General features: G+C 39.7%; 4 protein-coding genes across 5 annotated transcripts in view; all 4 read left to right on the top strand.

Moving 5' to 3' along the window:
• muc13b (mucin 13b, cell surface associated) overlaps nucleotides 1-1,672 on the top strand; it is a gene marked incomplete at both ends in the record, with an annotated part of 14,276 nt that extends 12,604 nt beyond the window's left edge. The window contains 4 exons of the mRNA XM_079846312.1: nucleotides 873-910; nucleotides 1,023-1,110; nucleotides 1,208-1,403; nucleotides 1,532-1,672. Of these exons, the coding sequence (XP_079702438.1) occupies nucleotides 873-910; nucleotides 1,023-1,110; nucleotides 1,208-1,403; nucleotides 1,532-1,672 (463 nt within the window). The remainder of the gene's footprint in view (nucleotides 1-872; nucleotides 911-1,022; nucleotides 1,111-1,207; nucleotides 1,404-1,531) is intronic.
• A 22,741-nt stretch (nucleotides 1,673-24,413) lies between these two features.
• Nucleotides 24,414-95,854, top strand: lrp2b (low density lipoprotein receptor-related protein 2b; the record flags this gene model as incomplete). Its single annotated transcript, XM_079846311.1, has 79 exons — nucleotides 24,414-24,480; nucleotides 27,053-27,163; nucleotides 27,296-27,418; nucleotides 27,513-27,629; nucleotides 29,053-29,163; nucleotides 29,291-29,404; nucleotides 29,706-29,822; nucleotides 29,916-30,059; nucleotides 33,548-33,664; nucleotides 35,565-35,693; nucleotides 40,625-40,794; nucleotides 40,877-41,100; nucleotides 41,195-41,401; nucleotides 45,389-45,591; nucleotides 45,705-45,845; nucleotides 46,042-46,251; nucleotides 46,479-46,671; nucleotides 46,856-46,981; nucleotides 47,180-47,310; nucleotides 47,460-47,597; nucleotides 48,091-48,369; nucleotides 48,445-48,684; nucleotides 48,884-49,006; nucleotides 49,478-49,594; nucleotides 50,529-50,906; nucleotides 51,019-51,267; nucleotides 51,502-51,710; nucleotides 51,845-52,029; nucleotides 53,688-53,916; nucleotides 54,014-54,191; nucleotides 54,270-54,398; nucleotides 54,499-54,665; nucleotides 54,902-55,045; nucleotides 55,188-55,297; nucleotides 56,276-56,453; nucleotides 56,549-56,762; nucleotides 57,070-57,306; nucleotides 57,936-58,127; nucleotides 58,225-59,145; nucleotides 59,240-59,405; nucleotides 60,686-60,844; nucleotides 60,944-61,233; nucleotides 63,661-63,864; nucleotides 63,956-64,198; nucleotides 65,057-65,182; nucleotides 65,283-65,402; nucleotides 65,484-65,615; nucleotides 65,707-65,908; nucleotides 66,010-66,305; nucleotides 68,468-68,984; nucleotides 69,073-69,225; nucleotides 69,328-69,498; nucleotides 69,755-69,978; nucleotides 70,060-70,237; nucleotides 70,347-70,543; nucleotides 73,057-73,302; nucleotides 73,394-73,522; nucleotides 74,536-74,655; nucleotides 74,760-74,876; nucleotides 77,592-77,708; nucleotides 77,807-77,944; nucleotides 78,122-78,244; nucleotides 80,364-80,492; nucleotides 80,591-80,722; nucleotides 80,913-81,038; nucleotides 81,113-81,256; nucleotides 81,636-81,801; nucleotides 83,688-83,816; nucleotides 84,074-84,294; nucleotides 85,259-85,441; nucleotides 85,635-85,754; nucleotides 85,993-86,080; nucleotides 86,182-86,246; nucleotides 86,391-86,538; nucleotides 87,387-87,456; nucleotides 87,863-87,994; nucleotides 91,078-91,191; nucleotides 92,449-92,511; nucleotides 95,780-95,854. 79 exons carry the CDS (start codon nucleotides 24,414-24,416, stop codon nucleotides 95,852-95,854), a joined length of 13,845 nt encoding a protein of 4,614 aa, XP_079702437.1.
• A 9,130-nt stretch (nucleotides 95,855-104,984) lies between these two features.
• On the top strand, nucleotides 104,985-129,787 carry mpp3b (MAGUK p55 scaffold protein 3b; the record flags this gene model as incomplete). Its single annotated transcript, XM_079846310.1, has 19 exons — nucleotides 104,985-105,009; nucleotides 105,286-105,404; nucleotides 105,487-105,564; nucleotides 111,092-111,172; nucleotides 111,613-111,750; nucleotides 111,901-111,982; nucleotides 112,960-113,045; nucleotides 113,156-113,230; nucleotides 113,325-113,521; nucleotides 114,740-114,804; nucleotides 118,916-118,936; nucleotides 119,491-119,532; nucleotides 121,335-121,400; nucleotides 121,711-121,872; nucleotides 121,960-122,040; nucleotides 122,250-122,343; nucleotides 122,566-122,674; nucleotides 129,375-129,503; nucleotides 129,608-129,787. The coding sequence occupies 19 exons, from the start codon at nucleotides 104,985-104,987 to the stop codon at nucleotides 129,785-129,787; spliced, it is 1,830 nt and encodes a 609-aa protein (XP_079702436.1).
• A 5,022-nt stretch (nucleotides 129,788-134,809) lies between these two features.
• ppp1r3cb (protein phosphatase 1, regulatory subunit 3Cb) lies at nucleotides 134,810-139,429 on the top strand. Of its 2 annotated transcripts, none has more exons than XM_079801207.1 (2): nucleotides 134,810-135,036; nucleotides 136,276-139,429. In XM_079801207.1, exons 1-2 carry the CDS (start codon nucleotides 135,023-135,025, stop codon nucleotides 137,216-137,218), a joined length of 957 nt encoding a protein of 318 aa, XP_079657333.1. In that variant the 5' UTR covers nucleotides 134,810-135,022; the 3' UTR covers nucleotides 137,219-139,429. The 2 variants fall into 2 exon arrangements, with proteins under 2 accessions (XP_079657333.1, XP_079657334.1); XM_079801208.1 differs by having other exon boundaries at nucleotides 134,841-135,049; nucleotides 136,276-138,989.
• Nucleotides 139,430-144,179: the final 4,750 nt, after the last annotated feature.

Genomic DNA, 144,179 nt, shown 5'->3' with positions numbered 1-144,179 from the left:
ATTTGTTAGATGTCCTTATATACATATATGTCTTGCCAGAAGTTGCCCCTATTGGGCAAACAGGTCTCCTTAATTATTAGACTACAATTAGCCTGAATAATTTGTAAGCTAGATTTATGCCTATTTTTTCACATCTTCGTGGCACACCACAATGGTTTCCGTCATCTCATGTGTTAATATTTGTTAGTGTAACAATTTATGATTTGCAAAAATAACTGTTGCATCTGTGTAGATTACATGAGCAAAGTGTATGCGCGTTGTGCACGCTATACATTATGGTCAAGCATGCGCCCTTAAAATAGCATAATGAACAACGCGCAACGCGCCACTGACTTTAGACTAGGTTTTTTCTGGTCAGTGGCGCAATTGTTTAATGGAACAGCAAAATAGCACCAGGGATTGTTTGCGCCGAAACACGCCTCCTTTTTTGCGCTGAACCGCCCAGGTAGCGCAAGTTCATTCACTAGTTTAGCGACGTGCTTCTGTGGAGGGAAAAGCGCGCTTTGCGCGGGTGCAAAATAGGAATGACACATGCGTCGGTGTACAAAGTCAATTGCGCTGGGTGCAAGATAGGGCCCATGGTGTTGACGTATGAATTTGCACATGCTTTGTCTTAAAGCATATTAAAAACCACATAGACATATAAACATTAAAAATTATATTTTCAACACAAGGGGTCTTTAACTGGATCAACCTGAATACATGAGGTTACACAAATAAAAGTAATTTTTAAAATAGAAAAAATAGCTCCTTAAAGATTTGGCTGCCTGTATTTAAATTTTACAGTGCCAAAACATTAATGTAATGTAATTTGTGTCATTATGGGTGTTGTGGTTGCACAATATCACTGAAAGCTGTTTTGCTTATTTTAGGTGCCCATTTGGCTTTGCTGGATTTAATTGCAATGATCGTAAGTAATCATAATCTCCATCACCATCATTAGAATCAAGTTGCATCTCTGTTATGCTTAGTAATTTTGAGGAACATTTATGCATCTCTGTGTAATGAACTTCTTGTTACAGCATTTCTTTTGGTTGTGGTCGTGGTGTCCACTGTACTGGGTGCATTGCTGATCATCTTTATTGTCGCCCTGATAGTTGTAAGCTGCAGGTGAGGGTCAAGGACACATTTTCTGGGTCTGTTTACACAAACGTTCTATGGATAAAACACACTTATTGTGTGTAAACCTGTCCATTTACAATTGTAGGAATCCAAAGGGAAGCTCCTCATCCCAGGTAGACTTTAGCGCAAGCTATGGCAATGCAGAATTACATAAGCCTACAGGAGTTCCCAGGATCCCTCGGGCCAACCCTGATGCCAGCTGGAAGTCTAATAGTCTGGAGATGACCAATAGTGGGAGCAATCAGGCACTGGTGACCAGGGATCGTCCAGAGAGCAAAACAGTAAGACCACACCTAAAATGCTACTCACTAACCTATACAATTTTCTAACCATTTGATTCAAATGATAAAATCTCCTTTATTAATAATGAATCTGCAAGTGTTTATAATCATTATTTGTGTTTTTGTAGCTCTACTCTGATTACGAAGATGTGAGCAATCAGAGTAAAGTTCCACCAGTGTACTCTGGTTACAGTGGGAGAGGAGTGGAAAATGGCAGTGCCCAAAACCCATACTTTCGGCAAGATGATGACAGAATGCGCAGATATTAACACATCTTGATCAGGACAAATCTCTGCAATTGGATGATTTTTCAATTACTTTTTTATTGTTATTCTTCCTGTGTTGACTAAAATTCAATGTTTAATGAAATGAAATACAAATACTGCAAACAGTTTTAGCATTTGTACATACATCTTTCTTTAACCACAGGAACAGAATTCAGATTTCCTCTGTAGTTGCATTCTATGGTATTAGCAGCTAATGAAATTCAGCTCATGGGCTGCACTTGATCTAAGCTTGGACAAAATGTCTTTCCTGAACTGTTGAATGAAAGCTGTGTTGCAGCGACCTTAGCTTTTACAGCAGCCTCTATTCTACATTACATTTTCTTTACCCTCTTACAAAGTTAAAAACAATTATTATTGGCTCCAACAAAACATTCTTTCAAACCACATCAGTGCCTTTAATTCAGTGGATGTTTAAGTAAGATATTTCATGTTTGTCTTTGACATTGTTTGGGGTTTTGTTTGGTTTTAGTGTTGTTAATGCTTGGGCTGGAACTCGGGTATACAAAATGTATCTAAATAAATAATTGTTTAGTTCGAGATATTCAAGCAGTAATACACCCAATTTATTCAGGAAAAGAAATTATGATTCTAACTGTAACTATGAGATTTAATGTATTATGCCATGCCAATTGATGTATTTCTAATTATTTAAAAATATGTAATAAAAAGTTATAATTTTTTATATTTATAACATGGATTTAACAAAGTGTTCATGTCTATGGTATGTCTTTCATCCATTTCTTTTTTCACTTTTCCCACATTTTGTTACAGCCTTATTCCAAAATGAATTAAATTAATTATTTTTCTCAATTAAAAAAACTAAACAAAAAAAAAACCAAAATGACAATGTGATAGAAGTTTGTTTGAAATCTTTGCAAAATTATTAAAAGTAAAAAACGAACAAAATCACATGTACATAAGTATTCACAGCCTTTGCCATTACATTCAAAATTTAACTCAGGTGCATCCTGTTTCCACTGATCAGCCTTGAGATCAGGGCTGTGCAAAGAGTTCTTCAGGGGCAGGGGCTCAAATGTAAAAAGGGGCAATATGTAAATATATATATATATATATATATATATATATATATATATATATATATATATATATATATATATATATATATATATATATATATATATATATATATATATATATATATATATATATATATCCTTATGCTCATCAAGCCTATATTTATTTAATCAAAAATACAGAAAAAACAGTAGCCTAATATTGTGAAATATTATTACATTATGTTCTTTTTAACTTTTTATTAATCAAAGAATCTTGAAAAGAGTATCACAGTTTCCATCAGTGACATTAAATCCTCTTATTAGAATGATTTCTGAATGATCATGTGACACTGAAGAGTGGAGTAATGATGCTGAAAATCCAGCTGTGATCACAGGAATAAATTATATTTTAAATTATTTTAAAATAGAAAACCATTATTTTAATAATATTTCACAATATTGCTGTTTTTTATCAAATAAATGCAGGCTTGATGAACATAAGAGACTTCTTTCATTATGCTGCATAATATTCAAAAATGGTAATATAATAAAGTCCTTTCACGTAACCATTTCGCCAGCCTACACTTCACTTAATAGGCCTGTAGGAGCCGCTGGCACTTGGGTTTTGTTAACTTTGATAGTTTCATGAAATAGTAAACGGTGTATCAATATACATAAATACAAGTGAATTTAACACTACTTACCATTAATGCGACTTTTGCTGCTGTGGTTTTGTGCAGTGATTTGTTTGTTGTCAGTTAAAATCCATTTTGTCAGTGATGCAATTCATAAAATGAGACAAACCGCAGGAAATCGTTCCACAAACGTTAGTTCATCTGTCCATGTAATTTTCAACCGATTTATGAATAAGAACAGAAAATTACCGCTCCACTTCACATCGCCCAATGGAATTTGAACTTGCTTTGCCAGATGACGATTGGTTGGTGTATATACATGACAAACGGGCATTGGTGAATTGTGTAATACTTTAAAATATCTAATATATAGATTTGTAATTAAATCGACACATTAGCTCTGATTATGGATGAAAAAAAAATATTGGTTTACTTTTTTCCCGTAAGGCCACACACTCTCTTAAAGGACCATATTTGGCTCCAGAGCTGTTTCCGAACAGTGGAAAATCAGCAGTCAATCAAAACGCACGCAACCCATAGCAACGCGTTATGGCAACGCCTCAACAGAAATTGTCCGACTTTTGAGCCGTTCGTTACTATTGTATACATTGTCATGTTATAATAATCACATTTATTTAGTCTTATTGACCACGATATTATCATTGATATTTGTCTGAGAGGGGCACTTTTGATTCATTTTGAAAAAGGGCAGGGGCTCGAGCACCCAAAGCCTGATCTGGTTGATCTGTTTGGCGAGAGCACAGAGTGGCTTCTAAGTAGGTACCGCTTTCCCAAAAATGTACTGCTGGATTTGTGTTGTGATTTAGGACCAATGTTGGAGAGAGAAACTAATCGCATGAAAGCCATTCCCGTGCACATCCAACTCCTGTCTACCCTTGGAATTTTAGCTACCGGCACATTTCAGCGTGAGGTTGGAGACATATGTGGTATGTCCCAGCCATCAGTGAGTAGGATCATGTCGGCGGTGCTGGAGGCAATTATTGACTTGGCCCCAACCTACATCCAGTTCCAGTACCAAAATCCTCAACAAGCTGAAATAAAATGGGGCTTTCATTCTATCGCCAATTATTCAATTGGAGCCATAGACTGCACCCACATCGCCATAAAAGCACCATCAACCAACAAATTTAATTATATAAATAGAAAAGGGTTTCATTCTGTTAACGTGCAAATCATATATGAGGCAAATTTGTTGTTGTTAAACGTCGTTGCGCGGTGGCCTGGAGGAACACACGACTCATTCATTATGCAGAACAGCTCTGTGGGTGTGCGTCTCCAAGAAGGGGCTGTTGAGGATGGCTGGCTCATTGGTGAATTTAAGGCGACAACATGTTTAAAATGCTATTGCAGGGCTAAATTATCTTAAAATTATCTCATCGTTAGGTGATCAAGGTTACCCCCTAAAGCTATGGCTAATGACCCCCCTAACCAACCCGAGGACTGAGCAGGAACAGGCCTACAACCGTGTCCATGCGCGCTCAAGGGGCACAGTTGAGCGTGCAATACGCCTGCTGAAAGGACGATGGCTGTGTCTGTCAAGCACGGGGGGGTACTATAAGCCAGAAAAAGCGTGCAAAATCATCATGGCTTGCAGTGTGCTACACAACTTGGCCATCAGACAGGGCATCCCTCTGCAGGAACCACACAGACTAGACGGCCCTATGCCCGATGCAGTGCTCCTGCCACCCCCTAATGCCACTGCCATTCAGACAAGACAGAGGATCATACAGACATTTTAGGTGAGGCTGAGCTCAGAAACAGAGATTCATTTAATTTTGTGCTTTGCAGCTTGGTAGGAACAAATAACTGAAATCACATTAGTCAGCGGTGTATGGTTTATTAGCAATTGTATTTGCGCAAGAGGCAATCTGTTTCAGAGACTCATTGATTTGAACCAATACATTTGTTAGGTTGCTCAGGTCACCCTTTCGGTCAATAATGGCTTTTGTTGTTTCCTCTTGATTTTGTAGCACCGCCTCGCTCAGCACTCTTGGCGCACGGTGCATGGAAGGGGCAATTGAAGGGCGCGGACGGGCCCGGCTCCTCAAGCTCCTCGGGCACAATGGGTGTCGCTATTAAGGACACGCATGTTCACATTAATTGAGTTTATCCTAAAAATTATTTCATTAAAACGTTTTACAAATTGAAATAAAATGTTTGCAAACAGTAGCCTATTCCAGATGGTTTGTTTTACCTTCACTTTGGTTGTTAGATGGCCCGGCTTTTTGTGTTGCGAGAGTGTCAGTGTCACCGTCCTTAATAATCCCGGACAGAGCTGTGTCACCGATGATGCAGGCTTTGCGGTTGTCCTCCTGCAGTGAATGAACTAAACAATATTTGTTGGTTGAATTCAACTTCATCTACCAGTACCTCCAATTCTGTGTTTGTGTAGTTCCTCTTTTTTGCTCTCTTTGCCATTATTGCGGTGAGGAAAAAACACAATCACGTGATTTTTAAAGGGAAGTTTTGTCACCATATATGGGTAAGTAGAGGCGTTTCCGATTGCTAATGACCGTGAACGCGCATGGTACTTACGCACATGTGGGATTTATCAACAATGATTGCTTACTCATGTGCGTAAGAACTGTGTGTGCACGTTTGATAAATACGGATTTTCTTGTACTTAGAAACATTCTAAATTTCAGTCGTAGGACAAAATATAGAATGTTTTCTACGCACTGTTGATAAATGAGGCCCCAGGACTCTTCCTAGAACTGGCCGCCAGGCCAAACAGAGCTATCGGGGGAGAAGGGCCTTAGTCAGGGAGGTAACCAAGAACCTGATGGTCACTCTGACTGAGCTCCAGCGTTTCTCTGTGGAGAGAGGAGGACCTTCCAGAAGAACAACCATCTCTGCAGCACTAATCAGGCCTGTATGGTAAAGTGGCCAGACGGAAGCCACTCCTCAGTAAAAGGCACATGACAGCCTTCATCTTGTCCTAGACTAAAATGTCCCTTTGAAGCAGATTAACAGATGCCATGGTTTTAAATAGTCCTAGACTTAAGCCGCGTTTCCACCGCAGGAACTTTCCCCAGGAGCTAGGAACTTTGGGGTGGTACTCGGTGTGTTTCGACCACAGGAACCAGGGTCTAAATAAAGTTCCGGGTAAATATTTCCCCCTCCAAACGGCCCTGCTACCGAGGTAGTACTTTTTCAAAGTTCGGGAACTTTCGGGGGTGGGACTTGGGCGCTGAACATGCTGATTGGTTTAGCTAACGCAGCATTTTATTTCAACCGGCCTTTTTAAAAGTCTTTTGCGAGGTTAGTTCTGCGTTCAGTAAATATCAGTCTTGCTCTTTCTGTCTGATGGCGCGCGTTCGTCTCAGCAATCGCACGGTCAATGTCCGTAATAGCTGATAATAACATACGTTGTCTTATTTTAAATCTAGCTTTACGAGCTTTCAGAATACGCTTTAGTATCAGTGCTTGTCTCTTTTCGGCAGTTTTGTTAATGACCTCTTTAGTAAACCAATACATAACCAGCAAAAGCAGCGCTGCTTGCATCTCCTCCATACTTGTTATTGTTGCAGACAGTGTCGCGCAAAAATGATTACTGTCAGTAGTAAGAATGCAATACCTAATGTCAAAATGATTAATGGCTTTGACCTTTGGAGAGGTTGAACTTCCGGGTTAGGGCGGGCCTTCCGGTATAGGGCGGGGCTTCCGGTATAGGGGCGGGACTTCCGGTATAGGTCAGAATGACCTTTGACCTTGGTGTTTCCCCTCCCCTCCGGTATAATATATCATGTTTTGACAGAAGATTTACGATTTTGAAGTTTTTGACAGAAGGTTGTCTTTTGAAGTTGGTATAATAATTCATGTTTTTGACAGAAGGTTTTGTCTTTTGAAGTTTTTGACAGAAGGTTGTCTTTTGAAGTTGATATAATATATCATGTTTTTGACAGAAGGGTTTGAAGTGGTTATAATATATCATGTTTTTGACAGAAGGTTTGCGGTTTTGAAGTTTTTGACAGAAGGTTTTGTCGTTTGAAGTTGGTATAATAATTCATGTTTTTGACAGAAGGTTTTGTCTTTTGATGCCGCTGTTATCAGGATCTCCCTCCCACCCTCCACGTTCCAGAGCAGCGTATATAAATGGTCAGTGTGTTCTACAATAATCAGAAAGAGAAACATGAGCTACATGAGCACAGACGATTTATCCCTCCCTAAATCCCCAGAGGCGAGGATGTGCAGCAGGATGATGGACAGTCTGACTATGGTGCCGAGAAAACCGTACGGTCACATTCGTCTGACATATTTTCTCCATGAAATTTCGGACTGGACTAAAGGTGAATTTATACTGTGTAGTAACCGTGTATACGGGTACAGATTTCATAAACCAACTCGAGTTGTTACGCTCTACACCGTTGACAGCCCAGGCGAGTTTCAGGCCACACCACACGCACACACCCTAAAGCAGTTGTGTCAGTACACACACAGCACACTGTGAAACACGCCACCGAATGGACGCAGCTAGCCTTCCCCGTTCCACAACAAATCCACACTGGCTCCTGGAGAAATTACAATAGAATTTACACAAATAACACTAAACAATAAGGGAAAACCAAAAAGATAACATTTACAGACACGTGCACAGGCTCCCTAACGACACCTACTGCGAAAGCGGGTGGGCAGAGCCTGAATGGCACCAGCAGGACAATGAATAAATTTAAAGAAAATTTTACACTTTGATAACAAAACAGTATAATACACTGTAAAGATGATAAATAAATAATCTGAAACTGAAAATCAAAACCAAAATCAACAAACAGAAAAAGACAAAAGAAATGTAAAAAAAAAGAAAAAGCACTTGTAAATCAACTCAAACTAAGAGTATTGGACGGCCCCGCGAATGGACAGCCACGGCCAGCCTTAATCAGCAACCCTGTCCACAACAGCGCTGATGCACGGGAACAGAGCATAAAAGAAAACCCCAAGCAAAACGGCAGCGGCGAGAAAGGGGAATTGAACGTCAATTTCTGATCCTCATTCTACAATTGGTAAACAAATCAGAATGTTAGACTAGATTCACCAAACCCCAAATGTGAGAAAGGGAGAGACATATTTACATTTAGATTAGATAAACATTGATCAGCATTTACACACCTGCCATTGTCGCTATACTGAGAGCAATACGCAATAAATACCACACAAATGACCAGGAGATTTACGATGAACAAAACGTACCTGAGCGAACTCCGCCACAAACTCGCCAGAGTGCAGACAGTGCAGCCACCAACACCGCTCTTAACCATAAACAGCGCATATTATCACGTAGCACAGCCTTAAGCAGTTCACCTTACCCCATCGGCAGCCCAACATACCTGTACACAAATGGAAACGGAAAAGGAAATGCCAGGGAGAACCCTGAATCAGCAGAACTGTACAAAACCCGCCAAAATAAGGGTCCTTAAATACTATGACTGCTTACACCTCATTGGTTTACCAACCATACTTAAGCATCCCAATAATAATTAACTTATCTTGCCACATTCATATCCATTTTACTTAGATTGTGTTGTATTAACGTCATTATATTAATTTTACTTAGTGTGTTTATCCTGTGTTTATCCTTATGGCTGGTGAGGATGCTTACACATTACACAAAACAGCGCCTATAAAATACAAACGAAATAGAGTGGTTGTGTATGGGGTCTATACGCAGTTCCAGGCCGATCTTGTCGACATGATTGCCTACGCCAAGGATAATGACGGCAATAAATATCTGCTGACGTGCATAGACGTATTTAGCAAGTACTCGCGGGTTTGGGTGTTGAAAAATTCAATTCAATTCAATTCAATTCAAATTTATTTGTATAGCGCTTTTCACAATACACATTGTTTCAAAGCAGCTTTACAGAAAGTGCATTTCATAGATGTACAGTAAAAATGTTAGAAAGACAATGTTAAAGAATAATGTTCGAAAAAGTTAATCAATCATGTATTAATTTAGGCCATAACAACGCTGGCGTTGAGTCGTCTCTTCACAGGCGTGGAGTCGTCTCATCACAGGTGTCGGGGCATCCGAAGTCTCCATGAGAGGCTGGATACAAACTGGAGCTGATGAACTATTTACCTCGGGACTAGTGTCCCGAGATAACAACAGAAAAGCAGATGGGAAATGATTAGCGTAGCTGCTGTTCAGAATATTATATTAATGCTTTTGATCCGATTTAACTGTAGTATAAAAAGATAATTATAATGTGAATGCTTGGCTAAAGAGATGCGTCTTTAATCTAGTTTTAAACTGGGACAGCGAGTCTGAACCTCGAATAATATCAGGAAGACTATTCCAGAGTTTAGGAGCTAAATGTGAAAAAGCCCTCCCTCCTTTAGTGGACTTAGATATCCTAGGAATGACCAGAAGCCTAGAGTTTAGTGATCGTAAAGAGCGCGATGGATTGTAGGGCGATAGAAGATCCGTTAGATACACTTGAGCTAAACCATTTAGGGCTTTATAGGTTAGTAGCAATAGTTTGTAATTGATACGGAACTTCACAGGTAACCAGTGTAGAGATGATAAAATTGGTGTTATATGATCATATTTTCTTGACCTAGTAAGAACTCTAGCAGCCGCGTTTTGGACTAACTGTAGTTTGTTTATTGAGGATGCAGGACAACCAGCTAATAAAGCATTACAGTAATCTAATCTCGAGGTCATGAATGCATGAACTAACTTTTCTGCATCAGAAATAGATAGCATGTTACGTAGCTTAGCAATGTTTCTAAGATGGAAAAATGCCGTTCTTGTAACATATGAAATATGATTTTCGAATGTCAGCTTGCGGTCTAATATAACACCCAGGTCTTTTACTGTAGTGGATAAAGTGACAGGACATCCTTCCAAGGTAAAATTGTATTGTGAGAGGTTTTGTGGGCAGTTTTTTGGACCAATAAGTAACACCTCCGTTTTATCTGAATTTAATAGCAGAAAATTACACGTCATCCAGTATTTAATATCTTCAACACACGCTGTCAGTTTAGATAATTTAGCGTTTTCATCCGGTCGTGATGAAATATATAATTGAGTGTCATCAGCATAACAGTGGAAATTAATTCCATGTTTTCTTATAATATTACCAAGTGGCAGCATATATATAGAGAATAGCAGAGGGCCTAACACGGATCCTTGCGGCACCCCATAGTCTACTGACATCATCTTTGATTTTTCCCCATTTAGACAGACAAAATGGTAGCGGTCTGATAAGTACGATCTAAACCAGATTAATGCCTGTCCCTGAACACCAGTATAATTTTGAAGTCGATCTAAGAGTAGTTTATGATCTATAGTATCAAACGCAGCACTAAGATCGAGTAGAACTAGTATTGAGATACAGCCTTGGTCAGAAGCTAGAAGTAAATCATTTGTGATTTTAACGAGTGCAGTTTCTGTGCTATGATGCGGCCTGAATCCTGATTGAAATTTTTCATAGATATCATTTTCTTGCAAGAAAGCGCACAATTGAGCGGACACAACTTTTTCTAGTATTTTAGACATAAATGGAAGATTTGAAATTGGTCTGTAATTTGCTAGGTTATTATGATCTAATTGTGGCTTCTTAATGAGAGGTTTTATGACTGCCAACTTGAATATTCTTGGAACATGACCTAAAGATAAAGATGAGTTAATAATATTGAGAAGATGCTCTTCCACTACAGGTAACAATTCTTTCAGTAGTTTAGTGGGTATTGGATCTAATAAACATGTTGTTGGTTTAGATGCAATGATAAGTTTATTTAGCTCTTCCTGTCCTATAGTTGTAAAGCGGTGTAGTAGTTCTTGACGGGTGATAGTTGCGGTTGAATCATAAGACATCATTAAAGATTGTACATTTACAATTTTGTTTCTGATGCTTTCTATTTTCTCAGTGAAGAAATTCATAAAATCATTACTACTAAACTGTAACGGAATATTTTGCTCAGGCGATGTTTGTTTATTTGTTAGTCTAGCCACGGTGTTAAATAAAAACCTTGGGTTATTTTGATTATTTTCTATTATTTTGCGGAGATGCTCAGCCCTGGCTGCTTTTAGGGCCTTTTTATAACGTGACATACTATCTTTCCACGCGATTCTAAAGACCTCTAAATTTGTTTGTTTCCATTTACGCTCTAAGTTACGAGTTTCTCTCTTGATAACATGTGTAGCACTGTTGTACCATGGTGCTTTAGTTTTCTCTCTAACCTTTTTTAATCTAATTGGTGCAACAATTTCTAATGTGCTAGATAAAATCGTGCTCATACTGCTAGCCATTTCCTCTAGTTCATCTGTTTGTTTGGGTTCACTGAGCAGCTGAGCCAGATCAGGTAAGCTATTTGAGAATCTATCTATAGTGGTTGGAAGGATTGTTCTGCCTAAAATAAGGGCGGCATTGAGGTTACTAAAGCATTCGAGGATCAGGGAAAGGAATTTTTTAACAAACATTTTCAAAATGTGATGAAAAAGCATGACATTAACCATTTCGCTACCGCTACCGATTTGAAAGCCAGCGTCGTGGAACGGTTTAATAGAACATTAAAAAGTCGCATGTGGAGATTTTTAACGGCTACAAATTGATGTTTTACAAGACATTATTCAGGGGTACAACACCAGTTATCACCGAAGTATCAGAATGAGACCAGTGGATGTCCACAAACTAAATGAGGCTCAAGTGTTTCAAAACTTGTACGGTGATATAAAGAAGAAGAAGAAGACCTGGAAAACCCTATTTAATTTCGGCAACGTCGTCAGGATTTCTAAAGTGAGACCCTTGGATAGCACAACCCCCAAAGACGCAGAACCGCATAAAAAAGACTTATCGGGGGTTTTTGTATCGACAAAATTATACATAAGCGGCGGGTACTATGCAAACATTCGTGCGATCCTCCGTGCTATAAATCAATTTCTCACACCCTCTGCCTTATTGAATCACGATGAATTAAAAAACAAAGTGTTTCTGGACGCAAAACCCAACGTTTCGGTCCTCTTCCAAGGGAGACTAGCCACCATTTTAGGAATGATACCGGATGATACTCTCGGACGGTCAAACTACCGTAAAGAAGCTGATTTTACTATCACGTACGCTCCTCATCAATCCGATATCTTGCTGGGTTCTATACAATGTACGTTTACACGGACATCATCCAATATCAAGCGGTCAGTGATTTGCACGTACCCCTCTTGAGATGTGTACATATAACGGGTAAAGGCAACGACACGGTCATTGCTAGATACGACAACCCCCATTACGCATCGGTCAACAAGGATGAAATCAGCAGCATCGTCATAGAGTTGAAGGATGATCAAAACCACAAAGTACCATTTTCTTACGGGAAAGTCATTGTAAAACTACACTTTAAACCAAAAAATATTTCTATTCTTTAAAAATGGTTTATTATAGGCCTGGAGAGATCAATACCTTGGACTATGTAAGCTATTACCAAAATCAAGCTGCGGTTTACCAGGCTATGCGGGAGGGTTATGAATGGTTCAGGGTTAGGGGGTCTTTTCAGAGGTCTGTTCAGGATGGCCATACCTCTGTTAAAAAGAGGATTTAGCATCGCGAAACCTCACCTAAAATCGGCAGCTAAAAATATAGTATCCGACGTTGTCTCAAACGTATTGACGCGTTCACATAACGATAAAGCTCAAGACGGGTCCGGGCTGATGGTCATGGCCCGTAAGAGGATGTCTAAACCACCGGGTGTGAAGAGGCGTGGTCAATGGCTAGCGCAGAAGAAGAAGAAGAAAACAGCGCTCACTCGTACGTAGAAAGCGTAAGAAGTCTGTTAGTCGAAACGGATCACTGTGTGGTTCATCTTATACCGACCTACAGGCAGAAACTGAAATCAGCTAAACCTGTAATAAGGACTGTAGAAAGATGGACTAATGAAGCAGAGCTGGACTTACAAGCCTGCTTCGATTGCACTGATTGGACTGTTTTTGAAGCTGCTACCACTGATCTGGATTAGCTCACTGATACTGTAACATCATACATCAGTTTCTGTGAGGGTACATGCATTCCTACCAGGACATTCTTATCATTCACTAATGATAAACCATGGTTTACTGGGAAACTCAAACAGCTTCGTCATGCCAAAGAGGATGCTTACAGAAGTGGGGATAAGGTCTTGTATGACCAGGCCAGAAACAGACTGACAAAGGAGATCAGAGTTGCTAAAAGAAGCTATTCTGAAAAGCTGAGAAACCAGTTTTCTGCCAACGACCCTGCCCCAGTCTGGACAGGCCTGAGGAACATCAGCAACTACAAGTCACCGTCCCCCCGTTCTGTAGAGAATCAACAACTGGCTGAGGATCTGAATGCATTCTACTGCAGGTTTGAAAAGCCAAGTCTCACACCACACACCCGCTCTGATCTGCACTTCACACATCCCCCATCACCTCCTGCACCCCCCCCCCACCCCCTGCCATCCAACCGGAGCTTAAAGGTCCCATGACATGGCATTTTTCTATTATTTTATAGTGTTTCCTGAGGTGTACTTATATTGTTAGTATGATTTTTACATCATAAAATGTCATAATTTAAAAATAAAAGGCATTTTTTCTATACTGCTGTTTGCCCTGTGGCTGACTGCCCTGTTTCAAGAGGCGTGTCTGCTGTGAGACTTCAGTAAAAACGCCCACTGTTGTGATTGGCTGACATCTTTGCATTTGAAATGAGCGGAGGGGGCGTGGCTTAACGAGGTCTACGACAAGCTGCTGCCAGAGAGACGGATGGACCTGAGTTCACTTCACATCAGTTCTCAGCATGTCTCAGTTCAGGGTGAACTGTTGTAGTTACTAGAATATACTTCAGGTTATTAGTTTATTTCTAGTCGGAGGGGCTGTCACTCATGTCAGAAAGTTAGTAACTTTAGTAAATTATGGATCAGCGCTGACTCGAGACGCGAACCGTTTAGAACGATTCAGTCCGATTTGGTGAACTGGTTCGGTTCACTAAAAAGAACCGATTCAAAAGAATGATTCGTTCGCGAACCGGACATCACGGAGACGGAGCGATTGCTAACAAAGTTATTTATAGTAACTACTGAGTTGTGAGAGCGCTGTCTGTCAGCGCGAGTTTATTGTGTTTGTATCTGAGAGTTCTGAATAAACACGAGTCCCAGTCACGCCGAGTCCGTCTTCATCATTATTCATTATATATACTTTGTAACACATGCAATGTACCATTACAGCGAGATGAACGAGTTAGTAAGTTTGATTAAAGCATTATTTCTAGATATGTTCCAATCATATCAAAAGCGTCAGTGACGCGCATTGAGTAACTTACACAGCGCAAACAAAGACACAACAGCAGTAATCGAATGTAATCCAGTTTATTGTGGGGAAAGCTGGCTAGCCTAGCCGGATACCCTCACGCTTACCCCCCTTCTGCTTAATCTCACGCCGCGTTTGGTGCCTCCGCTGTGGGCCAGATGCAGTACTGGGGGTCGGGGATGTTGAAGGCCGAGCTTCGGCGTGCGTGAGGTTTATCTCAAAAGATGTGGCTCTGCCGATGTTGAGCAGAAACTCCCGACTGTATGCACATTTAAGAACAGATAAACGCGACGAGGACGTACAAAAACACTGACTCACAAGATAGAAAACACGAAAACACCTTTCTGTCGGGAGAGAGAGAAGCCGCAGTGTGTGCACGAATAATAAATAATTAGCTACACATAAGAAATCACTGATCACAGATCAGAAGGAACTGAAAAAAGACTTCTGTTTTCATTTGTACATCCAAACACTGAGAAACTGCCAGCATTCACTCGTTCACAAGCCATGATTTCTCGAGCGTTTGCATGGGCGTGCCAGATTCTCTGGGCGGAGGAAAGGGAGGTAACCGTTCCTGCTTGGACGTCAAACCAGGAGACTTCAGGATTGGCTAGTCTGGCCTGTCATTTTCTCAAAGGCAGAGAAAGACAGCCAGAACTTGGTTTTACACCGATCAACATTTCTATCCACTTGGGGACAATATTCAGGCTAGGGGAACTCATATTAATGTTGAAATACCATGGGACCTTTAAGGTCTGTGTGGAGGACATAACCAGAGTCTTCTAAAAACAGAAGACTAGGAAAGCTTCAGGCCCAGATGGCATCTCATCTGCCTGTTTGAAAGCCTGCGCTGACCAACTGGCCCCAGTCTTCATGCAGATCTTCATCAGATCATTGGAGCAGTGTGAAGTTCCCTGTTGCTTCAAACGCTCCACTATCATTCCCGTCCCCAAAAAACCCAAAATCACTGGACTTAGAAAGCCTTTTAGAAAGGCTTAGAAAGGTCTAGAAATTAGAAAGGTCAAAGGTTTTATAATAAAATATTAAATTAGGATAAAAAAATGTCTGACTGTAATGTCTTAATTTTTGTCTTATTTTATCTTATGTATTCACTGAGAAATAAAAAAAAGTACTGTACACGTCTCTACACCGTGAATCTATCACTGTAGGCCTACTACAGAATATTATAAAATAATATAATTTCTGAATCATTCTATGATGTGAAGCCTGTCAGATTACAAAAGTAGGTTATTTCAAACACTCGATTAAATGTTCTCTTTTGTTGGACAACAGGTTTTGTAAACGCTTCTCATTACAAGTTTGGGAAGAGGTTGTTGCTCTTTCTAATGCACATTAAGGGGGCATTAACACTGGGCGTGTTTGCTATGGTCATGTCCAAACGCGATTGTTCCCGGCACCCCAGCAGCGCGGGTCAGGTTTCACACTCAACTTGATTCTATCGAACCCTGGTGCACTTGTTCATCTTACATCATCAAAAATGTGCATGGCGTATGATAGAAAACACACTGCAGTAAATATATTGTGTTTTTATTAATTTGGTGCTATTAGGCGCAGCTGAGTAAACGACTCTTGGGTTTACTGTATGTGCGTCGCATGAAGTTCATTTGTTGCCTTGATTGCACCCATGTGCGCGAATACACTCGTATTCAAATCATCAACACCATCATCCCTTACATGTGTTTTATTGAACTAAATACATTGTAATATGCTAAAACACATATGCAGGTTACGTTTCTTCCTGAACAAATGCGCGCCCGAGTTTGTGTTGTTTTCATATATGTCGCACTGTACAGCCCTGAACATGGGAATGCATTATATCCTGCAACATCTTGACAGACCTGGGACTTACGCAAGGATCTTATTTGTGGACTTCAGTTCGGCCTTCAATACCACCATGCCTGATCTTCTCTCAGCTAAACTGACCCAGCTCTCCATGCCATCCTCAATCTGTCAGTGGATCTCCAGCTTCCTGACAGACCGACAACAGCTCATGAGACTGGGGAAACTCACATCCAGGTGTCAGGTTTTGTTGAAGGGAAAGGAGCGAGGACTCAGAGATGCAGAGGATATGGGCTTTTTATGATAATAACAAAAAAAACAAGACAAAACAAACTACCCCGAGGGGGAAAAACAGACTTGACCAGACTAGGCTTGGCTTGGCTTGCACATGGCACATGGCACAAAGAAACACTTAACAAGACATGTGCTCACACCAAACATGACATGAACATGCAGCTAATGAGAACTCATCAGCTGCATGTTCACACAAAACATGACAACATAAAAGCACGTAGCCAGTGAAAAACACCAACCACATGCTACACAACATAAGACAAAACATAACATGAAAGCACACGGCCGATGTAAACATGAACCGTGTGCTACACAGAACACAACACACAGACAGAAGAGCACACGCTCACATGCCAAGACAGAGCGCACAAGAACGAGCGAATGCTCACTCTGTGCGCTTGTGACAGAAAACAAACACGCGGAGCATGAATGTCCGAATCCCAACACAAAATTGAAACCCAAACTAGACCGAAGTGCTGGGATCCGAACACCACGCCCGCACACAAAACACCAGGACAGAAGAGCACGCAGCTCGAGCATGCTCAAAGCTGCGCGCTCACACAAGACAAGACAAACAATACAGGAGTGTCAGGGCTCTGTCACAAAACCATGAATAAACTAGACAGAAGTGACAGAACCCTGACACCAGGACTCTTACTACCAGCACTGGCGCCCCCCAGGGGTGTGTTCTCTCCCCTCTGCTCTTCTCCCTGTACACCAATGACTGCACTTCTAAAGACCCCTCTGTGAAGCTCCTGAAATTTGCAGACGGCACCACTGTCATCGGCCTCATCCAAAACGGTGATGAGTCTGCTTACAGACTGGAGGTTGAACAGCTGGCTCTCTGTGCAGTTATGACAACCTTGAGCTCAACACGCTCAAAACGGTGGACATGATAGTGGACTTCAGGAGGAACAGCCCAGCTCTCCCCCCACTCACCATCATGAACAGCACTGTGGAAGCAGTGGAGTCATTCAGGTTCCTGGGCACTACCATCTCTCTGGAGTTGAAGTGGGACAATCAGATTGACTCCATTGTGAAAAAGGCCCAGCATAGACTGTACTTCCTTCGTCAGTGGAGGAAGTTCAACCTCCCACAGGAGCTGCTGATTCAGTTCTACTCGGCTGTCATTGAGTCTGTTTTATGCACTTCCATCACTGTCTGGTTTGGTTCAGCTACCAAATCTGACATCAGGAGACTATAACGCACAATCCGGACTGCAGAAAGGATTATTGGTGCCTCCCTGCCAACCCTCCAGGACCTGTACTCTTACAGAGTGAGGAAGAGAGCAGGTAAAATCATCACAGACTCCACCCATCCTGGACACCTCCTGTTTGAACTGTTACCATCAGGACGGCGACTCCGATCACTGGCCACTAGAACATTTTGGCACAGGAACAGTTTCTTCCCACAGGCCATTTCCCTCTTGAACAGTTAAAATACACCCAACCCACACCCCACCCGGCCCCCCCTCCAAGGCATATGCCTGTAAGTGCAATACTCCCACTGTTTAGTGCAATATCTTCTAAACTCAGGAGATATTTATATTTATTCATACTACTCACATACTGTAAATATGTTTATAATCTGTAAATGTTTATTCTGACTAAATGTAACTATGACCTAATATTTTTTAAATGCTTTTTTTTTATATTTTTATTCTTAGAATTTGTATTACTATGTTCTTGTTGTGTTTGTATTGTATATGTGCACTGGAAGCTTCAGCACCAAGACAAATTCCTTGGGTGTGCAAGCACACTTGGCAATAAAGCTCTTTCTGATTCTGAAACAAGAAGGGGCTCAGAGCCGATCCTTGATGCAGTCCCACCTTCACCGTGAACTCCTCTGTCTCACCTACGGCAGACCTTACCACTGTCCTACTGCGTTCATACATATCCTGCACCACTCTAACATACTTCTCTGCCACTCCAGACCTCCTCATACAATACCACAGCTCCTCTCTTGGCACCCTGTCATATGCTTTCTCTAAATCTACAAAGACACAATGCAGCTCTTTCTGACCCTCTCTGTACTTCTACATCAACATTCTCAAAGCAAATAATGCATCTGTGGTGCTCTTTATTGGCATGAAACCATACTGCTGCTCACAAATGTTCACTTCTCCCCTTTGCCTTGCTTCCACTACTCTTTCCCACAACTTCATTGTCTGGCTCATCAGCTTAATACCTCTGTAGCTTCCACAACTTTGCACATCTCCCTTGTTCTTAAAAATCGGCACCAAAACACTTCTCCTCCATTCCTCAGGCATCCTCTCACTCTCTACGACCTCGTCGCACAACCTAGTTAAAAATTCTACTGCCATCTCTCCTAGACACTTCCATACCTCTACTGGTATGTTATCAGGACCAACTGCCTTTCCTTTCTTCATCCTCTTCAAAGCTCTCCTAACTTCACCCTTGCTAATCCTTTCTACTTCCTGCTCAAAAATATTTGCCTCTACAACTCTTCTCTCCCTGTCATTTTCCTCATTCATCAGTTCCTCAAAGTACTCCTTCCATCTTTCCCTCACCCTCCTGTCACCTGTCAACACATTTCCATCTCTATCTTTAATCACTCTAACCTGCTGCACATCCTTTCCATCTATATCCCTCTGCCTTGCCAACCGATACACATCCCTCTCATCTTCCTTACTATCTAAATTTGCATACATGTCCTCATAAGCTTTCTGTTTGGCCTTTGCCACCTTTATCTTAACCTCACGCTGCATCCCCCTATATTCCTGTCTACTTTCCTCCATCCTCTCACTGTCCCACTTCTTCCTAGCTAACCTCTTCCTCTGGATACTCTCCTGGACTTCCTCATTCCACCACCAAGTCTCCTTGTCTTCTTTCCTCCTTCCAGATGACACACCTAGAACCTTCCTACCTGTCTCCCTGATCACTTTGGCTGTAGTAGTCCAGTCCTCTGGAAGCACCTCCTGACAACCTAAAGCTTGTTTCAACATCTCCCTGAAAATCACACAGCACTCTTCCTTTTCCAACTTCCACCACTTTGTCTTCTGCTCTGCCTTTGCTCTTTTCATCTTCCTCACCACCAGTCACCAGAGTCATCTTACACACCACCATCCTATGCTGTCTAGCTACACTCTCACCTACCACTACTTTACAATCGCTAATCTCCATCAGATTACAGCGTCTACATAAGATATAGTCCACCTGTGTGCTCCTGCCACCACTCTTATATGTCACCCTGTGTTCCTGCCTCTTCTGAAAGTATGTGTTCCATCTCCATACTTTTAGCAAAGTCTACCCACCTCTGTCCTTCTGGGTTCCTTTCCTGAAGACCAAATGGGTTCCTTTCCTGAAGACCAAACCTGCCCATCACTTCCTCGTCCCCACTATTCCCTTCACCAACATGTCCATTAAATATGCCCCTATCACCACTCTCTCACCTTTGGGAACAGTCTGCATCACTTCCTCCAACTCGCTCCAGAATATGTCTTTCTCCTCTTGCTTACAACCTACTTGTGGAGCATTGGCACTAACATTCAACATCACACCTTCAATTTCCAGCTTCAGACTCATCCACCTATCTGACACTCTCTTTACCTCCAGAACATTCTTCACAACTCCTCCTTCAGGATCACTCCTACTCCATTTTTCCATTTTGGTTTGCAGCTTATGAAAACCCCAAATTCAATGGGGTTCAGGTCAGGGAGGTTTGCTGGCCAATCAAGCACAGTAATCCCATGGTCATTGAACCAGGTTTTGGTACTTTTTGGCAGTGTGGGCAGGTGCCAAGTCCTGCTGGAAAATTAAGTCAGCATCTCTATAAAGCATGTCTGCTGAAGGAAGCATGAAGTGCTCTAAAACGTCATGGCTGCATTGACTCTGGACTTAATAAAGCACAGTGGACCAACACCAGCCGATGACATGGCTCTCCAAACCAACACAGACTGTGGAAACTTCACACTGGAATTCAAGCATCTTGGACTGTGTGCCTCTCCATTCTTCCTCCAGACTCTGGGACCTTGGTTTCCAAATGAGATGCAAAATTGGCTCTCATCAGAAGAGAGGGCTGGTCCACTAAGCAACAGACCAGTTCTTTTTTTCTTTAGCCCAGGTAAGATGCTTCTGACCACATTTGAAGCCCATGTCCAGGATCCGTTTGTGTGTGGTGGCTCTTGATGCAGTAACTCCAGCCTCAGTCCACTCCTTGTGAAGCTCCCCCACACATTTGAATGGCCTTTTCCTGACAATCCTCTCCAGGCTGCAGTCATCCCTGCTGCTTGTGCACCTTATTCTTCTACACTTTTCCCTTCCACTTAACTTTTTATGAATGTGCATTGATAACATGCACTTTGAGAACATCCAACTTCTTTTGCAATTACCTTTTGCAATTACTTTCCCTCCTTGTGGATGGTGTCAATGATGGTTTTCTTTTCATCTTCCTCACCTCCAGAGTCATCTTACACACCACCATCCTATGCTGTCTAGCTACACTCTCATCTACCACTACTTTACAATCGCTAATCTCCATCAGATTACAGCGTCTACATAAGATATAGTCCACCTGTGTGCTCCTGCCACCACTCTTATATGTCACCCTGTGTTCCTGCCTCTTCTGAAAGTATGTGTTCCATCTCCATACTTTTAGCAAAGTCTACCCACCTCTGTCCTTCTGGGTTCCTTTCCTGAAGACCAAATGGGTTCCTTTCCTGAAGACCAAACCTGCCCATCACTTCCTCGGCCCCACTATTCCCTTCACTATGTCCATTAAATATGCCCCTATCACCACTCTCTCACCTTTGGGAACAGTCTGCATCACTTCCTCCAACTCGCTCCAGAATATGTCTTTCTCCTCTTGCTTACAACCTACTTGTGGGGCATTGGCACTAACATTCAACATCACACCTTCAATTTCCAGCTTCAGACTCATCCACCTATCTGAGACTCTCTATACCTCCAGAACATTCTTCACAACTCCTCCTTCAGGATCACTCCTACTCCATTTTTCCATTTTGGTTTGCAGCTTATGAAAACCCCAAATTCAATGGGGTTCAGGTCAGGGAGGTTTGCTGGCCAATCAAGCACAGTAATCCCATGGTCATTGAACCAGGTTTTGGTACTTTTTGGCAGTGTGGGCAGGTGCCAAGTCCTGCTGGAAAATTAAGTCAGCATCTCTATAAAGCATGTCTGCTGAAGGAAGCATGAAGTGCTCTAAAACGTCATGGCTGCATTGACTCTGGACTTAATAAAGCACAGTGGACCAACACCAGCCGATGACATGGCTCTCCAAACCAACACAGACTGTGGAAACTTCACACTGGAATTCAAGCATCTTGGACTGTGTGCCTCTCCATTCTTCCTCCAGACTCTGGGACCTTGGTTTCCAAATGAGATGCAAAATTGGCTCTCATCAGAAGAGAGGGCTGGTCCACTAAGCAACAGACCAGTTCTTTTTTTCTTTAGCCCAGGTAAGATGCTTCTGACCACATTTGAAGCCCATGTCCAGGATCCGTCTGTGTGTGGTGGCTCTTGATGCAGTAACTCCAGCCTCAGTCCACTCCTTGTGAAGCTCCCCCACACATTTGAATGGCCTTTTCCTGACAATCCTCTCCAGGCTGCAGACATCCCTGCTGCTTGTGCACCTTATTCTTCTACACTTTTCCCTTCCACTTAACTTTTTATTAATGTGCATTGATAACATGCACTTTGAGAACATCCAACTTCTTTTGCAATTACCTTTTGCAATTACTTTCCCTCCTTGTGGATGGTGTCAATGATGGTTTTCTGCACAACTGTCAGGTCAGCAGTCTTCCCCATGATTGTGAATTGTACTGAACCAGACTGAGAGACAATTTAAAGGCTCAGGAACCCTTTGCATATGTTTTGGATTAATTAGCTGATTAGAGTGTGACACTTTGAGCCTACAATACTGAACCTTTTCACAATATTCTAATTTTCAGAAATTTTGAATTTGGGGTTTTCATAAGCTATAAGCCATAATCATCAAAATTTTACACTCTAAAAAATGCTGGGTTCAAAATAACCCAAGTTGGGTTGAAAATGGACTAACCCAGTGATTGGGTTGTTTTAACCCAAAGATTGGGTTGTTTTAAGCAAACATTTAACCCAACCACATTTTCAACCCAACTTGGGTTATTTTTAACCCAACATTTTTTAGAGTGGAAAATTTGGAATGTTTACGGCTTACAGCTTATGAAAGTGTAACCAATAAAGGCTTGAAATATCTCATTTTGCATGTAATGAGTCTATATAATTTATTAGTTTCAACTTTTAAGTTGAATTACTGAAATAAATAAACTTTTCCACGACATTCTAATTTATTGAGATGCACCTGTATATTAGAGGAGAACAGAGCAGAGGAGAACTGGCCAGAGGAGAAGAGAAGAGGAGAACTGGCCAGAGGCCAGAGGAGAACTGGCACCCCGACTGAGCCTGGTTTCTCCCAAGGTTTATTTTTCTCCATTAGGTCACCTAATGGGGTTTTGGTTTCCTTGCCACTGTTGCCTCTGGCTTGGCGTGCTCAGTTGGGGACACTAAATTTTTCAACTAAACATCGAAATACATCTAAATAATAAACTAAATTAACCATTTAAACTAAATTACTGATCAAATTATTGATCTAAAGCCCACACTGTCACTGTATGATACTTGAAATTTTTTCCAGAATGGCTATACAGCTGAATAAAATTATGCTGCATTATTTTCCTGTTTAACACTGTAAAGCTGCTTTGAAACAATCTACATTGTTAAAAGCGCTATATAAATAAAGTTGACTATTACGAACTGCACTACCATTTAATCATTATTAATGCTATATAAATTAGCGATAAACCCATATCTGTTAACTTAAATGACTTCTCTGCAAATATGCCTCAGATAAAGTAGGACAGAAGAAAAAATATACTGTTTCATTCTATTTTCTGACATAAATTATGTAACTTACCCAACAACATTTATGTCAGATTTCTACGTCATTATTTGCATGTGCTTTTCCCTTAAATGGTTGTGAACTGATGCCAACATATTTGACATCATTAAATATAGTGTTTACCTCCCAAAGATAAATGACATTTAACCATTTAAGGGAATTCATATAATGAGGATTGGGCTTACCTTTAGACATATTCACTTTATAAGTTGAGAATTTAATTATTTTTTCTTTAAATACAAATTGTATAATCAAAGAAATACAAACATATCTCTGCAATATATTTCATAACACAGTATAGTGGAAACATTTGTGGCCAAAAATAGCAAAATAACCTACAGCTATATTTCAATTTAAACACACACAAAACAACAACAACAACAACAACATTTTACAGTAACAACAAAATCTAACACAAACGATGAGGATTATATATAATATAAGATATTCATTTTTTTTTAAGTTATATGTTTGGCCTTTTTATGCCTTCATTGGATAGGACAATATGTCCTCCTGTTATACAAAAATGACATTGAAGAATTTTTGCTGATGCTCACATGTTTAACTGGAAAAAGTTAATATTGGATTAAAGTCATACAGAGTCAGGGTCATAAAGGGCCGCACCTTTGTCTCATTCATCCAGTCTTTGCTTATTTGAAGAGAAAAGCATCAAGGACATTTGTGGTCTGGAGACGAACTCACCTTGGATGGATACTGAGGCAGTTACGGAGCTAGAAGTGTAAAGTCCTTCAACTCTGCAAGAGTTTTGACCAAATAAAACAATAATGGACAGGTTAGAGCTTTATGTTTTAGCAGTGCTATTTGTAATCCATGGACCCTCCATTGTGCAAGGTATGTTAAATATAATGTTTAAATCAAATATTTCAATATTCTTATTCATGATTCTTATTCTGTATTTTGCTGTACCGTATTTGCACTTGAAAATATGAGTGTGTTTGGAGTAATCCTGTTGTAGAATATATTTAATAATAAAATATGTAATAATATATAACATATTATATATAAATTATTAGATTTTGATGATTATTGAAGTAACAATACCAAGTAGAGGGATGTTGTGAAATCATCCAATACTCTCATCTACTTTAAAAGTTTTTCAGTGTGAACATTTTGAGCAATGATTCCAATATGAATATTGCCCATTTTGGAGCACGCATCCAAATGAAAAACAAACCAAACAAACAAACAAACATGTGGCATACATTATCATCCTGAGTTAAATGTAACCACATTCTTTCAGGGAAAACTATACAAACAAAAAGTAGCTAAATATGTAGTTGACAAATAAGCAAAAAAGCTTTTTTTTGGCTTTGTGAAACACCACTTTTGAAGAAAAAATGCATATTGTTATGTAGTGTGAAGTCTGATGTTTAAGAAAATATAAAATATAATGGTAACACTTTACAATAAGGTTCATTAGTTAACATTAGTTAACAACATTAGTTAACATGAACTAATAATGAACAGCACTTATAAAGCATTTATTAATCTTTGTTAATGTTAATTTCAACATTTACTAATGCATTATTAAAATCTGGTTAACATTAGTTAATGCTCCGTGAACTATCATGAACAAACCATAAACAGCTGTATTTTTATGAACTAGCGTTAACAAAGATTAACTAATGCTGAACAGAGGTGTTGTTCATGGTTAGTTGATGTTAACTAATGCATTAACTAATGTTAAATAATACAACCTTATTGTAAAGTGTTACCAATATCATTTATAAATTATTTCACTCTTTTTAAAATGTTTTGCTGAAATATGTCCTATGTTGTGACAGAAAGAATTAAGAATAGGGGTGTCGCACCAAATGACAACAGAAATTAACACTTTTATAGTGGTTCCAAAAAGGTAAAATATTTGAACAATTCTGAGACAAAATCTTACCATGTTCACATGTCATGGGCTTCACAGCAACATGACCTTGAAAGGGGTTCTTCAATTAATTAAACTTGTCTGTGGAATTGCCCAATTTAAAATCAGGATATTGTGTCACACCGGAGGACATGTTTTTCAGTGACAAAAGGATGCCCTTTACTAAAATACACACTTGTAAAATTATGCCTGAGGTATTTATTAACATTTGTATGCTTTTCTTTTTAATTTATAAAAGTTGTAATTTATTGAACCATGCTTGAGACAGTCACACCATAGGACAATGTTGAGGTTTGGCTCAACATTTTAAAAAAAATCTAAAGACAAAGCTGTTTTTATAACAACAGGTCATGCAAGACAAAGAAATGTTTACTGCATTTATTCATTATATTCATTTTTATCTTGTATGACTGAAAATGCCATGTCACGTCAACAAACCAACTACATGCTTAAGGGAGCAATATGTTATAAGAAATACAACTATCTAATAGGCTATAGCTAATTTATAATTAAAAGTTAATTTTTGGCCAATCAAAAAACGATCAGGGGATTCAAAGAACGAACAATTAGGATGACAGTACAAAACTTGAAAAGGTGAGTTCAAACTAGGCTATAAAAAAAAAAAAGAGTGAATGAAAATGAGTTTCGGACAGCTGTTGAGCGTAGGCCTACATCGCCTGTATAGGCTACACTCGTTATTGCGGCGTTATGTGGGATTGAGTGAGTGCACTTGATAACGCCCACTATGGTTTCGGACACCACTATAAATTTATTTTCCCTTCAAATATTGCCCTATTTCAGGGTAGAGGGGCGATTTCGGATGCAGCCAAGGTATTGGGGCACGTTTAGGCTGAACTGATTCACTAGAATTAATCTGACTTGCCACGCCTAATGAGAGATAATACAGTTTAGTTAAGTGCATTTATTTTATCCCTGATAAAAACAGCTATATAGCATTTGTACGCGCTGCACCGCTTCTCGTTGGATAAAGTAGCTCTTTATAGGGGTAGATCTACATAATTATTCTACTTTCAGTCCACTGAAAAAAAGTTTGCGCCGTTGCAACTTTAGCTTGTAACGCCCCAACAGTTAGCCTATAGATAGCAAATTTTATTAGGCATCGCATGAGATAGAGTTCAGATGTTCTACACAGTAGCTAGCTCCTAAAACCATAAAGGTTACTCATTGAAGTTATTCCTTACAAAAGTGATATTTTTTCCTAAAATCCCATAAAAACGGTCATTAAGATTTAAATTGACAACAACCTTTAGGTTCCCGTTTGCCATTTTTACAGACTCAGCAAATGCAAATATGCAGCTCTGCTGGACCTCAGCAGTGACACTCACCTCTCAAACCAGCAATAAATAAATAAATTATGATTCAATTAACTTATTTTATTGTTTTGACTATATGAACACATCATAATGCTACATTTTCACTTGCCACAAGTGCTATTACTCTAAGTGATTTTTGGTCAAATTAGATTGCTGGTCAGACAAAATTAACCCATAATTCTCTGAGCAGGTCAGTGCACCAGTGGTCAGTTCCAGTGTAGTAATGGTCAATGTATAAGTCAAGACTGGAGGTGTGATGGAACGAAGGACTGTACGGACGACTCTGATGAACTGAACTGTCGTGAGTCTCTCTGGTTGAACACTGACACATGACAAGATGCCGTGTCCAAGCATCTGCCAAATTCATAAATGTAATGCCATTTATTATTATGCACAGGAAATATTTCCATACATCTTCTCATTGTATTTTCAGCATTATCAACTTGTAGCTCTGAGGAGTTCAAGTGCCTGACAGGAGGGGAGTGTATTCCTCAAGCGTTTGTATGTGACGGAGAACCGGACTGCACTGATGGCTCAGATGAGCAAAGAGCCTGCAGTATGTCTACATCTGCCTTTAATGACTGAAATAATGCAGTTAATTCAGCAATAAAAATGGGAGTATTAACACAGGTTACTGTTTGTTTTTTAAGGTGGTCAGACATGTAGCCCAAACCAGTTCACTTGTCGAGAAGGGCAGTGCATTCCCAAACAATACAGATGTGACCATGTATCAGATTGTGTGGACAACTCGGATGAGAACAACTGCAGTAAGAACGTTTCTTTCTACTGTAAAATGAAAAAAAAAAAAAAACAGGTTCTTATTTATCAGTATATAGTAATTTAAAAATCTGTCAGACATTCAGAATATTTATATACAAAAATTTGATACGTAATATGTCAATAAAACGTAATAATAATATGTGTCAAAAAAAGTAAAATAAGTAAAAAGTAAATTGAAAAAAATACTAAATTCTATATTTAATATAAAATCTAATATACAGTTGTGGTCAAAAGGTCATAGCCCTTGCGGAATCAGCAAAATGTTGAGAACATAAAATAAGAGGGGTCATACAAAATTATTTATTTATTACTGTCCTGAATAAAAAATAAAGATAAAGATGTTTACATAATATAGTCCAAAAATGAGGCTCTAACATCTGTTCAGTAACAAACGTGCATGTTTATTTTAGCACTTCCATCATTGAAACAACGCAATGCAGTCTAGGCCTATGAAGCATTTAAATACAGGCAAACCCAAAATTATTCAGACACCAGATAATCATTTTTTACTTGTGGGTGCAGGGCTCTATAGTTCATTTATGTAAGTGAGGTAAGCAAAATAAAGTAGCACTGTGACATAGTATACCCCAAAATTCTTCATACAGTGGACTACCAGTAAAATTGAAGTTATTCAGACACTTTGACCTGACCAGTGTTTTTTCTTTAACTGCTAATGTGACCTTTTACACCACAGACTGAACACAAGTAAGGATTGCTTGGTAATTGCTTGGTGTTATCTAATTGTGTACTTAAATTTAACAGCTGACAGCTGATTTGAAGATTGTAATCCATTACATACCTTTCTATCAAAGTTATCTGACATTATCAAGATGGATTTGTTCTGACAGTTTAACTTCTGTTAAACAGTTAACTTCTGAGTTCTTGTCATATTTTATTTCCATTTTCTAAACTATAGCAAATAAACTGTGATAATGTGAGAAAATGTTGAAGTTGTCTGAATACATTTTGCTTGACTGTATATATGGTGGCAGTAAGAACAGGCAGTAAGAATCTCTTTCTACTGTACAATGAAAATAAATTTGCCATTTAGAATATATAGAAGCTTAAAATATGGTCAGAAAGTCTGAAAATTAAAAATATTATTTCAATAAATTATTTGTTAAAATTCATACTTGTAATAATATCATTTGATCCAGAAGGAACGTCAAAAACTCAAATTTATTGCAAACAGGCCTGAGATGAATGTTACAAAGGTCTTTAGCAATGTTATCTTTACTAGAAAAAAGGCATATGACAACTTTTAATTGTCCAATACACATAAAGATCTCAGGATAAATCAGTTACCAAAATGACAAGGGAATGTTGGTGATGGGTAATGTAAAAAATCTATCGTCATCAGGTTTTGGAAATGTCAATAAAAAGCATAACATTTCCTCCTGTTGAATCCAGATTACCCAGCTTGCACAGAGAAGACATGCGCTAATGGTGCTTGCTATAACAACACTCAGCACTGTGATGGGATACTAGATTGTCGAGATGGATCAGATGAATCCAACTGCAGTGAGTTAGAGTGTAGTATCAATCAGAGACTCCAGTAAAGCATGTTTGGATTAATGTTCAACATTTGACCATGTACATCATCATGGTCATTTCCTTCCATATTCTTTGTCTTTCTTCCCTGAAACAGCGAGGCATTGTCAGCCGCATCAGTTTGAATGTGCCAGTGGATACTGTATCCCGATGCCCTTTGTCTGTGATCACTGGGATGACTGTGGCGACAACAGTGATGAGCAAAACTGTGGTGGGTCCCACAATACATCTCACCAATTCTATCAAAGCTGCTGGCATTACAGAAAGCTAATGTATCAGGAAGTGAATGTGGGTGTTTTGGGTTCTCCTGTTGTAATCAGTCAAAATATACATTAGGTAATTGATAAAAGTACCAAAAGTACCTTGTTTTTAGTATGTGCTGATACCATGATTTTTGGATATGGTAGTATCATGTAATTTTGACTACCATGTAGTACTTTTATTACATAGTAATTAGCTATCTAATAGTTTTTTTTCTGCCACATAAAGCAGTGCTACGTTGTCTTCTACAGAGTATCGGACCTGTAGTGGGTCAGAGTTCGCCTGCAGTAATGGGCGCTGTATGCCTCAGCAGTGGGTGTGTGATGGCATCAACGACTGTGGAGACTTTAGTGATGAAAATGGATGCGGTGAGATTTACACCTCTCTCCTGTCAATATGCAATAGATGCAAACAAATTATTAATTAGTTAAACCTATATGCTGAGGATTTCATACTTTCAGACCCAGGTATCCGAGACTGTTACCCTGGTGAATGGCCCTGTCCAGGCTCTTCAATGTGTGTGCCCATAAACAAAGTGTGTGACGAACACCCTGACTGCCCTGGTGGAACAGATGAGAGCAATACTACAGCACATCTGACCTGTGGTAAATACCTAAAAGACATGTAATGAAATTACTATTTTATATACAACCCCAAATCAGAAAAAGTTGGGACAGTATGGAAAACGCAAATAAAAAAAAGAAGAAGTGATTTCTAAATTTACTTTGACTTGTATTTCATTGCAGACAATATGAACACAAAATATTTCATGTTTTGTCTGGTCAACTTCATGTCATTTGTAAATATGCATCCTTTCCTGTCATTCAGACCTGCAACACATTTCAAAAAAAGTTGGGACAGTAAAGCATTTACCACTTTGTAATGTTGCCATTCCTTTTCACAACACTTAAAAGACGTTTAGGGACTGAAGACACCAAGTGATGAAGTGTATCAGGTGTATTTTTGTCCCATTCTTCCTGCAAACAAGTCTTAAGGTGGGCAACAGTACGGGGTCTTCATTGCCACACATTCTCTATTGGAGACAGGTCGGGACTGAGGCAGGCCAGTCAAGTACCCGTACCCTCTTCCTCCGCAGCCAGGACTTTGTAATGTGTGCAGAATGTGGTTTTGCATTGTCTTGTTGAAATATGCATGGACGTCCCAGGAAAAGATGTCTTCTTGAAGGCAGCATATTATGCTCCAAAATCTCTATGTACTTTTCAGCATTAATGATGCCTTCAAAGAAGTGCAAGTTACCTTTGCCAAGGGCACTGACACAACCCCATACCATGACAGACCCTGGCTTTTGGACTTGTTGCTGGTAACAGTCTGGATGATCCTTTTCTTCTTTGGTCCGGAGCACACGGCGTCCATTCCTCCCAAAAATACCTGAAATACTGATTCATCTGACCACAGTACATGTTTCCACTGTGTGATGGTCCATCCCAGATGCCTCCGAGCCCAGAGAAGTCGACGGCGCTTCTGGACACTGTTAACATAGGGCTTCCTTTTGGCACAGTACAGTTTTAACTGGCATTTGTGGATGTAACTACGTATTGGGGTACTTGACAAAGGTTTGTCAAAGTAGTCCTGAGCCCATGTGGTGATATCGCTTATAGATGAATGACGATTCTTGATGCAGTGCCGCCTGAGGGATCGGAGATCACGGTTGTTCAGCTTAGGCTTGCGCCCTTGTCCTTTACGCACTGAAATTCCTCCAGATTCCTTGAATCTTTTAATTATGTTATGCACTGTTGAATGTGAAACATCCAAATCTCTTCCTATATTTCTTTGAGGAACATTGTTTTTAAACATTTCAATAATTTTCTCACGTATTTGTTGGCAAACTGGCGATCCTCTGCCCATCTTTGCTCCTAAAGGATTAGACCTTTCTTGGATGCTGCTTTTGTACCAAATCATAATTACAATCACCTGTTGATATCACCTGTTTCAAATCACATCATTATTTAACCATTTTACCTCATTACTAGCCCTAAATTGCTCTTGTCCCAACTTTTTTTGAAATGTGTTGCAGGTCTGAATGACATGAAGTTGACCAGACAAAACATGAAATATTTTGTGTTCATATTGTCTGCAATGAAATACAAGTCAAAGTAAATTTAGAAATCACTTTTTTTTTTTGTGTGTTTTCCATACTGTCCCAACTTTTTCTGATTTGGGGTTGTATATATATATATATATATACATACAACGATCAGGCATAATATTATGACCACTGACTATGGATGCAGTATGGGAAGAAGGCAAGCCGGCAGAGGCAGTGTGATGCTTTGGGCAGTGTGATGCTTTGAACAATGTTCTGCTTGGAAAACTTGGGTCCTGCCATCCATGTGGATGTTCAGGGATTCAGTATTCCCTGATGGCTGTGGCCTCGTTTCAGAAGGATAATGCGCCCTGCCACAAAGGAAAAATGGTTCAGGAATGGTTTGAGGAGCACAACAACAAGTTTAAGGTGTTGACTTTGACTTTGCCAACACAATATTAGAAGTCGGTGAATATATATATATATTTATAAACTCACCTAAAGGATTATTAGGAACACCTGTTCAATTTCTCATTAATGCAATTATCTAATCAACTAATCACATGGCAGTTGCTTCAATCCATTTAGGGGTGTGGTCCTGGTCAAGACAATCTCCTGAACTCCAAACTGAATGTCAGAATGGGAAAGAAAGGTGATTTAAGCAATTTTGAGCGTGGCATGGTTGTTGGTGCCAGACGGGCCGGTCTGAGTATTTCACAATCTGCTCAGTAATAACCACTTGTTACAACCGAGGTATGCAGCAAAGCATTTGTGAAGCCACAACACGCACAACCTTGATGCGGATGTGCTACAACAGCAGAAGACCCCACCGGGTACCACTCATCTCCACTACAAATAGGAAAAAGAGGCTACAATTTGCATGAGCTCACCAAAATTGGACAGTTGAAGACTGGAAAAATGTTGCCTGGTCTGATGAGTCTCGATTTCTGTTGAGACATTCAGATGGTGGAGTCAGAATTTGGCGTAAACAGAATGAGAACATGGATCCATCATGCCTTGTTTCCACTGTGCAGGCTGGTGGTGGTGGTGTAATGGTGTCGGGGATGTTTTCTTGGCACACTTTAGGCCCCTTAGTGCCAATTGGACATCGTTTAAATGCCACGGCCTACCTGAGCATTGTTTCTGACCATGTCCATCCCTTTATGAGCACCATGTTCCCATCCTCTGATGGCTACTTCCAGCAGGATAATGCACCATGTCACAAAGCTCCAATCATTTCAAATTGGTTTCTTGAACATGACAATGAGTTCACTGTACTAAAATGGCCCCCACAGTCACCAGATCTCAACCCAATAGAGCATCTTTGGGATGTGGTGGAACGGGAGCTTCGTGCCCTGGATGTGCATCCCACAAATCTCCATCAACTGCAAGATGCTATCCTATCAATATGGGCCAACATTTCTAAAGAATGCTTTCAGCACCTTGTTGAATCAATGCCACATAGAATTAAGGCAGTTCTGAAGGCGAAAGGGGGGTCAAACACAGTATTAGTATGGTGTTCCTGATAATCCTTTAGGTGAGTGTGTGTGTATATATATATATATATATATATATATATATATATATATATATATATATATATATATATATATATATATATATATATATATATATATATATATATATATATATATATATATATATATATATATATATATAGTAGAATGCCATAACACTGAGCTCAGCACATGTAGGCTTCTCATACATTTGGATATGATCATGAGATGTCAATCAAATTAACATTAAATTACTATTAACAAGCCTAACAGCAGTCACAAAGTACTAGATGCTAGTATAACTATGGTATGCCTTGAACATAACCTCAGTCATACCCTCAGTATTACAGGGCAATTTGTGTATTTAGTTTTTTTCTTCAGTCACATGTGTCTGGGTAAAAGTCACATTTTATTATAATACTCTTTGATACTCTTTTTATATCACGTTATGCATGTGACAGACAGGCTGTGATCACTCAGCTGCCCCAGATACTTTAACTAACTACCTCTGATAACACTCTCTGTCCTGTAGGTTTAAACCAGTGTTCTGCTCTGAGCTGTGAGTACCGCTGTCATCCCAGCCCGCAGGGTGGAGCCTGCTACTGTCCCGATGGCTTCACTGTGGCCAATGACAGTCGCACATGTGTTGGTCAGTGGATGAGACCCATTTGTTATCTGATTACAGATCATAATATTTTTTTATCTAAATCTGGATAATATCACATTATACAGAATAATTCATGTGAGTTTATACAATCCAGTTTTTACCCTTAAATTATTGGATTAACACTTTAAACGGATTTATCATGTGGGTTAATGACTAAAAAGGATGTCTGAGATTATGAAAAGGAGAACTCCTTTAAAAACCTGGTGTCAAGTTCTCAGAAATGTTTTTTTTTGTATTCAGATTGCTTTTAAACATTTTTGAAAGTATTTTAGGTGTTATAGTTTTCAGATTGCTTTTATAAATTTTTGAAAGTATTTTAGGTATTATAGTTTTCATTATACATGACAACAAAATGTCTTCCTGCACTTTGATTTGATAGACAAAATTTTAAGACATAACAAAAAAAAGTTAAACCAAACTAAATTTGTTACAATATCTGGACTGTTCCACCACCTAGACATGACTTCAATCCCAACAAAAATATCAAAATTACTTTAAATTCAGAAATGTACAATGTATTCAAGTCATTGTATGTATGAATGCATTTATGATTAAAGGAACTGTATGTAAGAAATGTATTTCAATTAATCATAAAATGGCCCTGATATGTCACTAGACATTAAGAAATCATGTTAATTTCAAATACTTATATCACTGACAACAGTTGTCAGGCCAAGATATTGTCATTTTAAAAGTGAAGTTGCAGCCCTCAACTGATGTTGATGTTGACATGTTGTGTCATGCCTGAAGCGCCACCCTCCACCTATCTACCAATCACGAAGTCAGTAGTGTTTCTGCATTCGGGTTGCCAGCTCTGCTCTAGTTACCACAGCTGCAGCTACAAACTTTTTGGATAAACAATGTCTAACTTTACGAAACCTAAACGGCCTCGTTATGAATCAGAAAAACGTCGTGACAGTGTCCGAGATAAAACAAGGATTTGTATAAGAGATGCCTTTGAAAGATGGAGACGGCTGAAAACTGAGAATAATTTGAAGACTGATGCCAACGTTGCTAATTTTCTCCTAGACAGCCAGGTAAGGTTAATCTATGTTTGGCTAACTTGTACTTAATGTAAATGGACATTTCAAATATTCATGACAGTCGAACAAAGTTATGCATGTTCGTGCAAAGTAACGTTAGGTTAGCGCAGATGGAGGAGGTGGGTCATTGAATTGAAAAGGTAACGTTAAGGAATTGTTTGGTAAATAAAAACAGCGAGTTGTCATTGCTAACATTAGTAGCCTAATGCATTATCAGAGTCCGTTTCTCTGTCATTATGCTGGGACGCTGAGGAAAACAACATTAGCACGCCTATTATGGCAATGTGAAAACGTATTTGAGACAGTAGCCTAACGTTACCTCGGTAAAAATTATTCCTCATTCGTTCTTTGCATATATATTGGACAAAACATGCTGCAAGTTGACCTGTATGACCATTGCTAATGTTATTTAGCTTTGCTGTAATTTTACTATAGTATTTTTTCATGTGGGAATGTACTGTCACATATGAGCGTTCATATTTATGATTATATTTGGCTAATCGCCATTAGTAAATTTTTGCGATTCATAATTACTTCACAAAACATCGCTCTTGAAGCATAAACATAATTAACAGAAAGAAAAAAAACTTACTGTGTACGACACGTCCCTTGCCATTGAAAGCTCCTTGTAGCAGCCTACCTTCCTGCTGGATCCTGCAGCCTAGCTGGCAACCTTGAGTCAGGGGGAGGGGGAGAGGGGATACACCGCTCTACAGTAATTTGAAAGTGATTGCAGTACCAGTTTTGGCCACAGTCCTACATACAGCTCCTTTAACTTAATAGATATGGACAAAAGAAACGAGTCACGTCATTGACCCATGTATGTGGTTTATCCTCAGACTATGATGACTGTAAAATTTGGGGTATCTGTGATCATTTCTGTGAGGATCGCCCAGGCACACATCATTGCAGTTGTGCTGATGGATACTTCCTGGAGCAGGGTCATGTCTGCAAGGCCAATATTTCAGGTGAGTGGAAAATAAAACTGAAAATGCTTTTAACGTGCTTAAATTTGTCATACGTAATGGTTAATCAGTGGTATTTCTAAATTGAATTCTAATGTATTTTAGTGCCTCAAACTATCCCAGCAGGCACCGGACATCAATATGACGTCAGATTGAAGTTGGACCCCAACGTCGGACAGACGTTGCATTTTGGTTGAAAATGAAAATCGGGTTGACTTCAGAACACAACATCAGATTGACGTTGGGTTCTGACGTCAACCGATTTTAATTTTCAACCAAATTGCAACGTCCGTCTAACGTTGGATGCTGACGTCAATCTGACGTTGGGTTCTGACGTCAACGCGATTTTCATTGTCAACCAAATTGCAACGTCCGTCTAACGCTGGATGTTTACGTCAATCTGACGTTGGGTTCTGACTAGAGCTGCAACTAACGAATATTTTTTCTGTCGACTAATCTAACGATTATTTTTTCGATTAGTCGACTAATCTAACGATTATTTTTCCAGACTAATCTTATTATTCTTTTTTACTGATTATTGTATTTCAAAGAGGGTAGTGAATTTGTATATTATTTTAACATGAAATCAATGAATGATGACAATATTAATTGTATTTCAGGAAGGGTAGTGTACATAGTATGCCATTTTATAAAGAAATATATGAACACAAGAAGCTTTTTAAACATAATATATAATGATACTATTCATCATAAAATGTATACAGAGTAGGCCTAATTAGGAAAAGTTGTTTACTATAATAGTTGAGTATGATTTACTTATTGATTTTTGTCAATAGTAAACGAAAATGCACTTGTATTTATCTGCAAAAGGTTCACATACAGGAGCTTTCAGCAGTGTTAATGTATAACTAGTCGTCTATTTTGAAGGTGCATAAACAACGACTAAAGCTGCCAGAAGTTTTTGCCCAAACTTCAAAGACACATTTAAATGATTAAAGCTAGAGGCATATCTTAACTTTAATGTTACTTTAATCATGTAAACTATACCTATATACAGCAAGTTATTATGCATATGTGTTTGGGACAGAGCGGAACCAGGTCGCATTTACAGCAGATATATGCAGCCCATAATAAATAAAAGCACGAGACGTACTGGGGTTGGAGAAGAACCCAGGAAAATGTGACCGTCTGTTGCAATACACGCGCCACGGTTCAGCTGCGCGAGAGAACACTGGCAGCAGGGTTGCCAGGTTTTACACAACAAAACCCACCCATTCGTTACTCAAAACTAGCCCAAAACAAGCTCAATCACGTTTCGGGGAGGTTCTTAGGTAAACATCGCGTTCGGGGGGGTTAAATATGTGTGTTTTTTTTGCTTCAACCCGTGGACATGAGACACAGCCCACGGCAACAGTGTAGAAGTAGCCCAATTCCGCGGAAAAAAGCGGACTTGGCAACACTGACTGCAGTGTGAAAGCTCCCGCTCTCCACGCGCACAGCTTCTGCTCTGCCACCGCGTGCAGTGTGAAACCGGCGTTACAGAGCGAACAAAGAACAGTTTTATTCGGCTTCTGTTTAAAGTACTCCCACACTTTTGAATGTCGCGGTCTGGCTTTATATGATAAATGATCATTTTCACTATGCCCGGGAGCAGAAGCTGCCATTATTCTAGATCTTCTGTTCCATTCTAGAACGTAAATATTGTGCCGCCGACGCGTCGACACATTTCACGCACGTCGACGTATTTTCGTAGTCGACGTCATCGACGACGTCGACGCGTCGTTGCAGCCCTAGTTCTGACGTCAACCCGATTTTCATTTTCAACCAAATTGCAATGCCTGTCCAACGTTGGATGTTGACATCAGTCTGACGTTGGGTTCTGACGTCAATCTGACGTTGGGTTCTGACGTCATCCCGATTTTCATTTTCAACCAAATTGCAACGTCCGTCCAACATTGGATGTTGACATCAGTCTGACGTTGGGTTCTGACGTCAATCTGACGTTGGGTTCTGACGTCAACTCGATTTTCATTTTCAACCAAAATGCAACGTCCGTCCAACGTTGGAGGTTGACGTCAATCTGACATTGGGTTCTAAACTCAACACCAGATTGATATCAACCTCCAATGTTGGACAGACGTTGCATTACATTCATATTGAAACTGACCATTATCTCATTTGTCATCAGCCTGTGGATATAAAAAGAAAAGGATTTAAATGTCCAAATAATTAATAATACCTAACACATTATGAACCGGTTGTCATAGTTTTTGTCAGGTTCGTCATATCTAATGAAGATATCACACTGGTTCTACTCTGGTGCTAGATGAAAGGTCATGGGTCACCCAGATTGCCAGGTTTTTATCTTCTGGCAACACAAGTGATAACATGCAATTCCAAAATCTAAAACCTAAAAATCTCTAAACATTTACTTAGGTCTGTTGTGAATATGTACACAAAAAAGAGAAGAAACAACAAACTACTGACTGAGCAATTATAAGATGGAACCAAAAGCAATGGTTTAGGATATTTCACACTTTGAATTCAGTGATATCACCAGTGTGTAATCTTTGTCGTTGCTGCTTCTTCTTCTTCACCTGGGTTAATCAAGAGATGCTGTACTCTTTCAGGAGATGTGTAATAGCGCCCCCTACCGTATAACTGGAAAGTGGAAAATATAGTAGAGATATCAAAAGACAGAACAAAAAAATCACTCACGGCTCTTGACGGAATAACTTTTAATAAGGGTTAATCTATATTTATATGCAGTGATATATAATTTAATGCAGACTATGCAGTAATATTTTACATTTAATTACTATTTGTGTACCTGAAAATCTAGTTTAGACCTATATTAGCTTACATCATTTGTATGTTTGTTCTGCTGTATTGATTTGTGCTGTTGCTCGTAATTTGATTATTTGTTCTTATTTTATTACTGATTGTAATATTAAGGATTACTGATTACAATATTTAAAATATCAGAGAGTCAGAGTCAGAGAGTCAGAGTCAGCTTTATTGTCGATTCTTCACATGTTCCAGACATACAAAGCAATCGAAATTACATTTCCCTCCATCCCACGGTGAAGACAAGACATGTAGTTTAAACTAGACTGGTGTTTAAAAAATAAAATAAAAATTAAAAAATTAAAAAACTAAGAAAGACATATCACTATATATATAGGCATCAATAAATAGACATTTAAATTAAAATTAAGTAAGTGGCATGTAGTGCAAAGACAGTTTGGTCATTGTTAACATCAGAAGTGTGCAAATGTCATGGTAGTGCAAAGATAGTTCAGTCATAGCAGAATAAAAAGTGTGCAAGTGACATGATAGTGCAGGGACAGGGGGGGGGGGGGGGGGGGTCATCTTCTTGACGGCCTGGTGACTGAGGGGAGAGAGTTCAGCATCCTAACAGCCTGGTGGATGAAGCTGTTGCTGAGTCTGGTGGTGCGGGAGTGGAGGCTCCTGTGCCTCTTCCCAGATGGCAGGAGGCTGAACAGATTGTGAGTTGGATGACTTGTATCGCTCACAATTGTGGTCGCTTTGCAGATGAGGCGGGTGGAGTATATGTCTTTCAGGGAGGGGAGTGGGGCACCAATGATCTTTCCGGCTGTGTTAACTATGCGCTGAAGAGCTTTCCTGTTGTATTCAGTGCAGCTCCCGCCCCACACAGTGATGCAGCTAAAATATACATTAGTTAGGCAAGTAGTTTTTGGAGTCATAACCTTATTTATTAAGGTTACATGGATCAAAAACAACAAAAAAATTACTGGGCTTATTTTATTTTATTTATTACTTTTTTTGTAGTGGGGAGAGTGAAAATTTTGGCAGGGCAAGTAGAAAAAAATCCTTACATAAAAATGAGTCCTTATATAAAAAAATAAATAAAATAAAAAACAACGGACGCGTGAGCTCCATGTAGAATGGAAAAGGTGACAATACTAAACAGACAAAATTAGGATTTTTTTTTTTAAAAACAACAAAATCCGGAGAAACAACTCAAGCAAAGCCTCCTTGGTTGTGTTGTAAATAGTTGTGTGATGAATAAATGTTGTTTTATATTTATTTACCAAATGTGCACTCTTGTCATTTCAGCTCACTGTAGAAATGCACCAATACAAACATCCGCCTACTGCGTGCCGTGTCTGACAACACCACGTATCCGTAACATGCCCGCTCCGCGACACTAGTAGTTTCGGGAGGTCTACCACCCCCCTGAAAGGGGAAACACTGATTTGAGACAAATGTGTTAAAACCAACAAAATATCAGCATCTAATGATGTTAGAGTTTCCTGTTTCATGTTAGAGTTTCACAACCTAAAACTAATAAAATATCAACGTCTAATGATGTTAGAGTTTCCTGTTTCATGTTAGAGTTTCACAACCTAAAATTAATAAAATATCAACGTCTAATGATGTTAGAATCTGACGTCAATATGATGTTGGCTTGAGACGTTGGCTCAACGTTAGATTTTGGTTATTTAATACCGCAACCTAAAACCAACAAAGGATCAATGTCTAATGATGTTAGAATCTGACGTCAATATGATGTTGGCTTGATACGTTGGCTCAACGTTAGATTTTGGTTAGTTAATACCACAACCTAAAACCAACAAAGGATCAATGTCTAATGATGTTAGAATCTGACGTCAATATGATGTTGGCTTGAGACGTTGGCTCGATGTTAAATTTTGGTTACTTTACAACACAACCTAAAAACAACTAAATATCAACATCAGCTGACGTTGGTATTGGACGTCAAATTAACGTTGGCATTAGATGTTGAGCTGACGTTGAATTTTGGTCACCTGACGTCACAACCAAAATGTAACCAAATATCAACATCTTATGACGTTGTGTGCCTGCTGGGTATTGTTTGACTTTTTAGGTTGTGCATAGCATTTTTTTATTTTATCTACATTTTCAATAGTACATTGTAACATCTCTTGTCTTACTGGTCCTCACAGGGGGTTTACCACAGCTGATCTTCACAGATGGTCGTGATATCAAGATGGCAGATATACATGGGCGGTTTGTCAGACTTCTGGTCCAATCAGATGGTAAAGGTTACGCTGTGGGTGTTGGATACAACTGGCACACTCAAAGGATCTTCTGGACAGATACCAATTCTCAAAAGGTGTTTCATGGTTTATAGTTTAAAATTACAATGTTAATATGACTACAGTTATGTTCACAAAAAACAACAACCTTTTTTTCAGGTTTACTCCATAAATTTTGATGGTAGCGATAAGACGGAGGTGCTGTCTGAAGCAGTGCACAATGCCCAGAATGTGGCTGTGGACTGGATCAACTTCAAGCTTTACCTTGTTGAGGAACGTGTGGAGAGAATTGAAGCATGTGATTATGATGGGGGAAATCGTGTCACGCTGATCGCAGAAAACTTGGTGACCCCTCACGGGCTTGCTCTGGACCCAACTGTAGGGTAAGTTATGTGTGTGTATGTGATTCAGTGTGTTGTAAAGGAAACTTTAACTTGTCTACCTTTTTGCCTGATTGCTCTATCCTGTCTCCTACAGATACATGTTCTTCACAGACTCTGGATATAACACTGATAATGTAAAATTGGAGCGGGCCTTTATGGATGGTAGTAACCGGTTTGAGTTGGTTAAGACCAGACTGGGTTCCCCTACTGGAATCACCTTGGATTTGGTTACCAAGAGAGTTTACTGGACAGACAGCCATTTTAACCTGGTAGAGACCGTCACATATAGTGGCTTGGACAGGTATTATACTCCGCAAATCGCTATTTTAAACCTTTTAGGAACATGTAAATGAGTGGCTCCTCAGGGGGCCAGATCTCATTAGGAGGCCTTAGCAAATAGCCAAGGGGGTCATTTTATTGCATCCCCTCAAAAATAGTTTTATATTTATAAAACACACAAATTCTATTCTAATTAATTTCATCCTACATCAAAAGTGGAGAACAAATTTAAATTTATACAGACAAAAACTGATGTGAAGATGTTCTTATGCGTATGCCTACTGAAGACCATGTGTACAAACGTTTTGTGGTCATATAACAGTAATTCAAATAATCCAACATTGTTTATTAAAATGTAAAGATAAATAGACAATCAGGTTAGTTAAATATAAGATGGATATATTTAAACATGATGATGAGTGGCATACTTAAAGAGATAGAGATATTTGTGGCCATTCTATAGGTGAAGTTGATGCACTTGTTCACATTGCGTTTGAATTTAAAATGAACTGCGATTTATAAAGTGGGATGCATTTAGGAAAAAATGTTGTGCTTATGGACAGTTTATCAATCGTTCATAATATCATTAGTTTTTGTAGTCAAAAAGGCTGAGAATGTCTCGGGTTATGACTATAACCATTGTCCCCTGAGAAAGGGAACGAGAACTGCGTCTAAGACACTTTGGGATAGGCCCTCTAGCGTAGCGCGTCTGAAGCATGAATGAAATCAGTCACCGGTCCTGATTGGCACCAGAAAGGAGGGCCTCACGCCTATGGGTGAAGGCAAACCACGCACCCGATAAGCCATGGCTATAGCCTGGACAATCCAATTACTGATTGTCTGCTTAGAAGCAGGCAGCCCTCTCTTGGATGAGCCAAAACACACCAACAACTGATCTCCTCCACTGAACAGACTTCTCCAGATAGATCCTCAATGCCCTGACCGAGCAGAGCTGGTGAAGTCTGGCTTCCTCTGCCATCACGTGAGGCAGAGGACGGAAAGACTGAAGGACCACTGACCGCATCCCACTGGATGGCACCTTTGGCACATAGCCCGGCCTGGGATATAAGATGGCTTTCACCCCGCCAGGGGCAAACTCCAGGCAAGTTGGCGAGACCGCCAAGGCCTGAAGATCCCCCACTCTCCTCAGAGAAGTGATGGCGAGCAGAAAGGCCACCTTAAGGGTCAGGTCCTTTGCTCAGCCGACTCCAGCGGCTCGAAGGGGGCCTCAACCAGCCCTTCGAGCACCACCGCCAGGTCCCAGGCTGGGGCCCTGGAACGAGCCGCAGGCCTCATCCTCCTAGCCCCACGGAGGAACCGTACAACCAGATGATGTCTACCCAGAGGCCCATCATCTACTGGTGAGTGGAAAGCCCCAATGGCAGCCACATACACCTTAAGAGTGGACGGGGTTAGACCGACGGAGAAACGATCCTGGAGGAACTCCAGCACTGCCGCAACAGGGCAGTTAACCGGGTTCAACTCCCGTTCTCTACACCAGGTGAAAAAAAGATTCCACTTCAGGCTGTACAACTTCCTCGTGGAAGATACCCTGGAGCTGAGTAAGGTCTCGACGACACCGGCTGACAGGCCCTCCTTTAGGTACCGAGCCCCCTCAGGGGCCAGACCCAAAGGTTCCACAGCTTCGGCCGGGGGTAAAAGATTGAGCCCCCTGCTTGAGACAACAGATCCCTCCTCAGAGGGACCTGCCATGGAAGGCCATCTAGAAGAGCCATGATGTCGGAGAACTATACTCGGGTCGGCCACCGGGGTGCTACTAAGAGAAGGCTGATGCCCTCCCGGCGAACCCGCTCCAGAACACCCGGGAGCAGAGTGATCGGGGGAAATGCGTAGCCTCGGCCACGTCTGAGTCATGGCATCCAACCCAAGTGGGGCTGGATGCCTGAGGGAGAACCACAGAGGACAGTGGGACGTCTCTTGAGACGCAAACAGATCCACTTCCACTGGGCCAAACCTCTCGCAAATGGCCTCCACCACCTCGGGGTGGAGTCGCCACTCCCTGGGCCTCAGCCCCTGCCTCGACAGGACATCTGCTCCCTGGTTCTGGTCCCCTGGGACGTACATCGCCCTGAGGGACGACAGTTTCCCCTGGGACCTGGATCTGATGGGCCAACTTGCACAGAGGGCACGACCTCAGACCCCTCTGGTGGTTCAGATACGATATTACAGACATATTGTCAGATCGTATCAGGACATGGACGACCTCGGTCGTCCGCCCCCAGGGGGGCCAGCTCTGAGCGGTCTGGCCGTAGCTGAGACCGCTTGCCAGAACCCTTCTTCACCTGAAGGACGGCCCTCAGGTCGCCCTTCGGCTCAGAAGCCGTCTGACGAGAGGGCTGCCTCTGTTGCCAAGCTCCCTCGGGAGGGGCGCGGGAGGCGACACTCTCTTTCTGCGCCTGCTGATAGGCAGCGCTAGTGGATGGCCGAGGCTGGCCACTCGAGGCTGCTTTATCAGAGGCGCCCGCGCGGCGAGGGAGGTACTGCCGAAAGGCCACAGACTGTTTCTTAACCTCCTGGAATCTCTGGACGAGACCCTCAGGAACCACCGGGGAATCCATGAGAAAGGATTTCTCCTTCTCCTTCATCCCCAACAGGTTAAGCCACAGGTGTCTCTCCACGCACACCAGCCCCGCTATGGAGCGGCCGATGGCACGGGCCGTCTCTTTGGAGATGCGGAGAGACAGATCGGTAGCCTTGCGGAGCTCAGTGATGTCATCAGGGGACAGCCCCTCTCCCTCATCGAGCTCTTTTAACAGCTCCGCCTGATAGGCCTGCAGGACTGCCATGGTGTGCAGGCAACTACCAGCGTGGCCAGCTGCCACATAAGCTGCCCACCAGGGACGAGGTGTCCCTGCATGGGCAAGACCGGAGCTTTGAGAGAAGATGCCGCCTCGGGAGACAGATAGCTCGCTAGTGCCTTCTCGACGCGAGGCATCTTCCCATAGCCTTGCTCAGCCGTGCCCACAACACAGCCGAAATCCAAAACAGGTGGATTCGACAGGCACGCTGAATAAGGCTTTCCCAAGATTTACACAACTCATTGTGTAAATCCGGGAAAAACGGCAAGCCCCGGCGTGAAGGCTGAGCCCGTTTAGTGAAAAAGCGTCCATCCAGCTTATTTGGTGGCCGGATTTCCACTCTTTCCTGTGGCCATTCCAGATTTAATCTGGCCACAGCATGGGACAAAACCTCCACAAGCTCTTCCTGAGCGGGGGAATGAAGAGGTGAATCCACCTGCATTCCGCCTGCCTCAGCACTGAGCCCATCTGAATCCTCAGAATCAGAGAGCTGCAGCACTGGATCATCCACCTCACGGGAAGAAGCCGCTTCACGGGCTTCCACACAAGGTGGGAGAGCTTCTGAATCTTCTGAAGAGGAGTGGGAGGATGCCTCAGCATGCCCAGCTCCCCTTGAAAGACCTCAGCGACCGCGGGACCAGAACCGTGGGGCTCGCGAGCATGGCCAGCCTCATCAAACACGGCCCGCCGCGAGCACAGTACTCTAAGCGGCAGCTTTTCACACTCGCTGCAGGCAGCCCCCTCGAGAGCATGCTGCACGCCTAGACACTGCACACACAGCATGTGTGTGTCCGAGCTCGTAAGAAAACGCGGGCACGGATGCACACACCTTTTGAACTGCTTGCTAGCCATGCTTTCTTTTTCTTTTGTGAGAGACAAACAACATCAAATAGACAAACAATATTCAGACAAAGAGCGCCTCACTGAAGAGCAAAAAGGCTACCATTACTATGGGCTGGCGTGCATTTGTAGCTTCCGGGCTTGCCGTCACACGCTACGTCATGACACAGCACCAATCAGAATCGGTGACTGATTTCATTCATGCTTCAGACACGCTACGCTAGAGGGCGTATCCCAAAGTGTCTTAGACGCAGTTCGAGTTCCCACGAAAGGGAACCACAGATATAGTGCATTCATAAGAAAACTGATTGCTAAATTTATTTATTTTTTGTGCTCAAATGTGTCACTAGGAAAACAGTGCTGAATGGAGGTCATCTGGTCCCCCATCCGTTTGGGATTTCGGTATTCGAGAACCATGCCTTTTTCACGGACTGGGTCAAGATGGGTGTGATTCGGACCAACCGCTTCAATGGCAGTGACCCGACTTTTCTCTACCGCTCTACTAACAGGCCTGGACAAATTGTGGTTTCCCATCCAGCTCTTCAGCCCTTCGGTGAGACAAAGTTGAATGTTTATAATACAAATTATAAAGTACTCACAAAATAAAAAGGCCAACACTTTGCACCTCTAAGTATATATCATAATTGTCCTTTTTTCTGACTGCAGTGATAAACCCATGTGGCAGACACAATGGCGGGTGTCAGCAAATCTGCCTTCTGAGTCACCGCACTGACAACGACGGACTGGGATACCGCTGCAAGTGTCGCCTAGGATACGACCTCCAGGATGACCGCCAAACTTGCTTTAGTGAGTGACAGACAGAGCCTGCCTGGCAAATCATGAACCTCACTGTTTGTTTTTTGTTGTTGAATTAGTTGGGGATATACATGGGATACTGCCATAGGAAAGTGTATTTTAACATTGAAAAAATTACAGTGTTTACAGGATTTATTTTCATTAACTGCATGAAATCCTCTGAAACAAACATGTCTGTCTCTTTCAGAGATTAAAGATTATTTACTGGTGGCTAATGCACAAGCGGTCAGGGGGATTCCTCTAAACGTGTCTTCTCAGGAGGATGTCACCTTGCCGCTCGCTGGCATGGCCGAAACCTTCTCTGGTTCTGGAGTGGAGTATGATGGGTCAGTGGAGACTGTGTTCTACAATGACAGAATGCGGCAGCTCATTTACAAATCACCCATCAATGGCACCAGTGAGTCATTGGAAAACACACAGCTTTTTTTTTTTTGTACTAAACTGTTCAGTGGTTTTCAAACTTTTCCGGCCAAGTACCATCTTTGATTTTAATTACTTTTTATATGAATTTTAAATATTCATATAAAATAAAATCAATTACAAATATTCATAAAATGAAATTTAATTAATTTAATTAAAATGTTTGATAAAATATAAATTCATTATTTTGTTGTTATATCTCAGGTCATGAGATCCTGACAGGTTACAGAGTGGGCTCCGTGGAGTCAATGGCATATGACTGGACCTCTAAGATCCTCTTCTGGACATCCAGCACCTATCGCACCATCTCAGCTTTTAAAGTAACAGATGGATCAAGACGGGACATTGTTAAAAACTTGAATTACCCCCGGGGGATTGCTGTGCACCCCAGTGCAGGGTATGAGACGTCATGGGAAAGAATACATCATTCAGAATACAATTTTGTGCTAAATATAACATCTGTATAATGTAGTGTAAATACAGAATAACTTAATTACACATGTTTTTGATTTTTTTTGTGTATGTTTTTTTATATACATTTTTACGGAACTTATTAGAGTGCTCTATTTTGTGATTTTTAGATACCTTTTCTGGTCTGATTGGTACCGTCCAGCTGTGATCACCAGGGCGTACACAGATGGAAGCAATGCTGTTCCGCTAATTAACACAACTCTTGGCTGGCCTAATGGACTTGCTGTGGACTACCTGTAAGGAAGTCCTCTTAAAATCAATAGTTTCCAGTACCTACAGTACCATTTGATTTCTGAAATAGTTTGTGAATGAGATGGGTTTATTCACTTTCCATTAATATTTCATCCTGACACAAAGATCAGTTTGGACAATTAAAATATAGGGCTAAAGGCTGTGGATTGTGTCTTGGAAAGATTTTTTTATGTGCTCCACAGGATGGATAGGCTGTATTGGGTTGATGCGCAGCTGGACCGGATTGAGCATGTGAGCATTGATGGGTTTGACCGACAGGCCTTCTCCAGCATTGGACAAATCACTCACCCTTTCTCGCTTACGATACACACAGGTTGTCACTTCTGTGTTTCTTCATTCATCTCACAGCCACATTATGATGTTGATGTTGAGATTATTATAACTACTGTTATGCTGCAATTGAATATATTTTTTAGATTTGTTCCACTTGTCACTGACTGATCTGTCTCCACCATTTTTTAGATCATTTGTTTGTGTCAGACTGGAGGACGAATTCTGTTTTCCGGATGAGGAAGAGGGATGGTGGGGAAAATATTATCCTCCGAAAGGGCATCTCCGGCATAATGAATGTTAAAGCCTATTCAGCTGATATCCAGGACTGTGAGTGACACAGATAAGCTCTTGCTCACTAAACTGCTGTCTGTTTATGCAATTCACTGGGATTTCATCAATTTTTCTGCACTATTTAGACTATTTTCGACATGATGATGACTGATTTTGGGTCAATGAAAAATAAGAGCAAACATGAATTGGGTTGATGCACAGTATACTACTGCGTACACTACTTTAATATACTAATACAAATAATAATAATAATAATGTATTTTGTTTCCAGAATGTCATTCTTTTAATCAAGCATTTTTTCTTCATTATGATGTCCAGCCACCCTGACATTTTTTACTTTATTCACCCCAAAACATTACATTAATTTGAATTCAGAAATTAAATGCATGCTCATCATAGAACAGGTGTATACATGTTTTTGCATTTTTTTAAATAAATAAATAGATTGGACAAAAAATGATCCATGTACTTGTTTGTCATATACAAAGTAAGTGATAATCAAGTACTGTAATCTCATTGCTGTGTACAGTATTCAAAAGCAGATGCAATCTGATTCAAAACGGCCGCTGCAGCCACTTCTGTTTCCCTACGCCTGCGTCCAACCGTGTGTGCGGATGTCCCTACGGCATGAAGCTGCAGGAAAACCAGAGAGACTGTGTGAAGGATGACTCTGAGCCCCCACCAGATGATAACTGTGGAGACTATGCTTTTCCCTGTGACGGGGGCCGATGCGTGCCAAATTCTTACCGCTGTGACGGTGTGAACGACTGCGTCGACAAAACAGATGAAGCCAACTGCACAGATCCAGGTGTGTAGATGTGAGTGTGCTTGAGCACCACCTATAGACATCTCTATGAACATCTAATTTCACGTTTTTAATCAGGTACAACCTGCTCTCCATATGCCTTCACCTGTGGGAACAAGCACTGCATCCCTGCTAGATGGCGCTGTGATGGACATGATGACTGTGGTGATGGGACCGACGAGGATAACTGCCCCACACGTGGTCCAACCACCTGCCCTTCCAACCTCTTTGCTTGCACCAATGGAAACTGCATCCCAAAAGCATGGGTGTGCGATGCCTTCAACGACTGTGGCGATGGTTCTGATGAAAGACAGTGCAGTGAGTATTGAAGTTTTTGGAGGAAGATCAGGAAATACTTGAACAGGGGAGGATGTAAGGTCAGTTAATATGCAGAAATGCTTATTGGCAAAGACATTTTGATTAAAGTCCTAGAAGCCCAACCTAGTGTTGCCCATGTACACAAATATGACCAATAACCGTGGCAATAACCAGGTCATTCTCCTCTGTCCTCTTCCAGATTCCACTATCACCACCTGCCAGCCTGGCTTCTTCCTGTGTCCAGATCACCGCTGTATATATAACTCATATGTCTGTGATGGAGACCAGGACTGTTTGGATGGCTCTGATGAGAAGGACTGCGGTAAGACAGTGATTTGATTTGATTTTTAAGGTATCGGTTTACACTCAAAGGGTGCACTTAAAGTCAGCATGAAATGGACAATAGATTTTCTAAAATAATGCTGTAAATGTTATTGTGAACAATTAATCTGTGAGAATGTTTCATTTAAAAAAAAAGTTTTTCACCTTGTAATGTAATGAAAAGTCATAACTAGACCTTCCGTTGAAAAAACTGGTGACGTGTGAAGGATTTCTCCAATCATTTAATCCACTTAAACCCCGCTCCTGCAAGCTTGTACCCTTTTAGAGCAACAACCGTATCTCAAAATCCAATCAATGCATTGAACAAGTCTCCACCCTACATTATTTCTTTGTTGATAATCTGTTACACTCGGATGTACATCACAATACGAAAATAAAAGATCTGTTACTAGTTCTGTTTCATTGTGACTTTACATTAACATGGATGACGAATGTTGTGTGTTTTGGGTAGTGTACTCCTGTGCAACGTATGAGTTTGCATGTGCCAGTGGAGATCAGTGTGTGAGTCAGAGCTACCGTTGTGATGGGGTTTATGACTGCAGGGACCACTCAGATGAGAGCGGCTGTCGTAAGTTAAATGTGTTTAGAAGTCCTCTTTCAGCTTGGTTTTAGGGGATCATGTGACATAAATGTGATAATTTGAAGAATTTTTTTACAGTTAAAGGAACTGTATGTAGGATTGTGGCCAAAACTGGTACTGCAATCACTTTCAAATTACTGTAGAGCGGTGTATCCCCTCTCCCCTCCCTATACGTTTTTTATCCAAAAGGTTTGTAGCTGCAGCTGTGGTAACTAGAGCAGAGCTGGCAACCCGGATGCCGAAACACTACTGACTTCGTGATTGGTAGACAGGTGTAGGGTGGGGCTTCAGGCCAAAACACAACATGTCAACATCAACATCAGTTGAGGGCTGCAACTTCACTTTTAAATGACAATATCCTGGCCGGACAACTGTTGTCAGTGATATAAGTATTTGAAATTAACATGATTTCTTAATGTCTAGTGACATATCAGGGCCATTTTATGATTCATTGAAATACATTTCTTACATACAGTTCCTTTAACTGTGACTCCATGTCTGTGAAAAAAACATTAGATTGATGTTCTTGGAAGTGAATCAGTCTTTACATATTTAATGTTGTTGATATAAGGCTCAACATAACAGGGCTTGCAATTCTTTCATAATTATTTATTGTCATCCTTAGTATTTTAATCTCTATTCATTTTCCACAAGGTGTACAAATTTTACATTATATAAAATAAAATATAATGATATGAAAGATTATATAACATTTCTGAGATATAAAATATATAAAAATAATTAAAAAAGAATGAAAATAATTTATCTAACATATCTAATAGTTTTCATAACAGAAACATGGGATTGTTCCATATACATCATCATCATCTTTATATGGATATAAGCTACTAAATGTGTATCTAGCAATTAGTGTTAATAAAATAATGCTAGTGATGACTAATAGCTGGTCTTTTATGTGCAGCCACACGTGGGCCAGGTCTGTGCCATGACAATGAGTTTCAGTGCCAGGTCGACGGATTTTGCATTCCAAAAATGTGGGAATGTGATGGCCATCCAGACTGTGAGGACGGCTCTGATGAGCACAATGGCTGCCCGCCCCGTACCTGCAATTCTGGACAGTTCCAGTGTGCTAATGGAAATTGTGTGCCTCAGAGCTGGGTTTGTGATGGGGATAATGATTGTAGAGATATGAGCGATGAAACAAACTGTCCCACTCCACCATTCAGTTGCCCATCAGGTCAGTGGTTGTGTCCCACAGACCAGGTGTGCATCACAGAGGCTCAGGTGTGTGATGGCCAAAGAGACTGCCCCAATGGAGCTGACGAGTCTCCCCTCTGCAGTGAGTCCTGCTGATGCTCGATTAAAACAGGTGTTACATGTTGCAAAATGTTGCTGATGAACTGCTCAGACTGTTTTTCTGTCTCTTTCCTTCTCATTATTTGTCTTATTAGATGAAGATGATTGTCTGGTGAATAACGGGGGCTGCAGTCATGGTTGTATTCAGGGTCCATTTGGAGCCCAGTGTACCTGTGACCCAGGATTCCAGCTGCTGAACGACTCAAAGACCTGTGATGACATAAATGAGTGTCTGATCCCTGGATTCTGCAGTCAAACCTGCTTCAATGAGCGTGGCTCCTTCCGATGCTACTGCCAAGACGGCTACCAGCTCGAGCCAGATGGCCGTACATGCAAAGCCATCTGTAAGTAACATCTTGATCATTTACACATCGATGGAACATGATGGAACTAAGACTTTATGAAGTACAACATGTTGCTAAATTGAATTTCCAGTCAAATGGCCAAGAACTCAATGGTTTTTAAGGCTAGTGACACTGCTCCAACTAACACAAAATCCTCAAACATTTTACTGTAAAGTAGTATAAGGATAGCAAAACTGTGAGGAAAATCTGTGGGAAATGTGTAATCTGCTCCAGCCCCAGGTGATGCCTTACTTCTGGTGGCCAGGCGCAGTCAAATCGTCGCCAACCGCATCTACTTCAGGCCACCCCTTGTCAATCCCGTAGTAAGCGGCGTGAGCATCGTTGCTGTAGACTTTGATAATGTCGACAAAAGAGTCTACTGGGGTGATTCATCTGAGAAAATGATCTATAGTTCATTTCAGAATGGCACAGACAAAAAACAGGTAAGTAATAAGAAGAAATAAAGATTGCTCTAGTTGTCTTGTAGGGCTTATGAATTTCATTTTATGGATATGTTACTTCTATGTTCATCAACTACAGTTTGGGATTAATTCATTTGGTAATGCCGATATGTTAGGTGTTCTCATCAGGCCTGATGGTTCCTGAGAGTATAGCAGTGGATTGGGTTGGAAGAAACATTTACTGGACCGACTACGTCATGGAGAACATTGAAGTAGCCACTCTGGATGGCCGCTTCCGGAAGATTTTGATTAGCAAAAATGTCACCAGCCCTCGTGGACTGGCTCTAGACCCCCGCGACCAGTATGCATATTAGACATACTTACTGATTTGTTTCTAGTTTTTGTCTTAATTAATTTTGAGAGACTCTTGAAATTTTGAGTTCACCCAAAAATGAAAATTCTGTCATCATTTGCTCACCATGTCATTCCATAAGACTTTTGTTCATTTTTTTAAATAGAAATGGTCTACGGGGGGTATTAAATTAGAGCTCCAAGAGGTCCGGTCTCTATATTTCCTTCCCCTAGGGTTTACCTCTTGAGAAAAGTATAGACCATTTTAGGGCTGCACAATATATCGAAATATCGCAAATGTATCTATCGCGATATGCATTTTGCAACGGTACGCAATATCTGAATGATTTTAATAGGCTGCTTCAACATTGTGAAAAGTGTACGTTTTAGGTCGACGCATATAGCAGAGAATAGACTGGCCACACGACTGTTACGCATGTGACTTGCTTGATGTTAAAAAGAGTTATTAAACTATAACTATATATTACCAAGTCAAGCAAAGAGTTTTTGGTATTTAAATATTGGCATTACATTTTTTGTTTGTTTACATTGATGTTCAAATTATATTGTCAGATTTGTGACATTAATTTTTTGCTAAAACACTGCTGGTCACTTTCAGAAGCTGTAGCGATGCTTTCTTTTCCCAGAAAGAATGTGCAACACATAAATGGTATCATTCTCAGTTTTTAAATATTTTTTTTAATATAATTGAAATAGATTTTACACACTTAAAGCAATATCGTATCGAATATTGCATTATTTAACAAGATATTGCATATCGCATTTTTCTTCAATATCGCACAGCCCTAGGCCATTTTTATATTTTGCACAAAGTAATAAACAAACAACATACATAATCTAATAATAAAAAACTTTTTTTCTTTTTTTGTCTTCCCTTGCCATCTCCAAATTATAACATTGCTTATTATCAAATGCTCTTAATATGATATCTAAAGGCTTTACACGTTAACTTTTCACAAACCTGATTTGAGTCATCTGTATGACAGATACAAATAATTGTGTTTGCTGTTCTCGTTTTCTGCAGCGTATTAGCAAAAATATATTTTTCTGCTCACTGTGTTTCTGCTACTGTTGTTAAAATAGTGGCATCATCTGCAGCTCTTAATTTGGCGCTTTGTAAAATGCGCAATTATGGATGGAACCAAGCACCATTTGAATACCTCTGGCATACAGTATGGTAAACAGAAGCTCAAATGTATTTGCTTGATGCAGGAGAACAACCCTCATTGCTTCTCTTGTGTCACATTTGAAATTCCATTAACCATATTTTAATATGCTCTATGTATGTGTGTTAACCAGTGTTTATATGTGAATACAAGCCTAAATGAAATCTTATTATAAAAGTGATTGTGTCTCTTCATTTAAACTACTTCATATGGATAACTTTTTCCGAATTCGTTATCTACTTTTTAAAGCATCAATGGGGTGGAATGAACTTTCAATAGAGGGACAGAAATCTCTCAGGTTTCATTAAAAAATATTAATTTGTGTTTTGAAGAGGAACAAAAAGTCTTATGGGTTTGAAATGACATGAGGGTGAATAAATGATGACAGAATTTTAATTTGTGGGTAAACTGTCCTTTTAAGATCACTTAAGGTGGAGTCTTGTTTCATAAAATCATAATTCCTTCTGTTTTTATTTCTCAGTACCAATCTAATGTTCTGGTCAGACTGGGGTCAGAACCCTCGCATAGAACAGGCTAGTATGGATGGATTTGGAAGAAGAGCTATTGTGACTAGCAAGGTATACTGGCCCAATGGGCTTACCCTGGATTACACAACTAGAAGGCTATACTTCGTTGACGCCTACCTGAAATATATTGACTACTGTGACTACGATGGCAAAAACAGGCATCAAGTCTTTGCGAGTGACATGGTAAGAGTAAAAGTCCCTGGTTAAAATCCATCTATATTTTACATGAAGTATAAGGGCACAGTCTGAGTTTAGCTGGTGTCATTTTCACTCACTGCAGGTTCTTCAGCAACCACATGGCATAACCATCTTCGAAGACAACATCTACTGGAGTGACCGCTACACAAGTCAAATCATGAGGACTAACAAATTTCATGGAGGAAACATCACCACCCTTCTGACCAGTGTGTACCAGTGCATGGGTATCGTCATGGATCACCCTGTCAAGCAGCCTTTAGGTTAGGTTTTCATGCAGGTTATTAATGAAAGGACTTATTTCTTCACTTGACTAACATAGTCTGTTGGCTCCCATACAGCACTTAACCCCTGTGAGAACCATCCATGCAGTCAGCTGTGTCTGCTATCGACCCTAAGACCCCGATACTACACGTGTGGCTGCCAGTCTGGCTGGGCTCTTGCCAGCGATGGTCGTACTTGTACTAAAGGTCAGAGTCTTGACAAAATTACTGTGTGCCAGTTGAGTTCTTGAGGTCTTATGGCCCTTTTACTTGACTTAATTATGCTATAATATTTATTTTTTCATAGATGACACACCATTCTTGATGGTGGTCAGAGATACAGTGATTATGGGAATCCCTCTCAACCCCAATGACACGTCCAACAATGCCATGGCACCAATTTCAGGCATCACACAGGGCAGAGATATTGATTTTGATGACCAAGAGCAGTTTGTCTACTGGGTGCAAGGCACTGTCAGTAAATCAGTCAATTTCTTAGAACATTGTTTTGGAATTAACTTCTTACTCATAAATTGACACTAATTTGAACTATTAAACAATATTTTACAGTCAAATTAGTGCTACAAAATAATACTGAAATATTAACAGAAAATAATGAAAAGGAACATTTATAAAAAACAAATAAGAAAGTAAAAAAGGAAACAAATAGTAGTGTTTATCATGAAACTAAGGCTGAATTTTCCCCCCAGGGCTCAATTTATAGAAGCAAGACAGATGGAGCCAATCGAACTCAGTTTGCACCAGCTGCTATCATTGGCTCCCCCTCCGGTCTTGCTTTTGATTGGATAACACGAATCATGTACTATACTAATCCCTCCGTTAAGGCCATTGAGGTGAGCATCATCATTTCTTAGGATCAGTAACACACATTACTATATTATATCATAAATATAAATGTATTGAATTAATTTGTAATATATAGTTTCATTATTTTATGTATTATTGTTTTTATTTTTGCCCTTCTCCCCCCAAAAGGTCATCCGGGTTGATGGATCTCAACATTACAGGAAGACTATCATCACAAACACAGGGAAACCAGAAGGCGCTGGAGAGCCAATAGGAATAGCTCTTGACCCAGCCAGAGGGTAAACAGTTTTTTGTGACTAGTACACATTGTTCCAGTACTTATTCGTTAGTTATTAAAGGGTTAGTTCACCCAAAAATGTAAATTCTGTCATTAATGACTGACCCTCATGTGGTTGGACACCCGTCAGACCTGTTCATATTCAGACACAAATGAAGATATTTTAGTGTAAATCTGATGCTGAGAAAGGCTTCAGATAGGTCTCCATTGGCATTCAGTACATTCACACTCCCAAGACCCATAAAAGGCATTTAAAACGTCGTTACAAAGTCCATCTCATCACAGTGGCTCTACAATAATTTTACGATGCGACGACAATAGTTTTTGTGCGCAAAAAAAAATCTAAATAACACCTTTATCCAACTTGTTATTGCCTTCCATGTGTGCCTCGATGACGCATGCGCGAGAATATGACGTAGATCCGAGGTTCGGGAATCCATGAAATGCACACTTAAGCCCCATTTTGAGAACTACGCCGAGACCTAAAGCACGATCAATGTAGAATTCAACAGCTTAGATACGCGCGTCTTCCTCTGCTTGTAAACAAATCTCTTCTGGGTCATGTGTCCGAACGCCGGATCTGCGTCATATTCTCGTGCATGCGTCGTGGAGGCACACACGGAAGACAAGAACAAGTTGGATAAAGGTGTTATTTTTATTTTATTTTTTCGCACAAAAACTATTGTCGTCGCATCGTAAAATTATTGTAGAGTCACTGTGGTGAGATGGACTTTGTAACGACGTTTTAAGTGCCTTTTATGGGTCTTGGGAGTATTAATGTACTGAATGCCAATGGAGGCCTATCTGAAGCCTTTCTCAGCCATCAGCTTTACACTAAAATATCTTCATTTGTGTTCCGAATATGAACGGAGGTCTTACGGGTGTCGAACGACATGAGGGTGAGTAATTAATGACAGAATTTTCATTTTTGGGTGAACTAACCCTTTAATGTACTGTCATCATCCTCTCACCCATGCAGGACACTGTTCTGGACAGACAGAGGTTCAGACAGTGGAGTTCCACCGAAGGTGGCAAGTGCAGACATGGATGGTGGGAACCTCAGAAACCTCTACACTGGTAACCTAGGAAATGTTGAGTTCATCGCTGCAGACATAGTGGCCAGGAAGATCTACTGGGGTGTCCCTCAAACTGGAATGGTGAGACATCACTTGCTCATAAATCCACATGTAGAAATAATGAATTAAGCACTTGCACTATATTTCTGGTTTTGGTATTTCTCTGTGATCGGCAGATTGAGTGTGGAACCATGGATGGTGCGAGCAGGGTGACTGTCGTTAGTGGCCTGTCTCATCCTTGGGGCATCACTGTCTACCAAAACTACCTCTACTACACTGACCTTGACTATGAGGTCATTGAGAGAGTGGACAAGAACACAGGCGCAGACATGGTGGTGATGAGGAGCCGCATGGCAGGGGTCCGGGCACTGAAAGTGCACGCCAGAGACAGTGAGTGAAGCAATGCAATTTTCTCTTTATTTCAAGTAAAGGATAAGGAAACAAGAAGATGATCTCTTCTTACTTTTGTTAGAGCAACCCCGGAGTGATAAAAGATAATTGAAAGTAGCAATATTTCTATTTTGTATGTTGCCATGGATTGCCAGTATTGACCAATGACAAAACAAGTAGTCTTTTCAGAAACAAGATAATGCATTTAATAATACATTTTATCAGGCACAGTATAAGACCAGCCATATTGTGGTACGCCATATTATCATTCATTATATTCTGTTCACCATCAATCTATTAAATCCAGACTCTGCTGGCACAACCAATGCTTGCAGTACAAACAACGGAGGCTGTCCCCACCTGTGTCTGCCTAAACCTGATGGACAGAAGACGTGCGCCTGCACCACAGGTTTTATCCCATCTCAGGACGGGTCTCACTGCGAGCAGTATGACTCTTATGCTATAGTGTCCTCTTCCAAATTCATTAGAGGATTCCATATCAACAGTTCTGACCACTCTGAGGCCATGGTTCCTGTAGGTGCAAGTGAGTATTGGTTACAGTATGCTAACAGTTTGATTCTCGTTAGAGAGGAAGTAAAAAAAAATCCTGATAACATAACTTAATGGTTAATGGCAATGTTAATAGTAATATCTATTCTTTAAAAAAAAAAAAAAAAAAAAAAAAAAAACATTAGACACTTAAGAAAGTCTGAATATAATATAATATAATATAAATGTTTTTTGTGTAAATAATGATAAATAAAAATAATAGTATTACTACAAATAATAATATTGAAATAGAAATACATACAAATTTTTATTTTTTATATATATATGCTATAATGTTGTATCACTAACAATAAATAAAATAGAATAAATTAAATATAATACTTAGATATAAATAAATAATAATAATAATATTTTTAATAAATGTAATAGATTTTTCTACAAGATACACCAAGCGTTTTGTTTTTATAAAACTATTCACAGATTTGGTATTTATTTCTTACTGTTAAAACTTACTTAAACAAAAATATAAAACAAATTTAATAAATAATGTATAATAATTAATATTTAAATATAAATAATAAATATTGATACAAATTACACCGTAGGTTAGTCCAATGATGTAGTGTTGTGTACTACAAAATATAATGCGCTTTTATTCTGTAGGTACTGTTTACTCAATTATTGACAAGCTGGACATGCACATCGCCTCTGGATTCCTGTACTGGATTGATAACAGCACCTACTCATCCTACAGAGGCATTTACAGGACCAAGACAGATGGCTCACGCTATTCTACTGTCATCAGCCAGTTGGGGACTGGAAGGATTCAGGGTTTGGCGGTAGATTGGATTGCAGGTAAATTACTGTGAAAATGAGGTGACACCATGTATACTGCGAAAATGGCTTTATGTGTTTGTATATATCGGGCTAATCCTTGTTTTTTTTATGTCAGGAAACTTGTACTTCACTAATGCATTCACCTCTCAGACATACCTTGAGGTGTTACGTCTGAACACAAGCGTTCAACTGATCCTGCTGAAGAGTTCAGTGGATCGTCCCCTAGATCTTGCCGTCAGCCCCAAATTACGTCTCCTCTTCTGGACTGATGCTGGCCAGTCACCTAAGATCGAGAGTGCGCTTTTAGATGGTACCAATCGGACAGTTCTTGCTTCTGAGAGCCTGTCATCCCCCCGAGGGCTTACGATTGACTACACCAATGACTTCCTGTACTGGGTTGATGATACTCTGGATATGATATCTCGAATGGCACCTGATGGTTCTCAGCGGCAGATTGTACGCTACGGTAGTCGCTACCCTGCGCCATACAGTGTCGCCATCTTTGGCGAGTACATGCTGTGGGTGGATCGCAAACTGGGCAAACTCTTCCAGGCTAGCAAGCATCCTGGGAATACAGACACACCTGAGGTGATCCGAGATGGCATTGATGATCTGACAGATGTTGGAGTGTTTGATTCGCATGTTCAGCCCACTTCTGCCAACCTGGTGGGCTTCAACCCATGCCATGAGGACAATGGGCGTTGCCAACAGTTTTGTTTTGCAATTCCTGAGCAGCAGCAGCCCAAATGCGGCTGTGCCCATGGCTCTTTGCTCAGCAATGGAGTCTCGTGTGGCTTCGGCCTGGATGAGTACCTGATCTTCACCACAGATTACACCGTGAACAGCATGAGGCTGGACCCAGAGGACCACAGCACACCATTTCCCACCTTTTACCTGGGCTACGGCGTTTTTGCCACAGAGTTTGACTTCCAAGACAAGAGAGTGTTCTTCACACAGTATGTGGGTTTAGGCAGGAGTAAAATAGGATATATCACAATCACCAGCATTACTAGTCCACCGATCACCATAGCCAGCGGTACGGTCTGATGCTTTAACATTCTCTGAATGAATAAGCAGAAACCAGCCAATAACAATGTTAATGAGTTCTCTGCGTTCTTTTCTTCTGTTAGATCTGGATGATCCTGAAGGTCTGGCCTACGATTGGATCCACAAGCGTCTTTATTTCACAGATTATTACAATCGGAGTGTGCAGTCTATGGGAATAGATGGCCAAAACCGCTCCTTCATCGCACATGGCGACCGCCCCAGAGCTATCGTAGTGGATCCCTGCTATGGGTAAAAACTTGTTAGGGCACTTCACATTTAAAATCATCATCTAAACCCTGGGTTATCTTTTTCCATGTTTCACATTTTTTCAGTCTTTCAGTCCAGGGTGGGTTAGGGACTAAACCCAACATATACTTTAGTTTTGACACAAATCCTTAGCATATGTGTAAAACCAAAGTTTCATCCCTGTCCAGTGTCTACGCTACTTCTCTTCAGAAGGTATGATCAATGTATTTGTACTTGTTTAAACTGGAGTTTTTGGTCTTAATCGCGTCTCACATGCTCTTGTCATCACATTTACATTTACATTTATTCATTTAGCAGACTTACAACTGAGGAATACAGGAAGCGATCCGTCATGAAGAGGCCTGAAATACTAAGTTTTGGACATTACCCAGAGTAGTACAAGCTAGAATAGGGAGGGAAAAGAGGAAATTAGATAAAAAAAAAATAATATAATATAATAATAATATAAATTTAAGATGAGATTAAGTGCTTACGGAAGAGATGAGTTTTCAGCTGTCTTTTGAATGTTGTCGGTGGGAAGATCATTCCACCAGCAAGGAACGGTGAATCTATTGTTGTTGCCATTTCCAGTTTATTGTTGTTACATCGCATTCCATTATTTTTCAACTGTGAAACAACACTTCTGCGGTATTGCACCTTCTGCACAAACTGATGCGTGTAAAACAATTCAAGACGCATGTACAATTTGAGCATAGAGAGTATCTGGCTGTGTATGTACAGTAAGCATGGCTGATGATGAAATTTACGTCACATGCACTGTGCACTGAAGTACACTTTGGCCTTTAATCCTGGTATTCAGTTTTCATGGTTTCACACTGTACATTTGTAAACTTTGTTAGCAGTTTTACTTGTATTTGTAATTTTATAATGCCTCGTCTCACTCTTGCACGTTCATTTGGTTTAAATATTCCTGACTGTATGATCCAGCTTGTCCTGAATAGACATTTTGGACTATAACTGCAGGAATAATACATTTTTCACTTCATATGTTGTGTTTTCCATGACTTTGATGATTTAGATTTTGCCCTTAAATGCTGAAATTAAAAACAACCCATGAATATTTATGAATATTTAATGAGTTCAGTATGTAATTGGTCGTTTGTTGATTTTAAATGCAAACGTTGTATAATTCCACACTATTCCATATACCCCCATGTGTGAAAGCCCATGGTTAAAAGACACTGGTTCAGATAGTTCCAGGCAGATTAGTTAAAAAAATTGAAAACAATGTAAACAAAACAAAACTGATTTTGCTCACGCAGATACCTGTACTGGACTGACTGGGGATCCCCTGCTAAAATTGAACGAGCCACACTTGGTGGAAACTTCCGCTTCCCTATCGTAAACACAAGTCTTTCTCAGCCTAATGCTCTGTCTTTGGATTATGAGGAACGACTGCTGTACTGGGCTGATTCAACACTGTGAGTTTATACTAACCTACTAATCATTTTACAGCATTTTTTGTGCAGACAGACAAGAAACTTTCAACTGATAAAACTGTTTCACTTTCTCACTAACAGGGATAAGATTGAGCGTGCCTCTTTGACTGGAGAAAACAGGGAGGTCATTCTTAGTCAGACACAGTACCCGTTTGCTGTAACAGTGTTCCAACAGGATATCTACTGGACTGACTGGAATACACGGATTGTGTACCGTGCCAACAAGGACGACGGTTCTGGCCTGACTATAATGGCCACTGATCTCCAATATAGACCCAATGACATCCACGTCTTCTCGGCCAGTAGGCAGGAGAGCTGCTCAAGTCCTTGCCAGCTGTTCAATGGAGGATGCAGCCATGTTTGTGTCCCAGGTCAGTCTGGTGTCTCATGCCAAGTGTGCATGTTATAGCCAAACAGTGCACATTGATCTGAAAGGCACCTATTTGACGTCCAAGAAACTGTTGAACATACATGCAGTGAGCGTGAAAAGATAATTAAATTGCAACCTTTAAATTAATTTAAATTAAATTAGTAGTTAAATTAGAACTTAAAATAGAAACCTGGAAAATAAATATATTTCAGGATTTCAATATATATATATATATATATATATATATATATATATATATATATATATATATATATATATATATATATATATATATATATATATATATATATATATATATATATATATATATATATATATATATATATATATATATATATATATATATATATATATATATATATATATATATATATATATATAAAATGAAGATACATATATGTATGCAACATGGAACCTTATGTGCTCTCAGACTTTTGGACCCAAATGTATACAAATTCTAGTGTGTATGTTTAATTGTCTTTTTGGACCCACTTTATATTAGGTGGCCTTAACTACTATGTACAAACATTTTAATTAATAATTTGATACATTGCACTTATGGTGTACATACATGTTTTTACATTGTACTTACATTTTTAAAAATACCTGTATGTAATTACATCTGTAATTAATTTCTGTAGTTACATTTGTAATTACACTGCTGACCCTTCCCTTACACCTAACCCTACCCTACCCTTAAACTTACCCTTACCACCACACCTGTCCCTAACCCTACCCTTAAACTTACCCATACCACCACACCTGTCCCTAACCCTACCCTTAAACTTACCCACACCACCACACCTGTCCCTAACCCTACCCTTAAACTTACCCACACCACCACACCTGTCCCTAACTCTACCCTTAAACTTACCCATACCACCACACCTGTCCCTAACCCTACCCTTAAACTCACCCATACCACCACACCTGTCCCTAACTCTACCCTTAAACTCACCCATACCACCACACCCGTCCCTAACTCTACCCTTAAACTCACCCACACCACCACACCTGTCCCTAACTCTACCCTTAAACTCACCCACACCACCACACCTGTCCCTAACCCTACCCTTAAACTTACCCACAACACCACACCTGTCCCTAACCCTACCCTTAAACTTACCCATACCACCACACCTGTCCCTAACCCTACCCTTAAACTTACCCATACCACCACACCTGTCCCTAACCCTACCCTTAAACTTACCCACACCACCACACCTGTCCCTAACCCTACCCTTAAACTTACCCATACCACCACACCTGTCCCTAACTCTACCCTTAAACTTACCCATACCACCACACCTGTCCCTAACCCTACCCTTAAACTTACCCACACCACCACACCTGTCCCTAACCCTACCCTTAATCTTACCCATACCACCACACCTGTCCCTAACCCTACCCTTAAACTTACCCATACCACCACACCTGTCCCTAACCCTACCCTTAAACTTACCCATACCACCACACCTGTCCCTAACCCTACCCTTAAACTTACCCATACCACCATACCTGTCCCTAACCCTACCCTTAAACTCACCCACACCACCACACCTGTCCCTAACTCTACCCTTAAACTCACCCATACCACCACACCTGTCCCTAACTCTACCATTAAACTCACCCACACCACCACACCTGTCCCTAACTCTACCCTTAAACTCACCCACACCACCACACCTGTCCCTAGCCCTACCCTTAAACTTACCCATTCCACCACACCTGTCCCTAACCCTACCCTTAAACTTACCCATACCACCACACCTGTCCCTAACCCTACCCTTAAACTTACCCACACCACCACACCTGTCCCTAACTCTACCCTTAAACTTACCCACACCACCACACCTGTCCCTAACCCTACCCTTAAACTTACCCATACCACCACACCTGTCTCTAACCCTACCCTTAAACTTACCCATACCACCACACCTGTCCCTAACCCTACCCTTAAACATACCCACACCACCACATCTCTCCCTAACCCTACCCTTAAACTCACCCACACCACCACACCTGTCCCTAACCCTACCCTTAAACATACCCACACCACCACACCTGTCCCTAACCCTACCCTTAAACTTACCCATACCACCACACCTGTCCCTAACTCTACCCTTAAACTTACCCATACCACCACACCTGTCCCTAACTCTACCCTTAAACTTACCCATACCACCACACCTGTCCCTAACTCTACCCTTAAACTTACCCATACCACCACACCTGTCCCTAACTTTACCTCTATCCCACCTCAATATCAGCAAAAGTGTTTTGCAATACAATTTGAACACAGTAAGTACATTGTACTTACTTTTTGATGTAAGTACATAGTAGTTAAGGCCACCTAATATAAAGTGGGCCCGTCTTTTTTCTCGTTTCTCGTTTATCACTTTCTCAGGTCCATCTGGTCCAGAGTGTCAGTGTCCCAGCACTGGTAACTGGTATCTGGCCAACGATGGGAAAGACTGCATCCCCGACAATGGGAAGCGGTGCCATGCGGATCAATTCACCTGTCTGGACGGAAGCTGTTTGTTCCAGCGCTGGAAGTGTGATGGCTACAAGGACTGCTTGGATGGCTCAGATGAGCTTGAGAGAGTGTGTGGTAAGTAACCTTATCAATAAAAAAAAAAAAAATTTAGTTTTGTATTATTTTCTTTTCTTTATACATTCTAAAAGCTTTCTACATTCTACAGCTTTCCACACCTGCTCACCTACGGAATTCACCTGTGATAACGGAGGCTGTGTGCCTCTGTACTATGTGTGCGACTACACAAATGACTGTGGAGATAACAGTGATGAGCATGGCTGTCCTTTCCCAACCTGTAACCCTACCACAGAGTTCACCTGTGCTAATGGACGCTGCATCAGTGCGGCCTTTGTGTGTGATGGATTCAATGACTGCCGAGACAACGGAACCACGGATGAAGTTAACTGCCGTGAGTATGGTTTTATTTTAGTATTTTTGGTCCCACTTTATATTAGGTGGCCTTAAGTACAATGTACTTACATCAAACTTTCATATTGTATCGCAAAACACTTTTGCTGATATTGAGGTGGGATATGGGTAAAGTTAGGGACAGGTGTGGTGGTAAGGGTAAGTTTAAGGGTTGGGTTAGGTGTAAGGGAAGTTTCAACAGTGTAAATATAAATGTAACTACAGAAATTAATTAGAGATGTAATTACATGCAGGTATTTTTTTAAATGTAAGCACAATGTAAAAACATGTATGTACACCATAAGTGCATTGTATTAAATTATTAATTTAAATGTCGGTACATAGTAGGTAAGGCCACCTAATATAAAGTGTGCTTCCGTATTTTTTATATACTGTTATATTATCTATTATTATTATGAATTAGCTTTTATTTTTATATTTTCAGTTTTAGTATTTAGTAATTCTGTTATGTGCTTTTGTCATTTTTTTATGATACATGCTTCAGTAGCAGTTATTTTAGTACTTCAACCTAAACTAATTTTATTAGGAAACATTTCAAGTGTTCGTTAAGTTTATCAAGTTTAAGCTTGTCATCTAATATTTATGTAATTTGATTTAATCTTCCTTTTAATGAAAGAAAATAATTTTTAATAGTTTTAGATTTAGTTTTAGTTTACAATAATAACTGTCATTGACACCATCATTCTCATTTGCATAGAATTTTTCTGCCTTTTTTCCCTTGAATTAAAACAATCATTGATGTTTAGCCACGCACACAATACTCTTTAACTGGTGTGATATTAAAGGTGAAGTGTGTAATTTCTGGTAACAAAGAACAATCATTTATTTGATTCATTAGCGGACAGAACCTGTGCACCTGGCTTAGTAAAATGTGACACCACCAACATCTGCATTTCTTCAAGTAGCCTATGTGATGGTTTTAACAACTGTGGGGACAACAGTGATGAAAATCCACTCTTCTGTGGTGAGTTACAGGGTCTCAGCTTTTAGCTGTTTTATGCTTTATGAATGAAATGTCCCTTTAATGTGAAAAAAAAATGTCCTGTACTGCTTGTGGTCAACAGCTGGCCGGACCTGCTCTGCAGACGAGTTCCGATGTGATAACGGGAAGTGTATTCCCCAGGCATGGGTGTGTGATCACATCCCAGATTGTTTGGACGGCACAGATGAGCCACCCACCTGCGGTACATGTCGAGTCCCCCTCCTGTGTGCAAATCACTAATACTGGAATCACTAACTAATACTTTCTTTCTCTCTTTCCACAGAGAATCAGGTTTATACTTGTAACCCTCAGCAGTTCAGCTGTTCGAATGGAAACTGCATTCTGGAAATGTGGGTATGTGATGGCAACAACGACTGTGGAGACAATAGTGATGAGGCCGAGGAACTGCAGTGCGGTGAGTCCTGTAATTAATTTTCAAGATGGTAGAAACCAGCAAGTCAATGCATGTATTACTTTGCTAGTCTGGTTTGTATTTTGTGTTTCAGGATCAAGGACATGCAACCCCAGCGATTTCACATGCCCCAAATGGTACCCAGGCTCTCCGCGTTGTATACCATGGAGTTATGTGTGCGACGGAGAGAAGGACTGTGCAGATGCTGCAGATGAGTTGCACAACTGCCCCAACCGCACATGCCACATGAACGAGTTTGCTTGCGCCAATGGTCGCTGCATTCTGTTGCCCTTCCAGTGAGTTCTTCCTCTCCAGCAGTACCAACAATGCAAATGAAATCAGATGATATTCAAAATATTTATAAAATATATACTGTGTGTGTAAAACTCCTCCTCAGCTGTGACCGTGTGAATGACTGTGGGGATGGCAGTGATGAGATCGGCTGCGTGTATGGCACCTGCTCCAGTCGGGAGTTTTCCTGCCAGAATGGAGTGTGTATCCCATCAACGTATGTATGTGATGGTTATACAGACTGTCAGGATGGCTCTGATGAACTTGAGGGCTTGTGCAGGAGCCCAGAACCCACCTGTGCACCTGGACAATTCATGTGCAATTCTGGGGAGTGTATTGACATCCACAAGGTCTGCAACCAGCAGAAGGACTGCTCTGACAGCAGTGATGAGAAGGGCTGCGGTAAGACACCACTTTGTTTTTGGGAAAAGGCTCATTTTTGTGATGTGCCTGAAATAGAAACTTCAAAATGGATAATGAATTCTATTAAATAGTAGAAAATTGATTATTAAGGGTAAAGGGGTACACAAGAGTAAAGCAACATGTTAATGAATATATCTAAAATTGCATTGCAATGATGTGTCTGTAACTCCAATATGTTTCAAATGTGAAAACCCTCCACCTTCCCCAGCTCCACCTGCCTATATCTGCTACGGGATTTATGTATCTTTCATGCTACCAGCAGAATGTCTGTGTATCTATTGGCAGTAACAAGTATTGCAATGCAGCAGCAGATCTAGTCTGCCAAGACCAATTACATTAACATTGCCATAAATATGATTTTGAGAGGTGTCATGATTAATATAGATACAGTATCTCACAAAAGTGAGTACACCCCTCACATTTCAGCAACAATTGTATTATATGTTCTCAAAGGACAATACTATAGAAATGAAAATTGGATATACTTTAAAGTAGTCAATGTGCAGCTTGTATAGCAGTATAGATTTACTGTCCTCAAAAAAAACCCTCAACATATAGCCATTATTGTCTGAATAACTGGAACACACACAACACGTCATTGCATCATAGACTCTCTATTCATTCTGGTTAACTCAAAAAATAAAATGTACACAAATGTGTCCCTGCTCTTGATACAGAATCTAAAGACACATCTTTTCCAGCAGCACCTGACCAATCAAGAATAGCACTTTCTGTTTGTCTATTTAAATATATATAAATTAAATATTTATGTGTATATATATATATATATATATATATATATATATATATATATATATATATATATATATATATATATATATATATATATATATATATATATATATATATATATATATATATATATATATATATATATATATATATATATATATATAAACTGTCCTATGTGTTCTATTCTAGATTAACTGAGACTTGTTACAGAACTTGCATACTGTTGCCCTTGACTGTCCTAGTTGCTTCTATTGCACTCATTTGTAAGTCCTTTTGGATAAAAGCGTCTGCTAAATGACTAAATGTAAATGTAGAATCACTGATGAACACCTTTGGTTTTAATGAAAAAAAAAACAAATAAAAAACTATACGGTGGTGGTTTCGAACCCAGAACCGAACCTCAAATATGCTCGCTAGACAAAAGCTCTACCATTGGACCATTGCGAATCTATGTGAAGAATCTCAGGACTGACAATATTGTATTATACGAAACTATCACGTTAAACATGACTTCTCCACTCACCCACTTTTTAAAACAAAGTTACACCACTGCATCGCATTATACATGGATACCTTTTGATTAACTATACGTTTGTGTTGTTTACATTGTATGCCCTTACACGCCGCTTGCCAACAAAACACAGACATTTGATGCATTTTACTCACCGCATGCAACAATCTGCAAATCCAATGGGCCTTGTTTATAAAACATTTGTCACCGAAAATGCCAGGAACACACTTGAAAAACAAACTGCTTCCACTGTTCCCTAAACACAGGCTTCTTTGAGAAGCTGAACTAGGTTATCTTTCCCTCACAACCAAAAACACACTTCTTTAGTGACATTTTTGAAAAATCCTTCTTGACTTGCTTTAACCGAATGATGGGCTTGCTCTCGCTACTGCTCTGGTTGTTTTGTGTGCACGCTTTTCCGCGAGAAGTGTCCATTCAAGGATTTTCCACCCTCTTTTACAACATACAGGGCCATACTTGAAAAAAACTTTCAGAAACTTGTGAGAAACCGGAAGGAGTATTTTTGGCACAGAAATACTCCGTCATACGTCCAACTCATTTTTTGAAACTTTGGCCATGTTTAGCATGTGAATCCAACTCTGTAAAAAACACCACCCCTTAATATTTTAACAATGATACATGTTTTTCAGGATTCTATGCTGAATAGAAAGTAAAAAGAACAGCATTTGTTTGAAATTGACTTTTATTTAGTTTTAACACATGTCTGATTTAAGCCCCGCTCACATGCAAATACAGATTATATTGTCATTGCAGCAGATACATAAATCAATTACAATTAAATTTGTAAATAGCATAATTACAATGGATCTAATGTACTGGATGAATTAGGTAATGTTGTCTTTCTGTCCCTCCACAGGCATAAACGAGTGCAGTAACCCAGCCATTCACCAGTGTGCTCAGAACTGCACAAACACACTGACGGGTTACTACTGCTCCTGCAGGGACGGCTACAAACTCATGCCAGATGGCAAGGCCTGTGAGGATATAGACGAGTGCAAGGAAATACCGGGAGTGTGCAGTCAGGTGTGCGAGAATGCTGTGGGCTCCTTCTTCTGCAAATGTGCACCGGGATACCTGCGGGAGCCTGATGGACGCACCTGCCGTCAGAATAGCGGAATCGCACCGTACCTCCTCTACAGCAACCGTTACTACATCCGAAACCTGACCGTTGATGGATCGTCCTTGACGGTGGTGCTGCAGGACCTGTCAAACGTTATAGCTCTAGACTTTGATACCACTGAGAAACGTTTATACTGGGTGGATGTTGGGACATTGCACATTGAGAGGATGTATTTAGACGGGACAGGAAGGGAGGTCATATTGCAGAATGACCTGGATGGAGCAGAAGGCCTAGCTGTGGACTGGGTGGGCCGGTAAGTTAATGAGAATCATTTATTTACTTGCAGTATATTCTAAACACAACTGGGCAGGGTTAATCTATGGGTGGATATTTACTTGCAGAAAGCTGTACTGGGCAGATGGGACTATGGGAGCCATTCATGTCTCTGAACTTGATGGACGTTACCGGAAAAAACTCCTGAAAGGTTGTGTTGATGCCAACTCTACATACTGCTTTGCCAGTCCTCGGGCTATCGCTGTTAACCCTAAATATGGGTACGTTTAAAAATAACAGTAGATATTTTTACATATTACTTGTTTAGTTGAACATCTGCTATTTTTATGTGTGTAAACATTCCCTTTCCCATTCCTGGTCAGATGGCTATACTGGACAGACTGGGGGCGGGCGGCTTTCATTGGCAGGGCTGGCATGGATGGAACCAACACATCAGCTATCATCACTACCAAGCTAGTGTGGCCTCATGCCCTGACCATCGACTACACCAACAACAAGATCTTTTTTGCAGATGCTCACCTAAATTTCCTTGAGTAAGTTGTGTCCTGTATTGTATCAAACCAAATCTGATCTCCAGGCAGTAATATGGGCCTGCTTCATGTAGCATTTACAGTATTATGAATTTGGTCAATATCAGGCAAAATACTTATTTTAAGTTGTTTTGGTAACATTTCACCACAAGCTCAGATGTATTTTGTAACACAATAACAAAAGTATTAGGGATACACTGGCAAACCAATATATTGTGCATCCCTAAAAACTACCTTTCTAATGTCTCTTTTCCTACAGTTATGCCGATATGGATGGACAAAACAGACATAGGGCTATAACAGGTTCCTTGCCCCATGCTTACGCTCTGACCCTGTTTGAGGATTTGGTTTACTGGGCTGACTGGAACACCCACACCATAGAGAGAGCCCACAAATACACTGGGGCTAACCGTGTTGTAATGGGAAACAACACACACCGCCCTAATGACATCCACGTCTATCACCCTTACAGACAGCCACGCAGTAAGACAATATATCACTAATTTCACCATTAACTATTAATAGCATGATGGTTGTTTGAATGTTTTATTAACATTTTCCTAGGTGACAATCCCTGCAATGACCATCACCTTACCTGTAGTCACCTGTGTCTGATTGGCCCGGGTGGGACAACGGCCAGATGTGAGTGTCCGGATCACTTCATTGGTCTGGCTATTGGCTTTAAGATCCAGTGTGTGGCTGACTGCTCCAGCACTCAGTTCCGTTGTGGAGACAATGAGAGGTAAGTGAATCGGTTCTCTTACAGTGATGCTTTAATGTGGATTTTTCAGCACCCTGATCTTGTGCTCTTCCTCTCTCGCTTCTCTTCTCTCTCTGCCTTTTGTCTCCAGGTGCATTCCCATATGGTGGAAGTGTGATGGTCAGTCAGACTGTGGGGACGGCTCCGATGAGCCTCAGACATGTCTTCCACGTTACTGCCCAATTGGACGGTTCCAGTGCCAGGATGGGAACTGCACCTATCCGTTTTTCCTGTGTGATGGCCACAATGATTGCCTTGATGGATCTGATGAAGATGCTGCACTCTGCAGTATGCAAAACTTATATTCTACTTTATCTTAACCATGGCTGTGTCCACATTAGCCCCTTTCACACATAAAACCCTGAAAATTTCAGCAGAATTACCAAATTGATTTTTTCCATTACATGCAAAAATGTGCTGTTCACACAAGCAACAGCGTTCTATCTTTTTACCAGTGAAATACCATTCACATAAGTACAAAAATACCGGTAATCTCTGTGAGGTCATTCATTGGAAATTACCTTTAAACGCTGCGTCATTTTCTTTTTCACATTTTCACACTGCATAAGAGAAAGTTCACACAGAACACAGTTTTGATTCATAATTGTTACTACAGTACTGCAGTTACTATATGATGTTTTATCAAGAAAGTTTGTGAGGAGCACGTTCAAATGATCTATTCAAAACCGTCATCAGCAATTACCACGTCTATTCTATCAACATGAAAGGAAGCCTATATACACTCACCTAAAGGATTATTAGGAACACATGTTCAATTTCTCATTAATGCAATTATCTAATCAACCAATCACATGGCAGTTGCTTCAATGCATTTAGGGGTGTGGTCCTGGCCAAGACAATCTCTTGAACTCCACACTGAATGTCGGAATGGGAAAGAAAGGTGATTTAAGCTATTTTGAGCGTGGCATGGTTGTTGGTGCCAGACGGGCCGGTCTGAGTATTTCTCAATCTGCTCAGTTACTGGGATTTTCACGCACAACCATTTCTAGGGTTTACAAAGAATGGTGTGAAAAGGGAAAAACATCCAGTATGTGGCAGTCCTGTGGGTGAAAATGCCTTGTTGATGCTTGATGCGAGGTCAGAGGAGAATGGGCCGACTGATTCAAGCTGATAGAAGAGCAACTTTGACTGAAATAACCACTCGTTACAACCGAGGTATGCAGCAAAGCATTTGTGAAGCCACAACACGCACAACCTTGAGGCGGATGGGCTACAACAGCAGAAGACCCCACCGGGTACCACTCATCTCCACTACAAATAGGAAAAAGAGGCTACAATTTGCACGAGCTCACCAAAATTGGACAGTTGAAGACTGGAAAAATGTTGCCTGGTCTGATGAGTCTCGATTTCTGTTGAGACATTCAGATGGTAGAGTCAGAATTTGGCGTAAACAGAATGAGAACATGGATCCATCATGTCTTGTTACCACTGTGCAGGCTGGTGGTGGTGGTGTAATGGTGTGGGGGATGTTTTCTTGGCACACTTTAGGCCCCTTAGTGCCAACTGGGCATGGTTTAAATGCCACGGCCTACCTGAGCATTGTTTCTGCCCATGTCCATCCCTTTATGAGCACCATGTCCCCATCCTCTGATGGCTACCTCCAGCAGGATAATGCACCGTCACAAAGCTCCAATCATTTCAAATTGGTTTCTTGAACATGACAATGAATTCACTGGACTAAAATGGCCCCCACAGTCACCAGATCTCAACCCAATAGAGCATCTTTGGGATGTGGTGGAACGGGAGCTTCGTGCCCTGGATGTGCATTCCACAAATCTCCATCAACTGCAAGATGCTATTTCAATTCAATTCAATTCAAATTTATTTGTATGGCGCTTTTCACAATACACATTGTTTCACAGCAGCTTTACAGAAAGTGCATTTCATAAATGTACATTGAAAAATGTTAGAAAGAGAATGTTAAAGCAAAATCTTAGAAAAAGTTAATCAATCATGTATTAATTTAGGCCATAACAACGCTGGCGTCGAGTCGTCTCATCACAGGTGTCCTATCAATATGGGCCAACATTTCTAAAGAATGCTTTCAGCACCTTGTTGAATCAATGCCACATAGAATTAAGACAGTTCTGAAGGCGAAAGGGGGTCAAACACAGTATTAGTATGGTGTTCCTAATAATCCTTTAGGTGAGTGTATATAATGTATATACACAGTCAACCCACTGACATTCCTCAACAGTTTTCAGCATTTCTCCACCACCCTGACTCCTCACTCTTGGCTTGTTCCTACCACAGCCAGGACTACGGGGGGAGTACTTTGGGTTCAGGCAAAATACAGAGCTCGGAGCCCTCTCCTCGAATACGCATACCATTTATTGTACATGACTTATTTGTGAGTGTGAACTCGTAAAAAAAGTAAACAGAAGTAACCGAGTAAAAGAGCCGCAGTGCTGATGAATGGAAAAGAAGGCAGGGTCTCGATCGCAAGACATAACGCAACGTTCGTCTAGCGCATGTTTACGTAGAAAAACTATTAAAAGCAGCTGAACTTAACTGTAAACAGCTTAATGATTGGCCCAAATCATCATAAAAGTAAGTTTTCAAGTATGATCTCTAAATGATAATTTACCAGTAATTCACTAGTAAAGACTGGATGTGTGAAAGGGGCTATATAATCGCACAAGAGCATTTTTAAGTTTACAGTTTTTCGTTGATTATTGTATCTGGGAATTGAACTGCATTCATTTTTAACAGTTACATGTTTGAAATGCCACTTGCTATTTTTTAAAAACCCTTTTTAAAAGATCCTCTTTGTAACCCAGGTGACCACCGTTGCTCTGAGAACCAGTTCCAGTGTAAAAATAAGCACTGTATCCCAATATCCTGGCACTGTGATGGCGTGCAGGACTGTGCAGATGGCAGCGATGAGGAAGCCGACAGCTGTGCAGAGAAGACCTGCAAACCTGGACAGTTTCAATGCAAAAACGGACGCTGTATACCACCAAGCTACGTGTGTGATGCACAGAATGACTGCGGAGATAACTCCGATGAGCCATATGATGAGTGCAGTGAGTGTCCCTTTGGGAAAATTGGCTTTTCTTTAACAGCTTGGTTTTAACAGACTTTTGACATTTGTCTTTTTCCTGTATCTCTTTGTAGTGGGCCCTGATCATAAGTGTGATGCAGACACTGAGTTCTCCTGCAAGACAAACTATCGTTGTATACCTCTCTGGGCTGTGTGTGACGGTGCCAATGACTGTCTAGACAACAGCGATGAGCAGGGCTGCCGTAAGTTCATTATAATGATTTAAAATAATATAAAAAAATATATGCATGAGACAGGCTCACTCAAAACAAAATCATATTCTTTTAAGACACAATACAGTTCTCTAATATAAAAACTGAGACAGTATAATGGGTAGTATAATGACCAGTCTGTACACAAGCTTGGACACACCTACTCATTTTTTATTATTAATGAAATGAATTAATTTAGGTGTGATCAAAACTAATATATAAAATAAACGTATATGTTAAATAACAACATCTTACATGTTAGAGAATATACAATTAGAAAAAAAAAAAATTGTATTTCATGTTCCGTAATCTTAAATAAATTGCAACCCTTTGTCTAGACATTAGGTGCATCCTGGGATGATTGTAAACCCGCTGCCTGGCCAAATTCCCCCCATTGGCCTTTATCAATCATGGCCTCCTAATAATATTCCCCATACTTTCAATTGGCTCTTTCACTCTCTCTCCTCTCCACTTATAGCAGGTGTGTAGTGAGCGTACTGGCACCGTTGTTCTGTGGCTGCCATCACATCATCCAAGTGGATGCTGCACACTGGTGTGGTTAAAGGGATTGTTCACCCAAAAATCATTTACTCACCCTCAAGTTGTTCCAAACCTGTATGAGTTTCTTTGTTCTGCTGAACATAAAAGAAGATATTTAGAATAATGTTTGTAACCAAGCAGATAGAGCAACCATAGCAGGGAAAAAATACTATGGTAGTCAATGGTTGCTCTATCTGCTTTGTGTGCTCTATATGATATATAAATGTGTAAATGCCTCATAATTATTACATAAGATTCTTGCATAAGATCTTAAATATTAGATTTGAAATATAAACTATACAGGCTAATATCAGAGCCTATATTCTTTTGTCAAAGTTCCTTTGTCATGATTCAACAAATAAACAATAAATATCCATTTTGATGTATTACATAAAAGGGATTATAATAAAAATTTTAACAAATGAAATAAATGAAAATGCACCCCTACAATTTGCTTCATGCAGAAGAGCTGACCTGTGACCCTCTGGGAGATTTCCGCTGTGATAACCACCGCTGTGTGCCCATTCGCTGGCGCTGTGATGGGAACAATGACTGCGGAGATGGATCTGATGAGAGAAGTTGTGGTAAGTAATGCATTGGCCATCCATTTCTTTCTATGTAGGTCACCTTAGCATGCATCTACTGAAGGTCTTTGTAGCTCACAGTTTTTGTGTGAATGTGCTCACAGAACCCAGACCTTGCTCTGAGAGTGAGTATCGCTGTGACAACCAGCAGTGCATTCCAGGATCTTGGGTTTGTGACCATGACAATGACTGTGGGGACAATTCTGACGAGCGGGACTGCGGTAAGTTGAAGTAAAACTGGCACCCTTCTTATTTTTCAACCCCTCCTCTCCAACCACATGTTATTAAAGACCACTTTTCATGATCCAAACAATTCTTGATAGATAACTTTAAGTCCATCTTAATAAAAAAAAATTCTTGTTGAATATAACCAGGGCTCTGAACCGGTTCAAGGAACGAAAACGAAAACCGGAAACGAACGAAATTTTAAGAGGAACAAAAACGAAAACGAAATCAAAATCAATTTGAATCGTTCTGAACAGAGACGTTCATTTGAAATTACCATTAACCGGTTAATAACGTTATTTTATTGTTGTCTTTAATATTTTAATTTGGCAGTGCCCAATAATGAATAGAGTAGTAGCTCCAGCATGTGATGTGACGGATCAAGCGTGAGTGAAATATCATCTATGAATCTACCGGTAACACAAGTCAGTGTAGAGCGCGCATTTACATGCCTCAAGTACATTTCTTTCCCCGCTGAGGTACTACGTTTAAATAAGCAGTACGGACTTTAAGCTCAAATAGTCTGATTTAGGCTAGTTTGTGGATTTCGTTTAAGCCTATCCAAGTAGGTTACTAGCATCTATCAAACATTTTTCCTATAGTCTTTCAGATTGCCAATACAGGACAGCTCAATGTTTTCTATATAGACGGTTGATGCTTCGTATTAAATGGTATGTTATATTGCATTAAATGATCAAGCTGTATTAGCTGACTGAATTTGATTATGGGATGCAAGGACGTGTTGCGCAGTGTTTGCTTTGAAATTACCAGCATTAAAAGAGCAATGGTTATCCAGTTTATTTAATCTTTATTCATGCACTTTTTAAAACAAGTCGTGTTGAAAAAAAAGTTATGTACAAAGAATGTTTGTGCATATAGAGGCCACTTTCCGCTCCATTAAAACAGGTCAATATTTGTCCCGCTGTTTATGCTTTGTAATTAATGCATGTATTTCTGTTGTGGTTTTAAAAATGTTATGAAATAAATATTCAAGTTTAATTATCATGCGTTATATTATTATTGAGTGAAAATAAGTCTTTATTTATACAAATTTGTTTAAAGTATAGGCTAAATTAAAATAATGCTATTAACCGTTATTTTTTCAAATCAAACCGTTTTCGGAAGGCAAGGCAAGGCAAGGCAAGTTTATTTGTATAGCACATTTCATACACAGTGGCAATTCAAAGTGCTTTACACAGAAATGAAATAAAAATATTACAGTTATAATAGGAATTTAAAGAAATAAAAAATAAAGAAAATATTGAAAGATAAAAATAAAGAGTATAATTAAAAATAAAAATAAAAACAGGGTTAAATTTAAGCATATAAATTAAAATGCAAGCAGTTCGGACAAAGCACGTACAGTGGCATAGCTCATTCAGTAAATGCACAGCTGAACAGATGTGTTTTGAGTCTGGATTTGAAAGTGGCTACTGTTGGAGCACATCTGATCTGTTCAGGAAGCTGGTTCCAGCTACGGCTGGCATAATAGCTAAAAGCAGACTCTCCTTGCTTTGAGTGAACCCTTGGTATTTCTAATTGACTTGATCCTGATGATCTGAGTGATCTGTTGGGTTTGTATTTAATCAGCATATCTGCAATGTATTGAGGTCCTAGGTCATTGAGTGATTTATATACAAGTAATAGCACTTTAAAATCGATCCTAAATGTAACTGGAAGCCAGTGTAAAGATCTGAGGACTGGTGTGATATGGTCATATTTTCTGGTTCGGCTCAGGATCCTGGCAGCAGCGTTCTGTATGAGCTGCAGCTGTCTAATGGTCTTTTTGGGAAGGCCGGTGAGAAGACCATTACAATAATCCACCCTGCTGGTGATAAAAGCATGAACGAGTTTCTCTAAGTCTTGCCTGGAAACAAAGCATCTAATTCTTGATATATTTTTGAGATGATAGTAAGCGGATTTAGTTATTGCTTTGACATGACTATTGAAACTCAGGTCTGACTCCAAAATCACACCAAGATTCCTGACTTGATTTTTTGATTTCAGGCCTTTAGCCTCAAGATATGCATTCACCTTGAGAATTTCATCTTTGTTTCCAAATGTAGTAATTTCAGTTTTGTCTTTGTTTAACTGAAGAAAGTTTTGGCACATCCAACTGTTAACTTCATCAATGCATTTACATAGAGAGTCAATGGGGCTGTAGTCATTAGGTGATAGGGCTAAGTAGATCTGGGTGTCGTCAGCATAGCTGTGGTAAGCAATTTTGTTATTTTTCATTATTTGGCTCAGTGGCAGCATGTACAGGTTGAATAGGAGTGGTGCAAGAATTGACCCTTGTGGGACTCCGCATGTCATGGATGTCCACTCAGACTTATGGTCACCTATACTCACATAATAACCTCTCCCTTCTAAGTATGACCTGAACCATTTGAGGACCATTCCAGAAAGCCCAACCCAATTTTCTAGCCTGTCAAGAAGTATTTTGTGGTCAACAGTGTCGAATGCATTGTTGGTGACAGTAATGTTTAATGAGGAACGCAAAAACGGAAACGTTAAAATATCGATTCTGCTCAGAGTGAACCGATTGATATCCGTTTTTAAGCCCTGACTATAACGTTTCACTCAGAAATACGTCACATACTAAATGCTACATATAAACAGAATATGCTTAAAATTATAAGATACATGGATTCCCCTTTACATCTGCTTTAAATTACTATGGGATTTACAAAGTCTCTTTTTCTTCATAGAGCTGCGGACCTGTCGTCCTGGGACATTCCAGTGTACATCTGGACACTGCATCCCAGAAGCTCTGAAATGTGATGGTTATGCCGACTGCCTGGACTTCTCTGATGAGTCCACCTGCCGTGAGTGTGCTGGGCTAGAAATATATGGACCTTTAAGTCTTCTTGTTCCATAGACTGGAAATGTTGAAATGGTTCTGTACTTTTTGTTTTCCCAACAGCAACTCGCTATCCTGGAGGACGCTGGTGTCCATCACACCAGTTCCAGTGTAACAACAAGCTGTGTGTGAACCAGCAATGGGTGTGTGACGGCTTCAACGACTGCGGAGACCGCTCAGATGAGCAACTCAATCTCTGCTGTAAGACTGAAATTATACTATTTTTGCAGATAATTTGAACCATTACAGTTATAATACATGTGTCTCTTTATGATACATTATCAGTCCTTAAACCTGGAAATTCATGTTGGTTTAATATAGTCATTTCAGCAGGAATATTATAACAGCATATTATTGTCAGAATTGTTTTGTTATCAGGGAACATTACATGTGAAATGCCAGCCAAGTTTCGCTGTGACAATGGCTACTGCATATATAGTGGTCTCATGTGCAACAAAAAAGATGACTGTGGGGATGGCAGTGATGAAAAGGAGGACCAATGTAAGAGATTCCCCCATATATTTTCACTTCAACTAAAGTCAAACTAATACACATAATAACTTTTCTATTTATAGAATACAAATATAATTTGCCTGTGATGGGAAAGCTGAATTTTCAGCATCATTACTCTAGTTTTCAGTGTCACATGATCTTTCAGAAATAATTGTAATATGCTGATTTGGTGCTCAAGAAACATTTATTATTTGTATTATTATTATTATTATTATTATCAATTGTTTTTATTGAGTGAGATAGTATATTAAATGATTCACTATATTGCCAAAAGTATTGGGACACCCCTCCAAATCATTGAATTCAGGTGTTCCAATCACTTCCGTGGCCACAGGTGTATAAAATCAAGCACCTAGGCACCTATTTCTGAAAGAATGGGTCGCTCTCAGGAGCTCAGAGAACTCAAGAGTGGTACTGTGATAGGTTGCCTCCTGTGCAATAAGCCCATTTGTGAAATTTCCTCACGACTAAATATTCCACGGTCAACTGTTGTGATATTATAACAAGGCGGAAGCAACTGGGAACAACAGCAACTCAGCCACGAAGTGGTAGGAGACGTAAAATCACAGAGCGGGGTCAGCACATGCTGAGGCGCACAGTGAGCAGAACTTGCTAACTTTCAATAGCTACAATAGAGTCAATAGCTACCAGTGTTGGGGAAAGTTACTTTGAAAAGTAATGCATTATAATATTGCGTTGCTCCCTTAAAAAGTAACTAATTGAGTTACTTAGTTACTTTTTAAGAAAAGTAATGCATTACGTTACTTTTGCATTACTTTTTCTGAGCTGGGCTTGATTTTGTTTTTGTTTATAACAAAAAAGTTATATTTTTGTGCAACGGTAAAGACCTCTTCATACCAAAATTGAAATAATAAGCCCCAGGCTGAGGTAAAAATGCAAAATTTGCGCATGAACAGTAGAGGGCGCAGCTCTGCTGCCTTTCTGGATAATGGTAGAATAGGACTTTACTAGTTACTTGAAAAAAGTAATATTATTACATAACTCAAGTTACTTGCAATGCGTTACCCCCAACACTGATAGCCACAGACCTCCAAACTTTGTGTGGCCTTCAGATTAGCTCAAGAACAGTGTGTAGAGCTTCATGAAATGGGTTTCCATGGTCAAGCAGCTCATCCAAGCCTTACAGCACCAAGTGCAATGCAAAGCGTCGGATGCAGTGGTGTAAAGCACTGGACTCTAGAGCAGTGGAGACGTGTTCTCTGAGTGACCAATCACGCTTCTCTGTCTGGCAATCCAATAGACGAGTCTGGGTTTGGCGGTTGCCAGGAGAACGGTACTTGCCTGACTGCATTGTGCAAAGTGTAAAGTTTGGTGGAGGGGGGATTATGGTGTGGGGTTGTTTTCCTGGGCCAACTCCAGATTAAACCATACAAATGAAGAATGGGATGTCATTAAAGTTCTTGTGCATGTAAAGGCAGACGTCCCAAAACTTTTGGCAATATAGTGTCGAATTAAGTTTATTTTTCTCACTCCACTGGCTTTTTGTCCCTTGTTTTAAGCATAACCTTTTTTTGTAAAAAAAAAAAATTCTCAACACAAGATAAAAGACAATTTGCCAATAAAGAGAAATTTTAGTAACTAGTCAACATTAGTTAATGTATTAACTAACATTAAATAACAGTTAGCAATACATTTGTTACAGTATTTATTAATGTGTGTTGACATTAGTTAATAAAAATACAACTGAACAATGTTAGTTCATGTCAACTCATAATACTATGAACAAGTACATATTTTGATTTTAATAATGTATTAGTAAATGTTGAAATTAATATTAACCAAGATTAATAGTTCTAACTATTATTATTAGCTACGATTAGTTCATGTTAACCTTTGTAGTTAACTGATGTTAACAAATGGAACCTTATTGTAAAATTTTACCACATGTTTAATAAAATAAACTATTACGTTAGGTAGTTTATTTTTGTCTCTGAAGTAAAAGTATATTTTTACTGTAAAACAAGACAAATATACTGATTAAGAAAATGATTTGTGCAGTGTGGCTATGTACTTTATTTTGTATCTAATGTATTACATGCTGTTGTTATGGTCTGTGATGATGGTAAGACTTGTGTTTTTCAATCAGGTCAGGAACCCACTCTCGCACCCTGCACGCCCAATGAGTTTAAATGCACTAATGGCCACTGTGTGGCTCTACCTTATGTGTGTGACCACAACAACAACTGTGGAGACCTTACTGATGAACTGGGCTGCAGTAAGTCAACAAACATCACCATATATGATCAGTAACTAATGGAACTTTGTAAGAACTGCGTTTCTGTCAGGTAGTTCATGATGAGTGACTCTTTTCAGATTTTGGCCATGACCGCAACTGTGATGAGAAGTTATGTCAGCACGAGTGTACAAACCTGAACGGAACTGGCTTCATCTGCTCTTGTAGACCCGGCTATGCCGTCGATCCGGATAACACCTTCCTCTGCAATGGTACACACAAAGACACATATTTAACACCTTATCACAATTGTCTTCACAGTGGAGAACATTTTTGAAGGCAGTCAATTTCGAAATGAAATCTGTGAATAGAAAGCTTCACTTGTGTATGCTGCCACACTTAATGCATCACCATATGCCTTGCTGTGCCTCATTTGACTCATGTGTCTCTTGCTCCCTGCAGATATAGACGAGTGTTTAGAGTATGGCACATGCCCGCAGGCCTGCAAGAACACTAAAGGAAGCTATGACTGTGAGTGTGCCCAGGGCTACAGGAAAGTGGGCTCAGGCAATCAGTGTGAGGCTGAAGGTAGGACAGAAATTGTGAGGAACAAGACGGGAATTTCTGAGCATGTGTAGAATCTTAAAGCTTCTCCATCTTAGGTCCTGAACCGCTGCTCCTGCTGCCGGAGAACATTCGTATCCGTCGCTACAACCTCCAGACAGAGGAGTACCATGACTTCTTGCAGGAAGAGGAGCGCATTGTGGCGCTGGACTATGACTGGGACCACAACAACACCAGACTTAGTATGTACTCAATTCTAGTGCTTCAGCCCCTTAAAAAAGACACTGGTGTGCACCATACACACCATGGTGTATTTTCTAGCCCATTTCCGCCACATATGAAAAACAATCATTCTTTGGTAATTTCATTGTCAAAAAGTAATTATTATGACATAAAAAGTCAAAATTGTGACAAAATGTCATAATTATGATATTAAAAGACATAATTATGACAAAATAATGAATTATTGTTTACCAAAGCATGATTTTTTTCTCCCCTTTGTGGCGGAAATGGGCTTACTTTATCATACTATCTTTATCTAATTTATCTAATCATATGTAATCACTTTCAGAGATACAATAATGCATTAATGTGGTATGTCCCCTCTCTTGTATGTTTCAGGTGTGGTGTATTTTACAGTAGAAGGGAGTGGTGCATTGCCTGGTGCTATTAAAAGAGCTTATCTGCCAGCTGTGGATGATCATAATAATAACATTGCTGCTGCTGTCAATTTGGACATCAAGTACATCACCAAGCCTTATGGAATTGCAGTGGACTGGGTCGGCAGGTAAAACACTCACATTACATTTTACGGTCACACTTTATATTAGGTGTTTTACAGATGTAATTACATGCAGATAATTATAATAATGTAAGTACAATATAAATACATGTACAACCCCAAATCAGAAAAAGTTAGGACAGTATGGAAAACGAAAAAAAAAAACGAAAAAAAAAAGTGATTTCTAAATTTACTTTGACTTGTATTTCATTGCAGACAATATGAACATAAAATATTTCATGTTTTGTCTGGTCAACTTCATGTCATTTGTAAATATGCATCCATTCCTGTCATTCAGACCTGCAACACATTTCAAAAAAAGTTGGGAGAGTAAAGCATTTACCACTTTGTAATGTTGCCATTCCTTTTCACAACTCTTAAAAGACGTTTAGGGACTGAAGACACCAAGTGATGAAGTGTTTCAGGTGTAATTTTGTCCCATTCTTCCTGCAAACAAGTCTTAAGGTGGGCAACAGTACGGGGTCTTCGTTGCCACACATTCTCTATTGGAGACAGGTCGGGACTGAGGCAGGCCAGTCAAGTACCCGAACCCTCTTCCTCCACAGCCAGGACTGCAGAATGTGTGCAGAATGCCTGTGTGCAGAACGTCCCTGGAAAAGATGTCTTCTTGAAGGCAGCATATTATGCTCCAAAATCTAATGTACTTTTCAGCATTAATGGTGCCTTCACAGAAGTGCAAGTTACCTTTGCCAAGGGCACCGACACAACCCCATACCATGACAGACCCTGGCTTTTGGACTTGTTGCTGGTAACAGTCTGGATGATCCTTTTCTTCTTTGGTCCGGAGCACATGGCGTCCATTCCTCCCAAAAAATACCTGAAATACGGCTTCATCTGACCACAGTACACGTTTCCACTGTATGATGGTCCATCCCAGATGCCTCCGAGCCCAGAGAAGTCGACGGCGCTTCTGGACACTGTTAACATAGGGCTTCCTTTTGGCACAGTACAGTTTTAACTGGCATTTGTGGATGTAACTACGTATTGTGGTACTTGACAAAGGTTTGCCAAAGTAGTCCTGAGCCCATGTGGTGATATCGCTTATAGATGAATGACGATTCTTGATGCAGTGCCGCCTGAGGGATCGGAGATCACGGTTGTTCAGCTTAGACTTGCACCCTTGTCCTTTACGCACTGAAATTCCTCCAGATTCCTTGAATCTTTTATTTATGTTATGCACTGTTGAATGTGAAATATCCAAATCTCTTCCTATCTTTCTTTGAGGAACATTGTTTTTAAACATTTCAATAATTTTCTCACGTATTTGTTGGCAAACTGGCGATCCTCGGCCCATCTTTGCTCCTAAAGGATTAGACCTTTCTTGGATGCTGCTTTTGTACCAAATCATAATTACAATCACCTGTTGACATCACCTGTTTCAAATCACATCATTATTTAACCATTTTACCTCATTACTAGCCCTAAATTGTTCCTGTCCCAACTTTTTTTGAAATGTGTTGCAGGTCTGAATGACAGGAAAGGATGCATATTTACAAATAACATGAAGTTGACCAGACAAAACATGAAATATTTTGTGTTCATATTTTCTGCAATGAAATACAAGTCAAAGTAAATTTAGAAATCACTTCTTTTTTCTTTTTTTTTTGCGTTTTCCATACTGTCCCAACTTTTTCTGATTTGGGGTTGTAAATACCGGTACATAATAAGTGCATTGTATCAAATGATTAATTGAACTGTTAGGACATAGTAGTTAAAGATACCTAATGGGACCCATTTTACATTATATTTGTTAAAATATGTCCCAAATAGTAACCCTGCCCTGAAGCTTGAATAATGATAACTAATAGTCTTGGCAAAAGTAGTTGATGAATCAATCTGTAACAGCTCATGAGTCTTTAAAATTCTTGTAGGAATCTGTACTGGGCCGATGCACAGCTCAAACGTCTAGAGGTGGCCATGTTGGATGGGCGTTACAGGAAGCATCTGATTAAGACTGACCTGGAAGAACCCACTTCTGTGGCCGTGAACCCTCGTTTAGGGTGAGACTTGCATCCTGTTTTCTTGTGGTCTGTTTGAAGGGACAGCTAACCCCAAAGTGAACATGTTCTGTTATCATTTACTCACCCTCATGTTATTCCAAGTCCACACATGCGTTTATAGTTCTCTGGAACATAAAATAAAAAAAGTTTTTTTGAATCTCCAATAAGAGAAAAATGAGAAAGGTAGAAAGTTAACTATTACATAAAGCACACCATTTAAAACCATGTGAACTTTGTTTTGTCATACTGTGGTGCAGCATGCTTTACTGGATTGACAATGGCAACAAGGCCCGTATCGAAGGCTCCTGGTTGGATGGTCAAGAGAGAAGGGTTCTGGTGGACAGTGCTTTGGGTTGGCCTACAGGCTTGTCCATCGACTTCACAAACAGTGACCGAATCTATTGGTCAGATACAAAGGAGAGTCGCATTGAGTCCATCCTGCCAGATGGACAGAACAGACAAATTTCAGTTTTCATTGGTAAGGGATCGATTAATTCAATAATCAATTGTCCCTAGTAGAAACTGCTATATATTAATAAACTCCTTATGAAATACAAGTGCACTTAATTGTCTTGAATGTGTCCTTTTAGTATACCTCAAATCTTAAAAGTACATTTAAAAAAACTGTACTTGCAGATATTATTATTAAAAGATGATAGGCCACTTGAAAGAGTAAAGTTTGATAACACTTTATTTTACAGTGTGCTTGTTACATATGTTACATGTACTTACCATAGTAATAACAGTAATTTATGCATAATTCCATGCAACAACCAAACCCTAATCATATGTACATGTAGTTACTTGATATTTCTCAGTACTTAAATATATAATTACACTGTAACAAAGACACCTTAAAATTAAGTTTAACCTAAAGTTCCATGACTGTTTCTTAACATGCATAAGTACACTTTTAAAAAGAGCACTTTGTAATAATGTCAAATTAAAAGTACATAAATGATTGGTTTTTTTCATGCTTTACACTTATTTTGATGTATTCACTAACATACTAAAGCACATAATTAAGTACTTTCACACTGTAGTCGATTTTACATTTTAAGTGAATATATTTTAAATATAATAAATTGCACCTTCATCACTACAAATGTGTAATTACAAATATATTTAAATAAATTACATATAAGTTACATTTAAGTACATTTTAGTTTACCATAAATGCCTGTCAGTACATTCAGCAAAACACTTTAACCATTTAGTCAAGACAATAGAAGTAATTATGAACTTACATATAAAGATATACTTGTTTGAGTGGGAAAAAACACTATGAAGTTGCATTTAATATCAAATCAAACTATATTTTAATTGAATTGCAATGAACATATTTTTGAGTATATTATTTACGTAATAAGTACTCTTTTTAAAACTATACTTATTTTTCACAAGGGACATTCATATCTCCTACCACCTTTCTTTCCTCTCAGATGTAAGAAACCCATTCAGTGTGAATGTGTTTGAGGACCATGTGTACTGGAGCACGCAAGAGAAGGGTGAAGTGTTCCGACAGGACAAGTTTGGCAAAGGCACCAAAACCAGACTCCTGATAGCGGGACCTTGGCTCACCCAGATCAACGTATACCAGCAGCAGAAATACAACTCTATAACCCGTGAGTAACCTCAGTAAAGTGAGATTTGCATGATGATCTATATATAATCCAGTCTGTGTTTAAACTTTAGCTAACTTTTATTGTGCTGATAATATATTTTATGATGGTAGTTAGGATTTTGTTGGTAGCTGCTCGAAGTGATTTTATAGATATAGAGAGGGTTGGATGTGTGTAAACTATCTCTCCTCCACAGTGAAGAACCCTTGTAAGGGCACATGCAGTCACCTGTGTCTGCTGAGGCCGGGAGGCTACACCTGCGCCTGCCCAGAGGGCACCAGCTTCTTTCCTGGTAGCAGTACCGAATGTGACGCAGGTGCCTTTTATACTCGTTATCTCTGTCTTTATAGTCATCTTAGTGACCATAAACAAACACTGTGTTGAAACCAACACTGCTGACGTCAATCTTTGGTTTCCAGTAATAATAAAGTATAGAAGAGGGCACTTCACATCCTTACACTAAGAAAATGTGACTGAGGCACATTCTAATGTTCAACTCTAAATATGTTATCCCTTCACGTCTGATTGTTTTTTTTATTTGTGTGATTTGTTAGGGGTTGAGCCTGAACCAACCATGCCCCCTCCATGCCAGTGCAAGAACGGTGGAACCTGTTATTTTGATGACAATAAGGCGCTCTGCATGTAAGCTTATGTTCTGATTATGATTATTTTTTTATAATTAAAAAGCAGGAATGAATAAACTTATGGATGGGGTAATGCTGACTGGTAATTCACCTCTACAGTTGCCCCTCTGAATGGAAAGGAGATTTATGTGAGACCAGTGTTTATGATGTGGTTACAACCTCAGGTAAAATTTATGGCAGTACATGATATCAGTATTGAAGTTATCATGCAGCTACATTTCAAGCTGTCCTCTTATGCAAACAAACCACATGGACCACAAAAAAACCCATGACCCACATCCTTCCTGTCTCTCTCTGTCCATCTACAGTTGGTATTGCTCTCGGAGTTACAGCTCTTGTGGCTCTTTTCCTGGGTTGCTTGATATATTCTGCAAAAAAGAAGGAGAAAATCATGAACACGCTGCATAACATTAATCTGCCTATCAGTGTATCCAACTTCAGTAGGCCCAGCTTCTGGTGAGCATGAAAAAATTAATGCAGATATTACATATTTAAAGTGCCCCTATTATGCTTTTTCGAATATTACCTTCAATGAAATGTGTAATATAGCTGTTTGTGAGTGTAAAAGGTCTGCAAAGTTTTAAAGATCAATGTGCACAACAGATAACGTTATTGTCTCCTAAAAGAAAGAATAGATTCTTAACTGCCGAAACGAGCTGTCAGCAATTCCAGTCTCACTTCCTGTTACAAACCTACGTAACTATGTTAAAATTTGCATAATGCCAGCCTATAGTTTTCATTGGCTGTCTGTGAACAACGTCTACTTTGACCTACTCTTCAAACACTGTAGTTGTACCCGAGGCCCTGAAGAGTTTGGTTTGTGTTGTTGACATGTCGAGAAGACACAGTTCACTTTGCATGCACTTCCAAATGATGAGGACTCATGCTGGAACTGATACAGTATGGAAAAAGCAATGGCATTGTCACTGTTTATGTCACTGTGTATCAAGCGCTGAGGAAGCCTCCAGAGCTGAAATTCAGTTCCCTTCATGCGCTGTAAGCAGTAGACCATTCAGAACAGACTGGGCCGTCTGACCAATCAGAGCAGAGTAGTCTCACGCAAAGGAGGGTTTAGAGAGACTGAATCTTCGAACAAACCCTTTTCAGACTTTTTCAGAACCCTCTTTGAGACATTAGGTGATGTGCAGTGTATATTATGAGAGTTTTTTTTTTTTTTTTTACCTTGGATGCATGCAAATTAGGAACCTTTAAAATGTGATGATAGGGGCACTTTAATACAGTTAAATAAAGTTACAGTATTTAACACATTAAACCTTTGGTTTGGTTTTACTTCACGTAATTAGGGGTGGTAACTCTGAACGTTTTAACAACCCACCGGAATCTGAGAATGACAGCAATTACTTTCCTAAAGAGGTTAGTACTCGCCATATATTTGAAACATATCCAAAGCATGTATAGTTTATTATATGCATATATATATATATAAACTGTTAAAACAGTTACTTTAAATCATACTTTTCTGTACTAATTTCAGAATATTGCTGATTATGCTGTATTTTTATCAAATAAATGCAGCCTTGGCGAATATAGGAAACTTCTTTCAAAAACATAAAATCCTGAAACTTTTGAACGGCAGTGTATTATTAGATTTAAACGTATTATATATTGTGGTTGAAACATTTAAAAAAAATATTGAGATGTTTATCATTGAAATATTTAGAATGGAAATATTTTGACAAATAAAAAGATTAATGCTAGTTTGAAGATCTAAGTTTGTTTGCCTTGTTAATATCTCCACTTTTCCCCTCTTCAATACCAGGAATCTAGCACGTCAGTAGAAGTGGAGGGAACAGGAAAGAGTTTTGAAAACCCAGCATACAGTGATGACACACAGGGCTCTCCTGCTGCCCCTAACACTGTAGCCACTGCAGTCATGAATGGGCCTGCCAAAGTATGACCTCTTCTGGCTAAAATAGTTTACTGCATGTTATCTGTATTTAGAGCAGGGTTCCTCAGGGCTTGTGCTGGAGGGCCAATGCCCTGCAGAGTTTAGCTTCGACCCTGATCAAACACATAAGCAAGCTAATCAAGGTCTTCAGGATCACTAGAAAATCACAGGTAGGTGAGTTTGATCTACGGTGGCCGAGATAGCTCAGCACAATGCATCTGAAGAAAATACATGCAAATATAAAAAAACACCAGTAAATTAAGAAAACATCAGTTTGACAACACGTGCTGCAAATACTCACAACACACCCAAATACTGAAACACACTGCAAATACTCACAACGCAACCAAATACTGAAACACACTGCAGATACTCACAACGCAACCAAATACTGAAACACACTGCAGATACTCACAACGCAACCAAATACTGAAACACTGCAGATACTCACAACTCAACCAAATACTGAAACACACTGCAAATACTCAACGCAACCAAATACTGAAACACACTGCAGATACTCACAACGCAACCAAATACAGAAACACACTGCAAATACTCAATGCAACCAAATACAGAAACACAATGCAAATACTCACAACGCAACCAAATACTGAAACACACTGCAAATACTCAATGCAACCAAATACTGAAACACGCTGCAAATACTCACAACGCAACCAAATACATAAACATTCTGCAAATACTCACAACGCAACCAAATACAGAAACGTGCTGCAAATACTCAACGCAACCAAATACAGAAACACACTGCAAATACTCACAACGCAACCAAATACAGAAACATGCTGCAAATACTCAATGCAACCAAATACAGAAACACTGTAAATACTCAACGCAACCAAATACTGAAACACGCTGCAAATACTCACAACGCAACCAAATACTGAAACACTCTGCAAATACTCACAACGCAACCAAATACTGAAACACACTGCAGATACTCACAACGCAACCAAATACTGAAACACGCTGCAAATACTCACAACACACCCAAATACTGAAACACACTGCAGATACTCACAACGCAACCAAATACTGAAACACACTGCAAATACTCACAACGCAACCAAATACAGAAACACACTGCAAATACTCACAACGCAACCAAATACTGAAACACGCTGCAAATACTCAACGCAACCAAATACTGAAACACACTGCAGATACTCACAACGCAACCAAATACAGAAACACACTGCAAATACTCAATGCAACCAAATACAGAAACACACTGCAAATACTCACAACGCAACCAAATACTGAAACACACTGCAAATACTCAATGCAACCAAATACTGAAACACACTGCAAATACTCACAACGCAACCAAATACAGAAACACGCTGCAAATACTCAATGCAACCAAATACAGAAACACACTGCAAATACTCAACGCAACCAAATACTGAAACACACTGCAAATACTCACAACGCAACCAAATACTGAAACACACTGCAAATACTCAATGCAACCAAATACTGAAACATGCTGCAAATACTCAATGCAACCAAATACAGAAACACACTGCAAATACTCAATGCAACCAAATACTGAAACACACTGCAAATACTCAATGCAACCAAATACTGAAACACGCTGCAAATACTCAACGCAACCAAATACAGAAACACACTGCAAATACTCAATGCAACCAAATACTGAAACACACTGCAAATACTCACAACGCAACCAAATACTGAAACACGCTGCAAATACTCAATGCAACCAAATACAGAAACACACTGCAAATACTCAATGCAACCAAATACAGAAACACACTGCAAATACTCAACGCAACCAAATACTGAAACACACTGCAAATACTCACAACCCAACCAAATACAGAAACACACTGCAAATACTCACAACGCAACCAAATACAGAAACACGCTGCAAATACTCAATGCAACCAAATACAGAAACACACTGCAAATACTCAACGCAACCAAATACTGAAACACACTGCAAATACTCACAACACACCCAAATACTGAAACACACTGCAAATACTCACAATGCAACCAAATACTGAAACACACTGCAAATACTCAATGCAACCAAATACTGAAACACGCTGCAAATACTCAATGCAACCAAATACAGAAACACACTGCAAATACTCAACACAACCAAATACAGAAACACACTGCAAATACTCAACGCAACCAAATACTGAAACACACTGCAAATACTCACAACCCAACCAAATACAGAAACGTGCTGCAAATACTTACAACGCAACCAAATACAGAAACGTGCTGCAAATACTCAACGCAACCAAATACTGAAACACGCTGCAAATACTCACAACGCAACCAAATACAGAAACACACTGCAAATACTCACAACGCAACCAAATACAGAATCACACTGCAAATACTCACAACGCAACCAAATACAGAAACACACTACAAATAGCACAAAGTTCAATGTGCTGCAACTGAAGAAAACACATGCAAATAGAAAAAAACACCAGCAAATTCAGTTTCATGGGGAACCAAACAAGTTACGAACCTGGTTGGGGCCGCTTATTGTTCAATGTTTATTCATCAGTGGTTTTGTTGATGACCAGAAAGGTGAGTTTTTTTTGTTTATTTTAACATCCTGATAGTATGTGGGTTGTGAGTATTTGCACCACATTTCTGTCTGCATGTGTTGTGAGTATTTGCAGCACGTGTTGTCAAACTGATGAATATGTTTGCTTAATTTGCTGGTGTTTGTTCTATTTGCATGTGTTCTCTTCAGTTGAAGCACGTTGAGCTCGCTCGGCCACTCTATTGATCAGAGTTTGAACTCTGCAGGGCAGTAGCCCTCTGGGACTGGATTTGAGGAACCCTGATTTAGAGGAATCAATTCACAAATAATGAAAATTCATCACTTACTCACCCATATTTTGTTTTTGTTTTTTTGTGGTAGATAAAATGAGCTATCCCCTTTTAACTATCCTCTTTTCACCCAGACATTTGGGTGAACTATCCCTCAAATGTTGACTGAAATTGTGAATTGAATCATTTAGAAGCTTTTTGGGCTCATTGTTCTTTTTAAATTCGCTGAGTTTCAGGAGAGTGTTGAAAACCCACTCTATGCTGCTGAGAAGAGCGTTGTGACCCAACCAATTGATACTGCAACCCCTGTCAAAGCAGATGCCACACCAGTCAACACTGAGCCTGATAAGGTTAGCCATGGCCACAGTAACCACATGATGCATGAAAATCATCTCACTTTGTTTGGTTGTGTGATTGACTCAGACCTTTGAGAATCCAGCTCATCAGTCAGATAAAGACCATAAGCTCCTGCACTCATTTAGCTTGAGTAAACCCTACCACCCTAGTTGGAAAACTAGATTTGCTGAAGGAAATAGCAGCTTTCACAAGGCAGCAAATACAGTAAATTAAGGTTGTAACGGTACACGAAAATGGCCAATTGGCATGTACCTCAGTTTCAAAGTCATACTTCCGTTCAGCAGGGATGAAAACAAAACATAAAGTTTCTTCTATTTTTTTTTTCAGAGTAAACAAACTATGACTGTCTTAAGATAAAAAAGTCTGTTGGTACCGTGTCTAATGGCTGCAATACACGCTTTGCACTGCAGTGTAGGGTTTTGTTGTAAATGGTGGAAGAAATGTTTAGTCCTTCCATTTTTGGATGCAATACATTTTAGAAAAAAGCATATTTTATTCCGAATTATTGTGCTTAGTCTGTTTAATACACGTGTTTGCCGGTGCTTGTTCAGTGAAGTCTGTGAAGTTTAACAGAGACTTGCTTACTGTCAGGATGAGCCATTATGCTAAATGGAAATGCTTGAATTTCAAACAATTAAGATATAATGTAAAAAGGTCTCGAATGTATTAAAGAGCACACACATCTGAAAAGAGGACAATTCGCTTTAAACTCTCAGCTTATGAGTTAGTTTAAAGCACTTAATATAAAGCATGTATTATAGGACAGAGTTTAGGATTGTGTATTTTTTTCTGCAGCAGCTAACCCTTTGTCCTTTTCAGTCAATATAAACAATATAACATATTGGTATGAATATGTGTGCCGTTACACCCCAAAAATAAATTATTTAAGTTTTAGGAAAGATTTGGTTTCAGGCTTGTAAAGGGGGCAAATTCTTGGAGTTTAAAATAAACCCTATATCAATATAGTGCTGCCGTGCAAACACTGTAGCAAAAAAACAAACAAACAAACAAACACCTACACACCAGGAGTTCTTCTGAAGATGTGACAGTAAGGAAGATATAGAGTATGTGGGAGAGGAGGACACAGAGGAGTTAGAGAAACCTCAAAACAGCACAAACCCACAGGCGACCTTCATACCTCACAGCATGCTAGCGCAGATAGATCTGTGTTTTGGTCGAAACTGTTATTTCAGACAGTTTTCAGTCTGTCATTAAGCTGTGTCTTTATTTCTTGTTCCTCCTTCACACAGGCTGATCATTCACAGCTAAAGAGCGAGGATATGCATGATATGTTCGACAACCCCTTGTATATGGTAAGATAAATGTAAAGAGAGCTAAAGATTGAATGTGTTCATGAGGGAATGTGTACGGGTTGGGGATAATACTATGACTTGGTGTAATATAGTTCTGGCTCAGTGATGGAGGCACACAGCCCTGTTGACATCCTCTCTCTCCTTATGCTGCTAAAAGCAGGAAGATGAATGCTGTAATACAGTGAAAGCTATAACAGTGAAGGAGGGGCTCATTTTAACAGCTTGTCAAGGCCCTTCGGGGAAAAAGAATTTCCCTCACTGGTGAAGACGGCAAATAAAGGAAGAGAAAGACCTTGAAAGTCTCCTTTTTGAAATGACTGAGTGATTGAGAGAGGCATTCTTCTATTTTGTGCTCAGGCACACTGTAGGCAAGGAAACTGATCTTTCCTGAATAGAGCACAATAAGACATATTGCATTTAACATTCTGAAATTATATATTTATAGTTGAAATATTGTATATATAATATAAATATTGTATATTAGAATAGCACTTTCAACAGACCAATGGCCATCCAAAGCGCTTTACACATTGCCTCACATTCACTCATTCACACACTGACGGTGGTGTAAGCCATGCAAGGCTCATCCAGCTCATCAGGAGCAGCTGGGGTTAGGGGTCTTGCTCATGGACACCTCGACACTTGGTCAGGTGGAACCGGGGATTGAACCACCAACCTTCCAGTTTGTAGACAATCTACATGAACCACTGAGCCACTGCCGCCCTCCTTTACATGCACATGAACTTTAATGACATCCCATTCTTAGGGCGTTTTCACACCTGAAAGTCCGCACCAAGATCCGAACCGAAGTTCATGTTTTGATACTTTTTATATATTCGGTTAGTTTTGGTTTGGTTTCACATTGCAATCATGTGAGCGGACTAAAGAACTTTACATGACACACTTGCGTCCACTCGTCATCATCATAGTTGGGCTGCATCTGGACATTGATTGGTTTGTAAACGGATGTGCGTCTGACGTCAGTGTCTTTGACAAGAATGAATGAACGGACGCATATCGTTGCCACTATTGAACAGTGCGCATTGCTTGACTATTTTTTATTCGTTAAGTTTAAAAGTGGACATTTCAAGCTTTATATTCACATATTTCTCATGTTTGTGAGGCAGTAGCTGCTGAGTTTCGGTTTATTTGAGACGCTCCAGTTCATGTGTAAAGCATGTGATCGCTCCCGCGATTATTGTCTGCTATAGACTATTTGCTTCTTATTTATTAAATCCAGGCAATTATCTGATTAAACGTTGATTAAAATTAAGATACAATTTATACAAAACGAAATTTCCATTAAAGAAATGCTTTCTAAGCAAAATCATACAAAATTTTGTTCAAAATTATTTCTGACTTTCTGTCTTCTGACATATTGCGCATATTTTCACTTTTCATAATCAATGTAGCCTAGATTGAATTTAAAAATAACATTATAATATTTAAACATAAACAGGAACTTCCTGTAAATGGTCTGAAAGTCCGAACCATACAGAAAATGCTTTCACACTAGAAACAAACCGAACCTTTGTTCAGTTTGATCCGGACCGAGACTGCCTCTTTCCGTTGGACCAAATTTCGTCTGTTTGGTCCGGACCGTGGTACGGGGGAGGTTTCACACCTGCAATTTTGATTTGGACCAAACTGAAAAGTCCGAAAATCCGGACCAAACAAGGTAGGTGTGAAAACACCCTTAATCTGTAGGGTTTAATATGGAGTTGGTCCACCCTTTGTAGCTATAATAGCTTTAACTCTTCTGGCTTTCCACAAGGTTTAGGAGTGTGTTTAAGTAAATTTTTGACCATTCTACTAGAAGTGCATTTGTGAGGTCAGCTCTAATTCATCCCAAAGGTGTTCTATCGGGTTGAGGTCAGGACTCTGTGCAGACACCAAACTCGCTCATCCATGTCTTTATGGACCTTGCTTTGTCCACTGGTGTGCAGTCATGTTGGAACAGGAAGGAGCCATGCCCAAACTGTTCCCACAAAGTTGGAAGCATGAAATTGTCCAAAATGTCGTGGTATGCAGAAGCATCAAGAGTTCCTTTCACTGGAACTAAGGGGCCAAGCCCAACCCCTGAAAAACCACCCCACACTATAATCCCCCCTCCACCAAACCTTACACTTGGCACAATGCCGTCAGGCGAGTACCGTTCACCTGGCAACCGCCAAACCCAGACTCGTCTATCGGATTGCCAGAGAGAGAAGCGTGATTGGTCACTCCAGAGAACACGTCTCCACTGCTCTAGAGTCCTGTGGTGGCGCACTTTACCCCACTACATCCAACGCTTTGCATTGCACTTGGTGATGTAAGACTTGGATGCAGCTACTCGGCCATGGAAACCCATTCCATGAAGCTCTACACACTGTTCTTGAGCTCATCTGAAGTCCACACAAAGTTTGGAGGTCTGTAGCTATTGACTCTGCAGAAAGTTGCTGATTTCTGCGCACTGTGCCCCTCAGCATGTGCTGACCCCGCTCTGTGATTTTTACGTGGCCTACCACTTTGTGGCTGAGTTGCTTTTGTTCATAATTGCTTCCACTTTGTTATAATATCACAAAAGTTGACCGTGGAATATTTAGTTGTGAGGACATTTCACGAATGGACTTATTGCACAGGAGGCAACCTATCACAGTACCACTCTTGAATTCACTGAGCTCCTGAGAGCGACTCATTCTTTCCCAAATCTTTGTAGAAGCAGCTTGATTTTATACACCTGTGGCCATGGAAGTGCTTGGAACACCTGAATTCAATGATTTGGAGGGGTGTCCCAATACTTTTGGCAATATAGTGTATATATAATTTTTTGTAATTAATATATATTTTATATTTATACCATATACTAAAAATATGGTGATACATACATATATCAGCATGATATTATTTTAATAGAATATATATTTTGCATATGGTATAACTATATAATACATTAATTACTAAAACAATGAAATAATACATTCATTATTATGTTATATTATGTTATCTAAATATGATACTTTTGGGTCCGCTTTCAGAGCATTCTCATATTTTGTGGTATTTAAATGTCAATATACTGCACCGTTTAGCAAGTAAGGCATGAACTGTCATTATCTCATCTTAAAATGAGCTCAAAATACTTAATTTGAAATAGATTAATGAAAGGTCCTGACCTGCCTCTCAGATGCTTAAAATATGGCTGTGGCACAGATCTAGCTCTGATTTGCTCCGTCGAGGCCTGCGAGGAGATTGATTTCTGTAAATGCAGATTCATTCTCTTTATGCTCAGTTCCCGCTCACTTATCATTCCCTTCATCTACCGTGCCATGATTTGCCCACCTCAGCAGAAACGAAAGGCACCTAATGGTTTGGTAGATAATGATGTATAGCGATTCAAGTAAAAATTTAAATGGTCCTGTGCTACCTCTTCTAAATATGCAGGAAACATTTACCAACATTTTCTACATTTGAGGAAAGGCGCCTTATACACATTTTTTTTTGTGTTTTGCCAGGATGCAACAAACACACACAGCCAGGGAGAATCTACAATCTGAAGACAATTTGAGGCAGCTAAGAAATTATGCTGCGGTGCACAATCCATCTACTCACATGTAATTTAGGTCTGCATTTACAGAGAGTCGCAATGACGTTTTGGATGACAAACATGCTGTAAACTGTGAATAGTTTTGTTGATTGTTCTTTTAAGTATATTTTTATAGATACTACATATGTCTGTAGATTTGTGCTGTGATTCTCTTTGACTGTTGAGATACTAACTCTTTGAATGGTTTCATGTAGTTTTCATTATGAGTATATGATCAATTGCTATACTGTTTGGTCTCACTTTAATAAAATGTAATTATGTCTTGCAAAAGGTCTATATTTTTTGATTATTCCTGATTATTTGTAAAACAAAAAAATCTAATTGTGCCTGGCAATCACATAGTACTTTAAAAGTTTGGTGTTGGTAATGTATTTGGAAGTCTCTTATTCTCACCAAGGCATTTATTTGATCAAAAATACATTAAAAAAGGTCTAATGTTGTGAAATATTTGAATATAACTTAAAATGTCATTTATTCTTGTGATAGAAAGATTAGTGTCACATAATACATTCAGAAAATCATTCTAATATGCTGATTTGGTGCTCAAGAAAAATAGTTGTACTTCTTAATACTTTTTGTTTAAAAAGGGATGCATTTTGTTCAGGATTAAATGATTAATAGAAAGGTTAAAAAAAAAGTTGAAATAGTTTTTATTTTTTTTAGGGCTGTCAAAAGATTAATCGCGATTAATCGCATCCAAAATAAAAGTTTGTGTTTACATAATATATGTGTGTGTACTCTGTTAATTATTATTTCTATATAAATACACACACATTCATGTATATATTTAAGAAATATTTGCATGTGTATAATGTATATACATTTATATAATCTATAATATATATAAACATAAATGTTTTATATATAAAAATAATATTTTTTTTTCTTAAATATATACATGCTTGTGTGTGTATTTATATATAAATAATAATTAACAGAGTACACACACACACACATATATTATGTAAACACAAACTTTTATTTTGGATGTGATTAATCGCGATTAATCTTTTGACAGCCCTAATTTTTTTGTAACAAGTCTGTCAATTTTAATCAAATTGATGTCCTTGCTGAAAATTTCTTACAAAAATGGCTTTGCTATTCTCCCTATATACATGCCAGATAGACATGGGCGTAGATTACGCGGGGGACGGGGGGGGGGGGGACGTGTCCCCCGCATCTTTAATAAAACGTACATTCGTCCCCCGCACTTTACCGAGTCTCACCGGTCCAAGTCGACCCGCTCCGTGGGGGATTCGAACCGGCGTCTAGTCGTACCGCTCTTGCTGGCCTACGTCTGTTACACGGGCAAGTTTGTTTACGTAGAAGCCAATGTGAATAAATCTAGATATATATGACCTGTCATTTTATTCGTATCCAAAAACAAGGCGCTCTGAACACCATGGAGTGCTGCTAACACTCTCGTGCAACACTCCAATTCATACTCGAAGCCGAAGGGCGCTCTCTCACAGAAAGTCCAAAACGGATTCGTAGAAGTAATCACGTTCCAAAGGCATTCACAGCAGCTAAATGAAGAGAATTATGACTGATGAAACGCGACGACAAACACATGATTTCGACATTATATGGTTCATGTGTGTTTTTCAAGCCATCTCAAGGTATTTATTGACAATAAAGTATATGAATAATGCAGTGCTAACTGACATCCTTTTTAATGTTTAGTATCTTCTGCTCACCAAGGCTGCATTTATTATATAAAACAGCTGTTTAGCCTACTATGTAACTGAGCTAGTAAACGTGTAATTTATTCCTGTGATCAAAGCTGAATTTTCAGCATCATTACACCAGTCTTCGGTGTCATATGATCCTTCAGAAATCATTCTAATATGAGGATTTGCTGCTCAAGAAACATTTATGATTATTATAAATGTTGAAAACAGTTGTGCTGCTTAAAAATGTTGTGGAAACCATGATGCATTTTATTTTTCAGGATTCTTTGATGAATAGAAAGTTAAATTAACTGCATTTATTTGCATTAAATAAAGCACTTATTAAATATAAATCTTTATTTATATTATAAATATCACTTGTGATCAATTTAATGCATGTTTAATAAAAGTATTAATTTCTCTCTTTTTTAATCTTACCACAAAAGTTTGAATACTATCATGGTTTCCACAAAAATTAAGCAGCAGTGTTTTCAGCAGTGTATTAAGTAAGCAACTGTTTTCATCATTGATAATAATCAAAAAGGTTTCTTGAGCAGCAAATCAGCATATTAGAATGATTTCTGAAGGATCATGTGACACTGAAGACTGGCATAATGATGCTGAAAATTCAGCTTTGATCACAGGAATAAATTACTTAATTTCTTTATATATTCACTTTTAAAAACCTTGAACAATTGTAATTTTTTAACTACACTGCCTTGTTCAGTGATATTTTTTTAACATTGCATAAAATCCATGGAAGTGTTTGTAGTGCATAAACCAATCATAAAATTGGCATAAAATATAGGGGAAAATATTATACATATTAGTGGTTATTGTTCAGCAGTGTATTTGATATCTTACTGAATTAAAAGCAATATATCAATTAAATCTGTCAATTAGACAGAGGTCAGAAAAAAAACTGGTATTTTACCTGATATTTCTGTTCCCCTCACTTATGAAAAGACGGCTACGCCCCTGCAGATAGATATATAGTATGATCTAATAAAAAGATCAAGGAGAAGGAAAGTTATGACCCAGATCCCCATGAGTCTAACAAATAATCTCTTGACTTCTCATATCAGGAAGAACATGCTGCAATGTCTGTTTTTGTTGCTATTGTATCATTGTGTCCAAATCTACTGTGAGCGCATGTTATTGAAAAGTTATGAACACCAGGTTTTTTTGTTTAATTTTTTTTTTTTACTTTAAGTATATAACACTATCCAGATTCAGGCGCTGCCGATCAGCTCCAGCCATATCACAGCGAGCATCATTAGAGGAGAGAGAGGAAGAGGACCAGTGGGGGGATGGTGGGAGAGCAAGAGATTAAAGAGGGAGGGTTGAAGATATGTGTGAGAGAGAGAGAGAGAGAGAGAGAGAGAGAGAGAGAGAGAGAGAGAGAGAGAGAGAGAGAGAGAGAGAGAGAGAGAGAGAGAGAGAGAGAGCAAGGAAAGGGGGGAGGTAACGAAGAACCGAGACACACTGAGCCAGTGTAGAAGGAATCGCCACAGAGATGCAGAGGGTCTTTCCATGAAAGCGGAAACGCTCTCACTCACGCACAGGCGGTGAAAGGTAAGAGATACGGGGCCATTCTCCCTTTTGCATGCCGGCTGTATAATCCGCTCTGCAAACACAGTGAACAGCAGGGGGAAGGATTCAGCATTTAAAAGGATCTCACCATTAAAAGTGATCTTTAAAAGGATCTCGCCACATTCAGTGACGGAGACTCTGGGATGCACGTCCGCTGGAATGAGGTAGAGGGATGCTTTTTCCCGGATTCCCTTTAGTTTGTCACAGCAAATGCATTCAGAAAGCATTACTGTATTGGGTTCATTGACAGATAGTGATAGTGTTTTTTGTGTGTTTCGTATTTGTTCCTCTTGAGCTTCTGCTTTTAGACTGTCTTGAGCCTCTTAAAGGTATTCCCTTGCACCTGTGATTTGTGTTGTCATGACTGTGTGTGTGTGTGGATCAGGTTTTGCCTACGTTGTGGGTCTCAAACAGACAAATGTCTCAATAAACATACTAAATAATATCTTGGTGACAATGTAAAACTGCAAAAAAGGTTTATATGAGGTGTAGAGGATAGAAAACATAATTTGCTCAAGTCGATGGAAAGTCTCCAGCAAATGATCATGTGCAACCTGTCAACTAATGAATCGGCTCGTAACACATTTTCAGGCACATATACAGTATTGTGACGTCTTTTGATTTGATGGACAGGCTGTTTTTCTGATTATCTGATTTATTTGAATGAATTATGCTCCATAGTGCTCAGTGACTCCTGCTGATGTCTTTTATGATAATTCTCCAAAGAGATTTAATTTGATGTTTTTGCTGCCCATGCTTGTATCCATATCCAAGCATTTATGTACACAATGCACCAAGAGAGAGCCAGAGCTGTCAGCACTAATGGTGGCCTTTAGCAGTACGTGATAGTGAAAGGGACAGATGGTGGCAGAAGAGTGGCTGAATGACCTTGTCCCCCAGCAGGGCACTTTTTCAGCCTTACATGAATCATTCTGTAAGGGCGAGAACTGGGCAAAAGACCCCCCGTTCTTCTGGAGAAAGAGAGGATGATAAAAGATCATACAGAACAGGCCCAAGATCTTCAGACTGCAAACCAAAAGGTGGTTTCGCTAGGGAGAACCATTTGCAATTTGACATTCATAACAATTAGGTTTTGTGTTTGGTGGCTATGGGGGGGCATTTTGACACTTTCACCGATGGTATTTTCAAATGGTAAGCTAGTCTGCAATGTACTAGCGAGATGACCCTGATCTGAGCATATGTCTGGTGAGAATCCCCACAATGCAGCTTCAGCATGTGAGGAAGATGGAGAGAGATACAGAGCAGCGTAATCTTTCCATCATGTACGTCATAATCAGAGCAAATGGGAAAGAGAAAGTCTTTTGAGAGAATCAGCATGGATTAGAGGGCTTTCAGAAAACCAAAAGTCTATAGTAAGGTTACAGCTGTACCAAAATTTCATGACAACCCTCAATATGTCATCACCTGTACTGAGAGTTTAAGCTCCTTTTGTGAAATATTCAAAATTCTTGAATATTTCAACAGCACAAGCTTGTGATTTCTGAAAACATAGACCTCTGTTTGATAGAGAGCTTGAGAACTGAATTTTTGCTGAAACCACAAATATACTCAATCAAACCACTTTTTTTCTGCCCTGTCTTTACCAATGTATATTCAATCATGAAATATTTACCTAAAAATGAAAGTTCTTTTTTTAGGTTCAACAAAGAATCTCTTTTAAAGAACCATATTTTGTTGCATAAGGTTCTTGAGTTGGCTATTTCATTCTTTTCAAACTTAAATTTGTCTTCTGGATCAGTTTATTATTATTGGCACAAGAAAGTGAAGCCGTCCTGGGTTCTTTAAAGCATCAGTACATCAAAAGTGGTCCAAGGAATGAACAGTGGTGAACCGGCGAAAGGGTCATGGTCGGCCAAGGCTTACTAATGCACATGGGGAGTGAAAGCGAGAGAGGTCTGTGTGTGGTCCGATCAAACAGACGAGCTACTGTAGCTCAAATTGCTCAAGAAATTAATGCTGGTTCTGATAGAAAGGTGTCAGAATACACAGTGCATCGCAGTTTGTTGTGTATGGGGCTGCATAGAGCATCAGAACTGGACCACGGAGCAATGGGAGAAGGTGGCCTGGTCTAATGAATCACGTTTTCTTTTACATCTCGTGGATGGCCGAGTACATGTGCATCGCTTACCTGGGGAACACATGGCACCAGGTGCACTATGGGAAGAAGGCAAGCTGGCGGAGGCAGTGTGATGCTTTGGGCAATGTTCTGCTGGGAAACCTTGGGTCCTGCCATCCATGTGGATGTTACTTTTACACGCACCACCAACCTAAGCATTGTTGCAGACCATGTACAACCTTTCATGGAAACGGTATTCCCTGGTAGCTGTGGCTCTTTCAGCAGATAATGTGCCCCTGCCACAAAGCAAAAAGGGTTCAGGAATGGTTTGAGGAGCACAACATCGAGTTTGAGGTGTTGACTTGGCCTCCAAATTCTCCAGATCTCAATCCAATCGAGCATCTGTGGGATGTGCTGAACAAACAAGTCTGATCCATGGAGGCCCCACCTCGCAACTTACAGGACTTAAAAGATCTGCTGCTAACATCTTGGTGCCAGATACCACAGCACACCTTCAGGGGTCTAGTGGAGTCCATGCCTTGACGGGTCAGGGCTGTTTTAGCAAAAGGGAGACCAACACAATATTAGGAAGGTGGTCATAAGGTTATGCCTGATCAGTGTATATTAGTATAGTGAAAAACTATAAATGATTAGCTCAAGAACAGTGCGTAGAGAGCTTAATGGAATGGGTTTCCTTGGCCGAGCAGCTGCATACAAGCCTTACATCACTACATCAAGTGCAATGCAAAGCATGGGATGCAGTGGGGTAAAGCGTGCCGCCACAGGACTCTAGAGCAGTAGAGACGTGTTCTCTGAGTGACCAATCACGCTTCTCTGTCTGACAATCCCATGGACGAGTCTGGGTTTGGCAGTTGCCAGGAGAACGGTACTTGCCTGACGGCATTGTGCCAAGTGTAAAGTTTGGTGTGGGGTTGATTTTCAGGGGTTGGCCCCTTAGTTCCAGTGAAAGGAACTCTTAATGCTTCAGCATACCAAGACATGGACAATTTCATGCTCCCAACTTTGTGGGAATAGTGTGGGAATGGCCCCTTCCTGTTCCAGCATGACTGCGCACCAGTGCACAAAGCAAGGTCCATTGATGAGCGAGTTTGGTGTGGAGGAACATGATGGACATTTCCTTTATAGAACTAACCAACCGCAAAAGTTTGCAGCCGAGAACCACATCTGATTGGTCAATGTGAATTTCTCACTACGTGATACGCGCTGCCGCTTCCTTGTGTATTCTTCGCCTGAGAGAAAATGCAGACATCGCCGACGTAGCGACGTAGCAAGAGGTAGTAAAAAGAAAGTAAACAACAACAGATTGGACGATGAAACCCCATCAGAATTAGATTCAAATAGTTGTAGATGGACATACAACAAGCAGGGACAGTTCTTTTGCAGTTTTTGTGACAGTTGTTATGTGTGTTTGTTAAGGTAGTTCTCTTCAGCTTAAGGCTATTGGTATTAATAATTCATTCATTTATCAATTTCCCTGTGTTTTAAATATACACTACTGATATTAATGAACTGAATATATATTTTGTTTGTAGGTTGGGGATTTCATAGAAATGTATGCAATTATACAATATAAAACTTTAAAGGCCATTTTCTCAAAATATTCTCTAATTTACTAAAGCACAACATAAGATATCCAGAATCCCCTCTGTAAAAGCCCTCTCATCTAATATGTCAACAAATAAACCAAGCATTTTAAACCTGGTCCTTTCCAATTTTCAGATTTAGTTTTTGGAAATGTATGCAAATGAGCGTATATTTAAGTATATAAGGCCTAATTTGCATATTAAAGCATTCATTTACACAAAACTTGTAATACATTTTTTTTTTATGTTTATGCCAGTAACAAACTGAAGAAGTTTCACAGTGATATCTTTTCATTTAAAAAAAAATCCCTATTCACCTGTAGTGTCTCACCTTAAAGGGTTAGTTCACCCAAAAATGAAAATTCTGTCATTAATTACTCACCCTCATGTCGTTCGAGACCCGTAAGACCTCCGTTCATCTTCAGACACAAATGAAGATATTTTAGTGTAAAGCTGATGCTGAGAAAGGCTTCAGATAGGCCTCCATTGGCATTCAGTACATTTACACTCCCAAGACCCATAAAAGGCACTTAAAACGTCGTTACAAAGTCCATCTCACCACAGTGACTCTACAATAATTTTACGATGCGACGACAATAGTTTTTGTGCGCAAAAAAAATCTAAATAACACCTTTATCCAACTTGTTACTGCCTTCCGTGTGTGCGCGAGAATATGACGCAGATCCGGCGTTCGGACACATGACCCAGAAGCGATTTGTTTACAATCAGAGGAAGACGCGCGTATCTCAGCTGTTGAATTCTACATTGATCATGCTTTAGGTCTCGGCGTAGTGCTCAAAATGGGGCTAAAGTGTGCATTTCATGGATTCCCGAACCCCGGCGCTACGTCATATTCTCGAGCATGCGTCGTGGAGGCACACGCGGAAGGTGCATCGTAAGATTATTGTAGAGTCACTGTGGTGAGATGGACTTTGTAACGACGTTTTAAGTGCCTTTTATCGGTCTTGGGAGTATAAGTGTACTGAATGCCAATGGAGGCCTATCTGAAGCCTTTCTCAGCCATCAGCTTTCAACAAAAATATCTTCATTTGTGTTCCGAATATGAACGGAGGTCTGACGGGTGTCGAACGACATGAGGGTGAGGAATTAATGACAGAATTTTCATTTTTGGGTGAACTAACCCTTTAAATCCAACTATGCGTTCAGTGAAACTGAAAAGCATCACTTTCAGACTTGGTTAAAGGGACTTTAAAGTAGCAGAGTACACTGTTTCATGTGATGTCTCTCTGAATGAAAAACAATGAAGTATTAAAGTATTGATTGTTGTTTCCATGGGGACTATTATTTCCCCCGGGACTCGTTTTCAAGTGAAGTGATCATATTTCTACTTACTTCATTCATTTACAGGGAACTGTGCAGACCACCAGAATCTATGTCCCCTCTGAAGAGAGTGGCTTTTCTTCTATTAACTCATCATGGCAACATTCTATCCGGATTAAACTGGGATGACTAAGTGTAATTGAATTTAATGCCATGCCTAATGACTATTAATTTTATTCTCCCTCTTTCCTCTTTATTTCTCCTTGTTTTGTATTCCCAGTCTTTTTTGACTCATCTTTTTTTTTTTAGATGAAATTTCACCATAATGGTGGTATGTTACTTCATAACATAGCACACCTCACCATACAAACAGCAACAATTAAATTAAATAATCAAATGAGCCTAAAATATGTTTACCCTTTAATTTACAGGATTCGCCTCATTGGTTAGATGTGTCACATAATTATTGAACTGCTATTTACCATGCAATCCACAGAAAGGAACAGTTCAAATGTTAATGGTTTTCTTAAAGTTGCCCATTTTTTTGCTTTTTCTATCTTAAGGTTTTGTGGCTAACAGGCTTTTCAGATGAGCCCGCATTTTGAGTGATCTGAGAGAAGAGGAGAACCATTTTTCCTGCATCTCTGTCAGTCTCATGAGCAGCCATGCCCGTTCTCTCACCTACCACAGGTACTTCATACAGCCACATTTTATGATACTGTCATAAAATAAGCTCACTTGATCATCATATTAAAGAAACCCTCAGTATTTTCCCTCACTAAAAAAAATATTTACACATAAAGAAAATAATACTGAAAGACAATGTTTAAAATCATGTACATTCCAGTCATACATGCTCCCTAATAAAAAATATTTCTTTATGTGATGTTACTGTACATCCACACTAATAGGTGTCAGTAAGTCCTGCTGTATCAGTAAACAAAACGTTTCTCTTGCATGCTACAGGTTTACATGAGATGCTAGCCCTCCTCACTTCCCAGCTGCATCCAGAAGCCAATCATAAGGAGGACCTGGTCTTCCTCAGGGAGGTCTTCAGTGAGAGGAGCCTCAGCTATCTTATGAAAGTGTGTAATGCTGGAGAAAATATCCAATATCCTAACAGTGTTTTTGTGAATGATTATCCATCTGTACTGACCTCTCCTGCAGATCCATGAGCGACTGAGGCAGTTCCAGCTCCAGAGTCCAACCCCAGTGTTCCACAGCGCATCCTTCCTGGCTGAAGACGTAAGTGTGTGTCATCTCTACCCTCACACTGCAAACAATCAAATCCTCATTATTATCTAATATATGTTTTCATAATATTATAATGTACACCCATTCAAATGTTTGGTATCAGTAAAAAAAAAGTGTTTCTAAATATTACATTTAATAAATAATTGAATTTAATCTTTACAACTTTAGCTGAACAATGACACTATTTTCTTTTCAGTCTAAATTAACTCTTGTATGCATTATTAATTTGTTTTCCTATGATCACTGTAAAGCTGCTTTGAAACAATCTGTATTGTATAAAGCACTATATGGTGACTTTACCTGACAACATTAATAAAAATAAAAAAAACCAGTAAAACCATCAGTGTCAGAAATCGTGGTATGCTCATTTCGTGCTCAAGAATCATAATTGTTTTATTATTATCAGTTGAAAACAACCTGACCCCAAACTTTTGAATGGTTGTGTATGTAAAACAGCAACACATTTTTAAATTGTAAATTCATAAATGTTTTAAAGGATGTTTTTTTAAAGGAAAATAAAACAAAAACACTGAATTCATAACTATTTTTTTGGTAGAAATAGTAAGCGTAGTATGCTAGGATGCGGTGATTAGAAATGTTTTCAACAGGGGCGGATCTAGAAAATTACTTATAGGGTGCAAAGGGTTGGCATGAGAACTGTGAGGGGAGGCGATACCTAAGCAATCTATACTTAATCTATACTATATCACCTGTACTAAATCTATAATATAATTTATAATCGGGTCCAAGTGCCAATGGCCCATGTGAATGATTAATGATCCAGTTTAAATGTATCTTATGATGCGGTTTGATTCAAGTTGGAAAAGTCCATCTTGAATCTTCACTGAAAGTATAGGGTTTGAGGAAACAGGCAACTGAAATTTCAGAGGAAATTACATAAACCTGTATAAAAATGTTTACTGTTAAAAGGCATGTGATCATTAATTAAATAAAACTATACTGTCAGTACAGCATATATTTACAAATGAACTAAATCAATGCATTTATTTTAATTCAAAAAGATGGAAACTGATAGAAAAACAATCCAAACAAAGGCAGACAAGCAAACACAACCATAACGTAGAGGAGACTGGACAAATAAGAACTGAAAACACAGGATACACAGATCAACCAAAGTAATATTATTTATGCATTTGGCAGACGCTTTTATCCAAAGCGACATACAGTGCCAATCCCCCTGGAGCAACATGGAGTTAAGTGCCTTGCTCAAGGACACACTGGTGGTGACCGCTGGGATTGAACCAGCAACCTTCTGCGTATCAGTTCCATGGTTTAACCCACTGGACCACCATCTCACATTTCACAATTAATAACGAACAGCTGAACAGAAGGACGAAATCAAATCAGTAATTCAGGAGGGAAAATGGAAAACAAAGTCCAAACTGTGACAGTACCTCCTGGAAAGGCGCGACCTTGCGTCGACAGAGGAAGGAGGAGGCTTTGGTAGAGGATGGGAACCCAGGAGGGGTGACAACTGAAGAAAGGGAGGAGCCATGGGGAGGATTTCTTTAACATGATGAAGGCGTCAGAGCCGATGGTAGTAGAGCCCCAGGCACAGATGGAGAGCAATGGAACCAGGTGACTCCAAAGGCTTCGGAGGTCGCGACGGAGCTGCAGCGACAACCCCCCGAGGTAGAACCGGGGTACCAGAGGGCTGAGGTAGAACTGGGGTACCAGAGGGCTGAGGTAGAACAAGGGGTACCAGAGGGCTGAGGTAGAACAAGGGGTACCAGAGGGCTGAGGTAGAACCGGGGTACCAGAGGGCTGAGGTAGAACCGGGGTACCAGAGAGCTGAGGTAGAACAAGGGGTACCAGAGGGCTGAGGCGGAACCGGGGTACCAGAGGGCTGAGGTAGAACAAGGGGTACCAGAGGGCTGAGGTAGAACCGGGGTACCAGAGGGCAGAGGTAAAACCGGGGTACCAGAGGGCTGAGGAGGAACTGGAGCAAATGAGGGCAGAGGTAGAACCGGGGTACCAGAGGGCTGAGGTAGAACCGGGGTACCAGAGGGCTGAGGTAGAACCGGGGTACCAGAGGGCTGAGGCGGAACTGGAGCAACTGAGGGAAGAGGTAGAACCGGGGTACCAGAGGGCTGAGGTAGAACCGGGGTACCAGAGGGCTGAGGTAGAACCGGGGTACCAGAGGGCTCTGGCGGAACTGGAGCAACTGAGGGCAGAGGTAGAACCGGGGTACCAGAGGGCTGAGGTAGAACAAGGGGTACCAGAGGGCTGAGGTAGAACCGGGGTACCAGAGGGCTGAGGTAGAACCGGGGTACCAGAGGGCTGAGGCGGAACTGGAGCAACTGAGGGCAGAGGTAGAACCGTAGGCCGTCCAAGTGAGGTGGAGCCGGTGGTTCAAGGGATAACAGTGCAGCTGTAAGCCCGATGGTCATCTATGGAGCTGAGGGAGGGAGGAACCAAGACGGAGGAGTCAAGGCAACGTGCCGAGGTGGAGCGACGGGATCAGTGGCCAGAGGTGGAGCATGAAGGAATGGATTGGAGCCCCACCCACACTCTCACTACTGTGAGTGAGTTTCTGTTGGACTCTGATGCCAACAGTGATGTAAGATGTTGCCAGCTCATATACCTGGTCAGACTCCGTGCCTTGGGGTGATGCTTGGCCAGGCTCTGGGTTTGATGACGTAGACGCTGATGTGGACTAGGTGTAGAGACTCTCCAGACAGCATAGGATGGCCTTCCTCCATGTTCCCTCTATCGTGTCCGGAAGATCCCTTGAGTGGCCCAATCCAAAATAGCAACTTCAAGGTTCCGTCATCTAAGGTTGTTTTTTGGGAGAGTGAGCAAAAGTGAGTGGAATAATCCATGAATTAAAGTTCTTCCCTGGCAGGGCAGTGAAAGCTATAGCATAGTCCATCTTTTTTTATACGGTCCGTCTTCTGTCATGAACTGGCTGTAGCAGCACGCATGACGAAGAAGATATAGATAGATCCAAGGCAGTCTTTGAAGGCCCACTGAAGTGCCCTGAAACGTGAAGCATTATTCAATGTGTTGACATAATTTCCCCTAAAACAGGAAGACAGGGTGGGACGTATGGACCAGCTCCTCCTCCGTTATAAAACAGCCAATAGCGTTTTGTTTATATCACAGCTTGACTTGAGCCTTTCATTTCGGTAAAGCCGCTGTTTCCTCCTAATCTCTAATCATTTCTCATCATAATCTCCTCCATATCTCTTTGAAATACAACATTCTGTGCAGAATTCAAATGGGTCCTATTGTTTTGTGGTCTGCGCCGACTCGCGCATATAATGCGTTCTGTGCTATTGTAGTTTTTACAAATTTCTGTGCTATTCTGTGCTTGACCGGAGCAGACATGAAACTAACGTGAAACCAGACTTCATTCGCCTCAACCGAAAGCATATTTACACTATATAGTGCACTATGTGCCATTCACCATGTAGAAAATAGTAATTGTGTGAACAAATGGCCGATTTCAGCCACAGCTTCAGCGTCTATTTAGGGGGCAGGATGCTTCAGATTCTAGAGAGCATTTGATTGGACAGAAAATCTGATGAGAAGCTAAGTGCTGTGTGATGTCATCAAAATTGTTGATCATATTAGCGGAAGTGAGAGACTATAAGTTTGAATGCTTATATCTTCTAAATGCGATTGTTGTCATTGTTTTGGAGCACACTAGCTTATAGATAGCATTGAAGCTAACATATTCATGTTAAAAGCCAAAAAACTTCCATTTTGATTTCAGGGAAACTTTAAAGGGGTCATGAATTGAGAAATCAACTCCTTTGAGCCTTTGATATATAAAAGTTCATTGTGAAATAAGAATATCCTGTAAGTTTCAGAGCTGAAAACTTCCTTGTTAGTCAAAGAAAAGCTTTTATTGACACCAGGCCCAGCAAACGCTCGATCTGAGAATATGTCGACCCTTGACGTCAACATATGCTGAAATGTCACCTCAAAAGATAAATATGTACACCTGCTTCTGTAGCCCCGCCCACCGACGGATCGCGCTACCGCAATAAACATGGCGAAGAGAGTAATATATTGCGCTGTTCCTGGTTGTGGAAGAACACAGTCACAGACTCGGACATGTAAGGCCAAGGCTCGCAAAGCCCAACGTCCCGGGGCTATGTGTTTTTCAGACGGGCTACCAAAACGTAAGCCCGGCCTGCCGGCGGGCTATCTTAAATAGTGAAATAACATACCTTTCTTGATGTGCGTTATTCACTCTTTTGACTTGATATTTGAAGGGCGCAGTTATATTCACAGATCGGGCGGGCCAAGTAAAAAAAATGACATTCCATTCAATCGCGGGTGGATGAGAGATGAATCATTGTGTTTGTTTGATAAAGACATTTTGCGCTGTGAGCGAATATTTCCGGTTGCCGTTTCCCCACATGCTTTACAAACAATCCCCCATGTACTGACAGGGGAGCAGAAGCTCATTAAATATGCTAATCTTATCCAATCCTAGCCGGGGGCGTTTACTTCCAAGTCTTCAGTGCGGCACACCCATAAAAACCGAGCGTTTCTTGAGAGAGCCTCAAAACCAGGGCAGAAAATAGCCTATTACTTATTAAATTTGATGTTTCTGAATGTAAAAACCACGCAAACGTTATAAGTTGACCTCAGACAACAGTATAAAAAAAATTAAAAAAGCCAGTTCATGACCCCTTTAATAATATCCCCAGGTAAACCCAAACAAAGACAGGCAAGCAAACACAACCATAACATAGATGAGACTGGACAAATGAGAACTGAAAACACAAGAACTTATATCACAGATCAACCAAGCTAATTAATAATGAACAGCTAAATAGAATGACGCAATCAAATCAGTAACTAAGGTGACAGGAAAACGACAAAGTCTACACATAATAGAACCGTGACACATTTACTCACCTTCATGTCGTAAGACCTGTAAGACTTTCATTCATTTTCGAAACTCAAGTGAAGATATTTTTAATTATATCTGAAAGATTTCGGTCCTACCATTAACAGTCCACACAACTACCATTTTGATGCTTCAAAAAGTTCATAAATCTCTGGTTTCACAGACAAGGTTTAAGCCTAGTCACTAAACTACGCTACGCGTGATGCACATGGTGGGAGCGGCGGCGCTGCATATAATGAATAAAAGCCTAAATTAAATAAATAAATTCCATTTATTTAGTCGGGTCAGATGGAAAATAGGCCTATATCCATGATGACAATGGAGCAGGTAGTCTGAGAATCTGCGCGCCACAAATTGTTAAGATGCCAGTCAAAATAAACAACAATTTGCAGTGCAGCAGACATTTTTTTTTCGCTGTTCTTTTTATGTCATCATATATTAAAAGCACAGCTGCTACAGTTCGGCACAGAAAACACTGTTTGCATTTACATTTTATACTGGGATTAATCTGGGGTGGCAGATGGGGTGGCAATGATTTTTCTTAGAATGGCAGCCCAGTAGATCCGGCCCTGAATTGTTGTCACGTTTTTGCATTTTTGATTACACTGGTCTTGTGGTTTGCACTGACAGGTCGCAGAGGAGCTACAGAACGGACCACTGGAAGACGATGAGAGAGAGCTATTTACACTTCTTACCACTCCACATGTGAAGGTGTGAAAGCCACATTTGTGCCTTATGTAGAGATTTCCCTAACTGTGTGTATTCATGTCTTTTTGGTGAATTATCTAAGAAATCATCTCCTGACTGTGAATTTGTCCCTAAAATACATGCAAATTCTGGACACAATAGTTACTGTATTTTAAAACAATTTTGGCATAATTAAGCTTCATTAATTATTATTTAATAGTGTGCAGCATGACAAAAACAGAATCAGATGGCATTTCACAACGTTCTAATTGGACTCGATCATTTCGCCCCAGGCATTGGTTTTCTCTATTCTATCTTTTTTTTATTTCTATTCTCAGTCAATCCATCTATTTCTGCACATTAATTCTCTCTCACTTTTACACACATACACATTCTTTCTTCCACAGCACTAGAGGATCATTCTGTCAACTTTTGTTGTAATTATTCTCTCCATGACCCATCAGGCAGTGCTAACAGTACATGACATGGTGGCACAGAAGAATTTTGAGCCTGTGCTCCCCCCTCTACCAGATGATCTAGACGATGAACTGGAGGAAGAATCAGTGAAGATTGTGCGTTTGGTGAAGAACAAGGAGCCTCTTGTAAGTTTCGGCACCAGAACAGGTTATATTAAATGTATTTTATGATGGGTGAGCTGTTTTGTCTCTAAAATAGCTATTCTGTCCACCACCAAGACATACGACATACTGTATAGGCTTATATAACTTTTGCAATTGATTGTGTCTATTTAGGGTGCGACCATCCGCAGGGACGAGGTAACTGGAGCGGTGGTGGTTGCTAGGATCATGAGGGGCGGAGCTGCAGACCGCAGTGGTGAGTGACAGCCTGCTCCCTCCTCTTGTCAACATAACATTTTTCCCATGCCAACTCTTGTGTTTTTACACTGTGGCCAGACAACTATCTCAGCAGATTTGATGTAACATAATCTTTGATGACGCAATCGGACCATCCAAAAACTGTTCAATCTGTGAAAACATGACAGACGACTCAATTCTCAATGGATAGATAAAGTGAGGGAATTAAATAACCATTTATCCAAGTGTTATGTAAATAATTTACTGAAAATCTCTCCTGTTAGAAATCCAAAATAATAAAAAAAATGACAAATGGTATTAAATGAAAACTAGATGTCAGCAACCACAGCAGAATCATTATTTTCTTGATATTAATAGCATTCATAGGAGATTTTTCTGATCACAAGCAAAATGTTGACCAACATCCTTGAGATTATGATTTGCTTTGGGATTACAGATTATACTGCAAATATAGAGATCAGATTTCCTGGTTGCCATGGAAATTCTGCTGAAATATGATGTGCACATTGTGTGGAAGATTGTCCTATTGAATAATGCCATTAGTATGCATGCAATGTTATAACGTTCAATGAAAAACAAAACTGAGAAGACAATTTGTAGATATTATTGGGATTAGAAACACTTCAATACATAATGCACTGGGCATGCTGCCGTCGAAGGCTACTCCCACCAGTCTGCTATGGATATGCTTACCACAGTCAAATACCACCTTGCTTTAGTCCGTCCTTCGGATGAGACGTTAAACCGAGGTCCTGACTCTCTGTGGTCATTAAAAATCCCAAATTTGCCCATTGGCCTCTGTCCATCATGGCCTCCTTATCATCCCCATATATATGTATATATTTTTATATACATATACAGATTGTAATGTAATATTGTAATATTTAATTTACACTATAAATTAGAAAAGTGTTTAGTATCAGTATTCTGTATTTTGAATGCACCATGATGACACTTGATTGAATTCTCCGTCAGGTCTGGTGCATGTTGGAGATGAGTTGAGGGAGGTCAATGGAAATCTCATTATACACAAACGTCCTGAGGAGATCAGCCAGATTCTGGTGTGTTCACTATTCCTCTGTTGTTTTACAAAAGCTGAGTCATTCCATTTGTTATCTGAAAAGGCACTTGTGTGATTTAGTCTTCTTGATTATTGTTTGTTGGGCTGCAGTCTCAGTCTCAAGGCTCGATCACTCTGAAGATTATCCCTGCTATTAAGGAGGAGGACAGATTCAAGGAGAGTAAGGTGAATGCAATCACTTTTTTTTGAAAGTCATAGGATGGAATAGATTGCAGCTGCTGCAGGTAATATATGCAATGTTATTTTATGTCACTTTAAGGTCTATTTAAGAGCCCTGTTTGATTACACGCCATATGAGGACAAGGCCACACCCTGCCAGGAGGCAGGACTGCCTTTCACATGTGGGGACATCCTGCAGGTGGTGAGCCAGGATGACCCAACATGGTGGCAGGCCAAAAGAGTGGGAGACAGCAACCTACGTGCTGGCCTTGTTCCTTCAAGACAGTTCCAGGAGAGGTACACACTACACAACAAATATCATGTCAACAGTTACCCTTTATTTACCATCAGCTGTGAAATAAATTAGGAATAGATTAGGAAATAAACCAGATGTCTGTAATATGCAGTGATGGTCCACAAAGGGATTTTCAGTGGTGTAATCATGATTTTATATAAATCATGATTATTTATATAGCGCTTTTTACAATGCAGATGCAGCTTCACAGTGTTAAACAGGAAAATAATGCAACAGAATTTGATTCGGCTGTACAGCCGCTCTGGAGAAAGCAGTGATGTCATCCAGTTCAGTTCAGTTATCATATAGTGTCAATGCGGGCAGATCAGTAATATAGTTTAATATTTAGTTTCCCCAACTGAGCAAGCCAAAGGCAACAGAGGCGACGGTGGTAAGGAACCAAAACTCCATCAGGTGGCATAATGGAGAAAAAAACCTTGGGAGAAACCAGGCTCAGTCAGGGTGCCAGTTCTCCTCTGGCCAATGAACAAACAGTGTGTGATTATGATTCAGGCAACATTACAAGTCAGAAGTTAGATTACATGGGAACAGAATATTTGTCCAGTTACATCTGGTTGAAGATCGGAGTCATCACGCAGGAGACGGGTTTGATGAGGATCAGTGCCACTGGATGTCGTGTCGATGAGGCCGTCACAGAGGAGAGTCTAGTTGACACTGTCTCTGCAGAAACTACAGGGCTGCGTTAATCGCGTCTAGGCGCAGGTCCACCATCTGATCTTGATACGGCTCAGATCCGGCTGACTATAGTAAACCTTGGGATAAACAGAGAGACTAACATTAGCATAGATGCCATTCTTTCAGGATTGATTATGATGCATGAGTGATGAGTTAGGGTTAAACCCATTAAAGTGAAAATAAAACTGGTTTCAAAAGTTACTCTACTGATTGTCTCTTAATAGGGAAGGAATTCAATTTTGAGTTTATGTTACCTTATTAGAATATCCATTCTGATAAATTTTATCATCAAATCCGCCTCCTGCAGTGGTTAGTGGGGTACCACATTTAAAGAAAAAAAAACATATTTTTAGATTAAATGCATCAGAGTTATGTCTGTAAATTAAAACAACAGTTGATTTATTTATTTTAAATAAATATTTGAGGACACAATCAGTCTCTTCTTGTCTCTTCTGACATTCTGCCGCTATGATTCTTTCCTATTGTAATTATTTATACATTGTCTATTTGTCCTACATTTGCAGGCGACTGTTGTATAGAATGAAAATGGGAACACACCAGAGCCCTAAATCACCCAGAGCAACACCATGTAAGTCCTCAGAAGCTAATATACCGGACAGTTTAGAGAAGTACTAGATGTGAGTTGCTTGTAAACATTAAAACCAAAAATCTGTAAATGCAGCAGATATTCATATTATATATTTTTTGAGGTGTGCTGACTAAACTCTCAGAGAAAATATGAAATCTCCAAAGCCAAATGGAGAAGAACACTGGTATATTTAAGGCCCAAGCACCGATGGTGTGAGGACCCTATTGTAATTGCTCAGTCTATTATTATTCTCCAAAATAAATCACATTTTTGAGGGCCTAAACATGCTTGAAAACTCATGAAACTTTGCACATGCATCAGAAGTGGTGACAATTTACATCTGATATGGGTTTCAGAATTAGGTGTAGCAAAATGGCTTGATAGTGCCACCTACACAATTTCAATTAAGTGCCATTCGCGTTACGTTTCACGTACAATTATAAAATTCGGTAGACACATGTAACAACCCAATTCCTACAAAAAAATCAGGGGAGGCGGTGGCATGGGTGCGAGGGCCCTTTCATCGCTGCCTGCAGCTTTAATCAGATTAATTCTTCAGTTCAGTCAGATCTTCATTTTTTTTAAGTCTGTTCCTGTTAAATGACCCAGGCTTTACAGTTATTTGTGAGAAAAAATGTTTACGTTCAGATGCTTTCGAATGTTACCAATGAGTCCTCAGTATCGATGCAGATTCTCGATTTGTTTCAGATTCACAAATTCAATTCCATTTTCGATGTAATCCATTTAAGCTATATATTGTTTTTTTTACTCTGCTAATGCTGTAATTTATACAGAAAAAAATTGTGCATAGTTTATTCGTTTCTGGAATGTTTTTTTATTCACTAAACAGAACCGACTCATAAGAGTCACAAGTATCTCATCACATTCAATCATAAGTAAAAGATGGTGCTGCGGATGGCTGCCTCGGTATGGAGCTCTTCAGCTATTGTGTTGTTTTGTTTGTTTGTTCTGCGTTTAGTCATTCTTTTCCAATCAGTTTCACCAAAGACGAACTACTGGACATTAGGAAACACACACCAGACAACATTTCTACAGTTTTTGACTATTCGGACGTTTTGTTTGATTTTCACGTCGGAGCCACAGCTGTGTTTTTAAAACGCGTGGCCAGACACAAGCGTGGGAAGTGAGCCGGCGCACTGGTTAAACTCTGCGCGCACAGCCTCCGCTCTGCACTCCCTAGCATTCATCTTGCAAATCTCCGATCCCTTCCTAACAAAACGGACAAACTTCTTCTCCTCACCCGCGTTAACAAGGATTTTTCAAACTCTGCTGCACTGTGCTTCACTGAAACCTGGCTGAGTGAAGCCATCCCGGACAACGCACTATTTCTGCTGGGCTTCCAGCTGTTCCGAGCGGATCGCATCGCGGAACTAACAGGGAAAACGAGAGGTGGTGGATTGTGTTTCTACATTTACGAAAAGTTTGGTCTTCAGATGTAACAACGCTGAAGAAGATGTGCTCTCCTAATCTAGAGGCGCACTTCATAAACTGTAAACCTTTCTACTCGCCGCGGGAGTTTTCCTCGTTCATTCTCGTGAATGTGTACATCCCTCCAGACTCGTGTGTCAGCGCGACGCTACAACAGCTGGCTGAACAAATAGCTGAAACTGAACAAAGGTATCCAGACTCTTTGAATCATTCTTGGGGATTTTAACAAAGCAAATCTCTCCCGTGAACTGCCAAAATACAGACAGCATGTTACATGTCCCACCAGAGACAGTAATATACTGGACCACTGTTACACCACAATAAAGAATGCTTATCACTCCGTCCCACGGGCAGCTTTGGGGCTCTCTGATCACTGTGTGGTTCATCTTATACCGACCTACAGGCAGAAACTGAAATCAGCTAAACCTGTAATAAGGACTGTAAAAAGATGGACTAATGAAGCAGAGCTGGGCTTACAAGCCAGCTTCGATTGCACTGATTGGACTGTTTTTGAAGCTGCTACCACTGATCTGGATAAGCTCACAGATACTGTAACATCATACATCAGTTTCTGTGAGGATACATGCATTCTTACCAGGACATTCTTATCATTCACTAATGATAAACCATGGTTTACTGGGAAACTCAAACAGCTCCGTCATGCCAAAGAGGATGCTTACAGAAGTGGGGATAAAGTATTGTATAACCAGGCCAGAAACAGACTGACAAAGAGGATCAGAGTTGCTAAAAGATGCTACTCTGAAAAGCTGAGAAACCAGTTTTCAGCCAATGACCCTGCCCCAGTCTGGACAGGCCTGAGGAACATCACCAACTACAAGTCACCGTCCCCCCGTTCTGTAGAGAATCAACAACTGGCTGAGGATCTGAATTCATTCTGCCCAGTCTCACACCACACACCTGCTCTGATCTGCAATTCACACGTCCCCCATCACCTCCTGCACCCCCTCTCCTCCCCCCTCCTGTCATCCAACCCGAGCTTAAGGTCTGTGTGGAGGATGTGAGCCGAGTCTTCAAAAAACAGAAGTCTAGGAAAGCTTCAGGCCCAGACTGCATCTCATCTGCCTGTTTGAAAGCCTGCGCTGACCAACTGGCCCCAGTCTTCACGCAGATCTTCAACAGATCATTGGAGCAGTGTGAAGTTCCCTGTTGCTTCAAACGCTCCACTATCATTCCCGTCCCCAAAAACCCCCAAATCACTGGACTTAATGACTACAGACCTGTCGCTCTCACGTCTGTGGTCATGAAGTCGTTTGAAAGGCTGGTTCTGGCCCACCTGAAGGACATCACTGGACCCTTGCTGGATCCTCTTCAATTTGCCTACAGAGCAAACAGGTCTGTGGATGATGCAGTCAACATGGGACTGCATTATATCCTGCAACATCTCGACAGACCTGGGACTTATGCAAGGATCTTATTTGTGGACTTCAGTTCGGCCTTCAATACCACCATGCCTGATCTTCTCTCAGCTAAACTGACCCAGCTCTCCATGCCACCCTCAATCTGTCAGTGGATCTCCAGCTTCCTGACAGACCGACAACAGCTTGTGAGACTGGGGAAACTCACATCCAGGACTCTCACTACCTGCACTGGCGCCCCCCAGGGGTGTGTTCTCTCCCCACTGCTCTTCTCCCTGTACACCAATGACTGCACTTCTAAAGACCCCTCTGTCAAGCTCCTGAGATCTGCAGACGACACCACTGTCATCGGCCTCATCCAAAACGGTGATGAGTCTGCTTACAGACTGGAGGTTGAACAGCTGCTTTCTGGTGCAGTTATAACAACCTTGAGCTCAACACGCTCAAAACGGTGGAGATGATAGTGGACTTCAGGAGGAACAGCCCAGCTCTCCCCCACTCACCATCATGAACAACACTGTGGAAGCAGTGGAGTCATTCAGGTTCCTGGGCACTACCATCTCTCAGGACCTGAAGTGGGACAATCACATTGACTCCATTGTGAAAAAGGCCCAGCATAGACTGTACTTCCTTCATCAGCTTAGGATGTTCAACCTCCCACAGGAGCTGCTGATTCAGTTCTACTCGGCTGTCATTGAGTCGGTGTTATGCACTTCCATCACTGACTGGTTTGGTTCAGCTACCAAATCTGACATCAGGAGACCACAACGCACAATCCGGACTGCGGAGAGGATTATTGGTGCCCCCCTGCCAACCCTCCAGGACCTGTACTCTTCCAGAGTGAGGAAGAGAGCAGGGAAAATCATCACAGACTCCGCTCACCCTGGACACCTCCTGTTTGAACTGTTACCATCAGAACGGCGACTCCGATCACCGGCCACTAGAACATCAAGGCACAGGAACAGTTTCTTCCCACAGGCCATTTCCCTCTTGAACAGTTAAATACCCCCCCCCCCCCCACACACACACACACACCTGGCAATAAAGCTCTTTCTGATTCTGATACCTAATTCACATATTACCCCATCCGCAGGAAGTACGCTGAAATCGTTAATAGGATTTTTAGAATTGATATTGGCATATTTTAAATGAAAATAGCGAATTTATACTTTTGACCAGGCCTATCAGAAATGACAATACTAGTTGTAATATTCTATATTCATTTGCTTTTCATGCTTGTTCATGTTACTGCAATTATGTTTGTTTCCTCATTCTGCTTACCCCAGCTGACCAATCTTGTGAAAAAGGTAGGTGTTTTTTGCAAAATGTCATTAAATGAAATATTAAAAGGTCACACTTTATTTTACAGTGTCCTTATACACGCTTAAAAAAATTAAAATTAAATAATAAAAAAAACAACTAACCATAAACCAAGTCCGTAGAAAGTACAAGTTGTTAATTAGTTAATATTATTTATTTGTGTAATTAATTACACTGTAACCACGACACCTTAAAATAGTGTAACCTAATGAAATTGCAATATTTATAAATTCTTCTCAATTTCATTCATTCTGTAAAATGGTATGACAGGTATTTTTAACTTATAATCACGGCTAGTCCATGAAAACAACTACAAGATTCATCATCTGAATACACAGATGCTGATATCCCTTCGCTTAGTGCTTGCTGCTTCATTTTGCTGTTGTGGTTCTCTTGGCCTCTCCAATAATTCTGACCTCTGAGTTTCTGACCCTTCAAAATGTCCTTGTAAAGTGTATATATCCCCATATATCCCCACTGATTCTCCTCCCTGTACCCTCTCATCTCTTGTGTTCTCCTGACCCACCCACCCACCCTCCAGAGGACTGTGACAGTGAGGGCAGTGTCAGTGGACAGCACGTAGGTGAGATATGCACCTTACACACTGAATGCACTCCACATGGCTTAGGCTCTGGATGATGCTTTGTTGTGTGGTGTTAATCCCTTTAAATATCATCTGGTATCATTGAGTTCTTCGGGAGACTTCACCACAGCGCTCAAGCGCTTGGCACATCCTAAGACCCCAGCCATTGGTCACATCTTGACAACCCACTGCTCCGCTGCTGGCTTTGGACAACTCCCTCTTTGAGTTTTAGTCTCAATGGTTTTTAGTGTGTGATTTTTGCAAAGAGGAAGATTTGGCGCTTACTGCTTAAAGGGACAGTTTACCCAAAAATGAAAATTCTATCATCTTCATGTTTTTCAGTTGAGCCTGTATGCTTTTCTTACTTGCCCCCCACGCCCACCCCCCGCCCCCACAAATCTGCGAAGAACACACATACATTTTCCCCGTTAATCATTTATATATAATACAAATATACAGTGATTATCACTTTTTATGGAAAAAAGCGGCCAGGACTTTCTTCAGCATTTCTGTTTTGTTCCATTTCCGCCACTTAAAGCAGCAATAGGTAGGTTTTGCTCTCGGGGTCCCTCTACAGTTGGGAAACAGTATTGTCCTCTACTACTGTCGTAAACTGTGTCATCCTGCATCAGGAGATGCATCGCACGTGCATTTGTTGACATGACACCCATGATAGCCCTGAACACTGCAGGAGTTCACATGCAGGTGTTCTGCTCAGATGGTTCTGCTTGCGTCGCGTGTGAAATGTCTTCATCCCAGGTACAGGGTATTATTTTTTTTCAAACGCCAAATGATCGCGATGCTCACGTTTACAAGCCAGCGTCATTATAATAGCCTACTCTATTGGTTCCCGTTTTACAAAATCTATATGATACTTCAACTCAATGTTTGAGTGGTAGGTAATAACCATATATCGTCAATATTATAATATCAATTACCATAGATGAATCTGCAAATGTGAAAAATCGATTTGCATTATAGCTTGAGGCAAGACAAATAAACCAATATCACAGACATGTTAGGTATCCTAAAATATGATTTTGTACTTCTTATGTATTTACTTGCAAGAATGAAGCCCCTCCTCCTTCAGCTCACGCCAACGAGCAAACGCTGGCCCAATGTTGATCCTCGTCCTGCCTTTAATCCCATCACTTTCTCGTTTCCTCTTTTTGCTTTCCTCCAACAAAACCTTTGCTTTCTTACTTTTCTGTGCTACTTTGGCCATGACTATAACATTCGGCAAACAAATGATAGTTGGGCTCGCACGTCCGAATTTAAGGAAGTGGGGGTGGTGGTGGAAGTGACGTATATGCCGTAAAGCAGTCGCATTTTGTAGTTATTTTTGTTCTCGGGTTACTACCCGAAACCCGAAGTTTAAAAGTACGATTAAAAATGATACAGACCCCGTCAGGCTATGGCAGATGTGTCATTCAACCTATTGTAAGCCGATGTATCATCACAAGAGTCTTGAAAATATATTATAAAGGTTGAAAAGTTACCTAGTGCTGCTTTAAGAAACAAATAATAAGTATAATTATGACAAAAATTTATTTTAACTTATTTCATATTTATGATTTTTCTTATTTGACGGAAATGGGCTTCCATAGGATAGGAACTCATGCAGTTTGAAACATTTATTTTTGGATGAACTATTCCTTTAAGTATAAAGCACAGGTGCACTGCTATACCCAGGGAACTATTGCTTTCGGCTAATGGCTCACGCAGGCTTTGGCATGGCTGATAGCTTGTGAAAGTCTCTATAGAATTATGCTGGATGTGTGATGGTCTAACATTAGTTGTAGTTTCTCCAAAGTGTAAGGCGGTGGCACCGTCCTGTGGCCAGGCCTTTTCCTGGGAGTTTTACTCAGGTACCACGTTTCTTTCATACTTGTTAGGTAAATAGATGCATTGCTGCTTTAACTTATTCACTGCATATTACATTGTACAAAGCAGATGAACAGCGTGCTGCTATTTGCTCCTGAGATGCAGCTGTTACATAAAATCAGCAGCAGTGTGAGCAACGTTATCTTTTTAGTCTGGGGATGCACCTCTTTCCACCCTTGTCTTTTTGTCTGATCTTTGTATCATGTAATTCTGTAATGTCTATTTCTGATCTGCTTTGTTTTTAGATGTTCTTTTCCTATGTTGATCTATTGGAAAATCTCTCTGCTCTCACAGCTGGTCTAAGGAGAAGCTTCAGGCTAAGCCGCAAGGATCATCAGGGTTCGACCAAAGAAACTAATCCAGCGGAGTCTGCAGAGAATGAGTTCCTCATATATGAAGAGGTGACCCTACATCAGATGAGACCTCAAGATAAACCAAGACTTGTGGTGCTGATAGGTAAGATTCAAGGGATTTCAAAGCAATCTAAATGAGCCAAACCTTGTTTGCCTTCAGAATGTAGTTTTCTTTTTTTTTTCTCTTCAGGATCTCTTGGTGCTCGGATCAATGAGCTGAAGCAGAAGGTGATTGCTGAGAATCCTCATCGCTATGGTGTCGCTGTGCCACGTGAGTTTTCTCTTTCCATTTAGTTCTACATTAGAGACTGTGGAGGTCCTGGCTGATACATTATAAAGCTGAATCAATGTTGAACTTGTTCTTGCTAAAGTTTGATGGCCTGAAGTTGAAGAGCTGCTAATCTCAATGTCATGTATTGCAAAATCACTTGTGACATTAGCTGAAATGATTGTATACTTTGTGTAATCATTTTCTAACAGACACAACAAGACCCAGGAAGATCCATGAGAAGGAGGGTATAGAATACCACTTCATCTCCAAGCAGGGCTTTGAGGCTGACATACAATCTAATAAGTATGAAATAGTTTTAATATTTTGGATGGATTCACTTTTGGTCAATATTGTAACACATCTGTGTGGCATTATGTTAAGGGCATAGTTCACCCCAAAACTTAAATACTTTGGCTCATCTATCGTAACTGCATGGACATTTTCTTCTTATGTGTTCTGAAGAAGAATACAATTTTATTTTACTGATGTTTTAATTGATGAAAAACACATATTGTGTATGTCCAGGTTTATTGAACATGGTGAATATAAGAATAACCAATATGGGACGAGTCTGGAGTCAATCCGGAGTGTCCTGGCCAGAAATAAAGTGTGTCTGGTAGATGTTCAACCTGAGGTAAATATAGCATTCTCTTATTGTTACTATTGTTAGTTCTTTGTGTTTCTTTGTATTTCTGATTCTCAGCTCTTGTGAAAATTTAATCTGATTTAAGGGTCTGATTTTAGATCTGATTTTAGATACACAGTTGCCTATGGTGGACTCTAACCACCTGGGGGTGGTTATCACCGTCTTACCTCTTCCAAAGTGTCTGCTAGATTCTTTAGTACTTCCCTTCTTTAGCTGTGCAGCATTAGTTACTCGTTGAAGTAATAAGGACAACTCTACAACCAAAAACACACACACACACACACACACATCTATACCTTGCAGGTTATGTTCCAAAATAACCTAGTTACACATGGTTTGCACGATCAACAGTTTCTTCAATCTGGTTATACTTGCACAACACATTCTTGGAATAGAATTATAATTCTTGTCTAATCAAGTTTAGTACCCGATCTGATCTAATATAAATAACACCAACTTTGTTGTCGATGGCACACTTTGTAGAATATATATATAGGCCTAATTTAATTTAATAGCCCATAAACTGTTACAGAATGTATAAATTACTTTTGATATAATTCGTATTACTATTTATTTATATTTTAAAGTGTCAATAATGTAAAATACAAAAAATATTCAAATTATAATTTTATTTTGACAATTTAGTAGAATAATTGAATAACTGATAACAGAAAAATCTGAATCCCAGTAAAAGATAATCATCTGAAAGGTAATTGTTTTATGACTTATGTACAAGCATATCATAATTTACTAATTTAATTGCCCACATTTTAATTGAAGATATGTCATTATAAAAAAACAAAAAACATAATAGATTTTGTCATAATAGAATTCACTTAATTAATCTATAATTGTACATCTAAATCATGAAAATATTAAATAATAGCCCCGTTAATTGCAATAAGTATTACGTTTAAAAACAATAACACCAGTAACAACATGCCACCTGGGCCTTCTGTGCTAAATATGGCTGGGTCATCTTACCCCAAGAGTCAAATTTTATTTTTTTACTTCAAAATAAAAGCTATAACATTTACTCCACAAAACCAAAAACATTGTGTCCACAAATCCTTCATTAACAAATAGACACAAAAACTTTGATATTCATAATACAATGTCATATATCACTGTTTTCGATAGACACAAAATTAGATCAAAACTGTTTTGACTGACTAGTAAGAGTAAGATGGAGAATTTGTATGGACAAGCACCCAATCCTCACCCCCAATGCCACCCCACCCCAGTGCCCCTTTTTTTTGGTTTGGGCCACTGCCCCTCAAAATGTCTGTGCACGGCCCTGCAGCAGTCAATCATTTGATCCCTTAAAACTCATCTTCTATAATCAAAATGACACATTTAAATGTATTTTTCCTGTGAAAATAATTTCTTCATGCTTTAAAATAGCTTGAAAGTAACACCCTTGCTTCATTTAGTATAAGCCAAACCATGAACAAGCAAATTAGCTTTTTAGTGATTATAAAGCAGGGATGTGATTTTTCTGTATTTATACAGAATTCCATATATTCCGACCTCAAAAAATATGACCCACGTGAATGCATAAATCCATGCATAAATTGTACCAAACTTGAAAGCCAGTGATCATGCATTTGTATTGTATTGAAAACAATAGCTTTTACATTTTTGAAAAATGACTCCCTGTTCCATAGGGGTAGATTATTGTATAATATTCAGATTTGTAACCCAGCATGTAATCATTGAAACAATGTTGAGTCAGTGTTGATGAATCAATGCTAATTGCATCGAATTAAAATTACAAAGTGATGTTGGTTCAGTTTCACTCTTGCACCCTCAGATAATGTTGTAGCAATGTTGAGATTTCAACCACAAATCAATGGTAATATCATTGATTCAAAATGTGATATTTTTTCAACATCACTTTTGCACCCTCAGTTGAAACAATGTTGAGATTTTAACAAAAAAAATCTATAATAATATAATTGAATCAACATTATGAACTGATGTTAGTTCAATATCACATTTGCACCCACATTTAATGTTGAAACAATGATGAACAAATAAAATCAATGCAAACCCCGTGTTGCCTGAGTGGCCCAAGAGCTGCCTCAATGGCTTTCCTGAAGACACGAGGAGACAGGGCTAACCCAAATGGGAGTACCGTTTACTGGTATGCCTGCCCCTCGAAGGCAAACCATCGAAATGGTCTGTGTCGAGGAAGAATGGAGACATGAAAGTACGCGTCCTTCAGGTCGATCGCTGCAAACCAATCCGATGGGCGACCGCATTCGAAAATGCGCTTGGCTGTCAACATCTTGAATGGAAGCCTGTGCAGGGATCGGTTCAAGACGTGCAGGTCCAGGATTGGCTGTAACCCACCACTCTTCTTGGGGAAAATGAAGTAGGGGCTGTAGAAGCCGGACTTCATCTTGGCCTATCTTTGAGCTACCTGTCTTATGCTGCGTTCACACCAAACGCGAATAGAGCGTCAAAATCGCGTCTACCGCATCTAGTTTCATGCGCGAACATTTTGAATGCATTCGCGCGTCCACAGCGAGTTGGCACTCCAGGAGAAATATGTCATAAAACACCACTCTGCCTCTTTTCATTTTCATTAAAAAGTCTTAAAACTACATTTTGTGACACAATAGTTCTATTTTTAAATTATGCAGGGTTTCTCATACACGTCACTTTACCACGTGACAGCAGCAAGCAAGCTCCTGATTGGTTAACGCGGCGCGAATTGACGGCAAAGTTAAAATTTTTCAATTTGGGCGTCAGATGCGAATTCGCTTCAAACGCGTGAATGCACAAAAGCACCGCGGGACCTCCAGACGCGCGTCAACGCGCTTTTCCATTGACTTAACATTGAAATCACTCGCGCCAGACACTCTATTCGCGTTTGGTGTGAACGCAGCATTAGGAGTGGCTGGCATTTGGCAGGCTTAGGGGCAGAGAGGGGGTGCACCACCTTACTGCGACCTCATACCCTTTAGCCGTGCCTCCATCGAGGGTAGTGAAGGCTGAGGTCGCACCAGAATGATTACAGGCAGTAAAAGTTGCCTTCCATAAACTGGTAACTTCCTTATGCACCTCCGGGAAGAATGGCCCTGGGGGCGGTAGCAGGTGATCAGCGTGCCTCTTGCCCCGGAACCAATTGTCCAGTCTTGAACGCTTGGGCTGAGGTGGAGGGTTCCAGTCCAGCCCAATGCTCACAGCTGCACTCGGCTCTGAAACAGAAACATAATGCAAGATTGTTACGCAGCTCCTTATATACCCACGAGCTGGGGCGGAGTTGCGCTATGCAAATTCTGCAGACCCATGGCATTCTCATGCTATTGGCTCATTTTGTAGAACTCGGTGATCCCAGGTGATTATGCTGTTGACAACAACTCAATATATAATCAATGTCAGCATTATCAGGAGGGTGCTTCTCATTTTTTTTAATTGTCCATCCTCATTCATTCTACCTTCACTCCTACTAAAGGAGCAATGTGCACTGCAAGCACTGGTGGATGAAGACATGGGCAGTGTGACATTCTTGTTCATGCTCGTGTCTTTTGCAAAACAAAGGAACAGAGAAATAATAATTCAAAATTGTTTGCAACTGTGCTAGAGAAGTCTAGCCTGGATGCCAGCCGAATTTAGCCCCGCCCACAATTTTTTTTGCTCGGGCAATTCGGTCTGGACTCGCTCCATAGAGGAGTAATTATGCCCGAACAGAAACTGTTCGGACCAATGAAATTGTCAGGGCGGGCTTTAGACGATGATGGACAGATGATAAACAGTAACGTAATCATCCACGTCATCGAAGGCTCTTGGGTTGAATTTGCTCTTATCCTAAACGGAGAACTTGTTCGTATATGCATTCACCTTCACTATTTCTCTCAAAAACGATGATCGTGTTGGTAAGTACTCTGTGTATCCTTAAATTATTTTATTACTGGCAAAGATCGTTTACACTCATCTTTTTCTTGTAACGTTACTTAATCCAGCGTGCGTGCAGACAGGGTTTCCAAGTGTTTTTGCAATGTCGCGCACAATTGCTACTCAAAACTATAGCCCAAAACAATAACTTTCTGGGGTGTTCTCCGGAAAAAAATGGCGTTTGGTTGGCAAAATATGTTATTTTGGCAAGGTTGCCTGCTAAAATTCGCATTCCTGGGTTTATATAATCACATAATTGGGGTCGCTTCAACCCGCGGACATGGAGAAAAACACGGACTTGGCAACACAGTGCAGTTGAGTTCTGTTGACATTTGATAACTAACGTTACGCGTCGCTCCGTTGCTCTGATTGGTTGTGGGTCTATCCAATTGAGGTCTTTCCTGGCTCAGTTGAAACACGCCCCATAATCAAAGCTCAATGGAGCGGTACCAGACTCAAATTCTGACTAGAATTGAGTATGGCCACGCCAGGCTAAGAGAAGTCATGTTTGTGGTTCAACACACAAGTCTTCTGTATAGGATACACCTGTGTTTTCTCTCTAAAGCATCAATTAAACTCCTGACCAGTGCATATGCAAAACCAAAATGGGCTTTACCTATCAGTGGCTAATTTCAAACTGCAATGGACGTTTTTCAACCATTTTTCAACAGACTGGCTAAAACCATGAAGGCCCACCCCTAAACCAAGCCCCCAGTGGATTAGAGCAAATCGGGTAAAGCGGTTGAAAATGCCCATCGTGGTTTGAAAACACCCCACTGATTGGGAAACACCCACTAGTGTTTTGCAGAGATACACACCTGCAGGATCTTGTGCTCATCAACTACAAATCACTGTTATTTCAGTCACTAGCCGCGTTTCCATTACCCTTCAAATTGCGCAAATTGAAATTGCGAATTGAAAATACGCCCAATGGAAACGCGTCAATTTCGCAAAAACTCCCATATATCGCAAAAAAGTTTTTACGCTCGCATGAGGTGGTTTTTCAGGCAATTCGAAAAAGGAAATTTCCGCAAAACTGCAATGGAAACAGTTTTTTCGCATTTACAGGTCACCTGGTACGGTCACGCATTGCTCTCACATAGGGCCTACATATAATTTTTTTTCCACTCAAGTATGTACGAGATCTTATGTCGTTAAAATGACATATATTTTCTCCTAATAAGGAAAGTGGCGTAACTTTATAATGACGGACCCCGGTGCAACCACAAATATCATAACTATCTATAGGCCTACTGTAATTATGACATATATTCAAGAAATGTATTAAAACAGAAAGACGCTATAGTTTCAGCCTTGCTCAAAGACTAGGTCAATCCATTCCCGACGATCTTGGTTTGCTTCTTATTTATTAAATATAGCCTACAGCCAAATAGTTGATTAAACATTGATCAAAATTAAAATACAATTTATACAAAACGAAATTAATTTTAAAGAAAGACTTTCTAGAAAACACAATTCAATTGTGCTCAAAATCCATGTCTCCAGACATATGCGCATCTGATTATGTGCTTTACTCATGCTGCTCACTTTTCATAATCAACATATGAAATTAAAAGATTATAATATTTAGACATAGCCTAACTATTTGAAACTAAATAGGCTACGTTTTCTTTAACCCTCTTTCCGACGAAGTCGTTGTCGCCTTTTGATGAATTTTTTCCTAATTCCAGCGGAAACTTAAAATACTCCGTTATTTTTAGCCATACAGATAAGTGCAAGACATAATTATAAACTATAAACTGTCTACTTGTATTTGTATTTGTGTACACTCACGATAACAGCAAAGGCCGTGGACTCAGGGAACAGATTATTTTGCACTCCACTCCAAACGCTGTCTTCATTTCAAAAATATATTTTGTTTATTAAACGCATTTCATTTCAAAAGCATTTCTAAATTCAGTTTATATTTCCAAAAAAACGAAATTCCGAGCCAAAATAACGAAGTGGTAAAAAAACGTTGAGTTACCACCATGCAAATTCAAACTTTTCGCTCGTCTCTGTATGTGGCAATGCGTCACAATAACCTGGCGTATGTAAAAGTCGATCATTCTTTACAGATGATGGTATGTTTGGACAGAAGACGAGTTCTTTATTAAACTCATAAAAAACAATAGAATATAAAATGCCACAATTTATCATAACACCTCATATGTGCCGCTCAAGTATAAGGTGCTTTCCTTGCCATCAGTGCTATAACACACACGTCTCTTTCCATTAATAATAATGGCGTGCGGTGGCTGGGATATACATAAACCTAACAACATATGTAGCATGATTTTTGGAATGATTTATCACGAGAGGAAAAAAAATGTTTTAGTCGCATAACATCAGTTAATGGAAACGCTGTCATTTCGCAAACATTTTTTGTCGACTTTTAGAAAATATCGCAAAAGTTTTGCGCAAATCTGTAATGGAAACGCGGCTACTGTCCCCACCCATGTGTGCTTTTGACTTTCATCACAATTTCATCGCAATTTCAATGTCAATCTCATTCCAAATGATGGTTTGGATCAAAACTCAACATTGTTTCAATGTCACCATGCTATCTGGGAAGTCACTTTGGATAAAAGTGTTTGCTAATAAATAAATATAAAAGTGTAAATGGCGATCTCTTTCACATTGGTAAGGTTTCTGCTCAACTTGCTCAATCTGGATTTGAATCCACAACTTCTATTATCAACAGAGACTCTGGTCTTGATTTTTGCTGAGCACATAATATGAAACCCATGATATGATTTATACTTCTTTTAACTCTAATGCTCAGGCCCTGAAAATCCTTCGTACGGCAGAGTTTAAGCCCTACGTGATCTTTGTAAAGCCACGCATCCCTGAGATTTGTCGACAACGTAGCTCTCCCACATCACCAGGAAGGGGTGACAGTGGACACATCACGGTGAGACTGATTTATATTACCATACTACCCAAATAGTGCTCGTAAATCTCAGGAATTCAAATCTTATATTGTCTCTATATCTCTTTCTGTCTCATTGTGAAAAGGATGAAGACCTGCAGGACATGAGGCAGTCAGCCGAGCAGATGGACCAGCAATATGGCCATCTAGTGGACAGGGTCCTAGTAAAGGAGGACTCTGCCAGCGCCTGTGTAGAGCTAAGGAATATTCTGGAACGACTCGAGAGGGAGCCGCAGTGGGTGCCGGTCAGCTGGGTCCGATCTTGATCCTCCCTCCCACCTTCCTTAAAGGGTTAGTTCACCCAAAAATGAAAATTCTGTCATTAATTACTCACCCTTATGTCGTTCGACACCCGTAAGTCCTCCGTTCATATTCGGAACACAAATGAAGATATTTCAGTGTAAAGCTGATCCTGAGAAAGGCTTCAGATAGGCCTCCATTGGCATTCAGTACATTTACACTCACAAGACCCATAAAAGGCACTTAAAACGTCGTTGCAAAGTCCATCTCACCACAGTGGCTCTACAATCATTTTACGATGCGACGACAATAGTTTTTGTGCGCAAAGAAAAATCAAAATAACACCTTTATCCAGCTTGTTCTTGTCTTCCGTGTGTGCCTCCACGACGCATGCGCGAGAATATGACGCAGATCCGGCGTTCGGACACATGACCCAGAAGAGATTTGTTTACAAGCAGAGGAAGACGCGCATATCTAAGCTGTTGAATTCTACATTGATCGTGCATTAGGTCTCGGCGTAGTGCTCAAAATGGGACTAAAGTGTGCATTTCATGGATTCCCGAACGCCGGATCTGCGTCATATTCTCGCGCATGTGTCGTGGAGGCACACAAGGAAGGCAATAACAAGTTGGATAAAGGTGTTATTTTGATTTTTTTTTGCGCACAAAAACTATTGTCGTCGCATCGTAAAATTATTGTAGAGTCACTGTGGTGAGATGGACTTTGTAACGACATTTTAAGTGCCTTTTCTGGGTCTTGTGAGTGTAAATGTGTCTGAAGATGAACGGAGGTCTGACGGGTGTCGAACGACATAAGGGTGAGTAATTAATGACAGAATTTACATTTTTGGGTGAACTAACCCTTTAAATTCAAACAGTCACATATGGTGTATTGAAAACATAGACCTCTCTGCCTCTTTCTGAGTCTGCTGTTTGCCAGTTTCCGTATCATCCTGTTTGACTTAATTAGTACAAAGCTAAATAAAAGTGCTGTCTGAATTGTTGAAAGTGAGGTCTGTAGATTTCTGTTTATAAGATTTTGCATGGAAGTACTGTAGCATTGACAAGAAATGTATCACTATTAGCTGAAAGAATTTATTTTCTGTGGAAAAATAATGGTTGTCCTTATTTCTGTCGAGTGAGCTGCACAAATAAACATCAAATGAGGACAGGACCGCTTGAATGAGAGGACAAACGCTGACTCAGGTTTACTCACTGTGTCAAAGCTCGTTTCTGCCAGGCAAACCGCCTAGTGTGAAAGTCTCTTTGTTTTCTCCATCTTATGCCGACTGTTTAGTCAAATGTAAATGGGAATGGTGTAAAATATCATACTGTATATTTGCAAAAGTGTTTATACCTGTGTAAAATAAAATTTCGTATTTGGTCACAGCCTGTCCTAATTTGGTTATAATTGTCAATGTTTTTGTATAAAACTGATGACTGTTGATGTCTGTGTAGTTCATTAGGCATATGTCACATTAAAGTCACAGAGCATGTCAATGTCTTTAGGGCCATACTGTACTGTTCAGAATGTTATGAATTTGTGTTATAAAATATAAAATACCATTTTAGAATATATGGAGTATTTTTGAATGTGAATTGTTATAATAAAAATAAAATACTGCATCACTTTTTGAACTTCTCTTTAATTAGAGAGAACAACAATAAAAAAACATTATTTGTGTGTGTGTGTGTGCGTGCGTGCTCTTATTTATATATATATATATATATATATATATATATACATATACATATATATATGTATGAGAACAACAATAAAAAAACATTATTTGTGTGTGTGTGTGCGTGCGTGCTCTTATATATATATATATATATATATATATATTAGGGCTGTCAAAAGATTAATAGCGATTAATCGCATCCAAAATAAAAGTTTGTGTTTACATAATATATGTGTGTATACTCTGTTAATTATTATTTCTATATAAATACACACAAAAGCATGTATATATTTAAGAAAAATATATTTTTATATATAAAACATTTATATATATTATAGATTGTATAAATGTATATACAGTATATACATGCAAATATTTCTTAAATATATACATGAATGTGTGTGTATTTATATAGAAATAATAATTAACAGAGTACACACACATATATACTATGTAAACACAAACTTTTATTTTGGATGCGATTAATCGCGATTAATCTTTTGACAGCCCTAATATAAGAGAACACACACATATATTTGTGTGTGTGTGTGTGTGTGGGTATGTTTTCGTGAAATATCAGGACACAAATGTGTATAATGACATGGGTATGACATAGGTATTACAAAAAGAGGGTGAAATATGAGGACGTTCCCCATGTCCTCACTTTTCAAAATGCTTATAAATCACACAGAATGAGTTTTTTTTCACAGAAAGTGAACTGCACAGTCTCCTGTGAGGGTTAGGTTTAGGGACAGGGGCAGTGTAAGGGGATAGAAAATACGGTTTGTACGGTATAAAAACCATTACGCCTATGGAATGTCCTCACATTTCACAAAAACAAACGTGTGTGTGTGTGTGTGTGTGTGTGTGCGTGCGTGCGTGCGTGCGTGCGTGTGTGTGTGTGTCAGGAAAGACTGGTCCTGATATATATAGTTCAGTGACTGCTAATACAGCCATCCAGCAGCAGATGGTAGTAACAGGCTTTAGGGGACTTGTTAGTTCTATATTTACACCTCTCAAAAGAAGACAGGCATGATAATGAAACAAAATGGAACGTTTTAAATAGCTCTTTATGTTTACTGTTGAAGTTAATTTTTTTCAAAGTCACCAAAGTATCTTCTGTCCATTAATAAGAGAGATTGTTCTAACTGAATTAACAAGATCATATGAAACCAACATTTATAAGCACTTAAAACACCATTTAGAATTAATTTATATTTTACGCTCATGGGAGTCTAATGGACTGTAACACATTCTGATTCGATTTCTGTAAATACTGATATTCTTGCAATAGCTCTGTAAATATTGCCACACTATGCAAAATTGCCCACACTCCAGTTGGTCAAACACTGGTCTACCTCAGGTCACTGAGGAAGTGAGGGACTTAAAAAACCTTACACCTTATACACACAACCACGTGCCATGCTGATATTTGTGCATAGTCCAATTCATGCAAGTAGTAATTTTTAGACAGACAAATGAATAACAAGCGCTGTCTTGTTTTGGACTCTCTTTACCCTAATACATGTTTGCATGACTGCTGATATAAAAGCACACACCCTGCATTGTTCAACCGACCTCAGGAAATGATCTATAACCTCAACATTGTTTTCTCACTGTGAATAAGCCTGAAAGTCAGTCCAATACTCAAACTGTTAAATAAAGTCCCAAGAATTGTAAATATAGTCCCGCTTATATGAAATTGCATACTTTTCAATAATCTGTGATTGTACTAACAATTTCAAGGTTGCAAAATACCTGGAAAATCAAGCACTCTCCTCAATATCAAAAAGAGGTAAATGAATTCTCACTGACCATCACCTTGGACCATTATCATTATCACTGTAAACGGAATGTGATTTGATGAATTTCAGCATTCTGCTGAAGGCCAGCAGCAGCTAAATTGATTGTGAAGGCTGTCTGTGCACTTCCTGTTTTGCAAGTGTACTCAATGGACCATCAGCTGTTTGTAGTTTCCACTCTTGAGATAGAGACAAAAGGGTTAGAAAAACTTTCTCAGACGTATCAAAATGATAAAGGACTTACTTAAAAGGTAAAAATATATATTTTGTCCAGACATCAGTTGTTGTTGTTGTTTTATGGATATACTGGCAGTGCACTCAAATTTAAAGTATTTGAATCCTGTGAAAACGTATTGTAATATATTTGTTGCTTATGTAGAGTGATTCATTGGACAATGGATTTTGAAAAAACGTTATATACTTTTGAGTATGCTTTATTAGTCTTTTTCTGGCTTCTGAACTTATCCAAGGCATATTAACAATAATAAATTATTGACCAAGCAACAATTCTTCAGATGTATAAATTGCCTTCAAAAATCATGCAAAACAATAATATATTTGACAAAAAAAGCTTGTTCATTTATGTGTGTGTGTGTGGTCCTGGAGGATGGCAATATCCCCAGAAAGATGTTTGTTGAAGTATTGTAGACTGTATTTTGTTCATTCTTATCATAAATAAGTCATCTTGTGACAATCATAAATTATAAACTTTGTCAAATGTTGCGATATGGACCTTGCTAATGTAGGTCACATTACTCAATAGGCTGCTGTCATTGCAACATACAGTATATTGACCATCCACTGTAACAGCAATAGAGCATGACAGCTTCATAAATGTTTAACACCCACAAATGGCAGATTGTCATTGGTATGAATGCTCTGTGAGGCTGTGACAATCTTTAACGTCAAATCGATATTGCATTTATCATGGACAGGGTTCCCACTCATTGTGACCAATAATTTTCCATGTTTTGGAGACATTCTGTAATTTCTACAAAATAATCCTCCATTTCCCTGATATGTTTCTATTTATGAAGATTTCTACCTAATTTTAGTCTGTGCGTTTAACTACCTAATTGCAAGTAGATTAGTATAGGACAGTGTAAACCTAACCAAAAGCTGAGGGAAGGGAAATTACACAAGTCAGATTCATCTCCAGCCATTGTAATGTTATCTACCTTGTTGTTTCAAGTGAGCAAGCTTAGACTTGCAAAAATGCCACAAATAACCTCATTATATCTGATTGTGTGAAGACCGTAGAACTTAAAACTATATTTATATTAGTTACAAGCCTAGTGACACACTCGCCTATACTGTACATAATAATAAAGAAAAGGACATGCAGAAAGAAAATTACTCATATCCACAGATCGCGCGTCATCGGGATCTCCGTCTAAATTTGGGTGACGATTTTCTCCCGCCTCTATCCAAGCTGAGCTGATCTGCCTTGCACGCGCGCCATGGCTGATTTTTTACCTCCGCGCTGATTGGTGTAGCACTTCGCTCTCATGCTCTCCCATTGGCTCTCAGGAGGAGTTACCGTGAACCAATGCGCGCTGAGTCTTGATGTACCAGCTGAACGACCGCTTGGCTTTCGCAGTACGGCTGGACCGCGAAGGGGGCGTGCCGCAGCAAACGACTGCTCGTAAGCGGGTTTTTAGTTATGGTGGTCGTCACGTTTTTAAATGAAGTTTAAAAGCACGTAGGAAAAACCTGTACTTGTTCAAACTATAGCAGAACAAACGGTCTGTCGTTTGGGAAACAAACCACGGGTTTCAATGAATTGCACCAGGTAAGAATACAAAGTGCGTCATATTGCATTAAGGGGGGTTTATCACTGCTCTCTGAGCGCTGGAAAAGTGTAAAGATTATCCCTGAATGTCACTAATGATTAAGGTTCAATGTAAAATAATATTTTTACTTGATTAGGCAATGTCAAGCTGTTCTAACATCTAATTTTTTTTTTAAAAAACATCTTACTAGTAACGTTATCTGTTTAAATGTTACTAGTACTTTGTTGTAATTGCTTGTAAAACAGTAATAATTGGTTTGACTGTCTTGTTCAATTTATCTATCTATCTATCTATCTATCTATCTATCTATCTATCTATCTATCTATCTATCTATCTATCTATCTATCTATCTATCTATCTATCTATCTATCTATCTCTCTCTCTCTCTCTCTCTCTCTCTCTCTGTATGTATGTATGTATGTATGTATATATATATATATATATATATATATATATATATATATATATATATATATATATATATATATATATATATATATATATTAGTATTTCCATCAGATACCAGTTGGCTATTCGTTCCAAAAGTTACTAATAGCCTGCTTCTATTCAATTTGTCACTAGTACGTCATATTTAATTTACTACTAGTTACTACCCTATAGTCACAAAGTAACAATTATATTATTTTGTTACAAATTTTACCAGTGAATTATGTCTTGTACGGATATCACTTCTATTCACTTTTGTCTAGATTAGTATTGCATCTGTTCCAGTTGTACTAGGTTTTGTTCATCAGTATGGGTGCTTATTCTACTTTCTTGTCTCTGTTATAGCTTTACTACTTGTTAGACACTAGTAGCTGTTTATGAGACACTATCTATTCCAAATGTCACCAATAATAGTTCTTTTTTTGTTGTTGTAAGTAATGATTAGTCAGATTGCCTACGCTATAGGTAAAAATCGATTGAAACAATTGAAATACACAAGGTACTAGTGACTTTGAATTTTATAGTTTTGAAATATGTATACTTTGCTACATCTGATATTTTGTAATATATTACTGTAAAATAATTCAAATGAAATACATTTTCTTGGTAAAAATTGATAATTATAATTTGAAAAGCTTAAATCAGCAGCAGCTCTAATTTTTTTTTTTTTTTAATAGCTCAACAACAGTTAATTCAATCTCTAAATTCTGGGCAAATCTTTAACCATGTGACTGTCACATATCCTGCTTAATTGGTCACTGTAGTGTTTTTCACTATTGTCTTCATGACAGGGTTCTGCAGATACTGAACCCCAGGCCAATGCCAAGTCCAATTATGCCTGTGGATGTGGCAATGAGAATCTGTCTGGCTCACTCACCGCCTCTTCGCAGCTTCCTCAGTTCATATGAGGACTGCAAGTCCAGGAACCTGGTCAACCAGTTCAAACCTCTGCGATCCTGCATCAGCTCCAAGACCGATGTGGACACTGCCAACCGAGGATGGAAGAATACCGAGACCAAAGTTAAAAAGAAAGTGGTTTTTGCTGACTCCAAAGGCATGTCTCTGACAGCAGTCCATGTGTTTAAGGAATTCGAGGAAGACTCCATGTTAGACCTGCAGTTTGAATTATCAGACCTGGATGATGCCATTGTGGGCCTAAAGGCAGAGGAGAAGGAGAAGAATTTGATTTTGGACTTTCCGCAGCCTGCTGCAGACTATTTGGACTTCCGAAACAGTCTAAAGAAGAACCTGGTATGCTTGGAAAACTGTATAATTCAAGAGAGATCGCTCACTGGCACGGTCAAAGTGATCAATGTAAGCTTCGAGAAGGTCGTCCATGTGCGAATAACATTTGATTCATGGAAAAGCTATGCTGACATTTCTTGTACGTACATGAATAATGTGTATGGATGCGAAGATGTTGACACCTTCTCATTTTCCACGGACCTTCCAAGTTCTGTGGCCCCACATGAGCAGGTGGAGTTCTGCATATCCTACAAAACACATGATACGACATATTGGGACAATAACGATGGGAAAAATTACAAGCTGGTACATACAGAGAGCGACCCCAGCCAGGCCAATGCCACCCAAACGACGACAACAGATTTTAAGAATCAAGGCAAACGGCCAGAGATGGAGTTTGATCAGTTCGGGAGCCCGAGAACATCTAGTGGATTCTTTCCCGAGTGGCAGAGCTGGGGTCATATTGAGAATAACACCCCCTACTGGTGACAGTCAAGACCCAATGACGAATTTGAAGTAAATCTTGTAACAAGGGCAAATGCAAATGGAGCGCTTGGTTTGTTTCAGAATTGACTTCTGAAAAGCCTGAAGAGCAGAAATGAGCAATGACGCCCTCAAAAGAAAACCTGTTTTGAAGAACATGTTTTTGGCCATGTTTGTCCAAATGAATTCATGTTTTTGAGATACATGTTTAGCGTTAGACGAGATGTTTGGGCTCTGAAATTATGCAAGAGACTAACCATGTTAACCATATGCCAGTTACACAGAATGACAAATGTTGGTTTATGTTATTTTTCTAAGTTTGTAGCACACTATGTACGCTATTTTGTAGATCTGACATGAGGTAAACCAATACTTTTCATAACATAGATGCCTTCCTTTGTGTTGTTCTGATTAACTTTCTGGAGATATGGCATATTTTCGGATAGCTTTCCAAATTTCCTTGTGTAAAGTGAACAACTAGCACTTACTCCTAAAATATATTCTTCAATACACTATTTAGTTATCTTGTTGTTACCCATCTGAAGTCACTGAATTTTGAAAATCCTGCTCCTTAAATGTAACTGGACATTAATATGTACTAATTTAAGTCATCCAAAATGATGGAAGTTCTGTCATTTACTCAACTTCATTTCATTCCAAACCTGTATCCATTTCTTTCTTCTAACACAAAAGAAGATCAAATATATGATATATAAAGAAAGTAAATGAGGTTGAATATTGTTTTGGACCCCACTGACTTTCTTTGTCATTGTATGGACAAAAATGCCAGGTTTAAACAACATAAGTGTGAGTAAATGATGACAGAATTGTTCATCTTGGGTGAACCTATCCCTTGAAGAGCAGCACTGCATAAAACACGTAATTCTCAGATTATGGAAGTGGAATAATCTGGTACAATATGAGATTGCTTCATATTGAAGTTTGTGTATCTCGTTTGATAGTACCAGTTTATTGGTCACTTTCTAGTGAATGCACTATAAGGAAGTCCATGAGAGATGATGATGCCCATTAAGTGCTAAATCCCTGCTGTTGCACTTCCGATTTCTCCTATGTCTGCTCTACTTTTTTAAAGCTGCACTCTTGATGTATTTAACACTTCTTTCCTACAACATTTTTGCTGCTATGGTTTTTGTGTGTGCTGCATTGTGATTTATGACCACCCATGGTGTTTGGAAACTCTCCAGTGTTATTTGGAGGATAGAAGATGAGGGACTTTGGATGTAACTTTAAGGAGGTCGTAGTATGTGAGGAAGAGTGGCTAAGGAGAGCAATGAAATTTAAAAGAGATTGTTGGCTTTTTCATGATTGTTTTCCCCCCTTCTGCTGAAATAGAAAAACAGGTTGAGGTTGATGCCTTGAACAAATGTGATCGTAAGCTGCTGTAATTGCGGAGAGGGATCATGTAGGTTGAATGTAAAAAGGGGCCTACACAAGCCACAGTGTATGCCTACATATTTTTCTACTGCAAAGAAAGATGTTTGTTTGGAAGAATGTTGTACTACACTCTGTGTTCCTGTTAGAAATAAAACCTAATATTTCTATGACGAGTGAACTTCTGTTTTTATTGTAAATATGTCGTTTTTTTCCACTGCTTCAGATTAATATCATAGTGAAATATTCGATGACTCAGAATATACTAATATTAACTTCCAGGCCTCTGTTATAAATACGGCAAATGTTATGGTTTGGTTTGTATCTGCATGTTTTGACCTTTTAGGGTCTGTCAGTCCTGAATGAGAGGAATAAAAAGATGTTTTGCCTCAAAGAAGGTGTCTAGTGAGCAGACAGCCAATGGGCACAAATTTGTTTAAATGAATGTAGCACATTTCCAGTAGCATACTGAGTGCTGTTAAGATCGCTGACAAACATTTGCTTCCATAGCTAGGGGAAGTTCAGCTGGAAATAAACCAATTGTTTACTCTTGATAAACACAAACATATACCAGATGTTGTATAATTTGATGTGTGATATTTTTTGTGGGGAAATGTTGTCAGTGCAGCATGTATACTGTTTAGCCAAATGTTTAGTTTTGATTTTGGTGTTCAGTAATTTATATTCTTATCCGGATATCATTTTCTTACTACTTAAGGTTTTTTAAGCCTCATCCTGCACGTTAAAAAGTCTGAGACCACATTTTATATCTGGGATTTAAAATCTAATTTAAACCTAGAAATAAACTAGGAGAATATTTATTTCAGATTCTGTAGCACTATTTCTTGCTCACTTTCAAATAAGGACATTTGTGACATTGATCATGTGACTCTGATACAAGACAAAAGTCATGTCGGAGAACACAATGATCAGGTTTTACTCAAACTTATGGAGTTTATGCAGCTCCAGTGCTGCTGTCATTCAATTTTCAGATTTAACCCTGCTGAAAAAAATCCTGGTCTCCAGCAAGGGTATGTTTTACATGCTGTGACCAGTATGAGATGCTGGTTACTGGTTTGCTGGTCACCAGCATGGGGAGCGAGAGTGCTTGTCAACCAGCAACATTAGCTCAGTTTTGCTTGAAAACATGCTGGTCCACCAGCTAGAGCAACAGTATACAAGCTTCATGCTGGTTTATATTTTTTTTAGCAGGGAAGACTATGTTAATTTTCCTTACCTTTCACTCAAATTGCAATACAGATAGGCCATAATGCAAAATCTGTTGCAATTGCATATTTTTCCAATAAGCAAACCCTGTGGTGTCCAATAAGCAAACTCTCTCGGGGTGTTATAGTCATAGTCATACTATTATCATTCTTGAAATCAAAAAAGAAATCAAAAACTAATTTGAAGAGCTTTATAGTCAGTAACTCAAAATGATGTGGTCGCAATCCTAGAGGGCTTAGGATTTTAAAACTGGTGTGAACTAAATTGCAAACGAGCAGCAAAGCATTATTCCACAATCATGGCATTGTGTTCAGAGAAGGTGATGCAGTAATTCAAATCGTGTGTTACAAGAATAAGAACACTATGGGGACGCAGTCTATGTAGAAAAGGGCCCTTTCAGTAAAGAGCTGGCACTGTGCTGCATTACAGGCTTCTTCCATTAAAAGCATCACAGCAAACCAGACTTTAGCCATTAAACCAGAGCTGCTGAATCTCCTGATCCAGATTAATTAAACTTCTGTCACAAGATGGAACAATAATAGTTACTGTATAATGTACATAAATAAGTGGTATAGAATATTAACATTACTACAGGGTATAGTGGTGTAGAGGTTAACGATTAGGGCTAATAGCCAGAAGGTTGCTGGTTTGATTAATATAAGGATTGACTTATGAGTTGTTGCCATGTGCCCTTAAGACAATCACTTTACACTAGACCGCTCAGGGGGGATAATCCTGTAAGATTATCCTCATAATAAGCCATAATAAGCTTTGGATAAAAGCAACTGCTTAGGGATCACAATTGCGTAAATTCACAAATTGTTTCTTCAACACAATAGAGTCCTAATCCAACATAATTCACTGCAGCCTTCATATTGCAATATGCAATGACTTTTACATGAAAAGCACTAATCGGATGATTGACAATGCTTTAAGCTAATTATATGGGTTGATTACAGAAGGACATCCACTAGTCCTTTCATTCTCATTCTTTTCCTATTGTTTTAACATGTTGCCACACTGATATAGTCTCTTTACATAATCATTTTGCAAAAGACTTGAGATCAGTCTGTTGATTTAACAGTAAAACACCACTATTAGCACCTATAGCTACACCTCTTTATTAACACATATTTGGTCTATACTGTATGTAGAATAATGAATTTAAATAAAGTATGCTAACTTAAGGTATATTAGCATGTGCTAATAAAGTGCATCCGGAAAGTATTCACAGCGCTTCGCTTTTTCCATATTTTCTTATGTTACAGCCTTGTTCCAAAATGGATTAAATTAATTATTTTCCTCAACATTCTTCAAACAATACCCTATAATGACAACGTGAAAGAAGTTTGTTTGACATCTTTGCAAATGTATTAAAAAATAAAAAAAACGAAAAAAATCACCTGTACATAAATATTCACAGTCTTTGCTCAATACTTTGTTGAAGCACCTTTGGCACCATTTACAGCCTCAAGTCTTTTTGAGTATGATGCTACAAGCTTGGCACACCTATTTTTGGCCAGTTTCTCCCATTCTTCTCTGCAGCACCTCTCAAGCTCCATCAAGTTGGAAGGGGCACAGCCATATTCAGATCTCTCCAGAGATGTCTGGGCTCTGGCTGGTTCACTCAAGAACATTCACAGAGTTGTCCAATAGCCACTCCTTCGTTATCTTGGCTGTGTGTTTAGGGTCATTGTCCTGTTGGAAGATGTACCTTCGCCCCAGTCTGAGGTCCAGAGTGCTCTGGAGCAGGTTTTTCAAGGATGTCTCTGTACATTGCTGCATTCATCTTTCCCTCTATCCCGACTAGTCTCCCAGTTCCGGCCACTGAAAAACATCCCCACAGCATGATGCTGCCACCATGCTTCACTGTAGGGATGGTATTTGCCAGAGATGATGACCAGTGTCTGGTTTCCTCCAGACATGACGCTTACCATTCAGGCCAAAGAGTTCAATCTTTGTTTAATCTGATCAAATAATTTTGTTTCTTATGGTCTGAAAGTCCTTCAGTTGCCTTTTGGCAAACTCCAGGCGGGCTGTCATGTGCCTTTTACTGAGGAGAGGCTTCTGTCTGGCTACTCCACCATACAGAAAAACGCTGGAGCTCCATCAACCCGATGGTCACCTCACTGGCTAAGGCCCTTCTCCCTCGATTGCTCAGTTTGGCCGGGCGGCCAACTCTAGAAAGAGTACTGTTGATTCCAAACTTCTTCCATTTACGGATGATGGAGGCCACTGTGCTCATTGGGTCCTTCAATGCTGCAGAAATTGTTCTGTACCCTTCCCCAGATTTGTGCCTTGTAACAATCCTGTCTCGGAGATCTACAGACAATTTGTTGGACTTCATGGCTTGGTTTGTGGTCTGACATGCACTGTTAACTCTGGGACCTTATATAGACAGGTGTCAAAATCCTGTCCAAATCCTGTCCAATCAACTGAATTTACAGGTGGACTGTTTCAAGTTGTAGAAACATCTCAAGGATGATCAGTGGAAACAGGATGCACCTGAGCTCAGTTTTGAGTGTCATGGCAAAGGCTGTGAATACGAATGTACATGTGATTTTTTATTATTGTATTTTGAATAAATTTGCTAAGATTTCAAACAAACTTATTTCACGTTGTCATTAATGTAGAGAGTTTTCGGAAGTATGCCTATTCAGAACCAACAGCATTGTGGCTCTCTGATTAAACACGACACACTGGCAAACAAGTGACTGATTAAAATTCCAGCTTTCATTATGCTGTTGTCTACCACAAATAATTTCAAGTAAACAAGATGTTTCTTCACTGAGAGAATGCATAAAAATGATAACTCCAGGTCAAAAGCAATACACAATGTGTGGCTGTTTGGCTACTTTTGGTTAGTTCATTACGAAGGGACACTGTAATGGAAAAATATGGGAGAAGAAAAATTATTAAATTATTTCCATGCTTTTTTCACTCGCAAAAGCTTTGTGCTCCCCTCAGAACGTTTGTGAACAAAATTTGTGAATTTTTTTTTTAAAGCTACATTTAAATTCTTTCAAGAGCAAATGCAAAATGTAGGAGGAAAGCAGCATTTTTGCGAGAGAAAGCAAAAGTTATGTGAGCAAATGCAGAGTTTCTAGGAAACGTATAGCAAAAGTATTGAGAGTGAACGCAAAATAATTGAAATTTTGACTTTAAGGGCTCCGTGGTTCCAGAGACGGCCTCTGCAATTTTGAGGCCTGAGGCAAAATCACTGTATGACTTTATTATCAATAATACTTTGTTATATTTAACTATGCTATCTTATATTTCACTCTTAATAGTCTATTTATAAACGCGTTATATCTAGGCTACACAATTCCATGCATTCATTTTCATTGGTGAAATGGAGCAAAATTTGACAATATTCTGAGTTTAAAATGTAAACTCTTATTTATTGAACTGCTGAAAAAAAGAAAAAAAAATCAATATCACAACTTTTTTGCCACATATATTGAATTTTTGGGGCATTTTTATTAATTTTGGTGACATTTTTGCCACAGTGGTACATTTAGCACAAAAAAGGCACGTCAAGCACAGTCATTGGTTGAATCATGAGCTTTTCCTAATCAGTGATGAATATTCTTATATTCAGTGTTGCATTGAACATATCCTCAACATAACATATGAACTTTTGAAGAACTCCCCTGTATGACTTCAAGGGTCAAGCTCAGGCTTAAAAACACAGTTGAGGACACTGAGCCCAATTTTACTTAGCACTTGAAATCCCACGCATATGTGTATCACCGATTGGCCTGCAGGGTAAGTGTTTGCGCAGGGAGAGCTGGAAACCATTCCTCCCTGTAGATCATGTCTATTCTTAGTTCCAAGCTCATACCTCTTCTGCTTCACATGCCAGCAACTGAACTAAATGTCAAGCATCTTTCATGATATAGAACAGAAGTTAAACAGATATACTTTCAATGAATGCAGGACCCTATGTATACCGACCAAAACAACCAGAGGCTGGGAGGTGGCATGCATGCCCTAGATTTGGCTGTTTATAAGCTTGTGTGGTAATTGCACTACATGTTAAGTATCTTTTATGAGACTTTTAAAATACTTTCACACATTGACACACACCCCCCCCAAAAAAATCTAATTGGTTTGGGTCAGATTTTTTTTTTTTTTAAGTTATCTGATTTGGACAAGTTCAAATTAAAATAAAAAAAGAAGAGAAAAATGTCAACTGGTTTTCATCTGTGAGCTTTGCGGAAGAGACAAGTGGAATTTTTAACTTACAAAAACCTTTTTAAGTATTCCTGTAGCTCAAACAACAGAGCATGACGTTAAAGGTCCTGTTCTTCGTGATCCCATTTTTCAAACTTTAGTTAGTGTGTAA

This window comes from Gobio gobio (assembly GCF_949357685.1).
Source record: "Gobio gobio genome assembly, chromosome: 20".
NCBI classification, from domain to species: domain Eukaryota; kingdom Metazoa; phylum Chordata; class Actinopteri; order Cypriniformes; family Gobionidae; genus Gobio; species Gobio gobio.
The sequence above is the reverse complement of the archived record's forward strand: the minus strand, read 5'-3'. Positions and strand labels throughout refer to the sequence as shown.